Here is a 139,200-nt window from a genome sequence, read left to right as displayed (position 1 = left end):
ATGGCAAAGAGGAATAGGATATAAGTGGGCTAAATTTGAACAAGTCTTGGATGATAGTAAAGCATGTTTGTTTCTGTGTGCCTGTATTTTCGGAAAAAAGTTTTCCTACAAATCCTGTTTTTTTTTTAAACCCTTTCCCATCTGATTCTTTTACAGTTTTGCCTTTATAATTCCCTGAGTATTACAAATTGAAGTCGAGTTATAAAATGGCTAGCTTGTTTTCTGGCAGTGTATCGTACTAGCTGATTCCTGGTACATTAGAATATCCCAGGAAAAAAAATTGCTGGATATAAATGACAGAATAAAGTTCAAATTAAGACTTGCGTGGAGCTCAATTTTTTTTAAGTTTGAAAGTAGTTGGTGCTTAGAACAGTTTAGTTTTGCCAGGGTGTTTGTTGCTACATGAATTGGAATCCCAGAGATCTAGATTTTAAATTAGCAGAGAGGACACAACTTTTCTAATCACTTGCAAACGTACTTTCACGAGAAATTCTGAAATCATACTTGATATTCATGTGCTTACCTAACAAATACAAGACAGCTGGTGACAAGGCTATTGGCTCTTTGCAAAACAAATAATGTTCTTTGCTCATTGAGGTTACATTTGCTAATTACTGAAGTGTTCTGTGTGTTAGATGTATTGTCTGTGGATACCACATCTTTTGTTTAGAAAATTATTTTAATTCATCATTAAATACCATTTGTTTCATTGAAACTCATTAAACAAATACAAACATCAACTTAATGATTCCTAACTTTGTGTATTTTGGGATGTTTCAGTAAGTTGCTCTGTTTTTCATTCTGCTTAACTGAAATATTAAGTTTTTTCATGATGAGACTAGTTTTAGAAATCAATGATTGGCACTCATGGTTAGAAATCGTTAAAGCATAATGCAGTAGGTGGAAATAGGCTTGTTGAAACTATTGGAAGCTGAGGAAAGACCTGGACACAATACACATGCTTAGTAATACAAGTAGCTTTTAACATTTTTTCCTCACTTTGTGCTCGAGCAGGGTTTCTCAACTGGGGTCAGTAAGAATGTTTCAAGAACTCTTGTCATTGTCTTCCTACCTCTACCATGCAAACATTTAAAGTTTAGTTAACGCCAATTCCCAAAGGTTACAGTATCTGGAACACAGTTTTGCCTCCCTGAGTCAATAATTGACACTCGCACAGGATCACTTTGGGCCCTAGGATCTGAAAATTGCCGCTTGTTCCCAGAGGTTCCTGGCCAGTGGTCAATGTGGAGGAGATGGTGTCTCATCTTGTCCATTAGTGGCAAGCAGAATGCAGCCAAGAGAAAACATCTGACGGTTTATTTCTACTGTGATGTTACAAGGGGCTGGGGATTGTGATTGGTAGTGTGGAGTTCACTAAATTGTCCAGATACAGAATAAAAATGAATGTTTATTTAACGGTCTTCAGATACTTAGCAAAAAATAAAGGAAATAAATACTGTGGATGCTAGACTCAAACAAAAACAGAAAATGCTGGAAAATCTCAGGTCTGAGACTTCTGGGGAGAGAATAGAGCCAACGTTTCAAGTCTAGATGACCCTTCATCAGAGTGCTCTGACTCGAAACGTTGGCTCTATTCTCTTCCCACAGAAGCTGTCAGACCTGAGATTTTCCAGCATTTCCTTTTTTAAACCTGGACAGCTAATCCATTTCTCTGGGAAATCCAACACAGTATCTGAAGGCATCAGTAGGGCAAGGTAGAAGTCCAAATACAGATGAAAAGATCACCACAAATAGCCTTGAGACGAAACATCCCGAGGCCTTGTTCGTAGTGCCGGGGATTTCAATCAGGCCAAGCTCAAGAGCATTCTACCAAGAAACCACCAACATGTCTCCTGTTTCACCAGAGGCCCAAACATCCTACACCGCTGCTACACAAATATCAAAAATGCCTACTGCTCTATCACCGACTCACACATTGGTAAATCAGACCACAAGGCTGTGCTCCTGTTCCCAGCTTGCAAGCAAAAACTGAAACGGGAGAATCCATCAAAGAAAGTTGTGTAATGTTGATCTGAGGAATCTGATGATGATCTACAGGGCTGCTTAAAGTCAGTAGACTGGTCAGTATTTTAAAAACTCTGCGACCAGCCTGAATGAGTGTGCCACTACAGTAACTGAATCTGCATCCAAGGTTTCCATTGCCGATGTCCGAGCAGCCTTCTCAAAAGTAAACCCAAGGAAAGCAACTGGCCCAGATGGGGTACCAGGACGAGCACTCAGGTCCTGCGCGGACCAGCTGGCGGGAGTATTTGCAGACATCTTCAACCCCTCTTTACAGCAATCTGCTTCAAGAAGACGACCATCATCCCGGTACCAAAGAAAAGCCAGGCAGCGTGCCTTAATGACTATCGTCCGGTGGCCCTACCATTCATTATGAAGTGCTTCGAAAAGTTAGTCATGGCACAAATCAATTCCTGCCTCCCAGACTGCCTGGGTCCACTACAGTTCGCCTAATGCTGCAACAGGTCCACAGCAGATGCCATCTCCCTGGCCCTATACTCCTCCTGGAACACCTAGATAATGAAGACACCTATGTCAGACTCCTATTCATAGACTACAGCTCGGCCTTTAACACCATTGTTCCTATGAGACTCATCTCTCAACTTTGTGGCCTGCGGTTCGGTTCCTCCCTCTGCAACTGGATCCTAGTCTTCCTAAACCAGACTGTAGTCAGTAGTCAGCCCACAGTCAGTAAGGATAAGCAACAACACCTCCACGATCACCCTCAACACCGGTGCTCCGCAAGGTTGTCTCCTCAGCCCCTTACCATACTTGGCCATACAGTCAGAGGTGTACAAGTACCCCTCCAACTTGATTATCAAGTTTGCTGATGACACCACTGTCGTGGGTCGGATCTCAAACAATGATGAGACTGAGTACAGGAAAGAGATGGGTGGGGGGGGGGGGGGGGAGCAATTCTCCCAGCCTGCCATGCTAATTCTCCCAGCCTGCCATGCTAATTATTTAGCGCAGCGGGATGGGAGAATCATGTGGCTGGGCATGCGTGCGATTTGCGCATGTGTTCCTGCTGCAAGCGCATCTCCCAGCGCCAGATTACGGGTGGCACAGTGGTTAGCACTGCTGCCTCTCAGCACCAGGGACCGGGTTCGATTCCCGGCTTGGGTCACTATCTGTGGAGTTTGCACGTTCTCCCCGTGTCTGCATGGGTTTACTCTGGGTGCTCCGGTTTCCTCCCACATTCTGGAAGATGTGCTGGTTAGGTGCATTGACCCTAACACGCGCCGGACTGGCGACTAGGGGATTTTCACAGTAACTTCATTGCAGTGTTAATGTAAGCCTTACTTGTGACTAATAAATAAACTTTAAGATTTCTGGCTGTCAGATCTGTGCTGGAAACCGGCAGGAAGACAGGTAAGTTATTTAAATCTTCGTTTGTACATAATTAGCAGGCCCGGGACTGAATTCTCCAGAACCAGAGCCTCTCCCACCCTGTCAGAGTATTTCATTCTAGTGGGGTTTACAGCAGGTCCTCCCTTTCAGGGAACTATAGGGACGACTCCGCTGGAGAATTGGGGGGCCCCCAGGGGGGTGGAGCCCCCAGGGAATGGGCACCCTGGCAGTGCCAGCCTGTGCCCTCGGCCCATGGGGCAGGGCCTCGGAGGCGATCGGGGGGGGGGGGGGGGTGGTCCTGCTGTCACTCTGCATAAAGATCAATGGGGCAGGAGGGAGGCTGGAGGGCTGAGGGTCTGCACTGGGGGAGCTGGAGATTGGGGTGGGGTTTGATGGGCTGGGGGGTCGTCACAGCTCTGAAGGGCCATCTAGACTAGAAACATGGCTCTACTCCGCAGATGCTGTCAGACCTGCTGAGATTTTCCAGCATTTTTCTGTTTTTGTTTCAGATTCCAGCATCTGCAGTATTTTGCTTTCAACTTCTACAACGCTTGTTAGTTAATGAACTCCATCAATTTTATCAGGCACCATCTGCCTTTAACAAATCCATTTTGGCTGTAATTGAATAACTCATACATTTCCAAGTGAAAATTAATTTTGCCCTAAATAATGGTCTTCAGGAGTTTTTCCACCATCAACTTTGGGCCAACTTGCCTGAAGTTGGTGGATTTATCCCCCATTTCTAATTTGAATTGGGATGCAGCAATTGAAACTCTCCAATCCTCTGGGCACGCATCTCCACAAATATTTGAAAGATTGAAGCTAGAGCCTTGACGTATTGTTGTCGGTGCAGACTCAAAGGGCTGAATGGCCTCTGTACTGTAGGTATTCTACGATAATGAGCCTGGCATTTATAATCGATTTTATGTTTCATTTTGATCTCAACTTCTTTAGATATCTAGGAAGCTCTGGTTTTGGATATCCTCCTTTTCCACCTCATCAGGGAACATGTACACATTAAATTTGCAATTTCATCTCCAAAATATCCATTGTCAAAACTATAAGAACACATCATAGAATCCCTACAGTGCAGAAAGAGGCCACTTGGCCCACCGCATCCGCACCGACCACAATTCCACCCTATTCCTGTAACCCTACTAATCCCCCCTGACACTAGGGTCAATTTAGCATTTAGTAATTAGTACCAAATATGAATACGGAGTTTCAGATACAGCTTTCTGTTCTCAGAACTAGAGCTTTGTGAACCTCCAGAAACTGCAATTCCCTGATTAACTCATTTTAACAATACATTTTCCATTTCTTTTCCTAAAACTGTGTTAAGGGTTCAATTAATTTTGTAACCAGCTTTGTCTCTACTGGGGTTTGTAGGGTCACAGCATTTTGGGTGTGTTAAGATAGCCTTGGATCTCTAATATGATAGTTTAAAATAAACAAGTACAGAATGCAATAGTTGAACAGATGTCACAAAAGTTCTCCTTGTATCTAAAGTGTCATGGTTCAAAGAACAAAAACAAAGAATTGTACAGCACAGGAACAGGCCCTTTGGCCCTCCAAAGCCTGCGCCGATCACGTTTACCTATCTAGACCAACCGCTTATATCCCTTTTATTCCCCGTTTGTTCATATATCTATCAAGATAAGTCTTAAATGTGGCTAACATTACTGCCTCAACCACCTCATTTGGCAGTGCATTCCAGGCTCCCACCACCCTCTGTGTAAAAAAAAACTTCCCCACCTCTCCACTGAACCTTCCCCCCGCCCCCCCCCCCCTCCCCCCCCACACACTTATCTTGAATTTGTGCCCCCTTGTAATTGTCATTTCTGCCCTGGGAAAAAGGTTCCAACTGTTCACCCTATCTATACCTCTCATTATTTTATAAACTTCTATCCGGTCGCTCCTCAGCCTCTGTCTTTCCAGGGAGAACAATCCTAGTTCATTCAATCTCTCCTCATAGCGAATGCCTTCTATACCAGGCAACATCCTGGTAAACCCTTTCTGTACTGCAAAGCCTCAACGTCCTTCTGGAAGTGTGGTGACCAGAATTGGACACAGTATTCAAAATGTGGCCTAACCAATGTTTTATATAACTGTAACATAATTTGCCAACTTTTATACTCGATGCCCCGGCCGATGAAGGCAAACATGTCATATGCTTTCTTCACCACCTTTTCCACCTGTGCTGTCACTTTTAAGGATCTGTGGACCTGTACTCCCAGATCTCTGTGTGTCTATGCTCCTGATGGTTCTGTCATTTATTTTCGAGCTCCCACCTGAATTGGATCTACCAAAATGCATCATGTCGCATTTATCTGGATTAAATTCCATTTGCTATTTGTCCGCCCAATTTTTTCTAGCCTACCTACATCCTGCTGTATTCTCTGACAATCTTCATCAGACCAGCTACTTTTTCTTCCAAGTCATTTATATATATATATATTTAACAAACTTCCTTTGTTGGTTCCTTTGTGTTTATGTATTTTACGGTGTTTTTATAGGTAAATTTAAGAGATGAGTCACCATAATGAAATTCCTGTCTTTTGACATTTCCACTATAATGCCCCTCAGGATAAGTGATTAAGAGTCCTCTCTGAAAGATTTATATAGGTATTTGGTAGTACAAAACTTGAGTATTGCTGAAAAGAGACATTGTTTAGTCGAAGTTGTTTGTCTTGCACTCACATTGTATTCTTGCGAATATCCTGATAAGGGAAATTAACAAATTTATGTATAAGAGGAGTTCTGATTGGTTGGCAAGTGGACTCTAATTGGTAGAGGTGTCACCATGGAAAATGTACCAGTTGACAGTGACTAACAGTTAACAGTTTTGAAATTTAAATAAGACAGCTTGACTCTGGTCAAGGTATTGACCTAAGGAACGAATCCGTGAATGGCTGTACATATCCTTTCTGTCTGTAAAGAAGAGGACCCTGTGTATTAATAAGTGCATGCAAATGTGCCACAATCTTAAATTGGTTGCCAGCCTAATTTTTAGCACACTGAGGATTATTTAGCAAATATTGTCCAATGTAGGACACTGTTTTGCAAGCACAGGTTGGTTGGGCACATTCTGTACCTTGCTCGCTGCAAGTGGTGGAAGGGACGTGATGTTCTGATCTGCCAGCCTTTGGAACACAACTAAGTCTACATACCTAGCATCACACTGGCACTGAAATTCATATACCACATTATTCATTTGTGTGATAGACGGGACATCTTTTTGGCTGGATGTCCGCATCCTGTTAGTGGTGAATACCACTCATGTTGCTACTGCATTGTAGCAGCATGAAACAGCAAGCTTCACCTCTTGCTCAAATTTTTGAGGTGCCTTTGACTTCCAGGGTAATCTGAAGTAAACAGCCAAAAGTGATGGCCTTAGGCTTGTTCATGAATTGCGCAATATACAATGTGAAATGATCAGATCAGGGTAGTGTAAGCGGACACAAATTTCTGTGATTCCTTAGATTAAATATTTCTTAGAATAAAATCAAATAAATGAAAGAGAACAAAGCAGCACCCAGGGACAAAGTGTGAACAGACAAGCAGGTCTTTTAAAACGCAGAAACAAGGCTGACAAAAGGACTCAGGAACTCACATTAGCATACCCTTCCATTTAATTAAACTGGCTCTAAGGCTATCAGGAAGCCCTTATCAAACACTTCAGAAGGTCTCCTAGACCTGGAAGACTTCCTGATATCCAATTAAACAGCTATTGTATAATAAACTTCGGAGATCTCAGACAATTCTCACCTCCCTAGACTCCGCACCTAAAAACCCATTAAACAGGATGACCATAGCAGAAAACCATAAACAAACCATTTACACATCAACTACAGAATATGACTATAACTATAACCCGTTTTGGCGGGCCTTCAGAGTACCTTCGGGACTGTTACTGTATGTATGTCCTGATTGTACCTCCGTCGACGTAAAGCAATAAAGCTGTGCCATTGTTGAACCTGACTCTGGGTCCGTAGTGGTCGTACTCGCCCACTCGCGCTAACAATTGGGGGCTTGTCCGGGATCGTGACCGTCGCTGGAACATCGTCTCTGGGCACTGGGTGAGTATCTTTACTCATTTAAATCCACGGGCATTCCCAGTGTCAGAGCGGTGTTTCACGGTTGCCGTGATCTGAACTGGTGAACAGAGTCTGTTCAATAAACTGCACAGTAGGGTAGGTTATTTTTGGGCGGGCGAGTGGGGTCGCGAACTGTGATTGATTGTGTTGCCATTACATTCCGTGTACCCCTGACGATGAACTTGATGATGAACCCGACCATAAACTAACTGACCTATAGGTACCTGACAGGACAGAGTTTGAGAATAGTAGAAGCCGGGAGGACCAGGTTTGGGCCACTGTGATCGGGCTCTCGGAGTTCGGTACAAGTCCGGGCGCTGCAAGTCTGGTAGGACCTCTGCAGGCACGAAAGGTTCGGGCCACTGGGAGCAGAATCCGCAAGGAGTCTGCTACATGTCCGGGCGCTACTAAGTCTGGAGCCTCTGAGTGCCTCGACCACTACAAGCAGGAGACCTCTGGTAGTGCAAAAGAACGGCTATAAGCCGGGGGAACTCCTATCTGCGGTCAATTCCATGCCTGTCCGCACCCAGGTCAGGGTGATCCCGAGGAGATAGGGAAAATGGTGAGCCTCTGAGGATTGACTTAGCGATAGGAGTTGGCAAGGAAAGGGTGGCCCCGGCCCCTGTAGTCGTGGTCAGAGCTCACCTGCCTCTGTGTGCGCTAATCTCCCTGCTACACGCAGGACGGGCTCTGCGTGTTGCTACTGAAAGTTTAAACACACTGACAGTGGGAACACCAAACCAGTAACCTCAGAGGTACCCACACAAGTATCTGTAAGAAGCACCAGAGCCAGGACTAGCACACCACCGGTCTTAGTAAGAATCAGCACCATGGATAGCGAGGGCATCACTTTTGAATGGGGGCTGGAAGGGTCCCTCACCCGCTATCTAGCAGACAAAAATAAGACACTAATTAAAAGCATGATCAAAGCAGGGTGGAAACCCTAAGACCCACTTGAAAACTAACGGGAATGGTGGGCGAAAGAAAAGAGGAATAAGGCTTGGATCAGGCTTGGATCCTGATATTAAAAGTCCACATCACTCTAGCAGGGCGAGTTCATAAATATGTTCAGGACAAGCTAGAACAGTCTGCACAGCGAAAGCGCAGCCGATGGGTAGAAGCCTTTCCAACTCGGGATTGCGGGGCGACCACTGTAGCCCGCATCCTGGCACATGAAATAATACCAAGGTGGGGAGTCCCGCTGCAATTGGACTCCGACCAGGGGACACACTTTACAGGCAAGGTGATGAAGCACGCTTGCAAAGCCCTAGGAATCCGACAGCGATTTCACATCCCATACCACCCTCAAAGTGCTGGAATGGTAGAGCGGATGAACCGCACTCAAAAATGCGATAGCCAAATCCATCGCAGAGACAGGTCGGGGTGGGTAGATGTCCTTCCTTGTATTTTGATGCGCCAACAGGCCACCCCAGGTCGTACCGTAGGGCTCACCCCGTTTGAGCTAATGACCGGGAGGACAATGCGACTCCCAGAAAACATTGCCGTGGGAGGGGAAGAAATGGCACCCCTTCGGGACAAAATCAAGAGATATGTACAGCAACTAGACTTACAGCTCCGAGATTTGCACCACGCATCCAGAGACCAGCAAGCCATTAGAGACCAGGCTAGAGATCAAAATGTCAGTCACACCACCACCCTCCCCCAAGTAGGGGATAAAGTTTTAATTCGGGTTGCCCCAGACCGACCCGGGTTTGCACCAAAATGGATAGGACCCCACGAGATTATCCTTACCAGCGACACATGTGCCTGTGTCGATGTTAAGGGAAAGGGCCGCTGGAAACATTGGTCACAATTAAAATCCTACCACCACGGGAAAGAGACAGGACAGACTGACTGTAAAGACAGGGATGCTCCGACCACTCCACGTATTGGCCCCTAACCATCTTTGTCTATACAGCGGAGGTCGGAATAACAACTTTTATTTTTGGCACAAAGGAGTCGTGCCAACCGTGGCACGGATGTATATATGTATATAGGAATATAAACATGAATAGATAAATAGATTAAGTTAGTCATTTGATATCAATCTAACGTCTGGTGGCCACCAGGTTTTATATACCCTCCCCCAACCCCCTCTCCAGGACCATGTGGACCACTTGGAGGATGATCCTCACGGCGACCTTCCTGACGGGTATTGCACCCAAAGAACACCCCATCTACCCACGATTCCACGGGGTAACCTTCAACACATCCGAGGCACTGTGTGTGCCAGCTGAACCAAACCCTATGGACAGTAGAGCTTATTTTAATGCATGGCTACGAGTTTACCCGGGCATCAACGAGATCTGCTTCACTTGCACCTTAGAAGGACTCTGAACATGCATTCAGTGACGGGACCTTCGGAACAGAAACGACTGCACTTTCGGGACCATCTGCGCCCTCCCCGACAACCCACTGGTTACACTACCACAGGACATTTTAAAACCGGACATGGACATTTGCGGCTATTACGGACTTGTTGAGGCTCCCGCAGTCTCACTGTATGTATGCTTCACATCGCTTCCAACGCGGGCCCCCACGACTACAACACCCGAAATCTTACCTGTCCCTTGCAAAGCAAGGGACCGGAGGGAGGGCTGGTGTTGTGGAACGAGGAGGAGATTGTATATGATAATGTGAAACATGAGGTCGTACCTGTCCTGATTGATATTTCAGGAATTCAGGTGCCAGAGTATTGCTCGGAGCAGACACAAAACTTGTACCGAATGTTGGGAAGGGAGACCATAAAACAGGCCATTGACTCAATGGGGGCTACACATTACAGGGGAGACACAAACACATACAGGAATAAAAGGGACATTGTCAATGACATATTCACGGGGTTAAACACAGGATCCACAGTGGTTAACTCCATTGACATCCAGGGTCTTAACAACAAAATTGAACAACTAAAAGGGGTGATGAAGAACATCTTACGGCGGTCACTAGACCAACAGGCTGAGCAAACCTTTCGAGAGGAAGTGGGCGCCCACATCCAATTAGATGGGATTGCAGTACTAGAAGCGCATGCCCGGACCATTAACCGTCTCATGGAGAGGGAGGACACTACCCGGGTACAACAGGGACAGCTATGCCATGTGTATGGTTAGTGGATGGTAGCACAAGTACGACACAATCTGGACCAGGTACACACGGGGGAGGTGCCCGACTGGATCGACAGCGCCCAGCTAGCGCAACTCACAGATCAGAAGGGAGTGCTGGATGACCGGACCCTGAAAGGGATGACACGGGTGTATCCAGTGATCCCCGACTGCGAGGTTAGTGAGGGCACCGGGATAGGAATGGTTCTGTTGGTTCCAACAGTCACACAGGACGCTGGGCCATTCCCTATCTTCCGGATTGAAAACATTGGTGTTGTTAGGGGTAATGCCCCCCTCCGCTACCACATAACCGAAACCACGGCCATCTCCAGGCATGGTATAATGTCCAGTGTCTCTCTCGCAGGGTGCAAACAGCGGGGAGAGATCACCATCTGTCCTCACCCACTGAGACAAGGAGAGGCAGCAGAATGTGGGTTGAACCGGACACAGGACTGCACCCTAGAAATTACACCCATAGATCCACACTTCGCCCGGGCAGGATATGGGGGACGGGGTAGATACTATGTGGCCACCACACGTACATCATTTATATACAATGGACTAACATGCCCAATCCCCAACCCAAACTTCTGTTTCACCCCGCGCAGACCAGTCACTATAGGTCAGGCTCACATCACCAATATCCAAAATGGACAGACAGTAACTTTTAATGCCACAGACCCTCTAAAGGATAACTTAAAAGGCTATCAGGAACCCGAGCAAGCCCCCATCCCACACCTGACTGAAGTCCTAAGAGAGCTCCGACTCAAAGTAGGACACTCCATCCGGTTATACCATCAGCTACAATCACATATCAAAACCTTGGAGCAGGACACCGAAACGGCATTACAAAGACCATGGGCACAGAAGGTGTGGGACTGGGGTCTAAACGTAAACATTCACCCCTGGATCCGAATCATTACACATACACTGGTTGTCATCCAACTCATCTTAGCACTTTCCTGGGGAGTAGCGACATGCTACACATAACGCCAGCGGAAGAAAACGAAATCACGTAAAAACTTAGTTAGGACAATTGGCGTGGTCGGACAGTTAACAAATCGGGAGGATTACTCCCGCATACACTTAATTTGACAAGCTCCCGGGGCTCCCCTAAACTGTACGACTGCAGTGTGCAGAGGCAGGGAGCACCAGACACAAAATTTGTCGGTCTGAGGGAGGCGGAACAAGTCCACTCCCGACCGACAGGGGGGAACTGTAAGCGGACACAAATTTCTGTGATTCCTTGGATTAAATATTTCTTAGAATAAAATCAAATAAATGAAACAGAACAAAGCAGCACCCAGGCACAAAGTGTGAACAGACAAGCAGGTCTTTTAAAATGCAGAAACAAGGCTGACAAAAGGACTCAGGAACTCACATTAGCATACCCTTCCATTTAATTAAATTGGCTCCAAGGATATCAGGAAGCTCTTATCAAACACTTCAGAAGGTCTCCTAGACCTGGAAGACTTCCTGATATCACATTAGCATACCCTTCCATTTAATTAAACTGGCTCTAAGGCTATCAGGAAGCCCTTATCAAACACTTCAGAAGGTCTCCTAGACCTGGAAGACTTCCTGATATCCAATTAAACACCTATTGTATAAGAAACTCCAGAAATCTCAGACAATTCTCACCTCCCTAGACTGGGCAATCACCAGACTTAACACATCAACTCCGCACCTAAAAACCCATTAAACAGGATGACCATAGCAGAAAACCATAAACAAACCATTTACACATCAACTCCAGAATATGACTATAACTATAACCCGTTTTGGCGGGCCTTCAGAGTACCTTCGGGACTGTTATTGTATGTATGTCCTGATTGTACTTCCGTCGACATAAAGCAATAAAGCTGTGCCATTGTTGAACCTGACTCTGGGTCCGTAGTGGTCGTATTCGCCCACTCGCGCTAACAGTAGCCATTATCTCACATGATGTCTTTGCTCCCTATTTCAGCACTGAGATTGCATGGTGAGCAAATGGGTTGGGCCCTATTAACGAGGTGCTGATGAGGCCAATCTTATAACGTGTGGAACCATAAGAATTCCAGCACATACATCGACAAATTAATGCGAGCTTGCGGAATACCATGGTAGAGAATCCCCAGCAGATTTCTCAACTTCCATCATGCAAACCAGCCTCCCATCCATTGACTCTGTCTGCATTTTCTGCTGCCTCGGAAAAGCAGCCAGCATAATCAAGGATCCCACGCACCCCGAACATACTCTCTTCCACCTTCCGTCAGGAAGAAGATACATGAGGTCATGTGTCAACCGACTCAAGAACATCTTCTTCCCTCCTGCCATCAGACTTTTGAATGGATCTACCTTATGTTAAATTGATCTTTCTCTACACCCTAGCTATGACTGTAACACTCCATTCTGCATCCTCTCCTTCTCCCCTATGTACTCTATGAATGGTATGCTTTTTCTGTATATCGCACAAGAAACAATACTACTTTTCACTGTATATTAATACATGTGACAATAATAAATCAAATCAACTAGTACATGAAAAGGGAATTCATTCAACTGTTCCATTTTAAAGGTGAATTTGAGTGCTGCATTGAGCCCATTAAGATATGTAAGGAAATTATTGCATGTAGTTGCAGATTTAAATATAGCAAATGTATAATCCACTTATGAGAAATATGCAAGGGATAGAGGTTAGGTCTCATTCCTTTAAAGACATGTTTCTCATGGAACCCTACAAAAATGTTTGCGAAAGTTACGCCTAGAGGGCATTCCGTAACAACAGCACATTTTTAGGCATATGTGGGGGTGTTATTAAAACTAAACTCAACTATGCAAGTTGCATAAATCATAAGTTTGATGAAAACTGATTCACACAATGGTGGTGAGTTTAGATCGCCATGATCTAGTGCTGCAGCAAAATATCTTTGGCTTCCTTAAGTTGAAAAGTGGTGAAAGGCTAGCTATATCAAATGAGACTATGGAAGTGGCATTGCTGTTGACATGCAAGCCCTGTATGCTTTCACAAATGTGAAGGAAACCTTCACCCTGTATGTGGAAAACTTGCTCAAGTCTGGTTGTTACAATTCGGCCAACCATTTGGCCAATTCATGTTGTGCAGAACCGGTCATAGATGAGATAGGGTGTAAAGGAACATCATTTTTGTATGTCTTGGGAAGTCCATACATACATGGATACAGAGAGCCATGAGAATGAACCCTGCCATATATATCACGTGGCACTCATCGCTCTTACACAAGTCCAGCAAACATTTTTTAGCTTAATTTCGAGCAAGGCAGTCCAGTCATGTTGAGCAGCAGATCCAATGGATACAAATTTGGACCCTTCACTAAGAATGGCTGCATTCTGTTGATAGCGTCATGCTTATTAATGATGACTATTCCCTAAAAGACTATTATTAATGATGACTGTTTATGGTGCAGTCATCTATTGAAACAATTTAGTGGTATAAATGGATCCAATCGAAAAATGAAAGAAATTTGCACACCTCGAATGCATATAGCGTAAATTAGTAACCGTATTGTCAATCTGTTCAATCTAATCTTGCATAAATGCTTGCTTGATCGTAAGACTGTGTCTCACTTTAGTATTATGGATACACTTGGAAATGAAGGCACAACCTTGGAGTTAATAGACGCTTGGAGAAACTCAAGGTACAGCTTACCTGTTCTTTACTTATAAGTCGAATTATGTTGTTGATATCCCCAATTTGATCTTTGTTGTACCTCTGCCTCAGGTATATAAATAGTTGTGTGGTAGTGCAGAACTTGAGTATTGTTGAAAGAAAGAGACCTTTTTTGTCTCTAAAGATTATTTAAGACTACTAGTTTTTTTAAAAATGGTACATTAAGATAATTAAGTTAGCCTACCTAACCTGGCCACGTGTAAACTTTTAGTAAGTATAAAGTATTTGTATTTAAAATGAAGGAATGGTTCAATTGTACATCTATGAAATAGCTGGGCCATACAAGGAAAGAAAAAGTCAAGAACCAGAAACGACCTCACCTAATCCAGGATATACCATTTTGAATTACTCCAATGCCTCTACTCCACTATATCTATAAGGAAATGAGATGGGGTGGGGAATAATGAAACAGTGCTGCTGCTATTGTCACTTTAATCCCCTGTTATGGAACTGTAAAGGTGTGGAAAAACAATTTTTTAAAAGTCTAATGTACAAACCATGGCAATGTTCTCTTTGAGGAAAAGAAATGAGCTGAGTTAATTTAAGGTAACCTTTCAGCTTTGATAAGAGTTTATGCTATTTCTACATAACACAAAACAACAAATTGCACTACTGGAGTATCTTCTAAATGTAAATTGTTTTGTTGGGGTGTGGAAATTTCTCAACTTGAAATGCGAAATCAATAGACTCATGGGGGGCAATCTTACCAAAAAATTATGTGTTAAACGAGCGTGAAAACGGGAGAGTTTAAGATCTGTTTTTTCAGCAAGGCTACAAATGAAATCTTACGCCACTTTGTGCATCTGCACAATCTGTTTCCCGCCTGTAGGGGGGGGGGCCTTGGGCTCGCCAGAAAGCCAGCTGCTCATAGAAGAGGGCGCTATTGTGCATGCACTGACACCTTCCCTGGATATCGCCCGTCCCCTGCTCAGCTCCGCCCCTCCCACCCGATCCCTGGCCGATCAGCCCTCCACTCCCCGGATATTGTCTGCCTCAACCCCCCCACCCCCCCACTTCTGATCGCTGGCCTCCCTAGCCGATTGGTCCCTCACTCCCCTGGGTATTGCCCCCCCACTCACCTCTGGTCGATCGCACCCCGGCCCTGGCCTGGTTGATCACCCCCTGCTCACTGCAAAGTGTGCCAATCCCCGGTTGCAAATCGTGCAGTTCCAGCCCAAGCCTGCCTCCCCTTAGACCCCTCCCCATTATGACACTGCCCTCTCCTTAGACCCCACCCCCTCAGGCCCTGCCCCCTTGTCACTGCCTGGTGGGCAGTGCCAGGGTGCCTCCCCTGCCCCGACCACTCGGGAGGCCTCAATGGCCTACGGTCCTACTGGCAAGGCCATCACATCAAGTTGCCTTTAATGGGGACCATACCTGATCCTCGCCACTGAGTACCTTCACCAGCAAGGCGCGAAGCCAAGTGAGCCCGATTATGTCCTGGGCTCACTAATAATATTTAAATCAACATTAACATGGATTTAAATATCGAGATCAGCCTTGTGCCTTTCCTGGACTTGAGGCTGATCTTGCCGGAAATCCGGACCCAGTAAGATCACAAGAGGTGAGAAACCGGGCGCAAACCCAATTTTTCGCTTTTGCATGATCTTGCCGGCTCACCCTGCCCACGACTAGAAGGTAAGATTCCCCCCCCCCTCCCCCACCAGTTTCACCATTTTCAAGCTTGATGTTTAACAAAAACAAAGAATCAGCTAATCATGAGTAAGTGTGAATGGGCATCATGTGTCCCCATTGTGTAGCAATGGCTTTGGACTGCCAAACCATTCTGGGTGGACAATAGCAGTTAATCATGTGACCGAAATTGATTTCAGATCATAAATTCTTTATTCCAAGGACCAGAGTGAAACTGGTCCATCTACACAAAACATCAGCTGCAGAACATCAGCAAAAAAGGCAGTAGACCCATGCCTATTTGAAACCTGGAGACTACGACATCTTAAAAGCCTCTGAGTAGAGAGCCCACCTGTACAGAAACCTGGTAAGAAAACCACAAGTAACCAACTTCACGACCTGCTGGAAAAATCCATGTCTTCAAGAGAATCTTGCAATAGTCATAAGAAACCGCTCCAACTATTGAACCACCAAGATTGCTCTTCAGGGTAAAACATCTTCAACAGGTCTGCAATGACACTTTTTGTTTCCTTTGACAATATGTAAAGGTGCACTCGAGTTTGTGTGTGTGTGAATGCTGAGTGTTTGATTTAGCTTTAGATTTTCAGGGTGAATGTAAGAATAAATAATCCTCATTATGAAAGCTTGCTGTTGATTATTCAAAATTTGACCACACGCTTGGGGTGAGAAATGCACACACCTTCCTTTTCAAAAACATATTGATTACAGACAGTAAAGGAGAGGGTTCAGCACTCTCTCATTCCTGTCTAACGCAATGCTACCTAGAGGAAAGCAATGAATTAACAACTACATCTGAACAGTTGAAATTTTCTTTAAAAAATAAAGCTATTTTGTGCAGTAGAAATACATCAATGTAAAAGATGGTTAGTTTTAGTCCTACTACCTTCCTAAAAGAAAATAACAGCATACAAAAATAGAGTTTTGTTCTAAAAATGTTTGCATTGATAAAGGAGTGTTCTGTTTTGCTAATCTAGATGTGCTCACGAGTACATCTGATTTTTTAAGACTTATATGACTAAGGAAAGTATGTGTACTTGTGAATAAATTGTTGTATGTTGAAACAAAATGCGTTTCCACATTGCACCACGTTGTGGCAATCTTGAGCTTGACCCAATGCGTGCGCAGGCACAAAGGAGAGCAGATCCTGCTTATGTCTTTGCTTTGTTTCTCGTTATGATGTTAAAGTCATTGCATGACTTCAGAAAGGTGTTTTATAGTATTCTTATTTTTTTTAAAGTTCCTCAGTTTGTTCTCCAATTGAAAAAAATTAAAATGCAAAGATTTTAAAATTCTCTATTTAATCTAGTGCATTGTTAGTATTTGGCACAGTTACTGAAGTACTTGTACATAATCAGTCTGGATTATGTGTTGTAGTCTCTATAGTAGGCTTGAACTTGTGACATTCTTACTTTGGTGGAAAGTACTACTACCACTGAGACAATCTATCACCTAATACTTAAATTCTGTGGTTCTATGTGGTACAGTTTTCCAGAGGAGGTGTTTCATTTAAGGTTAATACATACTTAAAACATTAGCTGGATTGATATTTATTGAGAAGAGAAATTAAGGGTTTGAAATATATTAATAGCACTGTGCATTTCTTCCCCAGGACTTGGAAGAAACATACAGCTTGAACATTGGCTGGTAAATTCAGAACTGCCAGACCATGGGGTGGGGGCCATCCTAGATTTTCTGATGTCCATTTATGTCATAGAGTCATAGAGGTTTATAGCATGGAAACAGGTCCTTCGGCCCAACTTGTCCTTTTTTTTAAACTCCTAAGCTAATCCCAATTGTCCACATTTGGCCCATATCCCTCTATACCCATTTTACCCATGAAACTGTCTAAATGCTTTTTAAAGGACAAAATTGTACCCGCCTCTACTACTATCTCTGGCAGCTTGTTCCAGACACTCACCACCCTCGGTGTGAAAAAATTGCCCCTCTGGACACTTTTGTATCTCTCCCCTCTCACCTTAAACCTATGCCCTCTAGTTTTAGACTCCCCTACCTTTGGGAAAATATATTGACTATCTAGCTGATCTATGCCCCTCATTATTTTATAGACCTCTATAAGGTCACCTCTCAGCCTTCTGCCCTCCAGAGAAAAAAGTCCCAGTCTATCCAGCCTCTCCTTATAACTCAAACCATCAAGTCCCGGTAGCATCCTAGTAAATCTTTTTTGCACTCTTTCTAGTTTAATAATATCCTTTCTATAATAGGGTGACCAGAGCTGTACACAGTATTCCAAGTGTGGCCTTACCAATGTCTTGTGCAACTTCAACAAGACGTCCCAACTCCTGTATTCAATGTTCTGACCTATGAAACCAAGCATGCTGAATGCCTTCTTCATCACTCTGTCCACCTGTGACTCCACTTTCAAGGAGCTATGAACATGTACCCCTAGATCTTTTTGTTCTGTAACTCCCCCCAACGCCCTACCATTAACTGAGGAAGTCCTGCCCTGGTTCAATCTACCAAAATCCATCACCTCGCATTTGTCTAAATTAAACTCCATCTGCCATTCATCAGCCCACTGGCCCAATTGATCAAGATCCCGTTGCAATCGGAGATAACTTTCTTCACTATCCACTATGCCACCAATCTTGGTGTCATCTACAAACTTACTAACCATGCAATGTTTTATTTGTCAGCCTTGGCTCAATGGTAGCATTCTCACCTTTCGATGATCAGTTTAGGTTCTGCTCCAGATCCTTGAGCATAATCCAGGCAGACACTTCAGCGCAGTACAGAAGGAATGCTGCACTGTTGAAGCTGCTATCTTTCAGATTATACATTAAACTAGGGCCTTGTCATTCCTCTCAGATGGATATTAGTAATTCCATAACATTATTTGCAGATAAACCAGAATTATCCATGTAGTAACAAACTACACATCCACTTCAATTCCTTACCTCCCCAAAAAAACAACCAAAATGCATTTAGCTTGCAACAGGTTCATACAATTAAAATATTTGCAGTTTCTAATAGATGAATTGCACATTTCCTCAACTTTTCTGGGATAGGATATCAAATATTCAGTATAAGCTCACCAATATCTACAAGATACACTGCAGCAATTCACCAAAGATCCTTAGACAGTAAGTTCCAAACCCATGACCATTTCCATCTAGAAGGACAGACAAGGGCAGCAAATAAATGGGAACACCACCACTTGCAAGGTCCCCTCCAAGCCACTCGTCATCCTGACTTGGAAATATATCGCTGCTGCTTTGCAGTCGCTGGGTCAAAATCCTGGAATTCCCTCCCTAATTGTATTGTGGGTCAATCCACAGCACATGGACTGCAGCGATTCAAGAAGGTGGCTCACCACTACCTTCTTGAGGGCAACTAGGGATGGGCAATAAATGCTGGCCAGCCAGTGATGCCCATGTCCCACAAATGAATAAAAACAAAATTATCGTAGCTACCTTAATTGCACCTCACACCTTGCTTCTGTAAGGACTCGATTCCATTCTCCTAGTTTCTCTGTCTCATCTATTCTAATATTATAATCTTCCATACCAGAGTTTCTGATAGGCCTTCCATTTTTCTTATCCCAAGATATACCCCCATCATTTACAGAGCCCTTGACTGTGTGCATTCCATCTCCTGCATTGAAATAAAAGCAAAATACTGATATTGCTGGAAATTTGAAATAAAAGAGAGAATGCTGGAAAGACTCATGAAACAAAGTTAATGTTTTGAGTCCATATGACTCGAGCCCTATCAATCCAGGGCTGACACGTGGCAAGTAACATTCATACCACACAAATGCCAGGCAATGTCCAACTCCAACAAGAGAATCTAACTATCGCCCCATAACACTCAATGGCATTACCATCACTGAATCCTCAGCATCCTGAGGGTTACCATTGACCAGAAACTGAACTGGACTAGCCATATAAATACTGTGGCTACAACAGATGGTCAGAGGCTAGGAATCCTGTGATGAGTAACTCATCTCCTAACTCCCAAAAGCCTGTCCACCATCTACAAAGCATCAGGAGTGTGTTGGAGTGTCAGGAGTGTGATGGAAGGCTCTCCACTTGTCTTTATGAATGCAGCTGCAACAATATCCGAGAAGCTTTACACCATTCGGGACAAAGCTTGATTGGCATCCCATCCACAAACTACAACTCATTCCACCAACGCACAGTTTACTGACCACCTGATATGGCTTCAATTTGGCAGCTCTGTCAATCAGCACTTGGTCAGATTGGTCAGTGATTGTACTATCAATATAGTCTTAGTGGCACACATTGCCGTCTTCCTCCATAACATATTCCGAGTTCTGGAATGCTGATTCATTAAGATGGTGGATCCTAATCAGTAGATTTCCTTGGTCCTGTTTGACCTGAAGCCATGAGACCAGCCAGTCCTGAGTCAACATTGAGAACTCTCAGGGTCAAATTTTTCCAACAGTATTTCATTTCATTGTTCCCCACCTCTGATGGGATATACTCAATGATGAAGGATACTAAAATGTTGGTTGATTGGTATAACTCTGAGTACTTCTTTGCCATGTCATTGCTTGACTAGTCTGTGGAAATTGTTGATAGAGTACTGTCCTACTCTAGCCTTCAGTGATCTCCTTTCAGGCTTCCCAAGCTCTGCATTTCACAAACTTCAATTCACATTTGACAGTTACTCCTGTCCTTGGCACGCCATTCCCCAACAAATCAATTTCAAAATCCTTACTCTTCCTTCCTCTGTAACGCTCTTTTACATCCTCCTCCCATGACACAGCCTCAGCCATCCCAGCTGAATACTCTAAACGTTCTTGCTAAACTCCACCCTTGCTACTTCTCAGTCCTCCTTTAAATGCTTTTTCAAGACCTACTTCTTTAATCCTGTCCTTGGTGATCACACTAATGGATGTTTTATTATTTCACTGCTAATTCATTATATTTGAAGTATAGTGACATATATATTTATGTAGATAAATGTAGGTGCCAATTTGGAAAGAGGAGGCTCCTATCAAGAGTAATGAGTGAAATTTAACCAGCTAATCTGGTAGAGTTGGTCAGGGGATAATGAACCATTTGGGTTGAGCTCAGAAACTCGGAGATAAAAAAGGGGCAGCAACACTACTAGCAGTGTACTATAGACCAATGATTCCCAAACAGTGTGCCATGGCACAATCCAAGTGTGCCACAAAACAAGATTTAAAATGATTCAAAATTCATGTAATTAAACTAAAATTAACCTTTGTCTTCAGCTCTGTGGTTGGCATCTCCAAGACCTGATGAATCTTGGACGTCCCATGCATACGCCGGCAGGGAAAGAGCCGCTCATGCACGGTTTAGATTTTTTATGTTGGTCAGGCCCATGCGCATGATTTAACTGGACTTGGAGATGAATATAATGGTCTCTTGCTTCTGTACAAAAATCAAAAACTGAAAACTGGGAGAAACGAGCTAGACAAGGAGAGGTTAAAAAAACAGTTGAAAATACAGGGAGAAGTTGAAAAAAAAGTTCCCAGTAACAGAAGAAGACAGAGAAAGCAGGAGGTGTGCCTCAAAAATGTTGTAGTGCCATGACATATAAAAGGTTGGGAACCACTGCTATAGACTGTCAAATAGTGGGAGGGATACAGAAGAGTAAATATGTATGCAAATTTCTCAGTGCAAAAAACAATAAGTGGGAATACTTGGGGACAAATTTTATGAAGCTGAGAGATGATCTGGTGAAAATTGACTTGTCACAGCTACTTGAAGAGAAATCAATGACAGACCAGTGGGAGACATTCAAAAGCTAAATTGCACAGTGTAGGCATCCTCCCACAAAGAAAAAGGGTGGGATGGTCAAATCTAGAACAACTTGGTTTTCTAGATGTATGCAGGGTAAGATAAAACATGAAAGGAAAGCTTATGGCAGTTACAAAAAAAATATGTTAGGAAGCCGAGAGGAGTAAAGAAATTACAGGGTGAAGCAAAAATGAAATCAGGAAAGCAAAGAGAGGATATGAGAATATTGGCAGGTAAAATCAAGGAAAACACAAAGATGTTTTATCAGTATATTAAGTGCAAGAGAATAACTAAGGAAAGGGTAGAGTCCATCAGGGATGTACAAGGCAACTTATATGCATTGATGCAGAAGGGTTCTTAGTGAGTACTTTGCCTCTATCTTCACAAAGAAGAGGGATGGTGCAGACATTCTCATTAATGAGGAGGAGTGTGAAATATTAGATACAATAAGCATAACGAGAGAGGAAGTACTGGAGGGACTGACATCCTTGAAAGTGGATAAATCATCAGGCAGGATGAATTGTATCTCTGGCTGTTAAAGGACATCAGGGAAGAAATAGTGGATGCCCTGAGAATATTTTTTCAAATCTCGTGAGATACAGGCAAGGATATCAGAGGATTGGAAATCTGCAAATGTTGTACCATTGTTTAAAAAGGGTGCGAGGGATAGGCCAAATAATTATTGACTGGTCAGTCTAATTGTGGTGGTGGTCAAATTATTAAAATCAATTCTGAGAGCCAGGATAAACTGTCACTTTGAAAGGCAAGGATTAATCAGGATAGTCAGCATGGCTTTGTTAAGTGAAAGTTGTGCCTTACTAATTTAATTGAATTTTCTGAGGAAGTAATAAGGAGGATTGATGAGGGTACTGCAATGAATGTGGTCTACATGGATTTTTAGTAAAGCATTTGACAAGGTCCCACATAGCAGCCTGGTCAGAAGAGTTGTTTTCCTTTGAACAGAGGTGGCTGGGAGGTGACTTAATTGAGGTGTACAAAATTATGAGGGGCCTAGATATAGAGTAAACACGGAAGACTTGTTTCCCGTAGCTGATAGGTCAATTACCAGAGGGCACAGACTTAAGTTGATTGGTAGAAGGATTAGAGGAGATATTAGAAAAAACATTTTCACCCAAAAAGTGGTAGGTTTCTGGAATTCGATGCCTGGATTGGTGGTTGAGTCAGAAACCCTCAACTTATTTAAAAGATACCTGAATCTACCCCTGAAGTGGTGTAATGCTATGGAATTGGCACTGGAAGGTGGGATTAGAATGGATGGGAAGTTTGTTTTTAAGCCGATGCAGACACGATGGGCTGAATGGCCTCTTACTATGGTTCTCCGATGTGGAGATGCCGGCATTGGACAGGGGTGGGCACAGGAAGAAGTCTCACAACACCAGGTTAAAGTCCAACAGGTTTATTTGGTATCATGAGCTTTTGGAGTGCTGCTCCTTCATCAGGTGAGTGGAGAGTTGGTTCACAAACACGGCATATATAGACAAAGACTCAATTGCAAGATAATGGTTGGAATGTGAGTCTTAACAGGTAACCAAGTCTTTACAGGTAGACACTGCAAGTGGAGAGAGGGATAATCACAGGACTTGATTATCCCTCTCTCCACTCGCATTGTCTGTACCTGTAAAGACTTGATTACCTGTTAAGACTTGCATTCCAACCATTATCTTGCAATTGAGTCTCTGTCTATATATGCCATGTTTATGAACCCAACTCTCCAATCACCTGATGAAGGAGCGGCGCTCCGAAAGCTCATGATACCAAATAAACCTGTTGGACTTTGACCTGGTGTTGTGAGACTTCTTAGTAAGGATAAATATTTGGCCAGGATACTTGGACACCTCCGCTGCTGATCTTCCAACCATGCACGCGATCTTCTAAATCCCCTGAACCAGCAGGCACTTTCTCTGTTTTGCCTCTCAAATCCAACAATGCAGAACTCCTGTACTTTGTTCAAAATAATCAAAGCCTGTACTTTGTTCTAAATAATCAAAGCCATTCAGTATAACCACAGTCATTCTAGCAATAAAGCTTTCTGACCTGGGTCCGTCGCAGCTTTGCCAGGTTTCCATTCTGCTCCCCTATATCATAGAACATAGAACATAGAACAGTACAGCACAGAACAGGCCCTTCGGCCCACGATGTTGTGCCGACCTTAATCTGAAACCAAGATCAAGCTATCCCACTCCCTACCATCCTGGTGTGCTCCATGTGCCTATCCAATAACCGCTTAAATGTTCCTAAAGTGTCTGACTCCACTATCACTGCAGGCAGTCCATTCCACACCCCAACCACTCTCTGCGTGAAGAACCTACCTCTGATATCCTTCCTATATCTCCCACCATGAACCCTATAGTTATGCCCTCTTGTAATAGCTCCATCCACCCGAGGAAATAGTCTTTGAACGTTCACTCGATCTATCCCCTTCATCATTTTATAAACCTCTATTAAGTCTCCCCTCAATCTCCTCCGCTCCAGAGAGAACAGCCCCAGCTCCCTCAACCTTTCCTCATAAGACCGACACTCCAAACCAGGCAGCATCCTGGTAAATCTCCTCTGCACTCTCTCCAGCGCTTCCACATCCTTCTTATAGTGAGGTGACCAGAACTGCACGCAATATTCCAAATGCGGTCTCACCAAGGTCCTGTACAGTTGCAGTATAACCCCACGGCTCTTAAACTCCAACCCCCTGTTAATAAAAGCTAACACACTATATGCCTTCTTCACGGCTCTATCCACTTGAGTGGCAACCTTTAGAGATCTGTGGATATGGACCCCAAGATCTCTCTGTTCCTCCACAGTCTTCAGAACCCTACCTTTGACCCTGTAATCCACATTTAAATTTGTCCTACCAAAATGAATCACCTCACATTTATCAGGGTTAAACTCCATTTGCCATTTTTCAGCCCAGCTTTGCATCCGATCTATGTCTCTTTGCAGCCTACAACACCCCTCCACCTCATCCACTACTCCACCAATCTTGGTGTCATCAGCAAATTTACTGATCCACCCTTCAGCCCCCTCCTCTCAGTCATTAATAAAAATCACAAAGAGCAGAGGACCAAGCACCGATCCCTGCGGCACTCCGCTAGCAACCTGCCTCCAGTCCGAAAATTTTCCATCCACCACCACCCTCTGTCTTCGATCAGATAGCCAGTTACCTATCCAATCGGCCAACTTTCCCTCTATACCACACCTCCTTACTTTCATCATAAGCCGACCATGGGGGACCTTATCAAACGCCTTACTAAAGTCCATGTATATGACATCAACCGCCCTACCTTCATCAACACACCTAGTTACCTCCTCAAAAAATTCTATCAAATTTGTGAGGCACGATTTGCCCTTCACAAATCCGTGCTGACTATCCCGGATTAATCCGCATCTTTCTAAATGGTCGTAAATCCCATCCCTAAGGACCTTTTCCATCAATTTACCAACCACCGAAGTCAGACTAACCGGTCTATAATTACCAGGGTCATTTCTATTCCCTTTCTTAAACAGAGGAACAACATTTGCCACTCTACAGTCCTCTGGCACCATCCCCGTGGACAGCGAGGACCCAAAGATCAAAGCCAAAGGCTCTGCAATCTCATCCCTCGCCTCCCAAAGAATCCTAGGATACATTTCATCAGGCCCAGGGGACTTATCGACCTTCAGTTTATTCAAAACTGCCAAGACATCCTCCCTCCGAACATCTATTTCCTCCAGCCTATTAGCCTGTAACACCTTCTCTTCCTGAAAAACATGGCCCCTCTCCTTGGTGAACACTGAAGAAAAGTATTCATTCATCACCTCGCCTATCTCTACTGATTCCATACACAAGTTCCCACCACTGTCCTTGACCGGCCCTAACCTCACCCTGGTCATTCTTTTATTCCTCACATAAGAGTAAAAAGCCTTGGGGTTTTCCTTGATCCGACCCGCCAAGGACTTCTCATGTCCCCTCCTAGCTCTCCTGAGCCCCTTTTTCAGCTCATTCCTTGCTAACTTGTAACCCTCAATCGAGCCATCTGAACCTTGTTTCCTCATCCCTACATAAGCTTCCCTCTTCCTTTTCACAAGACATTCCACCTCTTTTGTGAACCACGGTTCCCTCACTCGGCCATTTCCTCCCTGCCTGACAGGGACATACCTATCAAGGACACCCAGTATTTGTTCCTTGAAAAAGTTCCACTTTTCATCAGTGCCTTTCCCTGACAGTTTCTGTTCCCATCTTATGCCCCCTAATTCTTGCCTAATCGCATCATAATATCGGTACAGGTTGATGGCCAAGGCAGCATCCATGGTTTAGAAAACTCTATTCAGGTGTCCTTGGAGGATTGCAGTTGTAATGTCACCAGTATCATTGGTCTGAAGGAGCTTAATATTCAGTAGAGAGATTACATTCAGTATAAAACCGATTAAACTTTCTGACCTGGGTCGCCATGGCTTTTGCCAGGTTTCTGCTCTGCTCAGATTAATGGCCAAGGCAGCATCCATGGTTTAGAAAAATCCATTCAGGTATCCTTGGAGGATTGCAATTATAATGTTACCGCCATCATAGGACGGAAGGAGCTTAATATGCAGTAGAGAGATTACATTCAGTATAAAACCAATTAAACTTTCTGACTTGGTTGTGTCATAGCTTTGCCAGGTTTCTGCTTTGCTTAGGTCAATGGCCAAAGCAGCATCCATCGTTTAGAAAACGCCATTTAGGTGTCCTTGGCGAATTGCAGTTGTAATGTCATCACTACCATAGGTCTGAAGGAGTTTAATATGAAGTAGAGAGATTACATTCAGTAAAACCATAGTCATTGTAGCAAGGACAGACTGATCAAACCTGACCTGGGTGCGCCACACTACCATAGGAGCTTAATAATATGCAGTGGAGAGATAGTACATGTGGTGAGTGAGGCAGGGCAGGAAGGATGGAATTTTAAGGAGTTTCTGCTGGTGGCTGAGTTGAATGCCGCCCGTTTGTTTGTTCATCAGGGTGAGTGAGGGGGCTTTTCAAAGGGCAGCGCGCGCTGCGGCCGTTGGCCGTTAGCAGCTGTGCGGCTCGAGCTGGAGACAAAGGGGGGCAGTTTGAAGAGAGGGGGCGGTTGGAAACGGCACAGCCCAGCAGGGCGGGGAGTGGGCAACCGCGCCTCGGCCGCGGAGAAACCACCCAACAGGGTGGGAAAAAAAGCCACCGAGGGTCGGATAGTCCAGAATCAAAGATGGAGGTTCAGAGGGAGAGGCCGAGGGAGAAATGGGGTCGAAGCTGGAGAATCCGGCGGAGAAAGAGGAACCGGGAGAAGGGCTGCAAAATCCGAGGCAGGAAAAGACAACTGGGGGCTCACCTGGGCAGCCGGAGGGAGAAGGAGAAACACGTTAGGGTCGAGCTGGAAGAGAGGAAAGAGGAAGAAGAGATCAGCTGCAGCAAGACTGGAGGAGAGCCGGAGGAGGACAGGACCAGTGATGCCCAAACAGATAAGGAGACAGAGACACAGATAGGAGGGCTGAAGAACATCCAAGAGGAGGACAGGCAGAACCAGAAGACTGCAGAACTGGATGGCTTGAATGACCAAGTGAAGCCAAGACCAAATAACCTGGAGATACTTGAGGACCAGGGGGGAGAGCAACACAAAGACACCGATCTAGACAACCCCAGTGACCAAGAGATAGAAAAACTCAGAGGAATGAACCTAAAGATTCTGAAGGACCAAGAGAAAGAAAATCAACAAGGATCTGAGGTAAGGAACTTGAAGAACCAAGAGGGCGAGAAACAGAGGAGAACTGAACTGGAGATTTCAAAGGACCAGGAGAGAAAAGGTGTAAGAGTCGATGAGTTGGATATTCTGAAGGAAGAGGAGGGGAAAGAAAAACAAAAAGAGACGGAGAACCAGAAAGAGAAAGAAGAAACAGGAATAGAGTTGAAGATTTTGAAGGACAAAGATGCAGAAAAACACACTGTAATTTGTCTTGAGATTTTGAAGGACCACGAGAACAGTGAGCAAAGAGAAGCAGAGCTGGAGTGTCTGATGGACCAAAAGAGAGAGAAAGAGAACAGAGAAGATGTGGGATTTCTGACGGACCAGAAGGAGAAGCAAAAAACAGAAGAACTGGTGTTTCTGAAGGACCAAGAAAAAGTGAGACAAAGAGAAAAGCTTAAGGAAAAAGAGACAGAGAAGAAAAGAGATGAGGCAGAGATTTCAAAGCACCAAGATGAAGAGAGAGACACACTAATGGGAGAAGAACCAGAGATTCCAAGGAAAATAGAGTTAAATGAAAGCAGACCTGGAGAACCAGAGAGCAAAATACTGATTAATTAGAAGGATTGATAAATTGGGTCTGAAATAGAATTGAATATAAAAGGAAGAATGGATTAAACAAATATACTCTTTACTTAAATGTATAATTTTTTCCAAGATAATCGCAATTAACCTGTGTTCTTGAATAACTGTTCTATATATAGTTATAATTTATTTTAGTCTCAATTATAATTAACCTGATTTTCTATTGGATTGTATTTTAATGTGAGTTATTAGAGATACTTATTAATAAGTTAATTTGTTTCAACATCTTGCATAGTTGTATTTTATAGGCTTAAGTAACCTCTTAAGAATTGTAATCTTGACTGTGATGGAAAACAATTGTTAGGACATTTACAGTTATCCACAGAAGAACACCTTTTAAAACAGTAATACAGCATGTAGTCCTATCTGACATTTTGCCAACAACTGTCTCGGAATGTGCAACATAATAGCTTTAATAAACCATTAAGGGATATGTCTAAAGGAGATAGTGTCATTTATTTTCCACAGGTTGAACAGTCTATATCTGGAAAATAAGCTTGTGTCTTGGAAGGAATATTCATTGAATAAGAAATTCACAATTTTAAGTAACACAATTTTGTTGTTATTGAACTTAAATAGAAAGTAATTCATGATTTTAATTTTATTTTCCTGATCCTTGATAGGCATACCTTTTCTCAACTGTTTCTCTAGGTATTTATGATATTGACAAGTAGTTGAGAGTATCAAATGCAACAGGTAATTAAAGGATGCAAATACAAACTAAAGTCTAAAGCTGTCTTTCAGTTCTATGGAGGCACACAATTAAAATGTTCAGATTTTGAAAAAAATATTCATTTTTGAAATATGAGTGTTTCTGGCAAAGCCAACACTCATTGCTCATCTTTATTTATTCTTGACAAAGTGGCGGTGAGCGTTTTTTTTCTTGAACTGCTGCAGTTCATGTGATAAAAGTGTTGCCACAATGCTGTTAGATAATATGTTAGGTAATATCCCATGATGATGAAGGAATGGTGATTTAAGTCCAAATCGTGATGCTGTGTGAGTTACAGGTAAACTTCTAGTTAATTGTGCTCCCATGTTTTTACTGCCCTTGCCTTCAAAGTCATGGATTTTGGAGGTAATGATAAATGCAAAATAGAATACAAATTGGTTTTTCACTAGTGTTTAGTAGGAATTTTTACAATTCCATTATGTGCTGTCTAGGTGACAGCAGGCTCAGCTGCCAGTAGTGGGTTAAAGGAAGGGGGGATCTCAAGAGGTCAGTCTGAGGAATGAAGAGTTTGAGAAGGAAGTGTGTAAGGATGAAGCAGACAGGGGAGATCATGAAGCTCTAATATGTAAATTAATAGTTTAATTATTTGCACTTTATTACAACATGGACATCCACTCCATCACAAACATACTTTCGAATAAAAAGTTCACCACATGTTTGCAACATACGTAAGCCTAAGTTAAATCTACCTACCACTTCTTGGAGCTTAGTTTCCTTATTTCTGTTTACCTAAGTTGCCAGAGGCTGACTGAAGCTTTTGTAAAAGAAGGCAAGGAAATGAGTTTGGCCAGAACAGGAGTTGCTGTTGGGTGTTAGTGTGACTGAGATTATCTTTATTGGTCTGCTTAGAATTAAATAGTTCAATTTTAAATTAACTGGATTGTGCTTTTGAATCAAGAGATCTGAGTGAATAATAAATATATTCAGGTGGCTATATAAAGAAGGAGCATGTGTCCCAACTGTGAAGACTGACATCCAGAAATTGGGCTGTGAATCTCATTAATATTATTTGAGCTGCTAAAGAATCTTAAGTGCACCTCCTGCTCTGCTCCTCGCTCTTCAGCCTAGCAAGAAAGACTGAACAGGCATTGTGCACATATAAAGAGGATTAATACCTGTTTCAGGTCAGAAGTCTTTCAGATGTACATTGGACGGAGGATATGAGTCCCTAAAATTAGCTCTCATTATGCCTGTTTTGCACCCATAAAATGGGCACAACCTGGTATATCAAAAATGGATCTGGATAGTTCAGTTGGCTAGATAGCTAGTGTGTGGTTTGGAATAACACCAACAGTCAGATTTGATTCTCATTCCAGTTGAGGCAGACTTGAAATCCACCCCCTTGCCCTGGGCCTGAGAGTGAAAGGCAATGATAAACCACCACTGACAAAAACTGCCAAGTAAATAGCTCAGTATGAAACATCACCGGACAATGAGCCATGGGCCTACCTTTGCAGAGAGGACACACCACTTGTCACTCATATCAAAAGTACTGTGGTCCCAACTCTGATGTGGTGATGCCGACGTTGGACTGGGGTAAGCACAGTAAGAAGTCTCACAATGCCAGGTTAAAGTCCAACAGGTTTATTGGGTATCACAAGCTTTCGGAGCGCTGCCCCTTCATCAGGTGAGTGGGAGTTCTGTTCACAAACAGGGCATATAACAGAGACACAAACTCAATTTACAAGATAATGGTTGGAATGCGAGTCTTTACAGGTAATCAAGTTTTAAAGGTACAGACAATGTGAGTGTAGAGAGGGTTAACATTGTCTTTGTCTGTACCTTTAAGACTTGATTACCTGTAAAGACTCGCATTCCAACCATTATCTTGTAAATTGAGTTTGTGTCTTTGTATGCCCTGTTTGTGAACAGAACTCCCACTCACCTGATGAAGGGGCAGCGCTCCGAAAGCTTGTGGCTTGTGCTACCAAATAAACCTGTTGGACTTTAACCTGGTGTTGTGAGACTTCTTACTGTCCCAACTCTGACCACTGGGGGACACCACTTCACATTTTCCTGCAGTCTGAAAAACAACCATTTCCTACTTATCTCTGCTTTCCTCTTCTTAGCCAATTTCATATGCAGACGCCCATTGCCTCTTCAATCCAAAGAGCTAAGTTTCCTAACAAGTCTATTATTTAATACTTCTTCAAATTCTTTTTGAAAGTTCATTTACACAGCATCAACCACACTGTTCTATCTCAGTCACCTTCTCCATTACTTCATCAAATATCTAATCAAGTTCATCAACCATAGTTTGCTTTTAACAAATCCATATAGACATTTATTAATTTAGATTCTTCTCAGTGTCAATTAATATTCTAAGTGCCAATTAATCTTCAATTATATTCTAGATTTATCTGGATTTATCTTGTGCCAGTTGAGAGATAACTCAAGACAATTAAAAAAATGCAGGAACAAAGTTTGAAAACAATAGTTGGAGGGATAAACATCACTAGCTGAAGTGCTGGGGGTGGGGTGGGCAAAGAAATACCAACATAATTTGTGGAGTGGAGGGGCGAGGAGGAGGCAATACTAGTATGAAGTGAGGAGTGTGAGGTGTAGGAGTCATGGGGATGAAAGTACCAGTATGAAATTGAAGGAGTGGGGCAAAGTACCACCTTGAACTCTGGACTAATGGTTATATAACCATCTTGAACTCAATGGAGGTGGAAAAAAGTGCCAGGTTGAATTGGGAAGAAAGGCCAAATATAGACAACTTGATTTGTGAATGGAGGGACAAGGCAAAATGTGCCACCTTGAAGAGTGGGGTTAAGAAGGCAGGAAGAAGAAAAGAGAGGTAAGATCAAAAGCATGTGAAAGAATATAAAACCTATGATCACCCTAAGTATGTTTCCTATGGTTACAACAATAACAACTTACATTAATGTAGCACCTTTAACATTCAAAGGCATAATGAGACAAACATTGAAAATGAATCAAAAATGGAGATATTAGCAGGGATATCTAAATGCTTGATCAAAGAGATAGATTTTAAGGAGGATCTAAAGAAATGGAGAGGATGAAGAGTTAGAAGGGTTTAAGTAGGAAATATGTTAAACTGCTGAGTAGACTATGAAGACAGAAGTTTCGGCATCCCTAATTTGGAGGATATGGAATGATACAACACCGAAGGAGGCTATTCAGCCCATCATGCCTAAACTATATCAAAAACAAGGAGTAGTTCAAACTGAGCTGTAAAAAATGTCAGACATAGGTCTTTTTAAATTTGCATTTTACAGAAATCACATTGATAGCTAATTAAATCAGTGAACCAAACTGAATAAGGTTTCTTATGTGCAATCAACACTTTAAAAATAAAACAGTGGGAAATTTCCAAGAGCACAACAATGCCCTGATTCAGAAATGAAATCTGTATTGTACTTGGCAGAAGATGGAGACACCATCAGATTGTGCAATTTCCTTTGCAATGTATCACAGGTTGTTTTATACTGAATTTGATCCTTCAGAAATGAACATAATGGAGCATTATAGTCAAAATGGATAATTTTATTCATTAATTCATGCATGTGTACAAGTAAAGTATTGAATGATTTCGCGAACAGAAAATTGGTTATTTAAATTATTGAAACTTTAAAGTATAATAACATCCAAAAATTGGTAGCATTTCAAATGTTGAAGTATAGAAAGGGACAAAATGTTGTAAATAATGTCATCAATATAGGACATTCTCCATTGTTTGAGTGGGTTCTACCTTAAGTGATTTTTACAGTAAAGAAAGTTGATTATCTTGGAGGTTGGGTGCACTCTATCAGTTACTTTCCCATTATCCCAGAGGCACAGGAGATCACAAGACATGTGGGTGACCAATGCAGGGTATTTATCTGCCTGTCCCTGTGCTGCAGTCCATTGAGGGTTGCTTATCATGGATATCACTCTGGGGCAATTACCCACCTCCCTCTTCCCAAAAGGCACTTCAGTTAGTGTGAGATTAAATCCAAGATAAAAGCAAAATACTGCAGATTCTGGAATCTGAAACAAAATTAGAAAATGCTGGAACATCTCAGCACTCTTACAGCATAAATCTCGTCCTATTTTCTTTGTCTTTAGCTCTGACGAAGGGTCATCCAGACTCGAAACGTTAGATCTATCCTCTCTCCACAGATCCTGTTAGACCTGTTAATCCCAGCATTTTCTGGGATTAAATCCAGTTTTTGGCATTATTCTGCACCACACTCATAGCCAACTGAGCTAACAGCCCTATGCCATCACTACACTGGCCCGCCAACACAGGTAGAATGATAGTTCCATGTGTGCAAAGGTCCACATTGTATTTTTGCTTACTCGTGTTTAAGAAATTTTTCTATGGTTCACATATATACATCATTTATAATTTTCTCTCCTTTTTGCCTTCTCCCCCACCCTTCCCCCAGTATCTTGACATGTTTACTCTTTAATGCTGAAACAAGGGAAAGCTAAAAAGCACAAATATCTCGGGGTTCCGAGTAACAATGAAATTTTAGATCTTCGAGATCTAGCCTTGTTGGATGTGTACGGACAGAACATTGTCAGACTGAAGAATCTGCTGATAATTATTATCCAGCTTAACTAAGGAAATGTTCCTTCCAGCGAAGTGTCAGAGCCGCCTGCAGCTGGGAAACCGTGGGAGAGAATGTAAAGGAGGAAACATTATGATCGAGGGCAAAAAAAACCCAGAAAGTGCATGAGTTTCTGTTGCCTTTACCCATTGCGTGTGGTATACAGCACAAGATAAATAAAAGACTTGGATTAATATAATTATTTTCCCGAAACGGGGGCAAACCAATGCGCTCTCCACTGAAGTGTAGTTACTGCAATGTAGGAAATGTGTTTCGAACTGATTATGAGCACCTTCTATTAAAGAAAACGTTTAAAAATAATTATTATCGGATAATAAGAACCTTTCATGGATCTTCAGCCTCCTACAACGGAAACTTCGCTAAGCATCCTTTTGAAAACAATTTTTGCTTTTAATATTGCTTTGTTTACCGACCTTATACCGACCCGGCTGCTAATGGCGCTAACTATTATTATTTCAGTGTCAGAGCATCAGAAGTGTGCACCGCCAATTTAATGTTGTGTTTGACACTCTATTCTCCTGTGTCTCTTTCCTGTTGATGAACATTTTGACGGCCATATTTCCATTTGCCTTCTTTCAAGTTATTTATGTTGAAAGCCACTTCCTCCTGATGGTACAAAGGCACCAGACACGGGATAATTGACAGCTCGGCCAGCCTCTCCAATCCTCCTGAGCTCCCGAATGCACCAATCAGTTAGGTCCCGGCGGCTGCAAAAATCAATCGAAACTTTTAGGAACACACTCGGGAAAGATTGCGGGGAGAGTTTGTTGGATTCAGGCTCACAGCAGCAGGCAACCGGTTGGTAGGTGTGGGTTTCAAATTCATAACGCCATCTCGCTTGAGGGCGTCAAGGGCACCAAGTACCTATCCAGGTAAACAAGAGTTCCACCTGTTTGCTTTCGGGGCTAAAAGAATCCATCAATTCTTCTTCTTTCCTCGGTTATTTACTGTAAGTACAGTGAGAGAGAATCTTTTATCTTGTTACTTTATTTCGTTCGCAACTGTAACCTGAAATCCAAAGATTGACAGATACCACGATTGAGACACAGTTTATTCAACGTTATTTCCTGTAATTAATTTTGTTTTAAAAGAAAAGGTTAAGGATGTTACTTGTAGTTCTAACCCGACGGCTAATTCCCCTTGCTGAGATTATTCTGTTACACTGATCACAAGAAAAGTTTAAAATAGCAATCCGAAGTGTTCGCCCCCAGGAAGTGAAGCTAGTTAGTTACAGGGCCAGACAAAACAGGGTTGGTGTTCTTGTTTGGAGGGAGGTCTGTGGATAGAATGGACTATCATCATTTGTAGACTAATCAAAAGCTGCAGTGTCTCAGTCGGTGTTTTTAATTAAGCTTTCATTGAATCCCGGCAGTGCAGAAGGAGGCCATTCAGCCCATCGAGTCTGCACTGACCACAATCCCACCCAGGCTTTATCCCCATAACCCCACGAATTTACCCTGCTAATCCCCTGACCTAAGGGTCAATTTAGCATGGCTAATCCACCTAACCTGCAGATCTTTGGACTGTGGGAGGAAATCAGAGTTCCCAGAGGTGTAAACTCCACACAGTCACCTGAAGCCGGAATTGAACCCAGGTCCCCTGGTGAGGCAGCAGTGCTAATCACTGTGCCACTGTGCCACCCTTTCCTGAAACATAAATAGAATTTAAGGCCTCTTGATGGATCCAATTAGAGGTGTACCACTTTAGACCATGTGTGGAATGGGTACTGAAATATTTTAATATCAAAAGTCAACAGTAATTGGAATTACTATTTTTTTAAAAACCCTGGCATCCTTACCCCAATTTTCATTTCTCACTAATGTCCATTCCTTTCTCCTTAAACTATTGATTCCTCTCTTTGACGGGTGCAGTTTGCCTAAGTGTCTGTATTCATAGATCAGAGTGATAAGGGTTGAGGAAGGTTTTAAAGATAGAGTGAGAGAGATTCAGTAACAGAAAGGTATAGCATTCTAGAAAGGAGCACCAAAGCAACATTGTTACCAGTGGTGAACTGAAGGCAGATTTGTGGGGGAGGGCTGCATCAGAAGAATTAGAGAGGGGATAAAGGACTGGAGTAAATGAGAGATGGAACCAAGGTAATGAAGGGATTTCTAGACAAGGACCAGTCATTTAAAGTTGAATGTTTTGAGAGTTTGAAGATTATGTAGTCCAGGAGGAACTGGATCATAGTTGAGCTGGATTTACTGTGGAATAGGATGCACATTGCAGACAAGCTAAAGACCGAGGTTGGGATAATCAAGCCCAGAAGTGATAGACATGCATGAGATTTCTGCACCAGAGGAGCTGAAGTAAAGCCAGAAGCAGACAAGGTTGCAAGTGAGGAAGCTGGTGTTGGATAATATTCCATGTGGTGTGTAAAATGGCTACAGCCCAAAATCTGTATTTACATAAAATCAGAGGTTACACGAGTATGTCAAGCCACAGATTACAAAAGTATTTACCCAAACATGCCCCTTTAAATAAAAAGAAAGAAAAGAGGGCGGCATGGTAGCACAATGGTTAGCACTGCTACCTCACAGCGCCAGGGACCCAGGTTCAATTCCAGCCGACTGTGTGAAGTTTGCACATTCTGCCCTCAGGTGACTGTCTGCTTTGGTTCCTTTGGGTGCTCCGGTTTCCTCCCACAGTCCAATGACGTATGGATTAGGTTGATTGGCCATGCTAAATTGCCCCTTAGTGTCAGGGGGACAAGCAGGGTAAATACGCGGGGTTACGGGGATAGGGCCTGGGTGGTATTGTTATTGGTGCAGGCTCGGTGAGCCAAATGGCCTCCTTCTGCATTGTCGGGATTCTATGATTCTATGAAACAAAATGCATGTGCTATCATTTGCAAGTTGCTCAACATACATAGCTCATGAAGAAAATGATCACGCATTAACAACAGTAATTGGAATTATTATTTTTGGTCTGTTCCAAATTCACCTACACATGCATTGTATTAAATCTATAAAGCATTTGGGTCTTATAATGGTACATGTGTAGGGTGTGTGCTGGTTCCTGGAGTGACATTGCAGTTCTGGGAGAATGTTGTTGCTCTGGTGAGAGATGCTGCTGTTCTTGTTGCCACTGACCTATTGCATTTGTTGGGGAATAGTTGACCTCTGCGACCGATGGTTCAATCCTTGTTCACTTGGAGAATCAAATCTGTCTCATCAGCTGCTGTGAGCAAGTCGCCTCTCCAGTCGCACATGGATATGAACAGTTGTGACAACAGATCTGGTTATTCACTTTCACTTCGATAACTGCTCTACACAGGTCCCAAGTTGCCAATTGGGCTGACATTTATTGAGTGTGTTGAATGTTTGCAGTGTGACTTGCTCTCCAACTCTCAGATCTGATGCAATGACTTGGCAGCTTTGTCAAAGAGGAATTTGGCTTTCTGTCATTTCACTTTGATTTTATCACTCACCTCTGTTAGTACTCTGGTTTCAGCAGTGTTTTAGACATTGGAAGAGTAATTTGGATGCCACATGACATCAGTCACTGAACAGGAGAACTTTCCATGCCCTCAGTAGGTGTGTTTCTCCACTCTAAGATTGCCTTGTACACATTTGTGCTGCCTCCAATCATTTTTTTGATGATCCCTTTGGCAATTTTCACTGTTGCCTCAGCCTTTTCGTTTGACTGGAGGGAGTGTAAGATTATGTGTAGTTCTCAATTGCCTAATTAATCATGAATTCTTCACTCATGAACCTAGTACCATTGTTGCTCCTCACAATGTCAGGAATGCCATGAGGATTGAAGGCATTCCTCATGTTTTCAGGCATTCTAGGATCTCACTGGTAGTCCTTGAGATGAGAAAAGACATGCTGAAACACATCCAAGCAAGTCATCAAGGAATGGAGTCCAGACTGAAAAAGGCAAGAGAAATGCACAATTGACCAACACACAAGCAATGAGATTAAGGATCATATCAGCCATTGCAATGATTTCAATTAACTTCAGTCTAAGCAAGCTAGAGCTGCTCATGGTATCCCAGACCAATCATAGATAAAGCTTGGAGCAAACCTCTTCATTCTCACTGGAATGATTATCGTTTACTGCTATTCAGATTACTGGGAATCTCTTCTGTCACGTAGAGGTTGACAAGTCCAAGCTTGTTTCAGCTAAGATGAGGAAACTTTTGTATCATGTTCACTATCTGGAACTGTAGATCTTCTTTATTCCCATTGCCATTGCAACTCTCAGCTCACCGTGTCTACTTGGGATGAACACTATTCCATCATATAGCCTCAACATTACCTTCAATGATTTCATTCTCAGGCCACCATCTTGTGCAACTTCACACAGGTCTACAAAGATCATAACGTTGCCCATAGCACCAGTGTCCATCTGACACTTCACATTCACTTGATTTGTCCTTTTGCAGTCATCATTCTAACAGTCACAAATCACTTTTTACCTTGAGACTTGATGGTATCAACCTGTTCAGGAGTGGGGCGGCATGGTAGCACAGTGGTTAGCACTGCTGCTTCACAGCTCCAGGGACCTGGGTTCGATTCCCGGCTTGGGTCACTGTCTGTGTGGAGTTTGCACATTCTCCTCATGTCTGCGTGGGTTTCCTCCGGGTGCTCCAGTTTCCTCCCACAGTCCAAAGATGTGCGGGTTAGGTTGATTGGCCATGCTAAAATTGCCCCTTAGTGTCCTGGGATGTGTATATTAGAGGGATTAGCGGGTAAAATATGTAGGGATATGGGGGTAGGGCCTGGGTGGGATTGTGGTTGATGCAGACTCGATGGGCCGAATGGCCTCTTTCTGTACTGTAGGGTTTCTATGATTTGTTCAATCGAGTGATTCTTCAGAACCATCTTTATCAGTTTACTTCTTTCCAGCAAAATACTTGCATGTAAAGTGGTCCAGTCCCTTTGCTGTAAGTGTACTGCTTTTCGCACACAGAAATGGTTTCCTTCTCTTTTGTGTGGTGTCTTCCACAGTAAGTCCATCCACTGAGTGGCATTCACTGCAGAACTGCCATGGAGTTTCTGAACCAGTAAGCTTATTAGAGAGAGAAATGTGTTCATATAGCACTGCTTCTGGTAGCACTACATAGACTTAAGTCAATCTCCCAGGGAATTAGTGCTATCTGTGATGCTATGCAAACTAGTACATGCCCCGAGGGGTCCTTCATCTAACTGGATGTCTTTAAAGCAATTATTTATTTTCTTGCTGTATTCTTGGTGAAACTTAAATATAGTTGACCATTAGATTCTCCGAATGCTCGAGACCCAGCAGCACTTATCTTGTTTAAAATTCCAGTAGCAAGAGGATATTTAGCTGCATATTCTCATATTTGCTTCCATAGTTTCCATTATTTCCTTAAGTTTATAATCTTTCAACATTAAGGTGGTGAACATTGCTGCTTAAATTCCTGTATCAATTGATTGTCCTACTCAGCAGACTTCTAGATATACAAAGATTCATTATTGAAAAGGTTCACAAAGGATCATTGCTGGATTGTCTTATTGAGCAGGTCAATCTAAAACCACTCAACAATTCTTACCACATTTTCATTCATTCACCATATGAGCCTATAAACTATTGCTGATGATATTGATGGATAAACACTTTTAGTGAGTCCTCTCCATCTCTAATACAACATGGATCTCTAGTTAAACATCTATCAGGAAATAAAGAAACCTAACTGCAGTTTGAACAGTTTAATGTTCATCTAAGCCACCTGCACAAGACTTGAAATATATGAAATTGACAGACAGGAAAAGACTGGTTGACTTATCACATCTGCCCTACACTCAGTACGCCTGGATTATCCTGACTAGATACATTCTATCGCTTCCTCAGTGGACATGTCAGCTACCAAGAGAGGCAGAAAACAATATGTAAGGACCCAGGACCAATAAGGGAAGAGTAAATGTTGAAAAGTGCTCTCTGACTCCCTCAGACAATTGAACTCAGACAATTGAACTCAGTCTAGGAATTGCATTAACCATGTATACACTGCGAAAAGCAGTACACTCACACTCATTTGTGTGATGTAAGTTCTGTCCCCTTGAAGGGAAGAGTCAGCATGCACTGGCCAAGTTGAGAACCCATTCAAGAAACTTGTGACTCTCAGGGGGAAGAAGAAACTGCCTATGATCTAGCCCTTGGTACCTTTAACTTAATAAAACATCCCAAAGTGCCTTTCAGGTGATATCAATGATGTCAAGTAACATAAGGAGATATTAAGCTAAATGACAAAACATTTGGTCAAAGAATTATGTTTTAAGGAGTGTCTCAAAAGAAGAGGGAGATGTAGAGAGAAGGAATAGAGATTTAGGGAAGCAATTTCAGAGCTTAGGGCCTTGGCAGCTGAAAGCAAGGCTGCATCGAGAATGCTTAGGAGACCAGAATTGGTGGCATGCAGAGATCTTGAAGAATTATAAACCTAGATGCCATTAAAGATAGGGAGGGATGATTTGAAAATAAGGATCAGAATTTTAAAATCGAGGCAGTGCTTAACCAGGAACCACTGTAGGTCAGTGACCACATGGGTGATAGATGAATAGAACGTGTTGTGAGTTAGAGTACAGTGGGGTTTTGAATGACTTCAAGTTTACAAAGGGTAGAACCAGCAAGGCTGACCAAAAGTGCTGGAATATTCAAATGTAGAGGTACCAAAGACATGGACAGCTATTGGCTGAGTTGGGCAATGTTATGGAATTGGAAATAGGTAGTTTTAGTGATATTGTGGATATTTCCTACTTCTGTGCAATTTAAATGCATATCCACTGGCCCTCCCCAATCTTTAAAATGAAATAATCTATCATTAGGTACAAAATCCGACTTATTATTTCAGATACCTTAACCAGGTTGCCTCCAAGTCTATACTGCTTTAAAGTATATAAAGATCCAGCTCTTTAAGCATATCTGCAGGTTCTTTAGCTGAGAATAATTTTCATAGCTCTCCTTTGAACCTTTTATTGCCAAAGGGAAATAAAACTGGGCATGGTACTATAGAGTATTCCAACCTCTAATAGATGCTGTTGAGTGACTTGCTGTAATCATTCTTGACAAACAAGTTTTGTGTTCAGCATGTTTAGCCAGTACTTATTATGTTATGATTTTGCAACTAAGCCCATTACACAGCATAAATTGCAATGGTTTTGGCTTTGCATAGGGCACAATAGATACTTGCTTTAAAATTGTATTTCTGACTTTGGCAAAGATAGGGAACTAAAGGTGCATTTTAGTGCATTGCAAGTTTCATCTGATTTTTTTTCCATGTAGTTTGCATATATGCTTTAGATATAATTTGCTCATTTGGAAAGAAAGGCAGTCTGCACTCAATGGAAACTTGATTCCCATCTCTATGGTAATTGCTGTGTGGCACAGGAACCCAACTCCAAACACATTTCTATTACAGTAGTTAACTATAGTATTGAAAAAACTACCAAGACCCTGTAATTTACCCTGTGGGCTTTAAAACAGTGGACTCGTTCTGCCATGAAGTATTTTCTTAGACAATTTCAGGGTGGCCCTTTCCTTGCAACATGAAATTGACTTGAGATCCTGACTGAGACTTGAATGGTGGCTGCAATAACAAAGAAATGAGGGAAGGAAGAATGGCAAAGACAATTGATTCTTCAAAAAAAATTGTGATCTTTTATAAAGCCACTTCTTGCATGAATTCAGTGACTTGTGACATAACTTCCTCAGAGTGGCAATCAGTGGTGAATTGCCACTCCGTGGCGATATACCTGCGTTTGAAATGGAAAGCGCCTCTCTTGCTCAACCTGCTTGACCCAGGCTGGCAGAGATGGAAGAAACGAAACGCAGCCCTGGCTCCAGCAGCTAAGTGCAAAAGGAGCAGAGCAAAGGAAGATACACCCACTTATTACAGCACTAGCTGCCATAAAACAAGGTAAGTTTAAAGGTCCCAATGAAAGGGAGAAGCTAAATTTCTAAGGTAAATGAATGGGATGTGGGAGTTACCGGACATAAGAAGGTGAGGGAGGGGGGGAAGGTGAGATTCAGACATAGTGGGGGGGTCCGGACAGGGGGGAATCTGGATGTTATGGGGGGGCCGACATAGGGGGATTTGGATATTGGGGGGGATCTGGACATTCAGCGGTGGGACCCTGGATATTGGCAGGGGTTGAGAGGTGTGGACTTTGGGGAGTTGGGGATCTGGATTTTGGGGTTTGGGGGTTCTGGATATCAGGGGCAGGGGGTCTGGACACGAGGAAAGGTGGATATCGAAGGTTGGGGTGGGGGATGTGGTGTCCTGACATGGGGTGGGGGGGGAGTGTGGGGGGTCCGGACATTATGGAGTACGGGGGTGCAAACATTGGGGGGTGGAGGGGAGTTCGGACATCGAGGGAGGGACATTGGGGGGATGGTCTGGAGGATGGGGTGAACACATATTGTGGGGGTGGGGGTTCTGGACCCCGGGCTATTAAGGGGGTGGCCAGACATTGGAGTGGGGTGGACATCAGCGCAGTAAATCCCTCCTCCATGAGTGTAAAACTGGTAGAACCATCCTGGTGATTTAAATCATTATGTCGGATGGTTCCCAACTCAGCACAATTGTACAGGGGAAATTAGCCCTTCAAGGCAATTGCTGGGTAATCCCTCACCTGGGAACTTCCAAAATACTTTCCCCAGTGCTTCTTTGTGGACCCCCCGATCCAATGCTGGGGAGCCAGGATGCAATGGCCCATTGAAACAGCAGAGGTGGGTCATGATCAATAAGTGAAGACAAGAGGACAGACAAACAAACTGAGATTTGGCTAAACTGCCAAAGACGATCAGCAATAATTAAAGAGCCGAATTTCCAGAAGAGATTGTATGTGGTTTGGGGAAGCAGTATGGGCCAAAGGTGTCACAGGAGATAGAGAAACTAATGGAAGATGTGACATCTGGGCTAAGGTGAAGTGGAGCCAGGAAAGGAGATTTGACTTGGAGAAGCAGGACAGCTGAACAGATAGTCTGAATCTGAAACCTCAATTTTAACCTGGTGGGAATGAGGCAGATTTGTGTCTGATGTCAATATAAATCCTGTCTGATTTTGCTTTCCATTGAAGTCGATAGAGAGTAAAACTGGATGGGTTGTAAAATGGGCACCAGTACCAAACCCACCCCATTCACTGGACGGATCAGGTTAATGTCAAGCCAAGCACCTCTAATTTGTTGAAGATGAGTGTTGTGGTCGATGGCCTAGTGTCGGGGAGGTGATGGCCTGATGGCTATCACTGGACTATTAATCCAGAAATTCAGCTAATGTTCTGGGGATCTGGGTTCGAATCCCACCATGGCAGATGGTGAAATTTGAATTCAATAAAACATACCTGGAACTAAGAGTCTAAGGATGACCATGGAACCATTGTCGATTGTCGGAAAAACCCATCAGGTTCACTAATGTCCTTTAGGGAAGGAAATCTGTCATCCTTACCTGGTCTGGCCCATATGTGACTCCAGAGCCACAGCAATATGGTTGACTCTCAACTGCCCTCAGGCAACTAAAGATGGGCAATAAATGCTGGCCAGACAGTGGCACCCATGTCCCACAAATTAATAAAAACAAAAAGAGAGAAGGAAAGCATTCTAAGGAAAAGGTGGTTAGTGGATTAACTATTCGGGGGACTATCCTTGCTTTCAAGATGATCCTGGAGTACTGAACAATTTTGGCTGAAGAAATCAAGACCCAATAGCACTGATGGGAATGACCAGAATGGGATGAAGTAAAATTTTTATTGGGACAAATTAACCATGGATGGTGAACAATACAAGAAAATGTCTAGCGATGCCCTTGTCTGTGATTGAGCCCATAGAAGGAGAGAGGCCATATGAGACAGAGCAGATAAATAGGTTGATATGAATATGGATCAGAGAGTTTAAATGGTGGGTGAGGTTTAAGGAGACTTGGAGGACCATGAGAATAAAGAAGAGAGGTGAAGATAAATTGGATTAGAGATTAAAATTACTTAGCATGAGGAATTTAAAATTATTTAGCATGAGGAATTGTTCAATCCAGAAATTGAGGGAGTAAAGGAGGAATATCTTGGAGAGAAACTTGGGATGAGGTTGTTGTGCCTGTCGCACAGTCTGTTTTAACCCTTATATGGTGGACAAATAACTGCGAATAGACGTCTTGTTAGTACAACCAATCTTTATTTAAGACACACAATCAATAATCACCCACCCAACCAACAATAAGTTGTCTTACAGAAAATACTAGAGTTCAAGTCCAATACAAGACCTTGACTTAACTTTGCGTGACTGGCAAGTACCCAAGCAGATATTGGCCTTCATCTGTGTGCTGGTCTCGGTCATCCTCTGCGTAGTCTGTGTGGTGAACCATCGTTGGTTACCACTGTGGGGTTATTCCAATGTTGCTGTTGGGTTAGGGTGTTGACACTGTGGGGTTGTTATAATGTTGTTGTTGGGCTAGGGTGTATACACTGTGGGATTAATATACCTGTGGTGGATGCTGTTATGGCACATCCCGGTCGGGCCCCACCTCCTGGGAGAGGTATAAGACCCTCTGCTCAGGCGGGACCCCTCCAGTCTGGAATGGTGTACTCGTGTTTAGATAGTTCCATTGTTTGTCAATAAAAGCCTTCAATCGCTGAAGCCTTGTACCTCGTGCTTGATTGTCGCGCATCAATTTTATTGACAAACACAAAACTCTCGACAGTAAAGAGAGTATGGAGCAAATGCTGAAACCAGAGCGTCTGACGCTGGACCCACGTGCGGTCGGCGCCTCTAACACCTTCGACCACTGGCTGAAGTGTTTCGAGGACTACCTGGCAGCCTCTGCAGCAGTTACTACGGACAACGACAGACTCCAGGTCCTCCATGCGAGGGTAAGCGACACGGTCTACCTCGCAATTCGTGCGGCCACCACTTACCCGAGGGCCATCGAGCTCTTGAAAAAGCGATACACGAGACCACCCAACGAGATTCACGCTCGTTACCTCCTCGCTACACGACGTCGGCAGTCGGGCGAAACCATGGAGGACTACGCCAATGAGCTCTTGCAGCTTGCCAGGGGCTGCGACTGCAAAGCTGTGTCGGCTGAGCAGTACATGTACGACCTCGCCCGAGATGCGTTTGTGGCAGGGGTAGGGTCTTCGTACATCCGGCTCAAGCTGTTGGAGAAAGGGAATCTCAACCTGACCCAAGCGATGGAGATGGCTGAGATACTGGAGGCTGCGTCGAAAAGCTTGGCTCTGTACCCAGAAGACCACGTGGAGACAACGTGGCAGGAGCAGGCACAAATCCCTCCTCGCCCCACGGGCTCGCGCTCCCATATCGACCCGACGACGGCGGCAGCTCCAGGCGGCCCGCGGTGCTATTTTTGCGGAGGAGCCAAGCATCCACGGCAACAGTGTCCAGCGAAAACGGTGATCTGCAGTCAGTGCGGCAAAAAGGGGCACTACGCGAAAGTCTGCAGATCGAAGCCCAAGAACGGCAGTGCAGCCTGTGACCCTCCAGAACGGAGACAATCTCCATCGGCGTCGCAGTACCCACGAGGTCCGACCACGTGCGAACCCAGGACGACGCCATTGTGGCTGGCGGAGGAGGAGGATGACCACCAGGAGTCACTACGCTTGGCGCCCTCACCCACGTGCGATTCATGGGGGCGGCCATCTTGGTCGACGACGACCAGGAGCGACCAGCAGGGGTCCTCAGTATCAACCTCGGCTGCCTGCAGTGACGTCCAAGGGCCAACGGTGGCGTCGATCACTCTGGACCAGGCTAAGCATCACAGGCTTGACTGTTCAATGATGAACATCAAGGTAAATGGTCGTACTGTGTATTGTCTGTTTGACAGTGGGAGCACCGAGAGTTTTATTCACCCTGACACTGCAAAGAGGTGTGGACTCCGGGTTCTACCTGCCAAACAGACAATTTCTATGGCATCACGGTCCCGGTCTGTACCGATCCAAGGACGTTGTGTGGTAACTCTGGAGGTGCAGGGCACAATTTACGAGCGATACAGGCTCCTTGTGTTGCCGCATCTTTGCGCGCCAATTCTCCTCGGACTAAACTTTATGGTCCACATGAAGAGTGTGATCCTACAGTACGGTGGGCCACTCCCTTCGCTGGCAGTAGGGAATCAGCCGCAGCCTCCAAATCGTCCAAAGCGCCCCGCATGCAATCTTTCCACACTAAAGATCACCACACCCTCTTTATTTAAGAATCTGGTACCAGGCTGCAAGCCCATCGCTACTAAAAGTAGGCGTTACAGCGCTGAAGACCGGATCTTCATCAGATCTGAGGTTCAGCGGCTCCTCAAAGAAGGGATCATACAGCCCAGTGCTAGTCCGTGGAGAGCACAGGTCGTGGTGGTTAAAAGCGGGAACAAACCCCGGATGGTCATCGACTACAGTCAGACCATTAATCGTTATACGCAGCTGGATGCGTATCCTCTCCCGCACATATCTGATATTGGTCAATCAGATTGCGCAGTACCGGGTGTTCTCCACCATAGACCTTAAGTCCGCCTACCACCAACTCCCCATCCGCCCAGAGGACCGACAATACACGGCTTTTGAGGCGGATGGTCGTCTGTATCAGTTTCTTAGGGTTCCATTTGGTGTCACCAATGGGGTCTCGGTCTTCCAGCGTGCTATGGACCGAATGGTGGACCAGAACGGGTTGCGGGCTACCTTCCCGTACCTGGATAATGTCACCATCTGCGGCCATGACCAGCAGGACCATGACACAAACCTCCAGAACTTTTTGCGCACTGCGTCTCGCCTGAATCTGACCTATAACAGGGAGAAGTGTGTATTCCGTACGCGCAGGTTAGCTATCCTTGGATACGTGGTGGAAAACGGGGTCATCGGCCCTGATCCAGACTGTATGCGCCCCCTTACTGAACTTCCCTTGCCCGCTAGCGCAAAAGCACTGAGGAGATGCCTCGGCTTCTTCTCTTATTATGCGCAGTGGGTCCCCAACTACGCGGACAAAGCCCGTCCGCTCATCAAGTCCACGACTTTCCCACTCACGCCGGAAGCCCAATTGGCCTTCAAGGCTTTGAAAAGCGACATTGCGAAAGCCACGATGCACGCGGTGGATGAATCCATCCCTTTTCAGGTGGAAAGTGATGCATCGGATTTCGCCCTGGCCGCCACACTAAACCAGGCAGGCAGGCCCGTCGCGTTTTTTTCCCGCACCCTTCAAGGTCCCGAAATTCGGCATTCAGCGGTGGAGCAGGAGGCCCAGGCTATTGTGGAGGCTATCAGACACTGGCGCCATTACCTGGCGGGGAAGCGGTTCACCCTGATCACGGATCAGCGATCCGTGGCGTTTATGTTCAGTAATACACAGAGGGGCAAGATCAAGAATGACAAGATCTTGCGGTGGAGAATTGAGCTCTCCACCTATAATTACGATATTATGTATCGTCCAGGGAAACTCAATGAGCCCTCGGATGCCCTCTCGCGCGGAACATGCGCTACCATGCAGGAGGACCGCTTGAACGCCCTCCATAATGACCTGTGCCATCCTGGGGTCACTCGGCTCTACCACTTCATAAAAGCCCGCAACCTGCCCTACTCGGTGGAGGATGTCAGGTCAGTAACGAGAAGCTGTCGGATTTGCGCGGAATGCAAACCGCACTTTTATCGACCTGACCGGGCACAATTGGTCAAGGCCACTCGCCCCTTCGAGAGGCTGAGTGTGGATTTTAAGGGCCCCCTTCCCTCAACGGACCGGAATGTGTACTTTCTCAATATCATAGATGAATACTCCCGGTTCCCGTTTGTTGTCCCCTGTGCGGACACGTCGACTGCCACGGTGATCAAGGCATTCCGTGATCTTTTTACCCTGTTCGGGTACCCCTGCTACATACATAGCGACAGGGGCTCGTCGTTCATGAGTAACGACTTGAGGCAATTCCTGCTTCATACGGGATTGCCTCTAGTAGAACCACGAGTTACAACCCTAGGGGCAACGGACAGGTGGAGAGAGAGAATGCTACAGTCTGGAAGGCTGTCCTATTGGCGCTGAAGTCCAGGGGCCTTCCAGTCTCCCATTGGCAGGAGGTCCTTCCAAATGCGCTTCATTCCATTCGCTCCCTCCTGTGTACGGCAACCAATGCTACTCCCCACGAGAGGATGTTCTCATTCCCTCGGAAGTCATCCTCGGGGATATCTTTACCAGCCTGGTTGACGTACCCAGGACCCGTCCTTCTGCGGCGACATGTAAGGGCCCGCAAGTCCGACCCCTTGGTCGAACCGGTCCAACTCCTCCACGCCAACCCTCAGTATGCCTATGTGGCATATCCTGACGGGCGAGAGGACACAGTCTCGATTCGAGACCTGGCGCCCGCAGGGGACGTAGCAACTCCTGTCGCTCCCATACCCCCTGTCACGAATCCCCTATCACTTATTTCTTCCCTGGACGTGGCGCGGTCAGCACCGGGACCAGTGCATAACAGTTATACTCCCATGTACAGCTTGCCTGAGACTCGGAGATCGGCGCCACCACAGAAGGTACCGGGATCCCCTGCACCACCGCTTCACCAGGGTCAACCGGCCCGTGAGTCCTTGAGGGGACAGCCGGACGCTGTTTTGGAGAGAACGCCACCGCAAGCACCTGCTCCGGTGTCACAACCGGTGTTGAGGAGATCACAGCGACGGTTCGGTCCTCCAGACCGTCTGGACTTGTAGATTTTTTTGTATATATGTAATCTGTTTTCGCACCCCGCCAGCCTTTGTTTTCAAAGGAGGGGTGAATGTGGTGAACCATCGTTGGTTACCACTGTGGGGTTATTCCAATGTTGCTGTTGGGTTAGGGTGTTGACACTGTGGGGTTGTTATAATGTTGTTGTTGGGCTAGGGTGTTTACACTGTGGGATTAATATACCTGTGGTGGATGCTGTTATGGCACATCCCGGTCGGGCCCCACCTCCTGGGAGAGGTATAAGACCCTCTGCTCAGGCGGGACCCCTCCAGTCTGGAATGGTGTACTCGTGTTTAGATAGTTCCATTGTTTGTCAATAAAAGCCTTCAATCGCTGAAGCCTTGTACCTCGTGCTTGATTGTCGCGCATCAGTCTGGTCTGGCACTCTGGCTCTGGTCTTCCTTCCTTCTCAGGTGTGGTGGCTCTCCTCGTGCTGGTCATCGCTGGCGATGGTCACCGTTGTTGTAGTTCGTGGGGTCAGAGAGAGGGAGACAGATGCTTGGTTGCGCAGCACCCTTTATACCCCATTGGGTTTCGCGCTCCTTTTGGCCATTGCCAATCAATCGATCAGGACTTGATCACCCTGATCGATAAAGTCCAATCGGGTGCTGCCACACCAATCTCTGGGTGTGTCCCCAATGGCCATGTCTGTAGGTGCTGGGGGCACGTGGAGTACACACCTCCCTCCCAAATAAGGGGTTACGGCACCCCTATGTCTGGTAAACAACCCAGTTTGACCAGAAAGTCCCCTTTGTCCTGGACATGACCCATATCCTGTGTATTCAGTCGTCTGGGTTGCAGCCTGTTTATCTCTGTCTTTTAGGCTGCAGCCTGCTGTTTTAGTTCTTGCCCAATTGTCCCAGAGTGCTTTACAAATTGCCATTTTAGATGGCCTGTTTGGCCACAAGGTTTTGTAGAGGTGTTTGGGATGAGGTGTTTAAAAGAGAACACAGGAGATAAAAGGGGTGCACAAGCGGTGCCATGTTCAAAGGAAGAGAAGATGCCAAAGGGTATGGGGAGGGATCAAGGTGTGGTTTGGTAATAAAGACCACGTTACTGTGATTTGAGTGAGGCAGATGATGGCAGATACAGCCAAATGTGGAGAAGTTTTAGTCGGAGATAAGGTGACACCATTCATGAGGCAAGTTTCTGTCAGATCTGATGTAGATGCAGCCATCCATATTAAGCTAGTGGATGGAAGGATCCTTATCCATAAGTCAATGGATATTCTGGAGTATAATGCAGAGAAGGACAATAATAGCTGGCAGAGTCTGGGCAGTGGTGAATGGAACAAGTGATACAGGAAGAGCCCCCGTACCTTCCCCTGCCTCCTTGGCGGGCATGCTTGAATGGGAAAGTCAGCAAGAGGGAAGGATAGATTATTTGGAATTGCTATTTGTAAGAAGGCAGTGACAATAGCCTGGATGGACCTTTTAAGAAACGCTGCGAAGTATAGAAGGAACTGTGAGTTTATTCAAGTGGGCTTCAAGTCTAGGATCACATTGAAGAGTAGGAAAGTAGAGAAATAACAATGGATTTAGGTAGCAACTGGCAGGAGTAAATTGGTTGTCAGCAGAGAAATGGAAGATGGCTTTTCTGGCAGACAACAAAGGAGATGGGAGAAAAGGGCCCGAGAGAAACCAGGACAAAAATGAGGGCGAGGGAAGTAATTGGCTTGGTTCCAGATCAGTAGCTAAACTGCTCATCTAAATGTGAGGGAATTCAGGTGAGGATTTGGAAAGACAGACATTTCCTGGTAATCTGTGGACATGGAAGAGATGCTATGAGAGGGTCCAAAACGGCAGGATGGGAACCATCAGGAATAGATAAAAGCCAGCTCAGTGTGGAGTGAACAAATCCCAGCAGAGGAGCAGCAAACCGATTCCATAAAAGCAAACCAAGTATTGGAGTAGGTTGGAACAGAGATAGCACAGCAAAGGATGCAGCAGAAAGATTCATTGCAAAAACAATCCAGTTAAGGCAACAATATATTGGTGGAGTATTTCCATGGAACTGCTGCCCCAGTGCTGCTGTCAACTTTGCCAGAAAGTTTCCATCGTACTTTCACCAAACTTACGACAGCCAGAGCCAGAGCAGCTTCAACGACATTCCTCCCCATTGTCATTTTAAAATGTCACCCTAAATTGTAAATGGAAACTGATTCTGAGTCAGAAAGAATAATTGAAAATTGGTTGCATGCTAGGGATTTTTTTTAACCTTGTAGAGTTGTTAATATAAGCTATGGGGATGTGCATTGGAGCATGGACTCCAGTCTCATGGAAACATGTGACCCAAGTACTCCCACTTGGCAAGCATGTCTTACAAAGTAAACTAATATGCTTTCAGGTTTAAATGGGTGTACCTCCATAATTGAAAGGAATTAAAAACTTATATTATGAAGCCTGCATAATTTTAGAAATAGGTTTAATAGGGTGGCATGGTGGCACAGTGGTTAGCACTGTTGCCTCACAGCACCAGGGACCCGGGTTCAATTTCCGACCTCAGGTGACTGTGTGGAGTTTGGACATTCTCCCCGTGTCTGCGTGGGTTTCTTCCGGGTGCTCCGGTTTCCTCCCGCACTCCAATGATGTGCAAGTTAGGTTGATTGGCCATGCTAAATTACACCATAGTGTCAGGGAGATTAGCAGGGTAAATACGTGAGATTACAGAGATAGGGCCTGGGTGGAATTAGTGTAGGTGCAGGCTAGATGGGCCGAATAGCCTCCTTTTCACTGTAGTGATTCTATGATTCTATGAAGTAGTTAAAATGCTTGCACATTGAAGCAACATTTCAATAAAAAAAGCCTGATACCTGCAAATTAGATTAAGTTAAAAATGTTGCTGTGAACCTCTTCACAAATGCAAACTTAAACTTTACTCATGCTGCCAGTTGAAGTAAACAATGGCTTTGAAGATAAAACTATTTCCGCCTTGTTCATAATACAAGAATCTTCAAAGTACACACTGATTGTGAAACAATGGCTCATGATGAAGGTCACAACAATATTTACATCTACTGCACAATGGTGATTTTGAAAATGAGAAGTGCCTTTTTAAGTCCAAATCTAAGCATCACAATTTATATTGGATCAGATTTTAACTAACCTTGTCAACGGCATCATTTTCATTCACTGATATTTTGTAGTGTTGCACAGGGCAATTCCCAAAAATTAACAGCACCTTTTGTTTGAGCAGCTGCTTATGTTCCTTCAGTGGCCTGAAGCTTCTGAAATCTAGTGATGAAACATATTCAATCAACTGATTAGCAGGAAAAGGGAGGAGGAGAAAGAGAGATACCATCTTCATCCATAAAGTAATGGAATGAATTCATTCATTCTTGGGAAATGGACAAGACTTGCAAGATCAACATTTATTGCCCAATCTAGCCAGTTGCCCTTGTGAAAGTGATGGTGGTACTTCTAGTACCACCATTGTTGTGTGGTGAAGTTCTAGAATTTGACACGTTTTGTCCATTAATGAAAACTGAACCTGATTTATTACTGCAGACTAATGATTTCCATAGAATATCAGATTTCTAAAATGTTTATGAGAAAGATTTGCAAATGATACAAAGTTAAAGGCATACACTGCTAATTCCTGCCTTTATAAGTCAAGGTAAAAATATTCAGCCACCATTGTGAAATGACATTTAACAGGGGTCCAACTGAGAAAAGAACCTAATTGGGACAAGTGCTTGAATTTCAAAATAACAGGCTGTGGCTAAAAGGGCTGACCTCGGTGAGAGAAAGAAGCTCGTAATCCTTTAAAAAGTGTTTTTTAAAATATCAATGATAGTCATGAGGTGGAGATGTCGGTGTTGGACTGGGGTAAACACAGTAAGAAGTTTAACAACACCAGGTTAAAGTCCAACAGGTTTATTCCAACCATTATTCATGTAAATTGAGTTTGTGTCTTTATATGCCCTGTTTGTGAACAGAATTCCCACTCACCTGAAGTAGGAGCTTAAGGCTCTGAAAACTTGTGGCTTTTGCTACCAAATAAACCTGTTGGACTTTAACCTGGTGTTGTTAAACTTCTTACTGTTTTAAAATATCGCCAGGCACAATTCAGCCTACCGTATACTGTGCTTGTAAAAAAAAAACTATTTTTAAAGCATAAAGTGCAGTTAGATGCAATACACAACTGGATTAAAGTTAGAAGTCTATCTCACTTATATCAACATAATAAGCCCAAAATAATTAAACTGATTAATCAAACTCTAGTGAGAAAGGGAAGTAGGTTTATCAGGGCTAGATTTATAGCCTTATGTCTGCACATACTCTACTCCATAACATCATATCTTTCTGACCTTGTCCTGCCTATTGCATCTGCCAGGATTTCAACGGTCACAGTGTTCTCTAGCAGTTTCCAAAAAACAGGAAGTGAAAGGGGAGCTTCAGTTTTACAGCATTTGATCTTACAACAGCAGCAATTTTATTAAGTGAAGAAGCACCTGTGGGTCCAGTTTGTATACTTCTCTCATTTAGAAGTACAACACTGAATGGAGTTCATGCACCCAGACTGACTGCTCACTTTCCACCCTATGTAAACTTGAAGTCACCCAAAGTTCTACAGCCCATGTCCTAACTCTCAACAAGTCACGTCCGCACATCATCCCTGTGCTTGCTGACTTACTTTGGCTTCTGGTTCAGCAGTGCATCAATATTAAAATTCTCATGCTGGTTTTCAAATTCCTCCTTGGTCTTGCTCTTCCCTCTCTCTGTATTTTCCACCAAGCTGACAGTCTTCTGAGATACCTGCATGCCTGCAATTCCATCCTCTTGAGCATTCCTGATTTTAATTATTGCACCTTTGGTGAATGTGCCTTCAGCTGCTAAGCCCTGAACACTAGAATTCCTTCCTTAAACCTCCTTACCTCTTTACCATTTCTTTGTCCTTTAAGACGCTCCTCAAAACTTTGATTGCGCATTTGATCATTTTCCTTAACACAGAATCCCTACAGTGCAGAAGGAAGCCATTTGGCCCATGAACCTGCACCGACAACAATCCTACCCAGACCCTATCCCTGCAACCCCACGTATTTACCCTACCAATCTTCCTGACACTAAGGATCAATTTAGCATGGCCAATCCACCTAACCTGCACATCTTTGGACTGTGGGAGGAAACCAGAGCACCCAGAGGAAACCCATGCAGCCACGGGGAGTACGTGCAAACTCCACGCAGACAGTGACCCAAGGCTGGAATTGAACCTGGGTCCCTGGGCCGCCCCAAACATCTCCTTCAGTGACCCAATGTCAAATTTTGCTTCTTAACACTCCTGTGAAGTGCCTTGAGATGTATTATTGCATTAGAGGCATCATATAAATATTCCACTAGTTCTTGTTTACATCAACAAACATCTATCCATGGGACCTGGCTTTGCCAGATCAGGCAAACCAAAGTGCAAACAAAAAGTTACATGTACATTTCTTCCTGCAGCATGGTCAATGCTAGCAGTCATTTCTATCAACCAATCCCACATAATGGTGTTCACAGGCTGTCAAGACCTCTTTGGTCAAATATTAATATCTAGTTTTAATCACTAAGAAATTTCTATCATTTTGAGTTGCTCTCACTATTGAGGTGATCTAGTGAAATAGTGAAATCGTAAATTTATCTATAATATTATGATGATACTAAATTAGTTCTTTGATGTATTTTAAAACACTAACAACTCTTTATCCTAGAAATTAATTTAGACAGGAAGTGTAAAAGAGCTTTGTGAAATTAGTTTGCAAACTACAGTTACAGCTGCTTATAAAACCAGCAGGGAATCCCAGACCCTGTTGGGAAGAGCACAGTAAGAGTTTTAACAAATGGGAAGATCACACACAGACTCTGCTGGATAGAGAAGGTTGGTGAGGGGAGGGAGTATGAGATATTGCACTGATTATCTGGATGGAGAGCATTGATGCGACTTTATCTGGCCTGATTGAATTGTATTAGAAGTATAGGAATTGTTGGGAGCAGATTGGTTAATACAACTGGCAAATCAAACAGAAAATGCACCAACTCACAGGATTCATTTCCTTCAATCGCTTTTGCACAGAATCAAAATCACAGACTTGTCAACTTAAATCAGGCCACTACCAGATTATCAGTACCATCGTTGTTATTTCTAGATGGCAACCATGTGAAAACTGGATTAAATCCAAAGATGTGCAGGTTAGGTTGATTGGCCATGCTAAGTTGCCCCTTAGTGTGTCAGGATGATTAGTAGGGTACATACTTGAGGTTAAGGGGATAGGGCCTGGGTGGGATTATTGTCAGTCCAAGCTCAATGGGCCAAATGGCCACTCTCTGCACTGTAGGGATTCTATGATTATTCTATAAAATGGAGGAAAATAGCAGCTATCATTTATTTATGAGGGGCAAAACTAATTAACTTTTCAGTTTTTGGCAATGGTAATGGAGAGGCAACACAGAGGTCTATGGAGTGGTACAACTAATGGTGTATTTCACTTCATATTTTTCTCATTAGTGCTGTTTGAGAGTCCCTATTACCCGAGACGCACCAAGTGAAACAAGTCCTCATGAGAATCAGGGTCTTTGTTTGTAAATGAAGATGACTCAGATCGGCTTACTCAACAGATTCTGCAGACCTAATAATAATTAGAACAATTTGTGTGTCATCTTGCCTCAACCAGCCTCAACTTGCTTATCAGAAGGTTATGGGATCAAGCCTATCCACATAATTGTGTAGTACTGAAGCAGTGGATGTGAAATGATTTAGGATGGCTTGAGGACACAGTGCTTTACCATGCAGGATTTTACTGTTATATGATGTTGAAACATCTCTCAAGTTCTTATATATATGTGTGTTATCCAGCATTCTTTGTTGGTAGTTTAATTAGAGCTTCAAGCACAGGAAGTAATTATGACCCTAAAAATACTTGCTCTGGAGTTTGTAGTGTGGGTCACGTAAATAACTAACCTCAAACCAGATGAATAAATCTAAAGGATGTTTCTGTAATCATTAAGAAAATAGCCATGCACTTGAGTGGCGCCACATCAAGGGATCAGAATAAACTCTGAAGGCTTCATGTTAATGTTCCAAATGTTGCATATTATTAAACATTTGTGCGTAGTTTCCTGCCTAAACAGGATTTCCACTTAGAAACAAACATCTTGGCAATTTTTTGGTAGAATGCCAGATCTTATGTACGGCTGCAGTCTCATCGTGACTGACCATAATACATGTACTCTGTCCTGTCCTATTTCAAATTGCATTGTATCAGTGAGTAGAAAACATGGAAAAACCTCTGAAATGAGGGGACAGAAGTGTTCCATCTCAACGCATTTGTTTTGTATATGGAATATGGATGCTGTGGAGTGCAATATCCTTTTTGTTGGAACAGTTTTTGAAGTTCTTTTATGGAATGTGAGTGTCGCTGGCTAGGTTGGAATTTATTTCTCACCTCTAGTTGACCTTGAGAAGGTCTTGGTGAGCTGCCTCCTTGAACCGCTGCAGTCCCTGAGGTGTAGGTACACCCATAGTGTTGTTAGGGAGGGAGTTCCAGGATTTTGACCCAGTGACAGTGAAGAAGCGGTGATATATTTCCAAGTTAGGATGGTCTGTGGCTCAGAAGGGAGTTTGCAGTTGGTGGTGTTCCCATGCATCTGCTGCCCTTGTCCTTCAATAAAGTTACTATGGAAGAACTCTTTCAAAGTACTCTTTTACCAGCAAAAGAGTCCATACATTTGTTTAGTTTTTCCTCCCTGTGTCATTTGTGTGGCCTTCACAGAACCAACCATCGGAAACACGCATTCTTTGCTGCCAATGATCATCCAATCCTCTGAATGCTCTTGGATTTAATCTCTCCAACATTTACACATTGTGCTATGTTCTCTCACAGGCGACACTCAATTCTACCCATTCAACCAACGCTCACTGCTGCCCTTCATATATTCCTCATCAAATACCTAAAACACAAAGTCACTTTCAAATTGATCATAAATTATTATGATGCCAATTGACACCGACAGAAAATTGGAGATTAATTTTGGTGGGTGTGATAACCCTTATGAGATCCATGGGAAATCACTGAGTGATCTCCCTGTGGGACTCATTGGCTATGAGTTCCCCTGGTAACAGGCAATGGCTTGCCCAGCTGGAAATCATTGCTTAAGTCTTTCATAGGGCCCACCCAGGACTGGGCCTGCTGAACTGTAGTCCCAGGCAGGGACTTTCTGCCCAAAACAGCGGTGACAATGGCTCTATTACAAATTTCCCCGTTGCTTTTTCCCTATTCTTCTGAAATCATACCTCTTTTTAAGAACCTCAGTCTCTTCCATCTATCACATATCTCCTTTCAAATCCTTGTTGTTTATTTATTGCTCTACAATGAGCATGCTTGGTCCAACCCTATCTCTCCTTTCATTTGATTTATCTGCCTCCTTTCTTCTCTTCATATAAACTGCCTGGACCATACCTTTGGCTATCTCATCAGCCTTCTTATCTCTCGTGACCTCTCTTCACCCATTGTTTGGAGGCAATCTCTGACCATTTCCTTATCTCCTTTATTTCCTACATCCCTCTTCTAATCCCAATTGTTTTCTGTTCTTTCAGCTAGCTCCCTCAGTAACTCAGTGGAGTAAGACAGAGCTCGGCATCAGCAACCCCACATTTATATAGCACCTATAACATAGTAAAATACCCCGAAGTATTTCAGTGGAGCAAAATTGGACAATAAAAGAATGTTGCAGCTGCTGGAAATTTGAAATAAAAGCAGCAAATAGAAACATGGAAACTAGAAGCAGGAGTAGGCCATGCGGCTGGAGAAACCTCAGCAGATCTGGTAGCATCTGTGGAAAGAGAAACAGAGTTAACATTTCAGGTAGACGCAGCTCATTGACTTGCAATGCAAGGTTTGTTTCTCTCTCCACATAATCAAAGAGCAATTAAACCAAGAGGAAGATCAGGGTGGGTTACTAAAATGCTTTGAAGAGCTGCTTAAAAGAAGGCAGAGAAATGAGGGGGTTCAGGGAATGAATACATGGTTCATAGAATCCTTACAATGCAGAGGGAGACCATGCGGCCCACTGAGTCTGCACTGACAACAATCCCACCCAACCTATTCTCGTAACCCCATGTATTTATCCTGCTAATCCCATTTTGACACTAAGGGGCAATTTTGCACGGCCAATCAACCTAACCCGCACATCTTCGGATTTGTTCAATGCACAGCCCGCAATTGTGGGGTGAAGGAAAACAAGTTGCAGGACTGGAGAATCTTAAAGAGATTAGGATTGGTAAGGTTCTGGAGGGCTTTCAACTTGAGGATGAACTTAATAAAGTTTTGCGATAAAGCAATTAAGTTTTGGATCAGATGTATGAAGGGTGGGAGATGGGGAGACAGGCCAGGGGAGCAGCAGAATTAGTTGAAATTGGAGATAACAAAAACATGGATGGGCTGCAGATGGGTTAAAATGGGGCAGAGATCACAGAGGTGGAAGTAGATAGTATTGATGATGTTGAAAAATTCATTCAAAGTTAAATAGGATGCCGAGGTTGTGAACTGGTTCAGTCTGAGGCAATGAACAAGGAGGGCTTGAGGGTGCTGGCTGTGACTGGAGTTTGGGATGACAACCAAAAACACTCCCAATTTTTAATTGGAAGAAACTTCTGTTGATCCAATGATTTCATGTCACACAAGTAACCTGACATCAGAGAGGCAGTGAAGGAGCCCAGAGATATGGTGGAAGAGCTGGAAGCCATCAGCATGGATATGAAACTTGAAATTATGTCTTGGGATGATCTGCAGTGTGTAGGTGAGATATTGGAGGGTGTCGAGACAGATTCTAGGGGAACTTTCAGGAAGAGAAGTCATTTCAGGATCGTTTCTGGCTTGGACAGATAAAGGTGGAACCAGGCAAAGAGAAGATAATGGAGGAGAGATAATTCACCACTAGATCTGACTTGATTGAATGCTTTGCTGTCCTCAACTAAAGTAGTTTTAATCAAGGTGTCCTTCGCTGAAAGAAAGACTTGTATTTATATAGGAATTTTCACAGCCACAGGATGTCTCAAAGCCAATGAAGTTTTAGAATCATTGAATCATAGAATATCTACAGTGCAGAAGAGGCCATCCAGTCTATCAAATCTGCACCGACATTCTGAAAAACCATCCTATCTAGGCCCAATCCTCTGCCCTAACCCTGTCACCCTGCAAATGCTCAATTCACTGAACCTGCACATCTTGGACACTAAGGGGCAATTCAGCACGGTCAGTCCACCTAAATTGCACACCTTTGGATTGTGGGAGCAAACTAGAGCACTCGGAGGAAACCCACGCAGACACAGGGAGAATGTGCAAACTCCGCACAGATAGCGACCCAAGGCCAAAATTGAACCCGGGTCCCTGGTGCTGTGAGGCAGCAGTGCTAACCACTGTGCCACTGTGCCGTTGAAGTGTAGTCACTGCTGAAATGTACAAAATGCAGCAGCCAACATGCACTCAGCAAACTCCCACAAATCTGTTTTTTGTGCTATTTATTGAGAGATATATATTGACTGGGGCACCAGGGCGGTAAGATGGCACAGTGGTTAGCACAACTGCCTCATAGTGCCAGGGACCCGGGTTCAATTCCCAGCTTGGGTCACTGTCTGTGTGGAGTTTGCATGTTCTCCCACTGTCTGCGTGGGTTTTCTCCGGGTTTCCTCTGGTTTCCTCCCACAGTTCAAAGATGTGTAGCTTAGGTGGATTGGCCTATATGGAGCTGTAATGTGAACTAGGTTGGTTGGCCTATATTAGGTCAATTGCCCATTAGCGCCAGGGGGTTAGCAGGGTAAATAAGTGCGATTATGGGGATAGGGCCTGGGTGGGATTGTGGTTGATGCAGACTCGATGGGCCGAATAGCCTCCTTCTGCACTGTAAGGATTCTATGATTCTGTAACTTCCCAGCTCCTCTTCCCAACAGTGTCATAGGATCTCCTACATCTATCTGAACAGGTAGACGGGACCTCATTTTAATGTCGCATCCAAAAAGTCTACCTCCAACAGCACGGTGCTCCCTCAGTAATGCACTGTGGTGTCAGCATTGACATTGCGTTCAAACCCTGCCATGGGACCTGAACCCAGAACCGTGCAGTTCAGAAGCATAAAAGGGATTTCTAACTGGGCCACAGGTGCTTTGATATTTCAGACTTTAGTGATGGAGCAAAACAAAAGATGCTCAATGCTGTGAAAGAGCTCAGTGAAAATATCCTGATTATGTGATCAAATCTATTAATTCAACACTAGTAATTTGAATAGCCAGTATTTACCCAGACTGATGATATAATGGGATAGAGATAAAGCACAATATTACAATGTTTCTTTGCTGTACTATTTTCTGCAGATAAGCCAAGAGTAGTATATCTCTGATCCTGGCATGTGTCATTCTGAATTGATGAATTTTGGTGTCCTGGTAACTGTTTATGTTGTGACCTTTTTAATAAAAACAGATAATACGGAATTCGGATTTACTAAGGTGCTGAAGATGGAGATGAAGCCAACAGAAGCAGAAACTGAAAATCTGAATGAAGCGGCGAATAGAGAATCGCCACAATGCTGCTCATGGTGTCATAAGGTTCACACAACAGTGTCTAACTGGATGCTTCCTGAAGACACGAGAAGTCGCTATATGGAAAGAGCAAACTGTCTTCCTCCACCGATCTTCATTATCTCCATAAGTTTGGCTGAGGTACAGTCCACATTTATGCTAAAGTAATATAACTCGAATAGGTGAATGCATATTGGAGAACAATGACTTTCTCTGATTTGCCACTGCAAGTAAGATAGTTTTCTAAGAGTTCGCTTTACAGCTCCATATTGCGGCAGGCCAGATGGACCAAAAATACATTTTAGTCTTTTACATTCCTGTCTTTATATATTCAGAGATGCAACATTATAGCATTATATCCAATTATATTTCTCATTATTCATCAGTAACCAGGATTATCAAAAAGAACACTAACCATTATACATGTTAAAACTCTTCACTATATGAAGAATAGCTGTCTGTTAGATGATAAATGGTAGCAATACAACTTCAGTATTCAGTTGATGAACAAGCATTTCAAGCCATAATAAAAAGAGAAGATGCTGGAAATGTTCAGCAGGTCTGGTAGCATTTTCTTTCATAGAATCCCTACAGTGCAGAAAGTGGCTTTTCTGCCCATTGAGTCTGCACTTATTCTCCGAAAGAACATCCCACCCAGGCCCTCCCCTCCATCCTATCCCTGTAGCCCCGCACATTTACCATAGCTAACCCACCTAACCTGCACATCTTTGGAGTGTGGGAGGAAACTTCACTAGATCTGCAAGACCAATGCACTAACAATAAACTGGAGATATTGAGATGATGACACCTATTTCTTATCAACTGACATGTTTCTGTCTTCATCATACAATTTTATGGATTTCTAAAATCCTCCTTGTGTCTGTGCTATGGTTTTCACCTTGGCCTTGAGCAGTGATTTTCATGCTCTTCTCTGTAGGGAGCCCGGCAAAGATTAAGGCACTTCAGCCAAACCTGTGCCCTAACTTTGGAGAGCTTCCGATACCCAAAGGAAATATTTTATTCAATGCACCAAAATATTGTGCTAGCAAGTCCACAAATACAGAAAAATATTACAGCTGCTCATGAGGTCCTTGCGACCCTGGGATCCTATATACCATATTTTCTGGTGTGTAAGTTGATGTGGAGTATAAGTCAAATTGGTTAGATTTCCAATTTTTCCAAACTCCACTCATATACAAGTCGAAGCAGTGTATACGACGAGACCAGATCAGTCACATATATTCTATTGGTACATTTATTAATGAAAAGAAATCACACAACACAAACACAGATAAACTTGTAACAGACATGACTCCCAGGACAACTGCAAAAGCATACATTAGTCCATTAATCCTTATACCAATGGATCACTGACTATGAACACTTTCAGTGCAGTTTACTCTACATCAGAAAAGCTGCTGCCGTATAGGATTGGTTTGACTTGACTGGAGATTTTTGGTTTGCTTGGATTTATTTATACTCACAATTCAAAAGGCACGGGGGTCTAAAATCCACGCGTCTATTCTGACTAATCAATGACTATTTCATAGATAAGTCAAAACTGCGTATAAGATGAGGCCTGATCTTTTGGTGAATAAAGTCTTGTCTTATACACCAAAAAGTACAGTAGACACCTGGGAGAACCACAGTTTGAAAACTCAAACCACAGTTTGAAATGAGGACTACTGAGCCTTTTCAAATTTTCAGTTCTGAAGAAGACTCACATTGGGGACTCGAAACGTTAACTCTGTTTCTATCCCTCGACAGATGCTGCCTGACCCGCTGAGTATTTCCAACATTTTCTGTGTTGATTTCAGATTTCCAGCATCCGTAGTATTTTGCATTTCTTTTATGCAAAAAAATGCTTTTTGGATCTTGAAAAATATATTTTAAAAATGCATAATCGACAGTTTTCAGAAATGAAAGCAATTTGCATAGGAAATTTAAATATGATAATTTGAGTTGTGCAGAACAATTACTCTGAGTCAACATTTTGCCTTTTACGTCATAAGTTGCTGAATGGGACACGAAAAGTCAGAACGGATCTGATTTATTTGTTTAGGGGAGTCTGATTTGATTGAGATATTTTATGGCTTGCGCAGTTCTCAAACTATGCTGGTGAAAATTGTATTTCTATCCGTTAAGTTGGCACAACCATGCCATTTGTTCTTGGGCTTCTCCTAGTTCCTCTGTTAAAAATAATACAATTTATTTTATCATGATATAAGAAGGTCATCGCTCACTTACAAAGTGAGAACAAAGTGAGAACAAAGTAAAGAATACACGCAGACTTTAACAATGTTAATATTATTCATAATGCTTGTTGGTAAAATTGAGATAGAAGCCAAATTCATTTTGAATTAACTCACAAATACTTGCATATTTCCCACTTTGGAAACTCTAGAGATGTCTGTTGCTTCAAAATATGGTGAGGATTAAATGCAAGAGCAGATACTATGCATGATTTATGGCTGTATCATTACACACTGAGAGGGCTTCAGCCTCTTCCTAATTTGCCAGTTGTGGTGTGAGAGTCCTGTGGCTAAGGAAGTGTTTGTTTTCCCTTCTACATAGAAAATATAGAAACTAGAAGCAGGAAGAGGCCATTCGACTCATTGAGCCTGCTCCACCATTCAATTTGATCATGGCTGATCATCTAATTCAATATCCTGATTCCCCCTTCCTCCCACATCCCTTGGTCCCTTTGGCCCCAAGAACTATATCTAATTTTTTCTTGAAATCAGACAACGTTTTGGCCTCAACTACATTCTGTGGTAATGAATCCCACACATTCACCACCCTCTGGGTGAAGAAATTTCTCCTCACCTCAGTTCTAAAAAGTTTACCCCTTATCCTTTTCTTGTTGTCTTATTGCACTGAGATTGGTTGTTTGGAGGCAGTTTTCTCCAGTGGCGCACAATTCTCTGAGAGGGGGAGAAAGATAAAATGAGAATAAAATGCGGTTGCTGAATAAAAGACTTAGGTGGCCTGGGAGGACTATTGCATGTCGTGTGGGATCAGATTCTTTGGATGAGTTGTATAAATACGCAAATATTGGATCTCCGAATAGAATAGTACAATAAATCAGATCCACTTGCTATTTTCCAGGAATTCATAATTCCCACAAAGTGCAGCAACTTTATTCTTTAGTTGGCTAAATTATTTACTTCTGGAGAATTTGTGTTTGAATATGCCATTGTGAAATTCTCATTTTATTTTTCAGCTGGCTATTTTCATTTACTATGCAGTCTGGATGCCTCAGAAGCAGTGGATTACCTTGGACACAGGGGTGTGGGAGAGTCCATTTATATATAGGCCTGACAAGAGACAGGAAGCCTGGAGATTTATTTCTTACATGCTTGTGCATGCTGGGTAAGTGTCTCTCACAGAAATATTGTTTTATTTCTAAAATGATTAGCGAGGACAAATATGGGCCCATTACAAGTGAGGGACAGGAGAATTCATTGAGGAGAACATGGAAATGGCAGAGAAACTAAACAGTCACTTTGCGTCTGTCTTCCCGGAAGAATATACCAAATATCCCCTAGAAATACTAGGCAACTAAGGGACTTGTGAAACTGAGGAGCTAAAGGAAATTAGAATGAATGAACGATTTGAAATGTTAACTGGATTGAAGGGTGATAAATACCCTGGACCAGATGAGCTTCATCTTAGAGTGTTGAAGGAGGTGGCTAGAGAGATAGTGGGTACAATAGTGGTTATCTTTCAAGATTCAGTAGATTCTGGAAAGGCTTCTGAGGACTGGGAAGTGGCAAATGGAACCCCACGATTGAAGAAGGGAGGAAGAAGGAGAATGCAGAACTACAGACCTGTTAGTTTGACTTCAGTAGTAGGGAAAATGTTAGATTCTATTATAAAAGAAGTGATAACTGGACAATTAAAAAAGGGTAAAATTGGACAGAGTCAACATAGATTTATGAAAGAAGTCAGATGGGATTCTCCGGCCGCGCTCGTCCCAAAACCGGAGAATCCTGCCCAAGGTCGATGGATCTCTGTATGGTCCGCCCCCTGCCCACTACAATTCCGTGACGGGCGGGACGGGAGAATTCCTCCCGTCATATTTGACAAAACTTCTTGGAGTTTTTTGAGGATAGTGCTTGTAGTAATAATTGAGAACCAGTGGATGTGGTGTATTTGGATTTTTAGAAAGCTTTTGATAAGGTCCCACACAGGAGGTTAGTAAATAAAATTAGAATGCACCGGATTGGGGGAAATATACTAGCATCGATTGAAAATTGATCAACAAACAGAAAGCAGAGAGTAGGAATAAATGGATCATTCCCAGGATGGCAGGCTGTTACGAGCGGGGTACCACATGGATCAGTGCTAGGTCCACAGCTGTTCACAATGTATATAAATGATTTGGATGCAGAGACCAAGTGTAAGATTTCCAAATTTGCTGATGACACCAAACTGGATGGGAATGTGGGTTATGAGGAAAATGCAAGGAGATTTTGCGAGGACTTGGAAAGCTAAGTGAAAGGGCGAGAATATGGCAGATAAAATATAATGTGAATAAGTGGAAAGTTATTCAGTTTGGCAGAAAAAACCCAGAAAAGCAGAATATTTATTAAATGATGCAAGGTTGGGAAATCCAGGTGTCCAAAGGGACCAGGGTGACCTTGCTCATGAGTCACTATGGGGCGGCACGGTGGCACAGTGATTAATATTAGCTACCTCATAGCTCCAGGGACCCAGGTTCGATTCCTGGCTTGGGTCACTGTCTGTGCGGAGTCTGCACGTTCGCCCTGTGTCTGCATGGGTTTCCTCCGGGTGCTCCGGTCTCCCCCCACAGTCTGAAAGGCATGCTGGTTAGGTGCATTGGCCATGCTAAATACTCCTCAGAGTATCCGAACCCTTGCCGGAGTGTGACGACTAGGGGATTTTCACAGTGACTTAATTGCAGTGTTAATGTAAGCCTATGTTTGACACTATTAAGTGAACTTTAAAAAAAGCTAGCATGCAGGTGCAGCAAGCAATTAGGAAGGAAAATAGTTTATTGGCATTCATTTCAATAGGATTTGATGTCTTGCTGCAGTTATATAGGGCCTTGGTGAGACCTCACCTGGAGTACTGTGTACAGTTTTGGTCCTCTTGTCGAAGGAAGGATATACTTGTATAGAGGAAGTGCAACCAAAGTTCACTGGTGGAATGGTGGGATTATTTTATGAGGAGAGATTGGGGAGATTGGGTCTGTATTCCCTAGCGCTTTGAAGAATGAGGGGTGACCTCATTGAAACTTATTAAATACCTACAGGGTTTGAATCGGTGGATGCAGATAAGATGTTTCTCCTGGCTGGTGAGTCTCAAACCAGGCGACATAATCTCAGAAAAAGGGGCAGGCTGTTTAAGACTGAGATGAGGAGGAATTTGTTCACTCAGAGGGTGGTGAATCTTTGGAATTCTCTACCCCAGAGGACTGTGGAAGCCCAATCACTGAGCACTATCAAGCCAGAAGTTGATAGGTTTCTAGATATGAAAGATATCAAAGATGTGGGGATTGTGTGGGAAAATGACATTGAGGTAGAGGATCAGCCACGATCTAATTGGCTGGATGGGCTAAATGGCCTACTCCTGTTCCTATGTTTCTATAGTCCTATTTTATACAGGAAATATCTGGAACCAAACAGCTATAATGATTAGATTTTTGTGCAACATTAGAAAGAACAACTGGCTATCATGATGATAATGGATACAATATCAGATGATTGGCTGCATTTTCTGTGCTCCTGTTGGGCCTGTTTTTGGCAGGAGGTCACATAAAATAGAGCAGGTGGCCACCCCACCACCTCCCCCACCCACCCCCAAGCTTACTGCCATAACACAGTGATGGGTGAGCGCTGTGATTGGCAACCACCATAATTAAATAGATAATCATGGGTCAATTATGTTGTTGCCAATTCAATAATACGTTGCCCGCTCCCTAAAATGGTTGCCGTGGACACTTGGATGGGAGCAGGCAACCCTGCCCACCTTCCTGACCTGCCCAAGCCCTTCCTGCCCGAGATCCTGGATTTCCATTGGGATCCATTGGGCCTCTCTCAGCTTCCGCATTGCAGTCCTGGCAGTGCCTACTAATGCATTCATGGCACTGCTGGGACTGATGGAGCCAGATTGGCTGGCAGTTCCAAGAGTGTGTCCTCCTCCCCAGTGAGCGGCAGAAAATCCACACTGGCCCTGTTGAGCCCACCAGCTGTGCTTAATGGCTGCAGGATGGGCTGGCGGGAGTGGGTCAGCTCCATGCCAGCTTTGCTTCCAGGGCTGGGGTGGCGGGGGTGGGTTGGCAGGGGCGGGAGGGGGGGGATGCGCAGGGCTTGGTGAGATGTCCAACCCACCATAATATTCAACCAAATATTGAGCTATTATTGATCACATGAGCTGGTTGCTGTCATCTGCAGAAATGCTGGGGGCACTACACTTGGCTTCCCTGTCTACAGCTAGATATTGGGCTGGACTCTACCTGCCCCCTCTGGATGTGTTTTTGCTGGGTTTGGGGATGTAAAATAGGTTGGGCCACTACCTTCCCACCCACTCCTGAGCACACCCCTATAATACACAAGGTAGGCAGGTGCCAAAATCGGCAGCACACCACCTACCACATGTACATCAATAATCAAAGGTCGATTAGGCTTGTGAGCAAAGGTATTGATCTGGATAGTATGCTGCCCAAGCCATTAATGCTGGATAAACCCAGCAGGTCTGGCAGCATCTGTGGAGAGAGAAACAGAGTTAACATTTCTCTGAAGAAGACATATGCGGAAACAAAACATTAACTCTTTCTTTCTCTGTAGATGCTGCTGGACCTGTTGAGTTTTTCCAGCATTTTCTGTTTGTATTTCAGATTTCCAGCATCTGCAGTATTTTGCTTTTATGTTAAATCCAATAACTAGTAAGTTGCTTGTAAATTTCACCAAGTTTATTTTGAGAAATCTTACATTCCTTGTCATTCTAGCAACTGGCATCAGACTTGAAGATGTGTTAGAGCTGTAACAGAATAACCAGTGTTGCTCCTTAAACACCACCATCTAAACCCATGACTACTGCCATCTAGAAGGAGTTAACGTTTTGAGTCTGTATGACTGAACTGAAGAGGGATAGAAGTGTGATGAATTATATAGATAGAGAAGGAGGTAGAAGAGGTGGGGCAAATTGGAAGGTCAGAGATAGGTCGGAGCTGAGGAGAGATTGGCAAAGATGTCATGGACATAAGACAAAGGGGTGTTAATGGTGGCATTAAGGACTGACAAAGTGCGAATAGTGGCATGAAGGTAAGATGGCAGAATGTGTTAACAGGAGATCAAAGGTCAGCGCTCAGTGGAAGCAGATCTGAAAAGCAAGGGACAGGTGGCCCTGTGGGGGTTGCATTGGGTCAAACCAGGGAAACCAAAAAAGAAAAAGGGGTTCAAGATGGAGGGGAAAGTTCACAATGTAAGGTTGCTGAACTCGATGTTGAATCCAGAAGGCTGTAACATGCCTAATCGGAAGATGACTTCCAGTTTGTGTTGGGTTTCACTGAAGCATTGCAGCAGGCCAAGGACAGACATGTGAGCATGAGAGCAAGATGCAAAGCTGAAATATAGCAAGTGTCAGGAAGATTGGAGCCAGAGCAAAGGTGTTCCGCAAAGCGGTCACTCAGTCTGCGTTCAGTCTCGCCAGCGTAGAGGAGACTGCATTGGGAGTAGGAATACAGTGGACCAAATTGAAGGAGCTGCAAGTGAAATGTTGCTTCACCTGAAAGGAATGCTTGGGGCCTTTGACAGTGAGGAGGGAGGAGGTAAAAGGGCAGATGTTCCACCTACTAAGATTGCATGGGAAGGTGAGGTGGGAAAGGGATGAAGAGTTGGGGGTGATGGAGGAGTGTACCAGGGTGTCACGGAGGGAGTGGTCCCTGCGGAACGCTGATAGGAATTGAAGGGAAGACGTGTTTCGTGGTGGCATCATGCTGGAGTTGGCGAAAATTGTGGAGGATGACCCTTTGAATATCCCGTTTCTTGCACTGCATGGTCCCTTTAAGATTGTCATGTGTGTCATGTAGCCTACTCTTAACTCCAGACCCGCAGCTTAAATGACTCTTAAATGCCCTCTGAAATGGCCTCACAAGCCACTCAGTTCAAGGGCAATTAGGGATGGGCAATAAATGCTGGCCCAGCCAGTAATGCCCAAATCCCATGAATGAATTTAAAGAAAGCTTTTCCCTTGTAGACTCAATTCTGACCAACTGATTGGGCATCAGAAGGCCTTTTAAGTTTAGTGAAGTGAAATAATACAATGAATTATCTTAGCTTCTTTTTTTCAGTTTTGTACAATATGGCTTGTTAGTAATTATGATGTATATTAAACATCCATTTGATTGAAGAGAAAGGATTTTTGCCAGGCGTAATGGCCATGCTTTACTGCCTCTGAACCTCCCGGCTGCAGTTTTCAACCCATTCACATAAATGGAGCAGAAAACAGCAAGTCCAACAGCAGAAATCCCAGCAATGCCGGTGATATTTGCAGTTGAGGAAATGTAAATACTTGCTGGGCGTGTGCATGAAGTCAGTGCAGCCAGAAATAGAGGCGAAACCCATTGCATTTTCAATGTGATATCATGCTGGGTGGCCAATTAAATCCTGCCCAGCGTGAAACGCATTCCCGATTGGATCTCTGAGTGGTGGGGCAGGAAAGCATCAGGTGCCGGGTCCAATGGGGACCCAGTGGGTGGGTTTAAAAAGTGGAGCGGCAGCTCCATGAACATCACCACGAGGGGTCTGGGAGGCTGATGGAGCTTGAACAATCGAGTGCTGGAACCAGACATTTGTATGGCAATGGCCTCAGCACCTGGTTACCACGGAGATGGCTGCCGGGGGTCCAGCGAGCCCCTGCTTCTTGGATGAGAGCCTGTCATAGGATCCCTACAGTGCAGAAGGAGGCCATTCGTTCCATTGAGTCTGCACCGACTTTCTGACAGTGTCTTATCCAGGCCCTCCTCCCGTCCTATCCCCATAACCCCACACACTTACTATGGTTAATCCCCTGAATCTACACAACTTGGGATACTAAGGGGAAATTTAACATGGGCAATGCACTTAACCTGCACATGTGGGAGGAAACTGAAGCATGCGGAGGAAATCCACGCAGACATGCAAACATTCTGAGGCTGGAATCGAACCCAGGTCCCTGGCGCTGTGAGGCAGCAGTGCTAACCATTGTGCCGGCTTGTCCTTGTCCAGGAAGTAATAGCCAGGTGGGCCATCCTGATGCCCAGGGACCAAGAAGACTCAGAGCAGGGTGGCTGCCGAGGTCATTGGGCATGATGTGATGCGCCACACTGGGATCCAGTGCCAGAAGAGGTCAAATGACCTACTGCGATCGGCAAGGGAAGCAGAGAGGGCATGGAACTGTGCGGAGAAACGTAGTCAGGTGAGTGCCTGTTCCCTGGATCGGGTAAAATTGTAAGGTGGTGTATGACAACTGGCACTGAAACATGTGACACGAAGGCTGCGATGTCTGATCACTTGGTGTCTGTGCATTGGAGGGTGAGGTGTCCCACAGGGACATGGCCAGCTAGCTGGCATTTGGCGAGGGTGGGGGGGGAAGTGCTCGCTACTGTGAACGGCCCTTTAGGGTGAGGGTGCATTAATAATGCAATCTATTTGTTACTTTCAGGAAAAGGGAAATCAGAATGCAGCAGAGCGGAGGAGGATGGGAGGTGGGGTCCAAACCTGAACATCCTTACCTGATTCCAGACCGAGGTACTTGAGCTAATTTCCATCGCCCAGCCCATTGCACAGGTTGTGCTGAAGTGGGAGTCATGGCTGAGGTTAAGAGTGCAGCGCACAGATTCTGGTGCAGTGGCAGCTGCAAACATTATTGGGGTGCTGTCGTTTCAAACGGCAATGTCGCAATGACACTGCCCACTGAAGCTGCAGTGCAGATGACACCATACAGACTGTCTCCATTGTCTATCTGCCCACGTCACATACACAGTGAATAAGTGATGACTGAATGTACTGACATGGTTGCTTCCTCCCGCAGATGCACCATCTGCCAGTGCCCAGGACCACCCGAGGACCTCCACTTTCCTCTGAGGAAACCACCCCACCTGCAGAAGCATCACAACTTCTGTCAAAACCCGCACCAGCACAGATACTCACACATCAGCGGACATTAGGATGTCGCCTCCACGAGCAGTGCACAATAGTGAGGGTGCATTGCATGAGGAAGCAGCAGGGATAGAGAGGTTCCGGCGTGCTGACAGGGGGAGCACTGCTGGAGGGAGACCAGGAACATGCTGAGTCCGAGGCAGATGACAAGCCTCTGGAGACATCTATCAGGCGGCAGATGCTTTAAATCCAGCGGGATGCATGGGGAGATCTGACGGAGATCCATGAGGCTCTGTGTGCCATGACTTCCGCCATTGAGGAGTCCATGTTGACCCTGAGCACTGTGTTGACCCTGAGCACCGAGTGCACAGCCTCCTCCATTGAGAAAGTGGTGACTCTTATATAGAGACAGCTACAGGGACGCCCATAGATGTTCCAGCGGTCGCGCTCTGACCTGCAATCCGGCACACCACCACAGCCAGTGTGAGAGATGGATGAGGCACCTAATCTCTCTGCTAGGTGCCTGTCCATCAAAGGTGAGCAAACACACCTCACGTTGGCGGATGAGCTGCCTATTGTCTCGTGGAGTCCTCCAGGGTGCTCTGAACGAGCGCAGCAGCTCTTCCGCCCATCTGCCAATGGCTGCCACATCGGACGATGCCACAACATCTGCGGAGTGCCCAGTCATGGGGCTTGATGCTCCTGCCCAGCCGGAGCCAATTCACGTACCAGTGGCCAGAGGACAACCACCAAGGTCATCATGGCCACACAACAGCAATGTCAGCAAGCTGCCTCCAATGCTGATGCCAGCGAGGGAGCAAGGGACCAAATGCAGCATCTGCAGGGTAAGTGCCTTAAGCACAACACAAAGTTCCTGCAGATTGGACTTGTAATGGTCTTAATTGGCCATTTAATTGTCAGAGGAAGTGCATCCAATTTGATCACGTTCCCACTGATCTCAAAAATCACGCGTGTGCACCTTGACATCGGGAAACACCAGTGTCCTCTCATGTGCCGCATGCCCAGCTCAGACATGTAAAGTTCTGGCCCTGTATCTATAATCAAATCACTTCAACAGAGTGATAGGAATTCTGAACATCTACCAAATCCGACCAAACAAGTCATTCTCTAGAAAAGCATCTCTTCCAAAATGTGTTTTGTTGAAGGGTGACTATGCTGTCTGGAATGAGGAAAGGCCTGTGGTCTGCCAGGATACATACTGCAGTGATAACCAAAGGATGTGTGTTTGTAGTCATTGGGACCGTACATTCCTTGCGCATTTCAGAATGAGTAGGAACGCCACAATCCTCTTTCCAACCTTTGGTCATGAAACCAGTCTTGAGGGTGAAGTGCAAGTAATCATAAATGACCTCTTCTTTGTTTGTACCTGCAGTGTCCAGCACATCATAGGAAATCTGTTTATGCAACTCATTCTGGGAATTCCATTAGAGTTGGTTCACAAGGGCCATCGGGTTGGCTTGGTCTACCTTGCAGGTGTACTTGGAGGTGAGTTAATTCTACAGTTTCACGATCCTTTGTATGCTGTTCCAAATCATGTCTTTAGCAATGAGGAATGGAATGATTTAGTTTTAGCGTGAGGATGCAGGCAATGGGGGGCATAAGGTGTTGTGGGGGTGGGGGGGCCGGGGCGGCGGGGGGGGGGGGGGGTAAAATATACCTTGAAAGGAACATTAGGCTGAAGGTCTATCAGGAGTAAGCATTTCAGTTCTCACAAACTAATTTATGGTGTACACAGGTAAATAGTGCTGTGCTTATCTTTTTGCACTATGATTTATATCTGGGTACCAACTTAACGGGTGGCACAGTGGCACAGTGGTTAGCACTGCTGTCTCACAGTGCCAGGGACCTGGGTTCGATTCCCAGCTTGGGTGACTGTCTGTGTGGAGTCTGCACTTTCTCCCTGTGTCTGTGTGGATTTCCTCCGGGTGCTCCGGTTTCCTTCCACAGTCCAAAGATGGTTAGGTGGATTGGCCATGCTAAATTGCCCCTTAGTGTCGGGGGACTAGCTAGGGTAAATGCATGGGGTTATGGGGATAGGGCCTGGGTGGGATTATTGTCAGTGTCAGCTCGATGGGCCAAATGGCCTCCTTCTGCACTGTAGGATTCTATGATTCTAACTAAGCATTCCAAACTTGTTTGAACATTCTCATATCTACCCTGGGAGAACTAGTTTTGGAGCAACATAATGCTGCAGTGTAACTCTCCCCAACACTTCCACACTGCAAGTGGCACAACATGTTGCAACTTCAACGACCCTCCTTCACTTGTTTTTTTAGAAATCAAAGTTAGTTTCTGCCTCATATACTACATGTAAAAGACCACAGCTTCAATATTAACCACCCCGCCTCACGCAATGGGTGGGAGATTGAGGGTTGTGTTGAACCACCAAATACTCAAGACGTGACCCTAACCTACCGCACATGCACCCACTGCTATTTGTATTGGAGTTGGACATTGAGATGCCTCAATATCCCTCCAGGGCAGCCCACCAGTAAAATATTTAAATCAGACTCTTATAATGAAGTTGTGATCCTGATTTGGAATTTGGGAGATATTTTTGGAATCTTCCAAAAATACACTTTATTCATAAAATTTGAGAAATATTACAGTTCAAATTTGACATTATGCAAAATGCAACATGGCTGAAGTTCCTCCAGTTCTGTATGTGGCTCACAACACCTCAGAATTACAGGTTATATTTACAATGAGTGGAGATATTTACAGTGAACGTCATGGAGAGTGACGATGTGGCTGCTTTTGACTGGACATTGGATGAGGAATTGCATTGTTAATGTAAGCATTACTTGTGACTAATAAATAAACTTTAACTTGAAGAAGATGAACGCCATCAGTAGCAAGGTGCCAACGTGTGGAGGGAGCTGCAGGTGGACAGGAGTAGAGGCAGCAGAGGGGTCGAGGCTTTCTGGCGACACTATCAACCTCACAGGAACTACAGACAGACTTAGCTTCCTTCATCTCGGAGAGGAGTTTGAGGTTGTCAGGTCAGGTACAGCGGCAAGGTGGCAAAGTGGTTAGCACTGCTGCCTCACAGCGCCAGGGACCCGGTTCAATTCCGGCCTCGGGTCACTGTCTGTGTGAAGTTTGTATGTTCTCCCTGTGTCTGCGTGGGTTTCCTCCGGGTTCTCCGGTTTCCTCCCACACTCCAAAGATGTGCAGGTTAGGTTGATTGGCCATGATAAATTGTCCCTTAGGGTCAGGGAGACGAGGAGGGTAAATATGTGGGGTTAGGGGGATAGGACCTGGGTGGGATTGTTGTGGTGCAGGCTCGATGTGCCAAATGGCCTCCTTCTGCACTGTAGATTCTATGATTCTACGTAGGTCGCAGACATCTGCAGCCTCCTAAAAGAATACTCAGTCCTTTCTGGACCAGGCACCGGTTGTGGAAGTTGCCTCTGGTTCCTTAAAGGGACTATCAGAGACACTGCAGTGGTCTGGCAGTCAGCTGATGGCACATTAATGCGTAAAACAGATTGTGGATTGTTTGAAGGCCTGGAAGTTATAAACTCTTTTCCTGTGATGACAATAGACGAAACGAGCAGACACTTGGAAACTCACCTCTGGTTGACGTTCTACAAGCAGAGTGTGTCATTAATCGTCCACGCATGGCATTCCAAACACCCCCAGATCAACCAACAGCTGCAAGGGATTTCACTAAATCCGTGTTAAGCTGGTGCGCAACCACAAATAAATTCAAAGAACTCTATGCCAGATGCCCTGGGAGCTGCCAAGGATGCACTCATACAATGGCAGTCCATCACCCTCGACCTGCTCAGACTTGGAATCCGGCTTAAAGCGTGCTTGCCAGATGACAAAGGATATTACTTTCAAATCTGCCCAATGAAGACCCTCACCAATGAACACCAGGAGTGCTATAACATGAGCCGTATGACAACCAGATTGAGAAAGTCATCAACATGCTCGAGATTGTCTTCAGGTTTCTGGGCAGGTCTAGAGGCACCCTTCAGTATGCAGCACTGACAGCCTCTGGGATAGATGTGGCGTACTGTAACATGTGTAACATAGCACCGGAGTGAGGCTAGGGGTGAAGGAGGAACAAGCTGTTCAGCACTTCTTATCTGATGAAGATTCCAATACTAAGTAGAAGATGGAGAACCCAGCGCCAGTCCAGTCGATCACATTACTGCTCAGGCTGCCAGAGCTGCCTTAATAACTTGAAGGAAAACTAATTACTCGCACTGAACTGGAAGACACGCATCAACAGGTCTAAGGTAGTTCCATATCTTCATAATCAGTGGCAAACAAATGAAAGTCGAGTTAGCACCCATCAGAGTGGGGAACTGTAAAGTGGCGCAAAGTAATATATTTAAAGTGACAATAAATTAAATAAATTAACTCGTTTTCAGAAACCCCCATGTGTGTGCACCCGGTGAACTACAAAACATTTCTCTATCTCTGGTACATCTATGTGGTTAGCCCCTGTGACTCCTGCAAGGATGGCGTGACAGACGGATGGACGTCTATAAGGCATGTGTCCATGTGATGAAGTCATGATGTGGAGATGCCGGCGTTGGACTGGGGTAAACACAGTAAGAGTTTTAACAACACCAGGTTAAAGTCCAACAGGTTTATTTGGTAGCAAATGCCATTAGCTTTCGGAGCGCTGCTCCTTCATCAGATGGAGTGGATATCTGACGAAGGAGCAGCGCTCCGCAAGCTAATGGCATTTGCTACCAAATAAACCTGTTGGACTTTAACCTGGTGTTGTTAAAACTCTTTCCATGTGATGAATGCAGTGCATTCAGTGAAGACAACTATCAGATAGATACATCATGAGTAGCAATGACATGCATGTGGGAAATGTGTAGGCAATGCCATTTGAAGATGTATGCTGAGAATCAGGGGATCATGCCCAATTATGTGAAGAATAGTGTGAATGGCAGTGATTGGCGCAGGAAGGGCAAGGTGAAAAAATTACTATAACTGAAATTACTTCTTTCTTGGGCCACCTCCGATCACACCTTCTTTGTTCTGACTACAGGTTTCTTTTTCCAATTGCTCAGAGAGAGAACCGACTTTCTTGCCCTTACTGCACCCAGCCATACACCCACGGATATCTTGTTGTACCTGGATGCTGCCTTTGCCCTCCTGGCTCCAATTATTCTGCTTTTACTTGACTCTGATCAACATACAAATCTCCAATCCTCCCCCTCCACTGCATCTGCGAACTGGGTCTTTAAATAGTTGCATCGTGTAGGTTTGCATTATGCCTGCTTACACGCAATGGAAACACAAACTCAGAGGTGAAATGATAATAAGGGGTCCCAGTTGATATGGGGCATTCCCATGCATGCTACAATGTTATGTGATTCTCATACACAATCGCTTCTCCACCTCCACTGCCCCCTAATAACCACCAGTCCAGGCCCTGCTTTGATACTAAGTCCCATTATGTGCATGTTGCTGTGTTGGATCTCTTTTGCAAGCTGGTGTATGTGACCAGTATAACTCACACTTAATCATAGAATCATAGAATCCCTACAATGCAGAAGGAGGCCATTTGGCCCATCAATTTACACCGTCCACAATCCCACCCAGGCCCATAACCCCATGCATTTACTCTAACTAGTCCCCTGATACTAAGGGGCAATTTAGCATGGCCAATCCACCTAACCTGCACATCTTTGGACTGTGGGAGGAAACCGGAGCACCCGGAGGAAACCCACGCAGACACAGGAAGAATGTGCAAACTCCACATAGACAGTGACCCAAGCTGGGATTGAACCCGGGTCCCTGGCGCTGTGGGGCAGCAGTGCTAACCACTGTGCCACCATGCCGCCCCTAGAGAGTGTACAAGAAACTACTGTTATTGTAGCCAGGATATCTGTAAGCTAATAGCAACAATAAATTCCATCTGGATGGGCCTTATGTTTCACATTCCTAAAATTGCAGACTTCCATTGCAGCATTACACTCAGTGTGATGAGATGAATAATTTAGAAACCTAGATTCTTGGCAGAAATGAACTGGGTGGAACCACACAGAATATGCCAGCCTAAATATAGGTCTCTTCAAACATTATCTAAATATATTTCCTGTCATCTGACATTGCAATTCTGGAATGTTGCAATCTCTGGTGTACAGCTGTGCTATTGATTATGGGGTAGCTGAATGTACTTAGTGAAAGTGATGATGTGGAGATGCTGGTGTTGGACTGGGGTGGGCACAGTAAGAAGTGGCTAAGTAATCAATACAATCTGTTGCATGGCATGAGGTGTCACTTAATCTGTGGCAGAGCATGTCACATTGTAGCATGCCACTGATGTTTGTTCCAGCCAAACTCCAGGTGCGCTCCTTCACCAAGTGGGGGCAAATGATCCTCGGGTCAGGAAATCAGCCACACTCAAGTGACCTTCCCTGTGACTGCCAGAAATCCAGCCACAATACGTGTCCATTTGATTAACAGTCAAGCCAAGAATCTAAGCATATACCTTCTACAGTTAGAGAAAAGCCTTTCATACACTTCAACGTGCTATGTGTACACGTGCACATGAGACCAGGGCCAGGGCGGATAGGGGAAGGCATGAACAGAAAATCTCAGCAGGTCTGACAGCATCCGTAGAGAGAGAATACAGCTGACATTCTGAGTCAGGATGACCCTCCATCAGAGCTGAAGACAAAGAAAATCAGACAAGTATTATCGGGGGCGAGTTGGATTAACTCAGGGAATGGGCGGGATTTTACAGCCTCACTTGTCCCAAAATTGGAAAATCCCGCCAAGGTCAACAGATCTTTCCATGGTCTGCCCCTCGCTCGCTCCGATTCCCGTAGCGGTGGAACGGTAAAATTCCGGCCAATGTGTTTTAGCTTTGTGACCAGACTAGAACTTCTGTAAATGAGCTCTGGCAAGGTGTAACTTCTGGTAAGGTGTGCTATACTCAGTTCAAACAGTTCATGGTCTAGGCTGGTGAAGTAATGCCCCATTATCCTTTGTCATTCTTTTTTTGCAGGCTCATTGGCCAGCTCAATATTTGACCCACAGCTTGGACTAGTTGGAGCTTCTGGGGGAGGCTATGCTCTAATGGGAGGCTACTTTATGAATGTACTGGTGGTAAGTGGTCAAAATTAATGAATGTTTCATTCATGTTATTGTATGTGTAGGGGTGGGAGGGGGTGTGGATGATTGATAGACAAAAGGGTTTTGAATGATCTCCTGTTTTATATATTGGAAGGCTCACGACACAGGTAAAATGGTAACCCACGACGAACACCTTCAAGAAAATGTAGGAGAAAATTGGAGGAACCAAAGTCTTGTCAACACCAATCTACAATTTCAGTCTCTATCCAACAGCGGCTTTTAATGTAAAAATACGACAGGCTGATCTTGCAATCCAGACTCCAGATATTTAATTTGCATCAGAATCTCGGTGTTGACAGAATACTCAGCAATTAGCCCCTTTACCGGTTTCCTTTTTTTCTTGTTCATTGTTTTCTTTGTGGTTCGGGGAAGGAAGGAATAAATAACTCTGGGGAAGGTAGACAGAGTAACCTGGCACTGAGCCAAAGAGACAAAGAGAAAAGTGTGAGTTCAGAGAAGCAATTGAAAAAACACATCAGCACTGAAATGACACTGTGGGAAATTTGTGTCTGAATGTATGCGGCTGAATTTGACTGCTCACTGGCGTACTTTAAGCCCGGAGAAGGAGGGGTGGGGGGGAGGGGCCTCATAAAAGAAAAAGGGTGGCCTTCCCACCACATTCTCACCCACCCCCAATCCTGTTCCCCATATAATGATGGGCTGGACAGCTGCTGGGCAGCCCCCCTGCCGCGTGCCTTTTGAGGCCCTTAAGTAACGAACTAGTGGGGCGTACAATCTTGTGGGGGAGGGTGTCATAAATAGGCATAAGGGGTCCCCTAATGGGGGTACCTCCTCCCTTTCTGTCTGACAAAAGCCCAAATAATGAAAGCTGCCTGGCTCTTCACTATGCCCCATCCTTAACCCAAAGACTGAACAATTGTGGCAGAGGCAGATTACGGCCTTCAAATAGCAGTTAATTGGCTACTAAAGGGCCTCAGTATGGCTAAGGGTGGACAAGCTGCCTGACACTTTGCCCACAGTGGAATTAATAGTCACTTGGGCCAAATATAGGTTAATTAAGTAAGTCAGCACAAATTTATTACAGGCAAATCGTGTTTGCCTGAGTTTTTTGATGAGGTAACAAAGAGAGTTAATAAGAATAATGCCATTTGACATACATGGACTAACAAAAGGCTTTTGATAAAGTCCCACACTGCACACAATTCCAAAATGAGAGCTCTTGGATTTAAAGGGATAATCGCAACATGAATACCATGGCTGGGGGTGATAGGACAGTAAGAAGTCTCACAACACCAGGTTAAAGTCCAACAGGTTTATTTGGTAGCACAAGCCGCAAGCTTTCGGAGCGCTGCTCCTTCATCAGGTGAGTGGGTGTCGTGTTAACAAACAGGGCATATAAAGACACAAACTCAATTTACAAGATAATAGTTGGAATGTGAGTCTTTACAGGTAATCAAGTCTTAAAGGTACAGACAATATGAGTGGAGAGAGGGTTAAGCACAGGTTAAAGAGATGTGTATTGTCTCCAGCTAGGACAGTTAGTGAGATTTTGCAAGCCCAGGCAAGTCGTGGGGGTTACAGATAGTGTGACATGAACCCAAGATCCCGGTTGAGGCCGTCCTCATGTGTGCGGAACTTGGCTATCAGTTTCTGCTCAGCGATTCTGCGTTGTGTGTCGTGCAGGCCGCCTTGGAGAACGCTTACCCGAAGATCAGAGGCTGAATGCCCGTGACTGCTGAAGTGTTCCTCAACAGGAAGAGAACACTCCTGCCTGGTGATTATCTAGCGGTGTTCATTCATCCGTTGTTGTAGCGTCTGCATGGTCTCCCCAATGTACCATGCCTCGGGACATCCTTTCCTGCAGCGTATCAGGTAGACAACGTTGACCAAGTTGCAAGAGTATGTACCGTGTACCTGGTGGATGGTGTTCTCACGTGAGATGATGGCACCCGTGTCTTTGATCCAGCACATCTTGCAGAGGTTCCTCGGCACGGATGCCATTATCTCACGTGAGAACATCATCCACCAGGTACACGGTACATACTCTTGCAACTCGGCCAACGCTGTCTACCTGATACGCTGCAGGAAAGGATGTTCTGAGGCATGGTACATTGGGGAGACCATGCTGATGCTACGACAACGAATGAGTGAACACTGCTCGACAATCACCAGGCAGGAGTGTTCTCTTCCTGTTGGGGAACACTTCAGCAATCATGGGCATTCAGCCTCTGATCTTCGGGTAAGCATTCTCCAAGGCGGCCTTCACGACACACGACAACGCAGAGTCGGTGAGCAGAAACTGATAGCCAAGTTCCGCACACATGAGGATGGCCTCAACCGGGATCTTGGGTTCATGTCACACTATCTGTAACCCCCACGACTTGCCTGGGCTTGCAAAATCTCACTAACTGTCCTGGCTGGAGACAATACACATCTCTTTAACCTGTGCTTAACCCTCTCTCCACTCACATTGTCTGTACCTTTAAGACTTGATTACCTATAAAGACTCGCATTCCAACCATTATCTTGTAAATTGAGTTTGTGTCTTTATATGCCCTGTTTGTTAACATGACACCCACTCACCTGATGAAGGAGCAGCGCTCCGAAAGCTTGTGGCTTGTGCTACCAAATAAACCTGTTGGACTTTAACCTGGTGTTGTGAGACTTCTTACTGTGCTTACCCCAGTCCAACGCCGGCATCTCCACATCATGGGTGATAGGAAACAGAGGGAAGTGGTGACTGGTTGTTTTTCAGACAAGAGGAAGGTTTAAAGGGAGTTTTCCCAGGGCCAGTGATAGGACCACTACACTTCCTGATACATATTAATGACTTGGGCCTTGGCGTACAGCCACTATTTCATAACTTGTGAATGACACGAAAATTGGAAGCATTGTGAACTGTGAGCAGGATAATGTTAAACTTCAAGAGGACTTAGATAGGTTGGTGGAATGGACGGATAAGCAGCAGATTAAATTTAAAGCAGAGGAATGTGAAGTGATTCATGGTGGTAGGAAGAATGTGAAAGGGCAATTAAAAACAAAGGATAGAATTCCAAAGAGGGTGCAGGAGCAGAGAGACCTGGGTGGATATGTGCACAAGTCATTGAAGGTGGCAAGGCAGATTGAGAGAGCAGTTAATAAAGAGGACAGAATCCTGGGTTTTAGAATTAGAGCATGCAGTACAAAAACAAGGAATTTATGATAAATCTTTAGAAAACATTGGTTCAACCTCAACTGGAGTATTGCATCCAGTTCTGACCACCACAAAAGATGTGAAGGCATTAGAGAGGGTGCACCACAAGAGTGGTTTCAGGGGTGAGGAACTTCAGTTATGTGGATAGTTTGGAGAAGTTAGGATTGTTCTCCCCAGAGAGGAAAAGGCTGAGTAGATAGAGGTGTTCACGAGGACTGAACAGGTCGAGGTTTATTTTTCTCATGCACTACTGAAGGAGTGTCACATTGTCAGAGGAATCACCGTTCACATGAAACATCCAACAGGGGCGCCATGTGCCCTCATGTGCCCACATTTCCAACAAGAAATAAGGAATTCCCTGGTACTATTCGAAGAAGAGCAAGATGATTGTCCCATTGGCTGGGATTTCCCAGCCCTGGCGCTGTGGTGAACCTGGCGAGAGAGCCAAACATCCACCGACTTCAGTAGGATTGCAAGATCCTTCCGGCAGGCAGGGCTGGAAAATCCATCCCACTGTCCTGGCCAACATTTATCACTGAGCCAACTAGCCACATTTCCCCAGCCCCGAGGTGCCGGGCTGAGAGCTGGAGGGGTGGGGCAGGGAAAACAGTGGGGAGCCACGTTAGGGCAGCTCCCCGATTCAGTTCCAGCACCAAGGAAGTCTCCTGGCAGCAGAGCCAGCTTCTCAGCTGCATGTTAAACTAGACTTTGTATTGCAGCTTCTTTGCAATCCTTTAAATTCTTGCCACCAGTTTGCAATGGTGAACTCTTAATCCTAATGTGATAATTATTAGGATTCAGGTAGCACTTAGCACATTCTGCTAAGTGTTATCTGGATGATAGAAATTCATTTAATTTAGGGTGCTGAATAGAGGGGACCTTCTTCCCATCACAGTTTGAGATGGATTTGCAGCTAATGTCCAGGAGGGAAAGAACAGTTTGGGGTAACTTTGATTTGTGATGATCTTTGCTTCCATTAAAGTATCTAACGGGTGGCCAAACTGATAATATGAGTTTCTGGCTATCGTCAAACTGTTCCCATTAGTGGAAGGATCGAGAACCAGAGGGCACAGATTTAAGGTAATCGGCAAACTAAGCAATGGCGACAGGGGAAAGATTTTCTTACACTGTGGGCGGAATTTTACCAGCACATCCGCATGAGGTTTGTACCATCCCGCCCGAGGCCAATGGAGAATGCCGCGCTCCGAGCCTCGCCTGCCCTCGGAATTGGGGCGGGTGTGCCGGTAAAATTCCAGCCAGTGACTGATTGGGACCTAGACTGTGCTGACTGAGAATGTGATGGAGGCAGCTTGAATCATAGCATTGAGAAGGGAATTGGATCATTGTCTGAAAAAGAAGCTAGCAATAACATGACAGGCCAAATGGCCTCCTTGGTGCTGTAACTATTCTACAATTCTGTGATTCAAATCAAATTTGCATTGACATAGAGTGAGAGCTAATTTATGTTTGCTGATAATTGATCCCTTACAATCATTTTTTCCATCTGGTTTAACTTCTCCAGTGCACTTGAAGATCAGTAATCCTTATGTTAATATTGGAATCATTCATCATATTAGTTCAGTTCTCTACAATTATTAAAATCTGGTCAGATTCATTGAATATTAAACTGCTTTGTTACATATTTTGTACTCCAAAAAATATTGAGTATCACATAGGGAACTAAACATTGGTGGAGAAACACACTTGGACATTCCCGCGACTAAAAATTGTACTCAAAAAATTAGCGCTCTGCCTTAATGACTATGAATTCCTGAGTGGTTTTAACATTCCTGAAAGCTAACAAGGACAATAAGTAAATTCAGCTCTTGCCTTTTAAGGAGAAACAACATAAACACGGCAGTCATTCCCACACACTTCCTGCATTAGTGCCAAACCTCTACTCCTCAGGAAACCAAGAAACTATCTACATTTTTTGTACACTTCAATATGTTCTTGTTTGTTGCATTTAATGTTTCTTCATTCTATTAACTTCAATCTGGAGAGGTCGCAATTTTAATTAACTAAACACTCAGCTGTAACATATTTAGACCATAACACCATAAGATATAGGAGCAGAATTTGACCACTCGGCCCATTGAGTCTGCTCCACCATTCAATCATGGCTGATAAGTTTCTCAACCCCATTCTCCCGCCTTTCTCCCATAACCTTTGATCCCCTGACCAGTCAAGAACCGATCTATCTCTGTCTTAAATATACTTGTGATGTGGAGATGCCAGCATTGTACTGGGGTGGGCACAGTAAGAAGTCTCACAACACCAGGTTAAATCCACCAGATTTATTTGGTATCACGAGCTTTCGGAGCACTGCTCCCTCATCAGGTGAGTTAAATATACTCAATGACCTGGCCTCCACAGCCTTCTGTGGCAATGAACTCCATAGATTCACCACCCTCTGCCAGAAGAAATTCCTCCTCATCTCAGTTCTAAGGTGACATCCCTTTATTTTGAGGCTGTGCCTTCGGATCCTAGTCTCGCCTACTGATGGAAACATCTTCCCCATGTCCCCTCTATCCAGGGCCTTTCATTATTCTGTAAGTTTCAATGAGATCCCCTCTCATCCTTCTAAAATCCATCGAGTGCAGACCCAGAGTCCTCAAATGCTCCTCATACGTCAAGCTTTTCATTCCTGGGATCATTCTTGTGAACCTATTTTTACATTGCGTTGCTCTGATCAGTTCACCAGCATCAAATGCAAGTTGCAAGCGGGAGAACTTAATTGCCAACAAAACTCAGCAAGATTCCCTCATACATCCATAATCCATACATCCATACATCCATAAACATAGGTATCAGGTCAAAGGTGACCTATGAGACTTATCTCTGTGGCAGATCTAAATGCAGTTTTAAAAACAGTAGCTCCATCATATTTTTATTTTGTTTGCTTGCAGAATTTTAGACAAATGGTGCCACTGTTTGGTGTTTTCAGATTAGCTTTCATTTTGATTATAGGTAAGTGTTTTTTATTTATTTTATTATACTGTTTTCTAATTGCTCCTTCCTCTAATTTCCTGTCCTGACCATTTGACTTTGTTGAGGTGTTGTGATGAAGGGGACTTTTGAACTGCAGAGATGTAGCTAACAGCCACTCTATATTTCAACAACATCAGGGAAATAAAACCTCCTTTGGAGATTTCAGTAACACTACACTACTGCTATTACCTTGTGCGGGAGAGGATTAATTGACATCACAAATCTGGAGTCCCCAATTAATTGTTCTTAAGCATGTATGAACAAGAAGCATTCACATAAACAGGACTTTTTAATCTCCCATTGCATGCAATTCTCCCAATGTTCCGTAATTCAATTTTAAACAAACAATTCCATGTGTCGACATGCATCCTTTATTTATATCTTTCTGCCATGAACGATTTCCAAGATTTTGTATTGGTGGTATTCAGGGAATCCTACATTAGACATATTTTAAAATTAGTTTATTGGTATCATAGAATCACAGAATCCCTACAGTGAACAAGGAGCCCATTCAGCCCATCGAGCCTGCACCAATTCTCCAAAGACCATCTTACCCAGGCCCACACCCCCACCCTATCCCCATAATCCATCTAACCTACACTTCTATGTGGCAGTTTAGCATGACCAATCCACCGAACCTGCACATCATTGGTCTATATTTTCTGATTACTGAATGCTAAGTTTTAACTTGATAATGTTAATATATTGATTTGCAGTGGGCACAGATGTGGGGTTTGCCTTATACAGACGGTTCCTTGTCGAAGGAGTTGTTTTCCGTGTAAGTACCATTGATGTCTATTCTAACCTCTTCCCCACTGATACACTCGAGCACATAATGTCTTAACATAAGAATTAAACCACATGTTTAACAGAGAGCAAACTCGTGCTTGATAACAATGATGTGTGAGAGCTTTGGATTAATGGTAACATTCCCACCTCTGAATTAGATGTTACTGGGGTTAGGTTCCACCCCAGAGACTTGACATAATCGAGATTTATTTTTCAGTGCATGATAGGGATTGCAGGGATGTTACATTGGACGGACCATTTCTCAGCTGAAATGTTGAACAGGCTGGTGGAATGGATAGACGCGTGGCAGATTAAAGTTAATGCAGAGAAGTGTGAAGTGAAACATTTTGGTCAGAAGGATGAGGAGATGTGACATAAAATAAAGGATTTGATTCTAAAGGAAACGCAACAAATGGTTTGGATCTGGAATGCACTGCCTGAGTGTGTGGTGGAGACAGATTCAATTGTGGTTTTCAAAAGGGAACTCAATAATTATCTGAAGAGAAAGTATTTTACTGAGCTACAGGGACAGGGTTGGGGAGTGGGACTAGCTGAGTTGCTGTTGCAGAGAACTGGCACAAAGACAATGTGCTGAATGCCTCTTTCTATGCTGTAACCATTCTATAGAAACATAGAAGATAGGAGCAGGAGAAGGCCATCACAATCATGGCTGATCGTCTAACTTAATAGCCTAATCTTGCTTTCTCGCCATAACCTTTGATCCCATTCACCCCAAGTGCTATATCCAGTCGCCTCTTGAATACATTCAATGTTTTGGCATCAACTATTTCCTGTGGTAATGAATTCCACAGGCTCACCACCCTTTGGGTGAAGAAATGTCTCCTCATCTCCGTCCTAAATGGTCTACCCTGAATCCTCAGACTGTGACCCCTGGTTCTGGACTCCCCCACCATCGGGAACATCCTCCCTGCATCTACCCTGTCTAGTCCTGTTAAAATTTTACAAGTCTCTATGAAATCCCCCCTTATGCATCTGAACTCCAGCAAAAACAATCCTAACCTCGTCAATCTCTCCTCATACATCAGTCCCGCCATCCCCAGAATCAGCCTGGTAAACCTTTGCTGCACTCCCTCGAGAGCAAGAACATCCTTCCTCAGAAAAGGAGACCAAAACTGAACACAATACTCTAGGTGTGGCCTCACCAAGGCCCTGTATAATTGCAACACATCCCTGCTTCTGTACTCGAAACCTCTCGCAATGAAGGCCAACATGCCATTTGCCTTTTTTACTGCCTGCTGGACCTGCATGCTTACCTTCAGCCTGATACAAGGGCACCCAGGACTCGCTGCTCACTCCCCTCTCCCAATTTACAGCCATTCAGGTAGTAATCTGCTACCTTGTTTCAGTTTCCGAAGTGAATAACCTCACATTTATAACTATGAATCTCTTGGAGATTTATTCAAGGGAATTGATAAACATGAGGAAGAAAAAAGCTGATAGTGTGATCAAGAAGGGTGGGAGGAGTCTATTGTGGAACATAAAGACCAACATAGATGGGATGGGCCAAATGGCCTTTTTCTGTGCTGCGAGTTCCATGTAAAACTGCCATTGGGAAATATAAACACTATTCCGGACCTTACATTCCCAGGCCAACATAGCCAAGAAATTAATGTGAATCACTCTCTCCCCCAACCCTGCCTCTCCCCCCTCACACAATCTCTCCCCCTGCACGCCCTCTCGCCCCCCGCACGCCCTCTCTCCCCCTCCACGCCCTCTCTCCCCCTCCACGCCCTCTCTCCCCCTCCACGCCCTCTCTCCCCCTCCACGCCCTCTCTCCCCCTGCACGCCCTCTCTCCCCCTGCACGCCCTCTCTTCCCCTCCATGCCCTCTCTCTCTCCCCCTCCACACCCTCTCTTCGCCCTCTCTCCCCCTGCACGCCCTCTCTCCCCCTGCATGCCCTCTCTCCCCCTGCACGCCCTCTCTCCCCTTCCATGCCCTCTCTCCCACACTGCACACTCTCTCTTTCCTTTTCCACACCCTCTCTCCCCCTCCATGCCCTCTCTCCCCCTCCATGCTCTCTCTCTCTCTCCCCCTCCACACCCTCTCTTCGCCCTCTCTCCCCCTCCACATTCTCTTCCCACCCCTTCACACTCACTCCCCACATTCCCTCTCACATGTACTAATTAACTTATTCAGACGCCAGTGGGCTGCAATGTACCAGCTGCCTCACCTCAGTCCCACACTGCCGCTCCAGCTGCCTCACCTCAGTCCCACACTGCCGCTCCAGCTGCCTCACCTCAGTCCCACACTGCCGCTCCAGCTGCCTCACCTCAGTCCCACACTGCCGCTCCAGCTGCCTCACCTCAGTCCCACACTGCCGCTCCAGCTGCCTACCTCAGCCCCACACTGCTGTTCCAGCTGCCTCAGCCCCACACTGTCGCTCCAGCTGCCTCAGTCCCACATTGTCGCTCCAGCTGCCTCAGTCCCACACTGCCGCTCCAGCTGCCTCACCTCAGCCCCACACTGCTGTTCCAGCTGCCTCAGTCCCACACTGTCGCTCCAGCTGCCTCAGTCCCACACTGCCGCTCCAGCTGCCTCACCTCAGCCCCACATTGTCGCTCCAGCTGCCTCGGCCCCACACTGCCGCTCCAGCTGCCTCACCTCAGCCCCACACTACCGCTCCAGCTGCCTCACCTCAGCCCCACACTGCCGCTCCAGCTGCCTTGGCCCCACACTGCCGCTCCAGCTGCCTCACCTCAGTCCCACACTGCCGCTCCAGCTGCCTCACCTCAGCCCCACACTGCCGCTCCAGCTGCCTCACCTCAGCCCCACACTGCCGCTCCAGCTGCATCACCTCAGCCCCACACTGCCACTCCAGCTGCCTCACCTCAGCCCCACACTGCCGCTCCAGCTGCCTCACCTCAGCCCCACACTGCCGCTCCAGCTGCATCACCTCAGTCCCACACTGCCGCTCCAGCTGCCTCACCTCAGCCCCACACTGCCGCTCCAGCTGCCTCACCTCAGCCCCACACTGCCGCTCCAGCTGCCTCACCTCAGCCCCACACTGCCACTCCAGCTGCCTCTCATTCTGGGCCCTGAAACTTACCTTCAATATTTACCTTCCCACTCTTTGCTGTTTGTCCAATCACAGGCTGGTTTCTCTCTGATTTGCTTTGATAGGCTCACCTATCAGCAGAAAATACTGGGGGGATCCACCCTGTGATTGGATCTGAGCAACTTTACTGTATTTTTCAAATATCAGTCACTTGAAAGTCCAGATTTGGCGGGCGAGTTTACAGGTCTGCGTGAAATTGAAGTTGCCATGGCGGCACCCCACGACTGAGTCAAAGTTTACGGGGACGGGCAGGAAGGTGGAGTTATGGTCACAATCAGAGCAACCATGACCATATTGAACGGTGGAGCAGGCTCAATGGGCCAAATGGTCTACTCCTGCTCCTATTTCTCATGATCTTCTAACATGTTTAATAGATGACCGGCTGATAATGCTAATTTCACACTATCGTCCAGAGTCAAAATCACCCTTGAAGTCATTGTTAAGTTTCAGTAGCATCTAATTCCCCAAGCTGACATTTCCATCCATTCTGCTTTATAATGAATATTGTACAACTTCCTGTTGCGATGAGGACAACTAAACACATAGCAATATCCGACTTGAGTAGAATTAGTTTTGAGCCTGGGTTCCTGCAATCTTCGTAGCTCAGATTGTTAAATAGAAATAAATATGAATGGTTTGGTAATTTGAATTTTGCTTGGAGGTGTTCTGGTGGTTACAGCAGTGTATCTATCTACTTTCTATCCTCCCCTCATTCTGCCTTCTTTTTCTTCCTGTTTTGTTTGAAATAAACATTTTTTTCTGGCTTTCCGTCCTTGCTGTTCTGATTTTCTTCTGCTGAGAGTTTCTTTATTAAACTTCCACCATGAAAAATGGAACCACAGATGAATATAGAAGGTAAGAACAAAACTATTGAAGTACAAATTGTGGTAAGAGACTGCAATGATTGGCTGAGAATATAGGCAACACTGTGACTTATAATAACTTAAAGACTGTATTTCCTTTTGAATAATAGGCATAATCCAAAGTAGCATAGTGGTATTGTCACAGAGCTGATAATCTAGAGATACAGGGTAAGATTTGGGCACCTAGGTTCAAATCTGGAGCAGAATTTTCTGGCCCTGAATCTAATTTTTAAAAATCTGGAAATAGTCTAAAGATGACCAGGAAACCAATGTCGTTTGTCATCCACTAATATCCTTAGGGAAGAAAGTCTGCCGTCCTTACCTGGTCTGGCCTACATGCGACTCCAGAGCCACAGCAATGTGGTTGATTCTTAAATGCCTTTTGAAATGGAGGGCAGCTGGGAATGGGCAATAAATGCTGGCCCAGACAGTAACACCCACATCCCATGAATAAATTAAAATAATTATGGTTTTCCTATATGTTGTTCCAGGATATTATCTAACACATTACAGATTTGATTTCAAGAAGAAATTAGATACAGCTCTTGGGGCTAAAGAGATCAAGGGATATGGGAGGAAGGGGGATCAGGATATTGAACTTGATGATCAGCCATGATCAAAATGAATGGCGGAGCAGGCTTGAAGGGCCGAATGGCCTACTCCTGCTTCTAGTTTCTATGTTAAGCTTGCTGGGGCATCATTTAATTGCTCATTCTTCAAGGTTTGTTAGGCTGTTCATCTAAGAAAGACATCAAAACTGAACCCCACTTTATGTCATCCTAGATGGACTTTTGAGCAAAGGTTACCAGAGTGTAATCAGTAGCAGTGCTGGCTGATTTAATGACAGGAGTTCAACTGTGGGATCATCACTTCTTACCTCTTTCGCTAAGATCAGTTAGTACAGACAGGAGATTGAATTTATGGTTCAGCTAAAGGATTCCAGTTGATATAGCTACAGAGGAGAAATAAACAGGGGTGAAAAATTGACTCACAAGCAACACTAAAACACCACCATTTTGGAACAATGTGGTGATGGTCTTTTGAAAGCTCAAAGTAGAAAATTAATGTAAATATATTTGTTTTTGGTGTGAGAAAGAATAGCTGCTTTCACACAAGGCGACATGTTTTTCTTCATTCACCAATGTGTGAAAAAAAATGGGAGAGTCTTTAACTGACATCAGTCTTTTGGCCTCATGGTATTATCACTGGACTATTAATCCAGAAACTCAGCGAACGTTCTGGGGACCTGGGTTCGAATCCCGCCACGGCAGATGGTGGAATTTGAATTCAGTAAAAAATATCTGGAATTAAGAATCTACCGATGACCATGAAACCATTGTCGGTTGTCGATGAAACCCATCTGGTTCACTAATGTCCCTTAGGGAAGGAAATCTGCCGCACTTACCTGGTCTGTCCTACATGTGACTGCAGAGCCACAGCAATGTGGTTGACTGTCATTTGCCTTTGGGCAACTAGGGATGGGCGATAAATACTGACCAGCTAGCAATGCCCATGTCCCATGAATGAATAAAAAAAGGAGGAAAAAGATGGCTCAAGATCTCAATGAGTCATTCTCCTCAACTGCCTCTGTCATTCTCCAGTGCTTTCTGTCAATGTTTTATCAATTACATTGTTACAGTTAAGAGAAATGGATGATGGATACTAATTGTCTTTGAGCATATATATAATTGGGGATAACTGGGACACTGGGTTGTGTGGGAGTAGAACTGTGAGATAAAAAAAGAATAAACTTTCTCTATAAAGAAAAGTTTGTGTCTTAGTTTCTGTTTCACAACCAGCTTGGATCCTGTCAATGCTTTCTAAAATCCCCCTGTCCGAAAACCGGAAATTTTTGATATTTAGGTAAATCCTTTGATTTCATAAATACAGCCATTCTTGGACTGATCCCAGAGGATGGAATTAGCAAGAAGTATGTTCACACAGGCCTTGAGTCCATTACAGCACTTTAAGATCATCCTCCCTCCTCTTCACCCCCAGCCCCCCTTACTCCACCTGCACTCCCCCTGTCCCAAGCCCCCACGCCCCACACCCTCCCTATTCTCCAAACACAAAACTACCTGTTCCACGGAGGGGGATTGTGTTGGAGATTCTTGCCAATTCTTCTGACTGCAAGAATCCCAACTGCATTCAAATCCCATGTTCAAAATCCAGGAAAATACAAAGCTCAGCGCAATCTCAGTTCTGAGGGTGTTGGATTTTTGGTCATGGGACCTGTAGATCAGTAAATTAGTCTTATATATTACAGAATAAATGCAAAATATTTGTAACTGAAAGAAGTGGCAACTTCCACAGATTGAGGTGCAGGAATTATGTTGAGTTACCACATGATTTTATTCTGCCGAATATTATTGTGACATTAAAAATAATCATTTTGATGATTTGTTCTAACGTTATGCTTCTATACCCTACAGGTATCCTTTGTGGCTCACATTGCAGGCGGTCTGGCTGGAATGACCATCGGCTATGTGGTTTTCAGCTGCTATAACCAGAAACTCCTAAAGGATGTCAGATTTTGGGTTTCAATTTTGGCGTATGTTGCCTGTGTCGTGTTTGCCATCATATTCAACATCTTCCTGTCTCCTGCTCCTTAAACAATAGGGCGGGAGAGTGGATTGGTCATAATATTTTTTTAACTGTACAGTAAGGCTGACAGAATATTCTTCAAGCACTGATGACAATTTATCACAGCTCCTGAAGGGAAATTGGAACAATCATTTCCCACAAATGTCTCAAAATCACACAATGCCAGTAATCTATCTTTGGTATTGTTTGTAGTGTTAACTTTTGTTAATCATCATCGCATGTCAACTTCTGACTTGACTTGAATTTGGAGAAAGAGAAGAATTAATAGAGAATTGATTTGTTTTCTTTTGGTATTTTGAATGGTGCTGAATATGTGACCTTCCCTCGATTTGTCCTATTTTTATTGTGTCGTGTTGACTTTATCGGTCCCAGTACTGGAAATGCAATCTGCAGTTTTCTCAACTAGCCGCACACTTGCAGGTTTGAGCAGCAGACTGAATTATACATCCGGGTGTAACCAGGTTGGGGGCAATTGAGATTAGTTCAGTAAATATTTCAACTTGGCCATATTCTACTTTGAAGACATCAGTCACCTTTCCAGGATAGACTGCATGTATGCAGCATCATTTTCTAAACTATCACTACAGTGCAGCTATTCTTTCTCTTCTCGTCTCATATTATTTTCTTATATTCTCGGACACACTTGATCCTGATTACACCTGTCCTAATAATCTAGTTTGTAATCATTTTCTGATACCTGGTGGCCTTTGGTTATCTGGTATTGTAATCCAGAATTTCTGTGTCATTTCCAGGCCTCTGCCCTTGTGGTATCAGCTGTGGTGTGAGTTAATGTTCTTTGTGGTGGCAGGTTGATCAGTTTGAGGAGGAGATACTACACTTTGATCTCAGCCAGCATAAAGTTGATGCACATCTCTCTATTTGCTGGCCATGATAGAATGTAATAGGGAGATGTGTCCATGTCGCTTGGTGACACGGAATATTCGAGCGAGAGAATAACTAACTTGGGAAATATAATTAAGGGGTGCTAGAGCAGTTAATCACCAAGATATGTTTTCCAATAGGTGTTATTTAAACATTGACATTGTTAGGGACCAGATCAGAATCTCTAAGGTATATTGTGAAGTTACACTGGACCCCAAGTTTTTTGGATTTTGGCATTAGTATGAGGAAAGTTGTTTCACTCCAGGTGCGATTCTATTATCCTACTCAGAAGCTTTTATTAAAACAGACTTTATTTAACAATATAGTTTAACTATACCAAAAAAAATTAGTGCAACTTTTACCAATTGAAATACTTAAACATGACAAGATACAATTCTTAACTGCTATCTTATCTCTATTAGTTCCAATTTAAGCAATATCCCTCATAGATGTAATCTCCTCTTCAAAATCAGTTAGCAAACAATAGGCTTACGTGCTGGTACATGGGCTACCAAACTTTCAGAATACCTTTGGAGAGTGACACCTATTTTCTAGCAGGTTCCAGACTTCATTCTCCAGAGAGAGAGAGAGAGGAGCTGCTGCTCTTTGCAAATCCAAGCAGAAACTGCCTGCTTTTTCCTCTGTAAGCCTAGCTCCTTCCATTAGCACAAGAGGCACCCTTGTCAATCAACCTACTTAAACCCTACTCTGAAACCCCAAAGGGCAACCCGAAAAAATAACAAAACTGCATTAACTCAGGTTAAAACAAACACTCCAATATTTAGGAGCAATTATTGTTCTGTATTCTCAGCAGGTGGGCTGCCTGGAGCAGACAAAGAGGCACCGTTTAGCCGAGTTGAATCTTAACATCTCCTCCACAAGAAACATGACACAAGTATGTTTCTTAAAGGCACAGTATGGTCACAATATCAACTCATTTAAAAAATTGAGATCAACACTGTTCCTAAATTAATCCTAATTGGAAGATCTAATTCTGGATAATGGATTTTTAAAATTCATTCATGGACTGTTGACATTGCTTGCTAGATTAGCATTTATTGCCCATCCTTAATTGCCCTTGAGAAGGCAGTGGTGAGTTGCCTTTCTGAACTGCTGCAGTCCATGTTGTGCAGGTACATCCACAGTGCCATTAGGGAGGGAGTTCCAGTGTTTTGACCCAGTTGCTGTGAAGGAACGATGATACATTTCCAAATCAGGATAGTGAGTGGCTTGGAGGGGAATTTCCAGGTGGTGGTGTTCCCATGTGGGTAAAGGCCCTTCTCCTTCTAAATGGTGGCAGTTGTAGGTTTGGAAGGTGCTGTTTAAGGAGCCTTGGTGAATTCCTGCAGTGCATCTTGTAGGTGATACGCACTGTTGCCACTTTGTGTCGATGGTGGAGGGAGTGAATATTTGTGGATGTGGTGCTAATCAAACGGGCTACTTTGTCCTGGTGTTACGCTTCTTGAGTGTTGTTGGAGCTGCACCCATCCAGGCAAGTGGAGAGTATTCCATTACACTCCTGACTTGTGCCTTGTACATGGTAGACAGGCTTTGGGGAGCCAGGAGATGAGTTGCTTACCACAGGATTCCCAGCCTGTCAACTGCTCTTGTAGCCACAATATTTATATAACTAGTTCGGTTCAGTCAATGGTAACTCCCAGGATATTGATGGTGATTTATTTATAGTGACGCAGTTTTGGTTATAAATTTCAGTAGACAACTGTTGGCGAACCAATAATTTAAATGTTGTCCAAGGAAGCCTTACTCCTTGCCTTAATATTGCATCCTGGGATTGTTAATACTATTGTGCACTGATCTATCTCTGTGTCTAATTTATAAATCTATTTAAACTGCACTGCAACTCTTAAAGTTTCAACTAGACAATCACATGTAGCCTGAAGAAATATATGCATACATAAACATTGTGATTATTAAAAGTGCAATTTCTGTGCCAAGAGGGGAGTGTAAAATTCTCATGAAATGGAACAATGAGTATCTGTTTACTGCACTTGCTGGATATCGTTCTGCAATTACTGCACTAATAGATACTACACTGATTAAAAATTACTTGCCAATGTTGTGTAGAATTAATCAAAGGACAATTCTTGAGAAGAATCTATTGTGAGTGTGGGCGTTACTTTCTTTGACAGCCAGTAATGAGGCATGTGTAGGAGGTTTACTTGCCTAATGCTGTTCAGACTGAGTCGGTGACAGTAATTTTACTAAATTGCTTTTCTGGCAACAATCTTTGGTGGCTGAGCATCCATACAGGAATTTGGGCATATGCTTCCCATGGCGTTACAAATTATTATTTTCTGTCTATGAATTGTAATGAATGAAAAATATTGGGCTCCCTCTCCGCAGTTCAGGGATTGTGCTCGCTGTGGACAAAGCTCAGACTGGATACGCAGATTTGTAAAATTATTACAACGTGACGTACACCTTTTATCGTGCACTGTGATGTTTTGGGTGTGTTGTGAATTGTAAAAGATAGAGATCAAAGGTATATTAAATATTAACAGTTGTTATCCACATTTTAGTATGAGCTCAAAGGTCGTATGAGGGCTTGTCTAGTGTCCCCTCCCTATATTAATGCAATAGGAGGTTTTAATTCATACATTAAGGAGTTGTGGCCTTTGCAATTCATTGACTTGTTTAACTGTTTAATATGAGAAGAATTCTATTCTAAAAAAACAAAGTGCTGCATGGCCTCCAACCACCCTACTTGCCACACAACCTATATGTCGCACCCCTATATGTCACACACTCTGCATGTCACACACCCTATATGTCACACACCCTACATGTCACACACCCTACATGTCACACACCCTACATGGCACACGCCCTACATGTCACACACCCTACATGTCACACACCCTACATGTCGCACACCCTACATGTCGCACACCCTATATGTCACACACCCTACATGTCACACACCCTACATGTCACGCACCCTACATGTCACACGCCCTACACGTCACACACCCTACATGTCACACACTCTGCATGTCACACACCCTATATGTCACACACTCTGCATGTCACACACCCTACATGTCACACACTCTGCATGTCACACACCCTATATGTCACACACTCTGCATGTCACACACCCTACATGTCACACACCCTACATGTCGCACACCCTACATGTCGCACACCCTACATGTCACACACCCTACATGTCACACACCCTACATGTCACACACCCTACATGTGACACAGGACACATTTTTGACATAAGGGAAATATCTAAACTGTTATATTTAGTGACACATTGGTAACACGTGCGCTGGAATTCTACCGCGCTGCCCCGCCTGCCACGAGATCAGAGCGGGTGAGGGGTGGACAATGGAAATGCCCGTTGACCTTGGACGGGATTTTCCAGTCTCGGGTTGAGTGAGGCTGTAAAATCCCGCCCGTGAGCTATGATAGAGTATGCAGGTAGAGAATTCAATTGCTTGTTTGACAAGAGTTGCTGCGGTGGAAGGAAGCTAATATTTAGTTCTCCATTACGGAAAAAAAAGATGAAGAGATGTGTATTTTATTTTTATCATTAAGGTCAGATTACTTAGCGACCCTAAGTAAAACTGGCTTAACGATCGCCTCTGTTTGGTGATCTTTACGTTTGTTTCAAAAATATATCAATGAATCATAACTGAGTCATATTTAAATCTGTATTATGATACCACCTGCTAGCAAAGCCTGACTGAAACATAACCATTTCTGACAAGTTTCACAGCTCTGACAGTGAAAATATCAGTATCTTTTTAACTGTGTGGCATGATTATAGTGCAACACAGATCTATTATGAAGCATTGGTACTCAGTAAAAGCCTATGCTAGAATGATAAACACCAAGCAAGTTGCAGGGTTAGGTGGAATGGCCATGCTAAACTGCCCCTTTGCGTCAAGGGGATTAGCAGGGTAAATATGTGGGGATACGGCGATAGAGCCTGGGTGGGATTGTGGTCAGTGCAGACCCGATGGGTCAAATGGCCTCCGACTGAACTGCAGGGATTCTCTTTGCAGATGTTCTTCATATATGCTGACCTAAATCAGAACAAACAGCTCTTGTTCCTCAACTTATTTTGTCCTTACTAAATTGTCATCTGACGTCTGGCCGGGATTCCCCCTCCCCCCAGTCCCCGCGCCAGGTTTTCTGGCTGCAGAGCCGGTTCTCCATTAGCCACCAGCAGGATCTTCCGTCCTGCCGAAGTCAATACCCATATGCAGGGAACCTGCCGCAGGGGACCGTGTTCGGCGGCAAGGGTCGGAAAATCTTGCCCATGTATTATTGACCCAACCTTTGGCATCAGAATGAGCTCCGGTGTATGTTGCAGGCAGCTGCATGCCAAAGGAAGAAAGATGTATAATTCCAGAATTGAGATTCTGGGAACCAATGACCTGAACCCTGAGTTTCAGCAGATGGTCTCAACTTGCTTTTGCAGAAACTGCTTCACTAAATGAGCTGTTTGTATTCATTTCCTTTGTCAAATATTTAGTTGTTTAAAATTTAACCTATTTCAAGCAACATAACTGCTTCGTTATCAAATTAATTTCTGTCTATAAAATGTGTCGTTACATTTTTTAAGGGTCCTTTCTTTATGTGTTTGAACATTTAGCAGTAAAATGTCTTGTTGGTTAGCCAGTTAGGACCTTGTCTTTTAACCAGTATTGACCTGCCATTTTGTACTTATTAGAATTTCTCCAAATGGAACGAGATTCCAGCAATTCGCTGGGCCAAATTTATGACACGACTTTTCACTGGTCATTTTTTTACTTGTCAGAATGAATCAAGTCACTTTTTGGTTTCAGACTCCAGTCCAATTCAGATTCTCTTCTTAAAAGTCTGGACTGTACCTTATACATCTGAGTTATTTTATAACCTTTTTGATGCAATTTTTTGTGCAATTACATATGAAAATATTCAAGTAATTGATTAGCCTGTACATATTTTGTTAGTAAATAAAATTTAGTAAATAAATCTATGCAATGTGGGACAATGTTCCCTAAATGAGTGGTGTATTTTGTAATGCACAAATTTTATTGTGTTTTTACCTGGGTCAGAATCTACTCTATTCATAGAATCTTACAATTCCTACAGTGCAGAGGGAGGCCATTCAGCCCATCGAGTCTGCACTGACTCTCCCGACAGAGAATCTTAACCAGGCCTTATTCCCGTAACTTCACACATTACCCCACTGATTCTCCTAATTTATACACCTTGGACAATAAGGCACAATTCAACATGGCTAATCCACCTGCACACCTTTGAACTGTGGGAGGAAACCAGAGTACCCGGAGGAAACCCACGCAGATATGGGGAGAACGTGCAAACTCCACACAGACAGTGACCCAAGGCCCGAATTGCTGTGAGACAGCGGTGCTAACCACTGTGCCACCGAGCCACCTGTGGTCCAAACACTGTAGCGGAATTATCCCTAGATTGATTTATTTTTGAAAATATATTTTATCGGCCTTCACCTTGTTAAAAAAATATAGCACAGTGACTATGTCACTGGACTACTAATCCAGAAATACTAATCTGGAGGCACGGGTTGCAATCCCATCACAGCAGCTGGTTTACTTAAATTTAGTTAATGAAATAAATCTGGAATAATAAATTAACATCAGTAAAGGTGACCTTGAAATTACCAAATTATTGTAAAAACCCACCTGGTTCACTAACAGTCTTTCAATAATGAAATTTGCCATTCTTACCCGGTCTGGCCAATGTGTACCTTCAGACCCTCAACAATGTAATTAATTTTTAATTGCCCCTTCCGAAATGTCCGAGTGAGCCACTCGGTTGTAATCAAAAAGGTTCCTCTCCATCTTCTTAAGGGTATTTAGGGAGGGGCAATAAATGCTTCTAAATAGGCAAACAATTGCCAGCAACACCCATATCCTGCGATGAATAAAAAAAGTTATACACTAATATTTAAGTGTATGTTTGTCAAGGGCAAAATTAGGTGAAACATGAATGAGACTGTGAATTTCTTGCAAATGTTTGCACTATTGTGAAGTATATGTAAATACACAATTGTTTATCGGTATATGTGTTTGATCACTGGAATCTCCAAAATTCTAATTCATCCTCAGCGGTTTAAAATGATGGACGTTGTTATCAATCTCAGTCGCAGGAAATTCAGACCTGACTCCAGTGACACACACCAAAACTTGTCCTCACCTCTCTGCTTTTTGACTTAACTTACAATTCACTCAAACACATGAAAACCATACAATTGAAACAAAGAATCTTTTCTTGCCCAGTGGCTCTTGTGAAATGAGTTACTTTCCTGGTGCCACATTATTCCTCTCACACGGATGCGGCTTCACATATTCTTCAGCATTTCCAACACCCTTAGTACCGCAGTATTTAATAAGGTAAGCTGTTCTACCTTCTGAAAAATCATCAATTATTACAGTTTTTGGTACTGATATTGGATTGAGATAACCGAAAACTTGCCCACCAAATCACTGGCTCCAGTTCAACTGTAATATTCTGGATGGGCGCCCGACAACAACATAGTGTGGGCCAGCCTGGCTTTTATCTGGTTGGGTGGATGGGCAGATAATTCATTCCTCGGCATTGAAATAACTACTCAGAGGTCAGTGTCCGTTCACCAGATTCCCTTTATGTACAAACTCTATTCCACTCCTAGGGTGCTTCAGGTACAAAGTCAGAATCAGGAGTGCCAGTGGATCTGACATTTCCATATTTATATAGAGGTGAGGCTCCCTGATTGGGCAGGCAATTATGACCAGTCATTTTGGCACCTCCGCCAGAGGCTAAGTCCAGTTTGATTAATGTTTTCTGACGGTTGCATTTGAGGCCGCCCTCACAGGCAATTTTGACCTCAATCAGGGAACTCATACTCCAAGAGCCCAACCTCATGGGTCTCATCGAAGTCATTACAGGCATTGATCAATAGCAGCAGATGGAATTGCATTGCACAGTTCTCATTTTTTTGTCGAAATCACTAAGCGCCTGTTTGGACTCTCCCTTGATTATACTAACAAGCTGAGGAAGGTTGTCTCCTTTAAATGGAAGTGACTGGAGTGGTTGGCCTGATTTAGCCAGTGATCAAAACATCAACAGCATCTAGTTAAATACAGTATGATTGATTAGTTTTTTCCCTTTGCACATAGAGTTTTCCATTACTTTGAGGACATGACATGAGTTATTTGTGTAGCTGGATAGGAATTTGCTGCTTCAGAGTCAAAACTTTAAAAAAACAATGATGTGGCAACATTAGTAATTAGATTAGTAATCTAGGGGCCTTGGGCAAGATCTGGGGACCTAGGTTCAAATCCCACTACGGCAGATGGTGATACTTGAATTCAATTTTTAAAATCTGGAGTTAAAAGTCTAATGCTGACTATGAAACCACTGTCAATTGTTGTAAAAACCCACCTGATTCACTAATATCCTTTAGGGAAGGAAATCTGCTGTCCTTACCTGGTCTGGCCTACATGTGACTCCAGACCCATAGCAATGTGGTTAACTGTCAAATGCCCTCTGAAATGGAGGGCAGTTCGGGATGGATAATAAATGCTGACCCAACCAGCAATGCCCACATCCCATAAAAAATAAATTAAGAAATAATTAAAATAGAAAATTCCAAATGTTGAAACTATTCTTATTTTTATTTTTTATTACTTTTGAAATGTGTAAAGTCTAAGCCATTTCACTCAAGTACAAGCAAGAAATAGAAGCAGGAGTCACCACCAGGCCCTTCAAGCCTGCCCTGCATTCAGTACGATCATGGCTGATATATGCAGACCTCAACTCCTTTTCTGTGCCATTTCCCCATAGCCCATTATTCCTCAATCTACCAAATACTTATCCACCTTCACTTTAAATACTTCTAATGATCCAGCCTCCACTATCCTTTGGGGCAGAGAATTCCAAAGATTCACCACCCTCTGTGAGAAGACATTTCTATGTATCTGTTTTAAATGGCCAGCTCTTTATTTTGTTGCTATGTCCCCTTGTTCAGGACGCTCCCACAAGTGAAAACATCTCACCATTTACCGTGTCAAGCCCCCTCAGGATCTTATATGTTTGAATAAGGTCACCCCTCACTCTTCTAAATTCCAAGGAATACAGACCCAGACTATTTAGTCTGTCTTGACAGAACAACCCTCTCATTAGGAATTAGCCTGGTGAATGTCCTTTGGACTGCCTCCAATGTTACTATATCATTTATAAGGTAAGGGAAACAAAACTGTGCACAGTATTCCAGGTGAGGCCTTACCAACACCCTGTACAATTGCAACAAAACCTCCATGTTTTTAAATTCCAAACTCCTTTGTGATAAAGGCCAAAATGCCATTTCCTTCTTAAATACATGTACCAGAACACCTAGATCCCTCTGTACTTCACTCACCTGCAGTCTCTCTCCATTTAAATAATAATCTGCCTTTTGATTCCTTCTACTGAAGTGCATGACCTCACACTTGCCCACATTAAAAACCTGGCAAATGGAGTTTACCAAGTCGCCCAAACTATCTATATCCCGCTGCAGACTCACAAAATCCTCATCACAACATGCCCTATCTTTGGTATTTCAGGTACATTTGATTTAATTGCAGATTTTATTCATTATTCATGCCTTTACTGTCCTTTTGTCTATGAAGCTCAGTATGTTTTACTAGTGACTGACTTTGACCGGAATCATTCTACCCGTGATTGGAAAGGCTATCTTGATGACACTCTGCCATAACCACATGCAGCTTTCACCAAACCATGGTACGACAATTTTGTATTTACTCGTGTAATTTATTACTATCAGTGGATTAGTAGTGTAGTGGAAAGTTGGTTGCATTAATGTAAATGAGACGGTTTAAATTATAATCGCTCGCAGTGGTGTCATAGATTCCAATGCTGTAATTGCAAGGAAATGATATGGAAAATCATTATCTATTTGAATGCATGAATGCTTTACAGCCTAGTTAATCAGTTTATTGATAGTTAAGAGGAACATATTGGCTCCAAAAAAAAATTGCTGTCAGCTACTGGACATCAATATCTGGCCTGAACTAGCCCCAAAATAAAATTCCAAAGATTTCATTCATTTGGAGGTGCTGATTGAGACTAACAGAAATTTTTCAAAATGGAGACATATTTAGAGGAATTCTAAAAAATCTATGAAGTAAGAACAGCGGTGAAGTTGGGACACAAGAAAAAGTACCATTGGCTGCTGAAGAGAACAGCATCCTCAAGAAGGAGATGGATTATGTCCATCAAGCCCTTGTATAATAGATTGGGGGCGACTCGATGTGGCTTGAATTAATAAAGGCTTTAATGCCAACAATAAGTAATTATATGTACAAAAGGTCAGACTGAAGTAATTATACAACTGAACAACTCCCATCTTGGCTCCAACTGTGGGACCGCCTCAACCCGGCTACAAGCCTCCTCCTGATTGGCTCAGCTTCCCACCTTGACAATTCATAGATATCAGCCTGATCATGTGGCCCTCAGATACTACGCCCTTAAAGGGCCACACTATCATACCTTGAGTTCTAGTGAGTTAGTTTTGGGCATTGCAAATTATATCACAAGATGAATATGGATGAAGAAAGTTCACTTTCCCATTTTAGCTCCTCCATGTGACACAACAGGAGTTTTCTTTCAGGGGAAGCACTGTCTTTGTTTTTGCTCCAACAGTCTATTTACATAGTCCATGGAAACATTTTGCACAGGCGAAATACTTTGGGCTGGGTGCCTCAAATTTATAAACAAAAACAATTTGAATCCATAGATCTCTCATCCTGTGCTGGAGGTCTGGAGTGCATCTGCTTCAATGCGAGGAGCGTAACGGGTAAAACAGACGAACTTAGGGCCTTAATGCTTGTGCGGAATTTGGATGTGGTTGCGGTGACGGAAATTTGGTTAAAAGGACAGGACTGGCAGCTGAATATTCCGGGGTATAAGTGTTTTAGGCGAGACAGAGGAGGGGCTAAAAAAGGTGGGGGAGTAGCGATATTAGTTAAGGAGCATATTAGCGCGGTGCAGAGGGTAGACAACTTAGAGGGGTCATGTACTGAGTCGCTGTGGGTGGAACTCAGAAACAGGAAGGGTGCAGTCACTATGCTGGGGGTGTACTACAGACCACCCAACAGCCCACGGGAAGTGGAGGAAAGGATATGTCAGGAGATTCTGGATAGGTGCAGAAAAAATAGGGTTGTTGTAGTGGGGGACTTTAATTTCCCTGGCACAGACTGGAAAGTGCTTAGAGCTGGGGGTCCGGACGGGGAGGAATTTGTAAAATGCGTACTGGAAGGTTCTTTGGAACAGTATGTAGATAGCCCGACTAGAGAGGGGGCTATACTGGACCTAGTTCTGGGAAATGAGCCCGGTCAGGTCGTCAAAGTTTTGGTAGGGGAACATGTGGCAAATAGTGACCACAAGTCTGTTAACTTTAGGATAGTAATGGACAAGGATGAGTGCTGTCCTACGGGCAGGGTGCTAAATTGGGGGAAGGCTAACTATAGCCGGATTAGGCAGGAATTGGTGGATGTTGATTGGGAGAGGATGTTCGAGGGTAAGTCCGCGTCTGGCATGTGGGAGTCTTTTAAGGAACTATTGATAAGGCTGCAGGATAGGCATGTGCCTGTAAAAAGGAAAGATAGGAAAGGTAGGATTCGAGAGCCGTGGATAACCACCAGGGAAATTGAGGATCTGATTAAAATGAAAAGGGAGGCGTACGTTAAGTCCAGGCAACTGAAAACAGATGGAGCTCTGGAGGAATACAGAGAGAGTAGGAAAGAACTCAAAAGGGGAGTTAGAAGGGCAAAAAGAGGTCACGAAATGTTCTTGGCAGGCAGGATTAAGGAGAATCCTAAGGCATTCTATTCATACGTTAGGAACAAAAGAGTTGTCAGGGAGAAAATCGGACCTCTCAGGGACAAAGGAGGGGAATTATGCTTAGAACCCAAGGGAATAGGGGAGATCCTAAATGAATACTTTGCATCGGTATTCACGAAGGAGAGGGGCGTGTTAACCGGGAGTGTCTCGGAGGGAGGTGTTGACCCGTTAGAGAAAATCTCCATTACAAGAGAGGAAGTGTTAGGTTTTTTAGGGAACATTAAAACTGACAAAGCCCCAGGGCCTGATGGCATCTATCCTCGACTGCTCAGGGAGACGAGAGATGAAATTGCTGGGCCTCTGACGGAAATCTTTGTCGCTTCTTTGGACACGGGTGAGGTCCCTGAGGATTGGAGGATAGCGAATGTGGTCCCGTTGTTTAAGAAGGGTAGCAGGGATAACCCAGGAAATTATAGGCCGGTGAGCTTGACGTCCGTGGTAGGGAAGTTGTTGGAGAGGATTCTTAGAGACAGGATGTATGTGCATTTAGAACGGAACAATCTCATTAGTGACAGACAGCATGGTTTTGTAAGAGGGAGGTCGTGCCTTACAAATTTGGTGGAGTTTTTTGAGGAAGTGACAAAAACGGTTGATGAAGGAAGGGCCGTGGATGTCGTCTATATGGATTTCAGTAAGGCATTTGACAAAGTCCCACATGGCAGGTTGGTTAAGAAGGTTAAGGCTCATGGGATACAAGGAGAAGTGGCTAGGTGGGTGGAGAACTGGCTTGGCCATAGGAGACAGAGGGTAGTGGTCGAAGGGTCTTTTTCCGGCTGGAGGTCTGTGACCAGTGGTGTTCCGCAGGGCTCTGTACTAGGACCTCTGCTATTTGTGATATATATAAATGATTTGGAAGAAGGTGTAACTGGTGTAATCAGCAAGTTTGCGGATGACACGAAGATGGCTGGAATTGCGGATAGCGAAGAGCATTGTCGGGCAATACAGCAGGATATAGATAGGCTGGAAAATTGGGCGGAGAGGTGGCAGATGGAATTTAATCCGGATAAATGCGAAGTGATGCATTTTGGGAGAAATAATGTAGGGAGGAGTTATACAATAAATGGCAGAGTCATCAGGAGTATTGAAACACAGAGGGACCTAGGTGTGCAAGTCCACAAATCCTTGAAGGTGGCAACACAGGTGGAGAAGGTGGTGAAGAAGGCATATGGTATGCTTGCCTTTATAGGACGGGGTATAGAGTATAAAAGCTGGAGTCTGATGATGCAGCTGTATAGAACGCTGGTTAGGCCACATTTGGAGTACTGCGTCCAGTTCTGGTCGCCGCACTACCAGAAGGACGTGGAGGCGTTAGAGAGAGTGCAGAGAAGGTTTACCAGGATGTTGCCTGGTATGGAGGGTCTTAGCTATGAGGAGAGATTGGGTAAACTGGGGTTGTTCTCCCTGGAAAGACGGAGAATGAGGGGAGATCTAATAGAGGTGTACAAGATTATGAAGGGGATAGATAGGGTGAACAGTGGGAAGCTTTTTCCCAGGTCGGAGGTGACGATCACGAGGGGTCACGGGCTCAAGGTGAGAGGGGCGAAGTATAACTCAGATATCAGAGGGATGTTTTTTACACAGAGGGTGGTGGGGGCCTGGAATGCGCTGCCAAGTAGGGTGGTGGAGGCAGGCACGCTGACATCGTTTAAGACTTACCTGGATAGTCACATGAGCAGCCTGGGAATGGAGGGATACAAACGATTGGTCTAGTTGGACCAAGGAGGGGCACAGGCTTGGAGGGCCGAAGGGCCTGTTTCCTGTGCTGTACTGTTCTTTGTTCTTTGTGCTCTGAGACACTCATATCAAGGCCTTTGGGCTGCTACCTCTAGTTCAGAGATGGCATAATGAGGATGCATCTTTCAAATCATAGGAGATTTGGTTTGTGAGCATTTAAACTCAGATGGTCAGGGCTTGAACCATGCAGTGTTTTTACTGTGAGGATGTCGGTAGCACAGTGGTTAGCACTGCTGCTTCACAGCGCCAGGCACCTGGGTTCGATTCCCGGCTCGGGTCACTGTCTGTGTGGAGTTTGCACATTCTCCTCGTGTCTGCGTGGGTTTCCTCCGGGTGCTCCGGTTTCCTCCCACAGTCCAAAGATGTGCGGGTTAGGTTGATTGGCCATGCTAAAATTGCCCTTAGTGTCCTGAGATGCATAGGTTAGAGGGATTAGTGGGTAAATATGTAGGGATATGGAGGTAGGGCCTGGGTGGGATTGTGGTCGGTGCAGACTCGATGGGCCGAATGGCCTCTTTCTGTACTGTAGGGTTTCTATGATTCTATGATGTAGGTTATGAACATTGCATCATGATATCTGGGTTATGAACCATTCAGTTCTTGCACTGCTTTGGTTGTGAACTGTGCAGTGTTTTCTCTTGTAAAGTACCTTGGGACATTTTATTATGTTGAATGTGTTATTTAAATGGAAGTTCTTGTTGAAGGACAGGGATATCTTTAAGTGGAATCTCGATGAGTACATCAAGGAAAAGGAATAGCGGAATTTGCAATACCTGTGCTGCCCAAAAACAGGCCAGGACCCATAAGGTCCAGGCCCACCAAGGGATGCTCGCCATGGTTATCACAGGCAACAGGGCATGGAAGTCAGGAGGCCTCCCTAACCTCAGCTGTGGATCCTGGGGAAGCACCTAGACATAATGCGAGGATAAGGAAGGGTAGGAAGTTATAGGCACCTAATTGGCAGCGCTTTAACGAAGGGTCATCCTGACTCGAAACATTGGTTCTATTCTCTCTCCACAGATGCTGACAGACCTGCTGAGATTCTGCAGTATTTTCAATTTTTATTTCTTACAAAAACCTTCTTTTATCAGTCGCCCATTCTGGCCCTGTCCATAGCCCTGCCTTCCTCCTCCTCCTTGCCTTGTCTGTCTCCCAGCTTTCTCCCTGGTGCCCTTGAGTATTGGACAGGCTAAAGAATGCTGGCTGCCTGAGTGGTCACCTCTGATATCTCCCTCAGAGGTGAAGGCACCAGGTTCACGCTTATGTAGAGCTGTTGTAAATGGCGCCCACGTGACATCAGACCGGCACCTGCTGAATATTTGGTGTGGGCTCAATATCTGGAGTGAATGCTCGATAATGAGATGCTAATGTATTAAAATAAGGTTCCTGACGTTCCGCAATCTGTTCCACTCCGCCAGCGGGCCTCGTCCAAAATTGCAAAATGTCAGCAAGAATCGCCTTTTTCAAAGCTCTCCAGATTTTGAGCGCGCGCCGCCATTCCCGCACACGAGTGTCTGGGCTCAACATTCCATGGAGCAGTGCATGCTGGTTGACACTATGATCTGCTTGCTCTGTATATCATAGCCATTCACTACACGCATGTTAACACCGTCACCAATATGGCACCAAGCTCAATTAGCCCCTAGCGGGGGTGCATGTGTCAGAGTAACCATTCTGAAGCTCCATGGGCACTTGCAGTGCCCAATCAGCTTAATTTTTCATTCGGCCAATCTCACCCCACATAGAACCCCTGGTTCTGACGGCAACATTTGTTATTGCACAAGAGATAATCACAGGCCCATCAAACCTGCTAAATTAGAATTTGTCATAAACATATTTTAAAAAGCCCTCGCCCCTCATAGCTGGGCAGAAGCAGCTTTTTGAAAGAAATGGAACAAGAGATTATTCAGTTAACTGTGAAATGGGACATGACCGATTGATTGCTTCCTGACTGTAAAACACAAAATTATTGATCAGTTGTTTGTACCCTCTGGAACCACATGTCATAGTCCTCACAAAACAAGCTTAATCCTCCACATGATTCACTTACAAATGCCGAATTTAATCTTGAAGTCTGCATGTTATGATGATTTTATATGAATACAAGTCTTTTCTCTTTACTTTATCTGTTAAAATGTTTTAGCTTAATTCAATTTTGCGTACAGTTAGTCTGTATATCCTCCGGGTATCTCTGTTGGTGAGTACAGGGATGTTGATTTGGGTTACTCTTCTAGCAGCCACCAAGCAATCCGCTGCAAATTGATTTCTCTCCTGCTATAAATGTTACGCGGCAGCCGCAGAGATCAGTAACAACACCAGCACTATTTGGAACTTGGTTCAACATGGACCAGCCGAAAGTACTTTAGTTCCCAGCTTGACAATGGATGATTGAACTCAAAAAGCACAAAGGCAAAAACCGCATCTGCTTGGATTCTACAACTCGGGTGTTTCAATGGATTTAACACAGGTCAGTGCTTCGCTGTCTTGGCGCTCTGTATAACTATGCCCGTCACTCACTGAAAATTGTAATCAGTGTCAATTTCAAGAGTGTTAGCAATAATGTGGCAGTCGAATGGCCTCCTTCTGCACCATAGGGATTCTATGATTCTAGATAGAAATGTTTCAAATGATTGCTTCTGTTTAGGTACTGATTCATTGAAATTGGCTAAAATGCCCTTTAGAAAAAAAAAACAAATAAAATAAGGAATAGCTAATTACAATAGTTATATATGAATGACTCAAATTTAATAGTGTTTTGATTGGAGAATGCAATGTTTCAGGTACACAATAGAAGGTTCTCAAACGTTGGTCATCTGATTACCAAGAAGAAAACTCGCAAAGGTCATATTTTTCAGGATGCAATATGCATAAAGCACAGAGTTACTAAAGAGCTCATAATATATTTTCCATTTCGTTTTGTTGCTTTTTAAATCAATCTTCCTGGGCTACACAGTAACTGGAGACAAAAGGCTAGACCAGGCTTCCAAGACTAGGCACCTGATACTCTGAAACAGCAAATTGGATATTGTGGAACAACAGCCCATTGCTGATTCTACCCCGTGATCTTTCTCGATGTGTCCACCACTGATTCCCTTCCCAAACCCTGTTTCCAATGTTGTTACTGTCCCTGACATTGCTTGTGACCACATTCTCGCATCGACCCTCCCTGTCCCCACTACTAATTCTCTCCCCATGCACACTGCTGATCCTCTCTCCGTGCCCACTGCCAATTCTTTCCCTAATCTTCTCTGTGGTTGCTGGTGTTTCTCTCCCTATCATACCTGAGAAAAAGCTCCTGGAATGAAATGACTGATAACAGGAAAATCTGACCCAGTAACGATAGTGGTCATACCGTGCGTCGATGCACTGCCATTTCACGCCTCTTTTTAAATGTTGTCCTTTAACATGGCCACACCTTTCAAATCTGGTTGTCACCAGTGTGGCTAACAATGCTCCGTCTGGTAGTGCTGTAAGAATTTGTTGAACTTGCACCCGGCAGGTGCTGCAGAATGTGGCTGGAAAGGCTGGGGTTCCAATCAGGCACAAGTAACCATAAATCCTTATGAACCTACATTGCTAAAATCACAAAATACTGCGGATGCTGGAAATCTGAAATAACATCAGGAAATGCTGGAAATACTCAGCAGGTCTGGCAGCATCTGGGGAGAGAGAAACAGAGTTAACGTTTCAGATTGGCGACCTTGCGTCGGAATTGGGAAAAGTTAGAAATATAGTGGGTTTTAAGAAAGGCAAAGGACACAGGGTGGGAGGAAGAATGGTCCAAGGCCAAAGGCAGTGCTAATAGTACAAGTAAAAAAGCAAAAAATGTATCTAGAGGAGGTGCGAATGGCAGGATCCTGAATAGCTGCCACCTGAAAGCAAAGAAAATCAAAGAAATGAGACAAAAAAAAATACTAGGGAAGAAACGCACGATGTAACCGGGGGGAGATTATGACTTTGAATTCAATGTTGAGAGTTGAAAGCTGAGGTCCTGTTCCTCAAGCTTGCATTGAGCTCCATTGGAATACTACATTTGGGCAAGGGCAGAAAGGTCAGAGTGGGAGCAAGGTGGGGTAGGGTCACACTTACAGTCTGAATGGTGATGTTCCACAAAGCAATCACTCAGAGTATGTTTCGTTTCCTCAATGTAGAGGGGGCCACACCGGGAAAATCACACGTATCTACAATAAACATACCCTTTACTTTGAAGCTACAAGGAACTCCACTCGTGTGTAAACATTTTGCATGCAAGTTTTCCCTCAAGTCTCATAAACCTTTTCTTTCTTTCATACAGAAACGTGCCCAGTGCTGCACTTTTTGGGTTCATCTCACTTGTGGGCTTTCTATCGCTTGATGAGATACCAAAATGAAAGTTGATCTTTAGAGCAATTATTAATCAGTGTGCATAAGGGAGGATTTGTAAAGACAAGTTGGGTTTTAGTATTAGACTTGTACATTTTTATATGGTCTGCTTCAAGATTAATCAAAGGTTAGAAGAACAAATGCCCCAGATGGTAAAACTATTTACTCAATCCTCCCCAGAGTCTGTTGTGATCAGCAATTTGTGATGTGGTAATTTAGTAGAGTCTCGATTATAAACTCCCAATGTCTCAAATAAATATTTCAGTTGTGAAATCCAAAAAAATGGGTTAATCCAATGCCCATTGTTCATCATTAGAGTATTTATTGGTGGCAGGTATATCAAATGGAGACTTGATAAAGTATTGTTAAATCCATTATGTTATCTCAAAGGAAATTAATCTGTTACTCCCCTTTGGGAACTTCAGATGATCATTTTGAAATTATGTATTGGAACAGGGGAACAGGAGGAGACCATTCAACCCCTCTAGCCTTTTCTGTCATTCAGTTGAATTATGGTTGATCTATATCCGTGGGTGGCATGGTGGCACAGTGGTCAGCACTGCTGCCTTACAGAGCCTGGGATCTGGGTTCGATACCAGCTCAGGTCACTGTCTGTGTGGAGTGTCTGCTCTCCCCATGTCTGTGTGGGTCTTCACTGGATGCTCCAGTTTCCTCCCACAGACTAAAAGACATGCTGGTTAGATGCATTGGTCATGTTAAATTCCCTCTCAGTGTACCTGGAGTGTGGCGGCGAGGGGATTTTCACAATAACTTCATTGCAGTGTTAATGTAAGCCTACTTGTGACACTAATAAGGAAATGTAAACTATCTTAATTCCATTGACCTTTCTTGGGTCTGTAACCCTTTCTTAACAAAGCTATCAATTTCTAAGATATCAAGGAACTGTTAGTTGAACTAACTGCCCATCTAAAATGACAATGATTTTTGTTGTTAGGACTCTTTACTGAAATAAAGCAGTGAGGATGGGCGACTGGAATTTCCTTGGAGGGATTTTGGAGGAAGTTCATGTCCACTCCACCATTGTTGGGAAAATATGGCTGACGATCCTTTTCATATTCCGCATGCTGGTCCTGGGAGTGGCAGCAGAAGACGTGTGGAATGATGAGCAGTCGGAGTTCATCTGCAACACAGAGCAGCCAGGGTGCCGGAATGTGTGCTACGACAAGGCTTTCCCCATCTCCCTCATACGATACTGGGTCCTGCAGGTCATCTTTGTATCTTCGCCGTCGCTGGTGTACATGGGCCATGCCCTGTACAGGCTCCGGGCACTGGAGAAAGAAAGACAGAAGAAGAAAGTAGAGCTGAAGGGCGAACTGGAAGAGACCGAGACGATGGTGGAAGACAGGCGTAGATTAGAGCGGGAGTTAAGGCAGCTGGAGCGCAGAAAATTAAACAAAGCACCACTGAGAGGGTCTCTGCTACGCACGTACGTCCTGCACATTCTCACCAGGTCTGTGGTGGAAGTAGGATTTATGATGGGTCAGTTTCTGCTCTATGGACTTGAGCTGGATCCTTTGTACAAATGTAAGCGGTCTCCCTGCCCCAATATTGTTGACTGCTTTGTGTCCAGGCCCACAGAGAAGTCGGTTTTCATGTTATTCATGCTGTGCATTGCAGCTGTGTCCCTGTTTTTAAACATCCTCGAAATCATTCACCTGGGCTGCAAGAAAATTGAACTGGGACTCTTCGGATATTATCCCAAACTAAAAGAGGAACTGGGGGACATCTGCATCAACAAATCCCAGAAGAACTCCAGTGCTCAGCAGATCTCTCTCTCTGTAACCGGGCTCGCACAGAGCATGATGCCCACCGCCCCCAGCGGTTACAGCTTGCTGCTGGAGAAGCAAACAGAGACCACCCTGTATCCAATATTTACACCAAAGCCTGAGTTCAAATCCATGCAAGATGATCAGAAGCACAGTCAGAAAGAGGAGCCACAGGAGCGTCCGATGGTCAATCCGTTCCAGGCCCATTCTAACACCGCACTGAGCTGCACTGAGGGGCCAAAGAAGTCGACTGGCTCTGAGGTTCCCAGCCAACGGAGTGAAGAATTGATTGAACACTCCAACCCTGCCTCCTCCATCCCCGCCAGTGGTTTCACCACCAACTCATACTCCTCCAGCCAGATAGAGCTGTCCACAGCCTCTGCCCTGTACCCACCCCTCCACTCCGGCATGGCCTCCTTCGCCGCCATTCCCGCCAGCACCAGCCGCAAGCTGCGCCGAGTCAGCGCCTCCTTTAACTGCGCCACGGTGGCGGAGCGCAGCGGCTCCGCCACAGAATCTGAGCCCGGGAACAAGGCGAGATGTGGCTTTGGGACGACCAGGGCCCGGGCAGCTTCGAAAACAGACCTGAAGCGGCCCAGCCGACCCGATACCCCCGAATCAATCTGCGAATCCAGCTCCGAGTCGAAGCACAGTGGGAACGGCGACAGCCCCAAGGCTCACTCTCCCTCCCGGAGAATGTCATTGGCAAGTAACGCCAGCGGCAGGCGTGCTCCCACCGATCTCCAGATATGAGCGTTAGTTTAATTAATACCTTATCTCTGTTAAATACAAGAGTATATACTTGGATCTTAGCAAAGTGGGATTGCTTTGTCTCAAATACTTGGGTTCACCTTTAGATCAGTAGTTATGTTGATATCAGTACCTATTGTCACATTGAAACCATGTCCATGGAGCAGAAACAGTAAATAAAGACTCAATAATATCCCAAACACATCTCTTTTTATTCGCTGCAATGAGAAGCAATACTACTTTATGTACATAGATAGAATCATAGAATCCCTACAGTGCAGAAGGAAGCCATTCAGCCCATTGAGTCTGCTCCGACCCTCCGACAGAGTATCCCACCCAGATCCTCTCCCCTTCTCTATCTCCATAACCCCACACGTTTACCATCTCCCCCCAACCTACAAATCCTGGGACACTAAGGGACAATTTAGCATGGCCAATCCACCTAACCTATGCATGGTGGCACAGTGGTTAGCACTGCTGCCTCACAGTGCTAGGGACCTGGGTTCAATTCCCGGCTTGGGTCATTGTCTGTGTGGGTTTCCTCCGGCTGCTCCGGTTTCCTCCCACGGTCTGAAAGACGTACTGGTTAGGGTGCATTGACCCGAACAGGCGCCGGATTGTGGGGACTAGGGGAATTTCACAGTAACTTCATTGCAGCGTTAATGTAAGCCTTACTTGTGACTAATAAATTAACTTTAACCTGCACCTCTTTGGACTGTGGGAGGAAACTGGAGCACTTGGAGGAAACCCACGGAGATCATCAATTTTTTTTATTGAGGGACAAAACTAAACCAATAGTGCTGGGGACGCCAACAACATTTAAACAAATAAGTACATCAGGAAAAAGTGGGTAGGTAACCCTGAACTAGGGCTTTAAAAGTCTGTTGATTGTAGCCAAGCAGAATGATTTAGGATATTAAAACGTTCCGGCCCTGTGAAAGTGGATTAATCTAGGAAAATGCAATGCTGCATCTTGAGTGTGTAGGTTCATGCCCTACGCTGCCAATATAAGTTTTAATAGACAAATAAATGAAGAATGGAACTGGTATTGGCAACAATAAGAAAGAAAATAGATAAAGATGTATTGAAGTAGATAATGTAGTTCAGTTATATGATACTTCTGCAGGACACTCATTTTGCTGTGATCACTCCAGCTTGTGTACATCTGAAGATATAAGCTGCAGATTGATTAGTATCAGAAGACAAGTTGGACAGATTTTCTAATTAGTGGGATAATTATTTTATTTGTTCATGGGATGAGGGCATTGCCGGCTGGGCCAGCATTTATTACCTATTTCAGAGGGCACTTGAGAGTCAACCACTTTGCTGTGGATCTGAAGTCACATGGAGGCCAGACCAGGTAAGAATGGCAAATTTCCTTCCCTAAAGAACATTGGTGAGCCTGATAGGTTCTTACAACAAAGGGTTCATGATCATCATTAGACTTTTAATTGAATTCAAATTCCACCATTTTCTAATTGTGGGAATGGAACTTGAATCCCCAAAGCATTACCCTGGGTCTCTGGATCACTACCCCAGTGACAATACCATTACAACACTGCCGCAACTTAGGGTTTTTTATTGCTATGCAGCATGGAGGAAAGACATTATCCCACTTCATTTCATCCATCCCAAGGGACCCTGACATTTTTCCATTTTTCCTTAAGTACTTCCACAGTATTTCCTTCCACGACTTTATTATGACGTTTATTCGACATGTTCATCACTTCTGAATTTTCTAATATTCACTCCAGTCAGTACCTTCCCTCTTTGGATGATTTCTCAGGGCCATTTTCATTCTTAAAATAATTTCTCATTTATTGCTAATTAATTTAGAGCTGCATTCACTTAGTTAAAGTCAGCTGGTTTTGCAAAGTATTTAACCTGTGTGCTCAGCATTAAACACTCAAAGGTGTCCCACAGGGCTTCTACCCAAGTGTTGCTATTCCTTGGCTTGTTTTAGTCCCCTGGCTTCATCAGATTTAGACTTTTAAAGTAGGGGGGCTACCCCATCAATTGACAATAACACAGGAATCTCTAACATGCACATGGGTATATTTTACATTACTTAACAAAACAAAATGACATTTGTAGCTCAAGATTTGTAATACAATAATTCAATACACTGACATCAGTAATAATCATACAGAACATTGGCACTGTAACATGAGTCATGTCATTTGGGTGGCACGGTGACACAATGGTTAGCATTGCTGCCTTACAGCGCCAGGGACCCAGGTTCAAATTCCAGCCTTGGGTCACTGTCTGAGTGAAGTTTGCACATTCTCCCCATGTCTGCATGGGTTTCCTCCGGGTGCTCCGATTTCCTTCCACACTCCAAAGATGTGTCGGTGCGGTGGATTGGCCATGCTAAATTGCTCCTTAGTGTCTCAAGATATGTAGGTCAGATGGATTAGCAGGATAAATATGTGGGGTTACAGGGATTGGGCAGGGGGTGAGCCTGGATGGGATGCTCTGTCAGAGAGTCAGTGCAGATTCGATGGGTCAAATGGCCTCTTTCTGCACTGTAGGGATTCTATGTTCACTGTTGTTCGCTTGGCTGTAACTTAAATCATATGCACATAATCAACAATGCAGGTGATACATCTGAGTCCACCTCACTTGAACTCTAACTACCGTCATTACTTAAGAGTTAAGAATAATTAGCAGAAGAATACTAACTCACAGAATAGAACCTTGGAAGGCTGGCAGTGAGGGGCTTCTGCATGCACCAATCTCGGTTCTGACAGATTAGCATATGTGCAGTGGCCCACTCAGCGCTATGCTGCCGACCTCTCCAGTAAGAGTAGGCCCCACCCTTGATTTTTCACATGAATCACTCTAGGGCACTCTGCAGTGCGCAGTGTGTGGGAGATTCATTTTGAAATTCCCACTGAAGAAACCAGCGGGATTTACTCCAGCTTTTACACAAATTCGACACTTCGAATTTTTTGGGGAGAATCACCCCTTACATCTCAACTCAGAGTTGTGGGTCAAGTTGTTTAAACAGCAGCATGGAGACGCTCATGAGTTTCCCACCCTTTCTTCCTTAACAACTACAAAACTTGCAATTATAGAGAACCCTTAATGAACCAACATTGCACAGTACACCATGGATAGACGGGTTGTAGGGGCAATTTGGCAGGCAGACAGAATGGATGAAGCAAGAACAATGCCAGCAGGAGGAAAGCTGTGACAGCGAGCATTTAGCTGCTGGAGTGGTTGCCAAACTTTAGCTAATTTGCTCGTTAGTTCTAATCTTGAGCTTCCTGTTTATAATATCCATGAAGAGGACACATAATGTACAACCAAGTTAACCCATGTTCTCTTTCCTAATTGCAGAAATCCTTTTACCAACTTGTGAGTTTATAATATATGAGTTTTATGTATATATATATATATATATAGTGTATATATATATATATATAGTGTATATATATAGTGTATATATATATGAGTTTATAAGGGGCACAGTGTTAGCACTGCTGCTTCACAACACCAGGAACCCAGGTTTGATTCCCGGGTTGGGTCACTGTCTGTGTGGAGTTTGCACATGCTCCTCCTGTCTGCGTGGGTTTCCTTCGGGTGCTCCAGTTTCCTTCCACAGTCCAAAGATGTGCAGGTTAGGTGGACTGGCCATGCTAAATTGCCCCTTAGTGTCTGGTGGATTAGCTCGGGTAAATGCATGGGGTTATGGGGATAGAGCCTGGGTGGGATTGTGGTCGGTGCAGGCTCAATAGGCCAAATGCCCTCCTTCTGCACCTTAGGATTCTATGAATTGCCCTTCAATTGAATAAATTGCACGCTCTGTTTCTTTAACCATGCTAATCATAACTAATACTAAAACACAAGTGTAATTTTGTGAGGGATTATGTCACAATTCTACGATTCAGCATCATGGATGAAAAGTTGTCATTTGTAAGCGTGGCGTGCGATTGGGTTATTAATCATACACTTTCATGCTCCTCTAAATGCTACTTGAAAGCTTTTGGAAAAAGGGCTAAGTTCAGGGTGTTACTGTAACAGATACGCCATCTGCTGTAATCCATTTCCCAGCATGGTCAGAGGGGTTTTTGTGAAGCAGGAGAGGCCTTAAGATGACTCCACTTGTCACCTCTCCATGATGACAATATAGACACTCAAAGTCAAATTTTCTGCGCTAGTATAATTAAGACACACCGTGTGTTTTAATATTTTAGTGGCATAATATAAAATATTTCTCCCTCTCACACCAATTTGCACTGTATTTCTGAGAGCAAAAAAGGCACATTGACTGGATACTGCAGTGATGATTTTTGTTTTAATATATTTTTGGATTATTTTCAATATATGTAGAAACTGCAATGGTGCATACTGTAGATGCAGAGCAGGAACAAGAAACATTGTCAGAATGGGCTTCGATTCTACAGTGATGAGAAATTGAAGCTTTGTTTGAAGAAATGGTACATTGCATATTTCTAAATAATATGCAGTGGGTAGGGGCAGATAACTATGAGCCATGTATTAAGTACATACACCAAAAATCACAATTCTCCCTAATCTGCCCGTTGCCAGTTATATACTTGTCTAAACTCCTCAAAGGTACATATGATTTTGACCTGTCCTCTTCTAATAAAGTTTATTTATGAGTCACAAGTAGGCTTATATTAACACTGCAATGAAGTTACTGTGAAATGCCGCTAGTTGCCACATTCTGGCATCTGTTTGGGTACACTAAGGGAGAATTTAGCATGGCCAATGCATCCGACCAGCACGTCTTTCAGACTGTGGGAGGAAACCAGAGCCAATCAGAGGAAACCCTGGCAGACATGGGGAGAACGTGCAGACTCCACACAGACAGTGACCCAAGCTGGGAATCGGACCCGGGTCCCTGGTGCTGTGAGGCAGCCACTGTACCACCATGTCACCCCATGTTAACTTATTTAACTTATTTCTCAGTAATAAGTCATTATATTTCATTTCATGTAAAATATTGAACAAATGAATGAAAGAGAAGTTAGAGAATTTAAGCAAATATCAAGTCATATGCCTTACTGGGCTTTTTAACTATGTTGCATGATATCATTAATGGTTGTCTGTTGTTCATTTGGAAATACTTTGGCAAATTGGGTGTCAGTTTAGCTCAGCTGGCTGGACGGCTGGTTCGTGATGCAGAGTGACATCAATAGGGTGGGTTCAATTCCTGTAACAGCTGAGGTTATTCATGAATAACCTCTCAACCTTGCCCTTTGCCTGAGGTGTGGTGATCCTCAGGTTAAATCACCACCAGTCAGCTCTCCTCGTCAAAGGGAAGAGCAGCCTATGGTCATCTGGGATTATTGTGACTTTACATTACTTGAAGGAAATTATATTAAAAATAATCTTAATTACAGTAACTTGCACTTTAAAATCTTCTTCAGAAGGTGATTGTTTTAGTCCCATGTTTAGCAGGGAGAGGAGTGGAGTGGGAAGGTGAGTGACTGGTTCAAGCAGTGACCAGAGAACATTGTGTTCTTTGTAATATTGTGGTTTTGGAACCAGAATCTGATAGATGGTTTAATAAGGTTCATAACTTGCTGTGTTCCAGCCTAGGTGGACTATTCTATTGTCATATCTCGTTCTCCTTCCCAAAAATCTTAATTATTAATCCCTTCATTAATATGTAACTCTTTAAAGTTGGGATTCAAACAAAACGAAAAGTGAATTGAGAGATCACTGAGCTCGTGTGGGTTTCCTTCGGGTGCTCCAGTTTCCTCTCACAGTCCAAAGATGTGCAGGTTAGGTAGATTGGCCATGCTAAATTGCCCCTTAGTGTCCCAGGATGTGTAGGTTAGATGGAGTAGCCATGGTAAATATGTGGGGTGACAGGAATAGATAGGGTGGGGGAAAGGGCCCGGGTAAAGTACTCTGTCAGAGACAGCCAGTGCAGACTCAATGGGCCGAATAGCCTGCTTCTGCACTTTAGGGATTCTATGATTCTATGATTAATCAAAAAAAATTTAATGAAGGCCTTTATATCCAAGGAGGATTGATAGTAATAAGATTGAGATGTATTTAAACTATCAATCTGATGCAAAGCCTGAGCAATAAATCAAGTTATGGCCAAGATGCATTCATAATTATCAATTATCAATTGTCAATCAAGGGTGTTTTTAATTATCTGCATTAAAAATGGTTCATTGAGTTTTTAAAGGAAAAATGTTATTTTATGAGAATATATATGATGGCAAGTTAAGCATAATATTTAATGGTAATAGAATCTGTAAACAATGAAGGATAACACATGATAGTAGCATAAGGTCTGGCTATTGATTACATTCACTGGCTGGGATTTTATAGAATCATAGAATCCTACAGTGCAGAAGGAGCCCATTCTCTGCACCGACCACAATCCCACCCAGGCCCTATCCCCATAACCCATGCATTTACCCTAGCTAGTCCCCCTGTCATTGAGAGGCAATTTAACGTGGCCAGTCCACCTAACCTGCACATCTTTGGACTGTGGGAGGAAACCGGAGTACCTGGAGGAAACCCATGCAGACATGGGGAGAACGTGCAGACTCCCCACAGACAGTGACCCAAGCCTGGAATCGAACCCAGGTCCCTGGCTTTGTGAGGCAGCAGTGCTAACCAGTGTGCCACTGTACCACCCCTAATATAATTCAGCACTCTTATGCATTGGGCACATGTCATGCAATGCTGTAACCAAGCCCTACAGTCTATGCCTGCAGCATTTTCTTTGTTGGTAAAATGTGGCAATTGATTCCTTGTTTTTTCCTGTAAGATAAATGTTAATGTTGCCTAATTCCTCTGGTATGATTGTTTTTTCTCTCTCCTCTTTTTCCCTTTCAGATCACTGTCCTCCAGCTTTTAACCATTATGAAAAAACAAAGTCAATAACCAATGGCTTTAGGAGCAGCTGAAAATTTTGCATTTGAACTGGAAAAGATTATTACACGCTCTCCACTCACTGGGAATGCTGCAGGCCCTGTAATGAATAGCTGAGACTAGACAGATCTTACTATCTGGCAGTCAGAGTTAGAAGAGGTATCCTAATCAAATTATACACTGACATTTTCAAGTAAGGAAATCACTGCTGCACCTCACTGGAACAAAATGAACATACCAAAAACACAACAAGTGAAAAATTATCTTCCAAATATCCATTTAGATTTTGAGAATTTCCAATACTTATGCTGGCTGCTGGTTGTAGAGGGTTTTGTATCACATTGCTAATGCTGCAAAAATGGCCCAGTGGTACAAAGGTGGGTGCAGTGAACTACATTGCTGAGAGCAGTGGGAAGTTGTTTTTAACCCCCCGCCCCCCCCCCCCCCCCCAATGTCACGTGGTGGATTACAGTGCTTGGCTTACTTCAGGAACATGTTTATTATCTGCAAAGCAAAGTCAGGGAACTACTACTTATGAGTCGCCATATGGTTCTGTTTGTACACTACTGAGAAGTTATTTATAGAAAGGTAAAAGCAAAGGTTTCACAGCAACTTAACTGGTTGATAAGTGGCTTGGGGAAAGTAAAGCAGCAGGGTTGAATAACCAGGGGAAATTTCGTACCATCTCCCTCCTTTTCACATCTGCAATTATCAGTCTTCTCAAAAACATTAAAAGAACATTCATTCACCCCCTCTGTCCTTGTAAACTATGCCCCATCTCCAACCTTACTTCTCCAAAATCCTTGAACATGTTGTCACCTCTCAAATATGAGCCAATCCTTTTTTGAAGCTTCATGTTTGCAAGCCTACAAATAGGTTACCATCCCTGCCAGAGTAATAAAATGTACCTTATCACAGTCACAAATGATGGACAATGCGACTTGTAACACAGTTAACTATCCTTTCTCATCCTTCTTGACTGTCTGCTACCTTTGACACAGTTAGAAGTCTTGTAGAAACTTGATGTCTGTGTCGATATGCACGATCTTCTTGGAGATCCTCTCCACTTGGAGCCGGCAGTTTGCAGTGTCGATGGTAACCATGATGTGGAGAACTCCACATCTTTGATACAGTTGACCAGACTATCCTTCTCCCACACCATCCCACTATCACCCAGCTGAGTGCTCTTGCCTGTATCCATTCTAACCTGTCCAGTCCGAGCCAGAGAATCACTTGCAATTATTTATCATCTAACTTCTGCACTGCTGCCTTTCAAATCCTTCAAGGATCTATTTTTGCTCCCTCCTTTTTCCCATCTCCACAATGCAATTTGGCAACTTCATTCAAAAACATCATGTCAGGTTCCACATGTCCACTGATGATACCTAGCTCTACATCGTTATCACCTCTCTCAGCCCCTCCACTCTCTGATTTGTCTAACATCCAGAACTGGATGAGCAGTAATGGGAAACATGAGTGGTACGGCGGTTAGCACTGCTGCCTCACAGTGCCAGGGATCTGGGTTCGATTCTGGAGTTGGGTGACTCTGGGGAGTTTGCACGTTCTCCTCATGTCTGCGTGGGTTTCCTCTGGGTGCTCTGGTTTCTTCCCACAGTCCAAAGATGCACAGATGAGGTAGATTAGTCAGGCTAAATTGCCCCTTGGTGTCCAAAGATGTATAGGTTAGGTGGATTAGCCATGGTAAATGCACAGGGAGACGTGGATAGGAGAGCCTAGGTGGGATGCTCTTTTGGAGAGTTGGTGCGGACTCAATGGGCCTGGATGACCTCTTTCTGCACTGTCTATGGTTCTATGAATATTAGGAAGACCAAAGGCATTGTTTTCAGCCCCCGGTCCAAACTCCATTCCCGAGCTACCAACTCCATCCATCTTGCTGGCCATGGACTGTTCACCACATTGGTGTCATTTGATTCTAAGATGAGCTTCCATCTACATATCTGTACATAAGATCACCCATTTCCATCTTTGTGACGTTGCCCAACTCTTTCCCTGATTCAGCTCATTTGCTGCTCAAAGCTTCATCCGTGCCTTTGTACCTCCGGACTTCACTATTCCAATGCTCGCTTGAACAACATCCTGTCTTTCACTTTATGTAAACCCGAGCTTGTGCAAAACTCTGCTGCCCGTATCCTAACTTACACTAAGTCCCATTCACTCATCATCCCTATGTTCACTGTCCTGCATTGGCTGCTGGTCCAGCAAGGCCTTAGTTTTAAAATTCTCCTCCATGTCTTCAGATCTCTCCCACAGTCCAAAGATGTGCGGGTTAGGTTGGGTTGATTGGCCAGGTTAAAAAAATTGCCCCTTAGAGTCCTGGGATGCGTAGGTTAGAGGGATTAGCGGGTAAAATATGTGGGGGTAGGGCCTGGGTGGGATTGTGGTTGGTGCAGACTCGATGGGCCGAATGGCCTCCTTCTGCACTGTAGGGTTTCTATTCTATTCTATCCCTCTGGGCCTTGCTCTTCTCTATCTCTGTAATGCTGCAGCTCTCTGGGAGATTTGTGTTTCTTCAAATTTGGCCTCTCGCACATCCCTGATTTCAGTCTCTCCCCATTGGTGGCCGAGGCTTCAGATACTTTGGCTGCAATTCTCCGGCCGCTCACGCCCCACCGCCACTGCCAGTGGGGATGGAGAATTTGGCGCTCAGCCAAATCTCTGTTCACTGCAGCAGGATTAGAGAATCCCATTGGTGTGAATGGCTGGAGAATCCCATCCCTTGGCTCTAAACTCTGGAATTCCTTCCATAAAGTTCTGTGCCTTTCTACTCCTCTCTCCTTTAAAACCTACTCCTTTTACCAAGCTTGGTCATCTGGCCTACTCCTTATGAGGTCCAGTATCAATATATTATAACAGTCCTGGGAAGTACCTTGGTATTTTAAGGGAGCTATAAAAATGTTTAAGTTTAATTATTAATGTCACAATTAGGCTTACATTAACACTGCAATGAAGTTACTGTGAAAATCCCCTAGTCATCACACTCCAGCGCCTGTTCGGGTACACTGAGGGAGAATTTAGCATGGTCAATGCACCTACCCAGCACATCTTTCGGACTGTGGGAGGAAACCGGAGCACCCAGAGGAAATCCACGCAGACACAAGGAGAACGTGCAGATTCCGCACAAACAGTGACCCAAGGTGGGAATCGGACCCGGGTACCTGGCACTGTGAGGCAGCAGTGCTAACCACTGTGCCATGTTTGTTTTCGGTCAAACACACATCTGTTAGCAGTTGTTTCCTTCAAAGTGAAAAGCAGTTTCCTCTGCATATTCTCTTTTGCCCATCTCTCATCACAGCTTTTTTAAACCATAATGCCTTCTTTTTTCTCACAAAATAATAGTTGCAGGTAGTTTTAGATTTACTGGAATCTGCTGTGCTCCTGGCTGTGACCAATCTGGGGATGGTTTCTGAGAAATTTAGAGAAGTTTCTGCAATAGTGTTGCACGCATAGTTTTAATATTATCCTTATTTTTATTGTCATTCAATTGGCATCATTATAGCATCTTATGCTGTACTGAGGTACTACAAAAACTGCACTTTCACTGACCAACAGAATACTTTAATAACAGGAATGTAGTTGTACATCATTATAAAATCATACTGCATAGCTACTATAGTCATGATAGAACAACAAACTCACAGTACACCCAATGACAAAACTCAAAGTTTACCCAATAACTCCAGGTTGAAAAATGTTAGTCTACTAAATTCTTACTGCAGCAGGTTCACTCAGCAACACCAATACATACTCAGACTAAGATTCTTACCTTTAGCAGTAACATCTGATCCAATTTCCATACGCCAATCTGCACATCAAGAAGGACACGCATTTTTGTGTGGTAACTTGGAGAGATAGCATTGACCTTAAATAGAACTTGTGGTACACATTCTATTTGAGGAGCTACCAATTTTAAAATTACGGAACCCAACCAATAATGAAGATTAAAGAGTCTAAATTATTCATGGTGCCAGCAAGCTTCTTGGAAAACTAAAGTAACTGGGCAGACATTTCACAGCAGTGCGAGAAATATTGACCATTTTTGTTTGTCTCTTTCTCAAGTGTATTTAAGTTTGAACAAGATGTCTCTGCGGGAACAAAGGAGTCTGATATATTTATGAGGAGGCAGTGAGGAAGTAGGGATTGGGGGGAATTTTGCAGTGGTTGGGAAAACCTGAAATTTGGGTAACTCAGAGGTCCTGTTACTTAATGGCAGGACCTCTTTTAAATGTTTCTCCAGCTGTCTACCAGCCACATTGTGAAGTCGCCTGGCTTGAAGGCAGGGAAGCCTGAAATAGAAGGGCGCAGCTGATGATCAGAGAGAAGAGAGGGAGAGATAACGGATTTTGGGGATATGGTGGGGGGAAGGGAGGCGCCGTATGACTAAAGAAAAGATTGGGGGCAGAGAGATGATTGTAGAAAGAGTGGGGGGAGGGCTGGGGTCCCACTCACAGGGCATTCAGATTACATGGCTCCAATCGGGCCAGGTTGGCCGGGGGTGGCGGTTGTGGAGAAAAGGTCATCAGATTGTGAGCAAAGAAGCAGGTGAGCTTGAGGGACTGGGGCGAAGCACTCCTGCTCCACACAACCTACTGAAGGTGCTGGAAAGGCACTTGCTTGCTGCTTCTGGCCATTTTCCCCTCACTTCAACTTTCCTGAGCTCTGGGAAACCCGGCTCTGAATTATCGTCAAATTTGAGACAAAATATTTACCTGATGGACCCACATCCCCAGAGCAGGTTAGCTGCCTGAGCATGTTGGAGGTGGATTGCAGTTGGGTTTCAGGTTTTATCATCATGGTTGGGGAGGGAGAGGGGAGGAGAGTGAGGGTGAGAAGGGGGGGGGGGGGTTAAAACAGCCCTCAAAATCAGTCAGCCGCTGACTTGCATGTTTAGTTATGGGAACACTAGAACATGGTACGTGAACATGCACTAGAACGTGACACAGTGGTTAGCACTGCTGCTTCACAGCGCCAGGGACCCGGGTTCAATTCCCAGCTTGGGTCACTGTCTGTGTGGACGTTGCACATTCTCCATGTGACTGCGTGGGTTTCCTCCGGGTGCTCCGGTTTCCTCCCACAGTCCAAAGATGTGCAGGTTAGGTGACTTGGCCATGCTAAATTCTCCCTCAGTGTACCCGAACAGGCGTCGGAGTGTGGTGACTAGGGGATTTTCACAGTAATTTCATTGCAGTGTTAATGTAAGCCTACTTGTGACACTAATAAATAAACTTTATAAAGCATTCAGAGGCAAATTGGGGTACGTAAAAAATGATCTGGAAATCCTCAGCAGGTCTGGCAGCATCTGTGAAGCGAGAAACATGTTTCAGATAGATGCCGAGAAAAGGTCATTGACCTGAAGTGATGGCTGGAATTCACTGGCCGTTGAAGAGTGAACAGAGATTTGGCTGAGCGCCAAATTCTCCGACCTCTCTTGCAGCTGCAACGGGGCATGAACGGCCAGAGAATTCCTGCTGATTCCAGCGGATAATTCTGTTTCTCCCTCCTCAGATGCTGCCTGACTTCCTGAGTGTTTCCAGCAGATTTTTTTTAGATTTGTAATATCTCCTTTTATGAAAATTATCCATCCTGCTTCAGCTGTGAAGTATTAGCAGCAATTTAAAGAACTGGCTGCCCAACACTGTCTTGACTTCCTGGTAAGTAACTTCCAAAAGGGTGTGTCGTGGCGATTACACTCAGATAAACAAAAACTCTGAGATTGTTGTTCTAATCTGCAATTGGGCACCAGCCACTCAGACTTCAGTCAATGGCATCCTCAGCACACTCATAGAATCATAGAGTGCAGAAAAGGCCCTTCGGCCCATCAAGTCTGCACCGACGCGTGAGAAACACCTGCACTCCCACCTAATCCCATTTACCAGCACTTGGTCCATAGTTTTGAATGTTATGACATGCCAAGTCCTCATCCAGGTACTTTTTGGGCCCTTCTGATTTTCAATCACACATCTTAAATTATTATTTTAATTTCACAAAATTACAATAATGCTGCTTTTATGTTTCTTCTGAAAAGGTAAACCACATCTTTCCATGAATTGTAAGAGTATTATGAAGGATATCTTGGTGTTAAGTTGTTGGCTAAAACTATCTGAAAAGAGATAATCACTTAACCAAAAGAAAATGCCTAGTTTTAATGTAATTTTACCATTAAAATCACAACCTTTACTGCTTTCTTGCTATTGAACAATTGTGTAAAAGCTTAATTTTAGAGGTAAAAGCTAAAGTTTTTATACCTTGCTCAATTAAATTCTTAAGACCAAGCAAAGTGTGCTTATCCTTTGAAAATAATCAACAAAATGTTTCCCCTTGACAATTTTAAAACACCTCGCAGCCAACCCATTCTCTTAGTCCGTCCTTTCCGTTCGTTCCCAGCACCACCCTGTTCATCAATTCTGACCTACATTATCACCCACGGTCTTGTGAAGAGAAGTTGAAAGCCTAGATGTACGCTGCAGTGAAATTTGTCCAGAATGTGCCTGTATGGTGCTAACTCCAAGGTACATTTTTATATAATCAGTGTGATCTATTACAGGTTTTATGATTACCAGTTGAACAGCCAGATGGAATTATTTGCTTAAGTAGCTACTCACTTCACCCTAATTGCAGTTCGAGGAGCCTGATGGTGACAGTTTTATTAATGATGCTGAAAGTGTTAGACAAACTATGAAAGATGGTGTTGGACTTCAGTTAGGCACCTTCATAGGTAGTTACTGTAATTGATCAAACACCATCTGTGTGAAAGTGAATGTATCGAGGAACTGTCTCCAAAATCCACTCTGATTACCCTCAGCATTTTTTAATACAATTTATTACGGTCATTTTAAAATGAAATTAAGGCCCTATCTCGCTATTTAAACCTCAGACAAGAGGAGATGTCAGTCATGCATTACATAAATACTGTGCATTCAGATCCCGAGCGAGATTTTCTTTTTAGGAATCCTCTGTGGATGGATTCATGTCAGCAGACTGACAGGAAGCTGACAACTAGTCATCCAAAAAGTATGCTTAAAACTGAATTTAGTCCCAGCACTGATTCATGCTTCGGGAGACTTGGTTTCAAATGAGCAGTCTGCTACTGTTTTACATTTGGAACATGGGAACAGGCGTAAGCCAATAAGTCCCTTGAGCCTGCTCTGCTGGTCAGTAGAATCCGTGATGATTCATGTAGCAAATCCACTTATCTGTACGAGATTCATGTCTCAATTTCATTGCATAACAAAAATATTTCGATCTACCATCTCAAAAACTCCAATTGTACCAAGGTCCACAACCTTTTCAGGAAGAGAGCTCCAGATTTCTACCATTATTTGATATTATTATCTCTGATCATTTAGTCAAAAATGTGAACAATAAATATGGAAAACTGTAAAACATTTAAATGATCAGCAATAAAGGAAGTAAAAATAATTTGTATTCAATGGACATTAGAATTAATTGGAGGTTCCACTGGACACTTGGTGGAACTCAATGTGTTACAACCTCTGGGACTTGGACCTGAACCCACCCTTAATGACAAATGGGTTCCTTGGAGTAAAATAATTGAGAAGATCAGTCCAGTTGCTCCAGGGTAAAAGACCATAGCACTGACCTGTTGTGAATTAAGCACTTATTTGCAATCATCTTCTGTAAGACCACAATAAGATTGGTGTAAGAAATGCCACATGAGTGCTTTGAGGATGCTCTTCTGAGATGGCACACAGTGAACCGAACATTGCGCATTTTGTACTATACCTGAGCTGGGGAGTGCAGGGGAAGGATGTTCTGAACTACAGGAAGTACTGACCACGAACATCCTTTACCCTGGTGGAAGGAAGAGCGTTTGTAATTTTTGATCATTGTTACAGTTCTATTCCCCACAATGTGTTCCTTATGAACAATCAGTTAAGTATTTTGTAGCAGTTTTCCAGAGAGCTAAGTGATGACAAATAAAGATAAAATAATCCATTTTAATATGTGTGGTATTTTGTTCTCTAAAATGACCATCAATGTGTAGGTTGAATTTACTAATCTGGTGTGTCATGGATAGTGGTTCCAACATAGAAAACATTCTTTCTGGTTGTATCACAGCTTGGTATGGCTCCTGCTTTGCCCAAGACCGCAAGGAACTACAAAAGGTCATGAATGTAGCCCAATCCATCACTCAAACCAGCCTCCCATCCATTGACTCTGTCTACATTTCCCGCTGCCTCGGTAAAGCAGCCAGCATAATTAAGGACCCCACGCACCCTGGACATTCTTCCACCTTCTTCCATTGGGAAAAAGATACAAAAGTCTGAGGTCATGTACCAACCGACTCAAGAACAGCTTCTTCCCTGCTGCCGTCAGACTTTTGAATGGACTTACCTTGCATTAAGTTGACCTTTCTCCACACCCTAGCTATGACCGTAACACTACATCTTGCACTCTCTCATTTCCTTCTCCATGAACGGTATGCTTTGTCTGTGTAGCACGCAAGAAACAATACTTTTCACTAATACATGTGACAATAATAAATCAAAGCAAATCAAATCAACATATGAAATGATCCCCAGCAAAGTCCTTCTGCCTCAGGTCTGAAACAAGTCTTTTTAAATTCAAGGTGCAGAGGATTCAGCGACAGTGTAGGGATTCAGTGGCAGTGCAGTGTGACCTGGGGAGTTCAGGTTGCTCAGCTCTTTCGGATCTTGGCCGACAGGAAAGTTTCTCTGAAGACTGGTATGCTTGGGGTCAGGATCAGCTCTAACGTTGAGTTCAGAAGATTATTTTAACACATAACAAATTCGGTATTGAGTAACCTTAATCGCCAACATAGGAGGCGACCAGAGGCAGGGCAGAGAAAAATAAGGAGAAAAAAAGGAAATGGTTTATATAAAATGACTTTGCATTTGGTTTATTGAAGTTCACTCAATGCTTTCAGTTAATAACAATAATTATTTGCAAAATGGTAATTTGCAGGTTGGAGAATAAGTCTTTAAGAATATATTTCTCCGTTTCGTCATTACAACTGCCATTTTAAAATCTTGCTTCCTCTCTTTACCTCCCCATTCCCTAATTAGGGGTGTAAAGATAGTTTATTCATTTATGGGATGTTGGCATCAAGACCAACATTTATTGCCCTTGAACAGAGTGGCTTGTTAGGCCATTTCAGAGGGCCTAAGAGTCAACCACATTGCTGTGGGCCTGGAGTCACATGTAGACCAGACCAGGCAGAGTTCCTTCCCTAATGAGTTTTTCATGGTCACCGTTAGATTTTTAATTATTGAATTCAAATTGCACCATCTGCTGTGATGGGATTCAAAGTTAAGCCCTGAGAGCATTACCCTGGGTTACTCAGTGACAATACCTCTCAGCCAGCGCCTCCCCATTAGTCTGTTTCAAGAGCTGCAACAGTGCATATCTCTTGCCTGATTGTACCTGTCTGGATAGTTTTTTCTACTAAATCTTCTTCTGATTCTCCTTGTGCAGTGATTCTCTCTGATTGCATGACTGAAACTGGAAGTCATTGGCATGAACTTACTCTCTGCCATGTTGCAAAGCACAATGGCATATCAATGCACACCACCACCCTTTAAACATATTAATAACATGTAAAGTTACTTGAAGTGTCTGTGTGGGTTCGTCTGGGTGCTAACCCACACTCCAAAGACATGCGGGTTAGATTGATTGGCTATGCTAAATCGCCCCTTAGTGTCAGGGGGATTAGCAGGATAAATACATGGGGTTATGGGGATAGGGCCTGGGTGGGATTGTAGCCGGTGCAGACTCGATGGGCTGAATGTCCTCCTTCTGCACTGTAGGGATTCTATGATTCTATGAATCTATAAGTTAGTTAATTTGGTGTGTGTTTGGATTCTGATGTTCAACGGGACTTTAATATTCCACTAACAGTTATAAAGCATCAACACATAGAAGCATGTTAACTTGGGTGGGGATGGAGGAGGGGTGCCAATGTTAACATAATTAGTTGTCATAACATTGGTAGCTTCATTAGCTGGCCAACTTAACAAATAGTCTTTGAAATTGAGAAATCTGCTCTAAACTAAGAAATAAACATTTCCAGTTTACTTTGTAAAAAGCATTCATTATTTAGAATGAGTACAGAGAAGGGACGGCACAGTGGTTAGCACTGCTGCCTCACAGTGCCAGGGACCCAGGTTCAATTCCTAGCTTAGGTCACTGTCTGTGCAGAGTCTGCAAGTTCTCCCCATGTCTGCATGGATTCCCTCCGGGTGCTGCGGTCTCCTCCCACAGACCAAAGATGTATGGGTTAGGTTTGATTGGCCATGGTAAATTGTCCTCCTTCTGCACTGTAGGGATTCTTTGATTGCTGGAAAAACTCAGCAGTTCTGGCAGCATCTGTCGGGAGAGAAAGCAGTGTTAACCTTTCCAGTCCATTTGGTTCTTGATTAGAATTAAAGAGAGGGAGAAAGACATGGAAACCCCATTGGAGAGAAAAACAAAAATGTTCTCGTTTCAGATTCCAGTATCCGCAGTATTTTGCTTATTAATTATTTAGCTGAGATACTGTATACACTGTGGAAACATTTGTTTGTGGGTCTTGCTGTAGTGGCCCCTGCTGGCCAGAACCAGTAATTATATCTTCATTATTCAAATCCCTTTGGATGAAGGATGATGCATTGTGAATTAATGGTTATACTGTTTCAATGAATCACATTCCAAATTTCTTGATATTATTATGCATTAATGTAGAATAAAGGATTTTCACAGTAACTTCATTGCAGTGTCAATGTAAGCCTACTTGTGACACTAATAAATAAACTTGAAACTTAATAAAAGTTTTCATTATGAGGCTACAGTACTGTAAACTGAGATTTCCTGAAGGTATGAATATAGAGAAAGCACATAGAATCCCTGCAGTGCAGAAAGAGGCCATTCAGCCCATCAATTATGCACTGACTCTCCAAAAGAGCATTCCATCCAGCCCCTCCCCTCTGCCCCATCTCCGTAACCCTGCACATTTACCATGACTATTCTATCTTAACTACACATTTATGGACACTAAGAGCGCAATCTTACCGGCTGCTCATGCCATGCTCCCGCTGCTGCGAGGCCGGAGAATTTGGCAACCAGCCAAATCTCTGTCCACTGCAGCAGGATGGGAAAATCCCGCTGGCGTGAACGGCCGTAACGTTCCAGTCTCAGGGGCAATTTAGCGTGGCCAATCCACCTAACCTGCACATCTTGGAATCCTCTGCTAATTGATGACATTGTAGCTAGGTTTTTTAAAAATTTGTTCATGAGATGAGGGAGTCCCTGGCTGGATTTATAATTCCCATTTATTGCCCATCCCTAATTGCCCTTGAGCTGAGTGGCTTGCTAGGTCACTTCAGAGGGCATATAAGAGTCAGCCACATTGCTGCAGATCTGGGTCACATGTAGGCCAGACCAGGACATTAGTGAATCAGGTGGGTTTTTACAACAATTGACAATGCTTCCATGGTTATCATTAGGCTTTCAATGATGACTGTCAAGATCTATGGAAATAAGATTAGCAAAAAAATCCAGTAAGTCTGCAACTCCGGAACCCAGGTGACATGGTGGCACAGTGGTCAGCACTGCTGCCTCACAACGCCAGGGACCCAGGTTCAATTCTGGGCTCGGGTCACTGTGTGGAGTTTGCACATACTCTCTGTGTCTGCGTGGGTTTCCTCTGGGTGCTCCGGTTTCCTTCCACTGTCCAAAGATGTGGGTGTTAGGTTGATGGGCCGTGCTAAATTAACCCTAGTGTCAGGGGGATTAGCAGAGTAAATAAGGGGGATTATGGGAATAGGACCTGGGTGGGATTGTTGTCAGTGCAGACTTGATGGGCTGAATGGCCTTCTTCTGCACTGTAGGGATTCTATGACACCATGAGGAAATTTATGCAGAAATAGGACTTCAGATATAATTTTGCTTGTTTTGGAAAAGCTACAAGAGGTTTTAACAATGTTTGGTAGTTTATATTGTTGTAAGCAAAAAAAACCAACAACGGGCGTGTAGAGATACGGGGATAGGGCCTGGGTGGGATTGTGGTCGGTGCAGACTCGATGGGCCGAATGGCCTCTTTCTGCACTGTAGGGTTTCTATGGTTTCTATGGTGCATATTACAATGTTTGTGCAACTCAATTCTGGCAGGTGTGACAATATGGTACCATATAGTTATCACTCAATGCATTCACTTTATTTGAATGCATTCAGTGATAACTATATGGTACCATATTTAACATACCAAAAAGACACATAGGAAAACTTCAACTGAATTTGGACTGCGGGGTTAATCAAAATATTAGGAATCCATCTCTGGGTTTCTTGTATATTTTCTGTCGTATGCCAATTTATCTATTGTGCAGCCATGACCTTGGGGCAAACCAAACTGAAAGGCATTGATAGAGAAAAGTACAACATAAAGCTAAGCAACCATTACTCAGCAAGAACATCTCAAAACATTTCATACACTTTGAACTGGAAAAATATGTTCGAAAGCAAACTTTCTACACTTAACAGGATTCCATGAATAGCAATGAAATGAATGACCAGTTTATCCGGTTTTGGTTGTGTCAATTAAGGAAACAAACATCAGCCAAGACATTTGCTGACATTTAAACAGTGCTTGTGGGCTGATCAGACAAAGACTGAGAGAGGGAGAGGGAGTGAGAGAGAGAGAGGGAGAGCGAAAGGTGCATAGACAGAGTCTTAGTTTAACATCTCACCCAAAGAACAGCACTCCCAACAATGCAGCCAAAGTATTAAAGGTACGAATAAGTAAAACAAATGTATGTCAAATTGTTTCAACTTCTTGCATTAACAATTTGTTAGCTAAGAAATTCATTTTGAAATTGTGTACCATGTTGTCATAAGAAGGTGATATGTCCAGGCTCCGATATGTGACTAAACAAATGGGAGACTAAATAGTCTTCATCGATGATTCTTAGAATGTACTTTCTAATTGATTTTTTCATGGAATACAATCAAAGAATCCCTACAGTGCAGGATGAGGCCATTTGGCCCATCTAGCCTGCACCGACAACAATCCCAACAGGCCCTATCCCGTTATCCCACTTATTTACCCTACTAATTTCCCTGACACTGAGGGAGAAGTCTCACAACACCAGGTTAAAATCCAACAGGTTTATTTGGTAGCATGAGCTTTCGGAGCGCCACCCCTTCACCTGATGAAGGGGCAGCGCTCCGAAAGCTCGTGCTACCAAATAAACCTGTTGGTCTTTTACCTGGTGTTAAGAGACTTCTTACTGTGCCTACCCCAGTCCAACACGGACAAATCCACATCATGACTGAGGTAGAATTTAGCATGGCCAATCAACCTAACCCAAACATCTTTGTACTGTGAGAGGAAGCTGGAGCACCCAGACGAAATCCATGCAGACACACGGAAAATGTGCAAACTCCACACCGACAGTCACCCAAGGCTGGAATTGAACCCGGGTTCCTGGTGCTGTGAGGCAGCAGTGCTAATCACTGTGCCACCGTGCTACCCTTTTGGTGACAAAACTTTCATTGCCCATAAAGAGATGCATATATGAACAGGTGTCCCAAATATCTTAGAAGAAGACTATTGGCTTATTATGTATTAACTTATATTTTCCTTCCTTTGTTTGAGTGTTTAAATTTCTGTGCAATGTTATTGTGAATTTTTTTCCCTTTGCTCTAACTCATCCCTGTTACAGTTTAATGGTGCACTGGTGGTATATACCAGCCTTGCCTCACTTCAAACAAAACATTGTAAATGAAGAACATATCAGTGCAGGGAAATTAAATCATACCAAGTGCAATCAGTAGATGGCATCATCTGTACTTGAAAACGCATTTCACACTTGTAAATTTTTTCTTTAGATAAAGTCTCAGTATAAGATAGGTTGGTTCACTTTTATGGCAAATACAGCAGATATAGCACATTCACAACCACATGCTAAGATATAATGCTTGACATCACTGTATTTTTTTATAAGTCCAGTGACATTATCACTATGCCACTGTTTCCCCATGGAAAGTGGCATTTGCTCCCAAATAAACCTGTTGGACTTTAACCTGGTGTTGGTAGACTTCTTACTGTGTTTTCCCCATAGAAAGGCCAAAGCATTGTTGTGATTTCAAGAAGAAATTAGATATAGCTCTTGGGGTTAACACGATCAAGGGATATGGAGGGGGTGGGGGTGGGGGGTGCAGGGGGGGGGGCGGGTGCGGTGCAGGAATGGGATCAGGATATTGAATTCGATGATCAGCCATGATCAAAATGAATGGCAGAGCAGGCTTGAAGGGCCGAATAACCTACTCCTGCTTCTAGTTTGTGTGTTTCTATTTTCCTTACATCAGTGGTTTTTTAACAGGGTTCAGCTTGCCCAATTATCTCCATTGGATTAATTGGGGAAACTCAGCTTAGTTCTGCTTCTGCTTTCTTACCACACATTTGAAGCTCCGTTTAGCATAATAGATCAGATTTTTATCAGCCTGTTATTGACATGGACATTGTTTCACTGGATTCCAATATTATTGCACCATATATAAAGACTCGCATTTATATAACATCCCTCATAATATGCTAAAGAGTTTCACAGCCAATTAATTACTTCTGAGGAATTGGGGGGAACGCAGCTGCCAATTTCCACATAACAAGGCCCTGCAAACAGCATGAGATAATGGCCAGATAATCTGTTTCAGTGATGTTGATTGAGCGATAAATATTGGAGAAGACACCAAATAGAACTTTCTTCTTCTTCAAATAGTATTGTACAATCTTTTATGTCCACATTATTATATTTTAAAGACAGCAACTCTAACAGCACCAAACTCCCTACCTCTAGACTGGAGTCTAGATTTTTGCTCAAGTTTCCATGTGGCTTGAACTGACAACCGACTGATTTAGATATAAACATACTGATTTAGATACAAACATACTGATACTGATATACTCCAGTTGGATGGAGTATATCCTTTAAATATGAGGTGGCATGTTATCATTTGCACAGATAGCTGGCAGTATGTGCTTGCCAACTACCCAGGAGGCGGTGGAGTGGAAGATTGAGGGGGGGGGGGGGGGGGGGCCTTATTTAAATAGAATTGATTAACTATTTGTCCCGAAGGAGCACCCCAGTGTAGCCTGTTGCAGTATGGGGTGGCCCTGGGGAGGGTTTTGCTCTTGCTGTCATGGTGAAGAACAAATATGTGCAGATTAGGTGGATTGGCCATGCTAAATTGCCTGTTAATGTCCCAGGATGTGTAGGTTAGATGGATTAGCTATGGGAAATGTGTGGGGTTATGGGGATAGGGTGGGGAGAGGGCCTGGGTAAGATGTTCTGTCAGAGAGTCGGTACAGGCCCAATGGCCTCTCCTGCACTGGAGGGATTCTATGAATTCTATGAACTACTACTCCTCACAGCACCTGTTTCTTGGCCAACATTGGATTTGTTGCCCAATAGATCATAAAAATGGCTTTGAGATACTAGCTATGTAAGAGGACGCGAACTCAAACATATTTATGAAGCTCCCTTCTGAGCCAGGCAAGTACTTTGCTGCTGACTAAGCGAATGCTGAGATGGTGATGAGTCATAGAGTCATAGAGTCATAGAGTCATAGAGATTTACAGCATGGAAACAGGCCCTTCGGCCCAACTTGTCCATGCCGCCTTTTTTTTAAACCCCTAAGCTAATCCCAATTGCCCGCATTTGGCCCATATCCCTCTATACCCATCTTACTCATGTAACTGTCTAAATGCTTTTTAAAAGAAAAAATTGTACCCTCCTCTACTACTACCTCTGGCAGCTTGTTCCAGACACTCACCAACCTCTGAGTGAAAAAACTGCCCGTCTGGACACTTTTGTATCTCTCCCCTCTCACCTTAAACCTATGCCCTCTAATTTTAGACTCCCCTACCTTTGGGAAAAGATATTGACTATCTAGCTGATCTGTGCCCCTCATTATTTTATAGACCTCTATACGATCACCCCTCAGCCTCCTACGCTCTAGAGAAAAACGTCCCAGTCTATCCAGCCTCTCCTTATAACTCAAACCATCAAGTCCCGGTAGCATCCTAGTAAATTTTTCTGCACTCTTTCTAGTTTAATAATATCCTTTCTATAACAGGGTGACCAGAACTGTACACAGTGTTCCAAATGTGGCCCTACCAATGTCTTGTACAACTTCAACAAGACGTCCTAAGTCCTGTATTCAATGTTCTGACCAATGAAACCAAGCATGCTGAATGCCTTCTTCACCACTCTGTCCACCTGTGACTCCACTTTCAAGGAGCTATGAACATGTACCCCTAGATCTCTTTGTTCTGTAACTCTCCCCAATGCCCTACCATGAACTGAGTAAGTCCTGCCCTGGTTCAATTTACCAAAATGCATCACCTCGCATTTATCTAAATTAAACTCCATCTGCCATTCGTCAGTCCAGTGGCCCAATTGATCAAGATCCCGTTGCAATGGGAGATAACTTTCTTCACTGTCCACTATGCCACCAATCTTAGTGTCATCTGCAAACTTACTAATCATGCCTCCTATATTCTCATCCAAATCATTAATATAAATGACAAATAACAGTGGACCCAGCACTGATCCCTGAGGCACACCACTGGTCACAGACCTCCAGTTTGAAAAACAACTCTCTACAACCACCCTCTGGCTTCTGTCAAGAAGCCAATTTTGTATCCATTTAAATACCTCACCCCGGATCCCATGAGATTTAACCTTATGCAACAACCTACCATGCGGTACCTTGTCAAAGGCCTTGCTAAAGTCCATGTAGACAACATCAAGTGCACTGCCCTCATCTACCTTCTTGGTTACCCCTTCAAAAAGCTCCATCAAATTTGTGAGACATGATTTTCCACTCACAAAGCCATGCTGACTGTCCCTAATCAGTCCTTGCATCTCTAAATGCCTGTAGATCCTGTCTCTCAAAATACCTTCCAACAACTTACCCACCACAAATGTGAGGCTACTGGCCTGTAGTTCCCAGGCTTTTCCCTACAGCCCTTTTTAAATAACATGTGCACAACATTTGCCACTCTTCAATCTTCAGGCACCTCACCCGTGACTATCGACAATTCAAATATCTTGGCTCGGGGACCCGCAATTTCCTCCCTAGCCTCCCACACTGTCCTGGGATACACTTCATCAAGTCCTGGAGTCATTAAAACACAGAAGGCATTTGACCCATTGAGCCCCTGCCAGTACAGGAAATCAGAGGGTAATCTAATATTTAGATTTTAACTCCTGGATGGCCTGATTTGCACAGGGTAGAGGGAGTTAAAATCCCTCTATAATTATTTGCAGAGTGTGTTAGGTGGCAACACTGTCACCTCCAAGCCTGTCCCACTCTGGGAATCAAGCACATCGCCTCAGCCTCCATTTTAGTGCGAATGTATTGTACTGTTGGAGGTACTATCTTTTGGATAAGATGTCAAAGTAAGACCCTGTCTAACTATTCATTTATATATATTAAAGGTCACTTGAAACCGTTCAAAGGTGAGGGAGTTCAACTGATAACCTGGCTAATTTTTGTCCCTCAGTAAACACCACTAAGATTAACTAGTCATTCATCTAATCTAAAAATGTGAAGCTGTTAACTTTAGATAAGTAAGTGCAATTTAAATGCATTATAGAACATAGAACAGTACAGCACAGAACAGGCCCTTCGGCCCACGATGTTGTGCCGAGCTTTATCTGAAACCAAGATCAAGCTATCCCACTCCCTATCATCCTGGTGTGCTCCATGTGCCTATCCAATAACTGCTTAAATGTTCCTAAAGTGTCTGACTCCACTATCACTGCAGGCAGTCCATTCCACACCCCAACCACTCTCTGCGTAAAGAACCTACCTCTGATATCCTTCCTGTATCTCCCACCACGGACCCTATAGTTATGCCCCCTTGTAATAGCTCCATCCACCCGAGGAAATAGTCTTTGAACATTCACTCTATCTATCCCCTTCATCATTTTATAAACCTCTATTAAGTCTCCCCTCAGCCTCCTCTGCTCCAGAGAGAACAGCCCTAGCTCCCTCAACCTTTCCTCATAAGACCTACCCTCCAAACCAGGCAGCATCCTGGTAAATCTCCTCTGCACTCTTTCCAGCGCAATATTGTATTTTTACCACAAGGAGACCTAGATTGATTCTGGTGGGGGATTGTGGGGGAAGTGATGGTGGCTTAATTCTCTTTTCCCCATGTAATAACTTATTTTCTTGCTTTTGTTACCTGTGTCATTGTAGACAGCTGCTGCGAACTCCAGCGATATGGTACTGCATAATTTGAATTGAAGTTCACGTTTTATTTACATGACAGAATGATGGCATCTTCTGTACATATTACACATTCTTTCTGGATCTCAGATCTTTTCATTAAATTGCACATGAAACCAACTATGAGCACATATACACTTTCTATTAAAAGTTGAAATGAATGCTCAAAATCAGAAAACAGTGGATTAAATCATAGCTGATCAACTAATTCAGGAATCGACACACTCCATTCCTCATAAAACCTCAATTAGCCATTAACACCCTCAAAGTTGATGGTTCCAGTTAGGGTAGATGAGGTGCACCCTGTTCCCAAAAGGGAAATGGCTGAATATGTCTGTAATAGGAGGCAGAAGTTCCTTCACCAAAATCCCTTTATTTACAAACTCTAACAGCAGTACACAGAGTGCTAGTAGTTAGCAGTCTATCTCTGGGGGTGTCTGAGGAACTGACACTCCCGGTTAAGTATAAGGCAAAGACTCCCTGATTGGCCCATCAAATGGATCCTTAATCAGGGATATCTTTTTGTGTTTAACCAAATAAACAAAAACAACTTAAGGACAACTCAAAAAGGGCAGCTCCCTAAAAGGAGAACCGCCCGAAACAAAAGACAATGCAGAAAGGAAACTTAAAACATCAAATTAAAATGTGATTAAAGGAGTCAATAATACACCCCAGTCCCTGCAGTGCCCAGCGGGCATGGAAGGCATCAACTGTGCCCTTGGACACCGCATCCTCCCTCTCCAGGCCTTGAATATGGCCACGGTAGAGGGGCAGACAGTCAGCTTGGATGAGATCCTTAATCAGGGATCTCTTTTGCAGACCAACCAAATAAACTAACTCAAATTAACTGAGGGACAAATTAAAAGGGGCAGCTCCCCAAAAGGAGGGGGGGACAGCCTGAACAAAAAACAAAGTCGAAAGGAAACTTAAAACATTAAATCAAAAGGTGATTATCAGGGTCGATAATACACCCCAGTCCCTGCGGTGCTCACTGGGCACGGAAGGCATCAACTGTGTCCTCGGACATCGCATCCTGCTCTCCAGGCCACGAATATGGCCACGGTAGAGGGGCAGACAGTCAGGATGAGATCCTTAATCAGGGAGTCCATACTCCAATAGGCAAACCTCAATGGCCTGATTGAAGTCATTACAATGTCACAGCAGAGCAGCGACACGCTCGAGTTTAAATTCCAACTTTATTGGATTTCATCCGAATTTTGAAGTTCAATGAGATGGAATCAAAACCAATGGCAGCTGTTGCTTTGGTCACTTCCTAACCCACTCTGGCACTCCAGTTCTCTCTCCCTCTTTAACATCATCCTTGAAACATGCCTCTGAATGACCTGTTCTTTGGACTGGTTTGATTTAGTTTCTAAATTTAAGTCTGATTATGTGAAGCATTTTCGGATATTTTTCTATACTACTGAGATTACATTAGTTCAAGGCAATTATGTTCCTGACATGGGATCGAAATCTGAGAAGTTTATCCACATTTTGATCTGTAGTTGCATCCTGGAATGTTTTATACATATATATATATACAGTATGTACACAAATCGTTCACAATGGTGGGCAGGTTGAGAACACAGTTGAAAAGGCTTACATGATCCCGGGCTTTATAAATCATGGTAAGAAGTCTAACAACACCAGGTTAAAGTCCAACAGGTTTATTTGGTAGCAAAAGCCACTAGCTTTCGGAGCGCTGCCCCTTCGTCAGGTGGGTGGGAGTTCGATTCACAAACAGGGCATATAAAGACACAAACTCAATTTACAAAATAATGATTTATAAATCATGGCAGAGAATGCAAAAATAAAACATGGAAGTTATGAAGAACTTTTACAACATGTTGGTTTGGCCTCAATTTAAATATTGTGCCCAATTCTGGCATTTCACTTGAGGCTGATGTGAAAGTTTTGGAGATGGTGCAGAAAAGATTTGTAAGAATGGTTCCAGGGATGAGGGACTTCAGTTTTGTGAATGGACTGGAGAAGTTGCAGTTGTTTTCCTTAGAGTGAGTTGAGGGGAGATTGCTCGAGATTTTAAATATCATGTGGGTTCTGGACAGAGTAGATAGCGAGAAACTGTTCCACAGGTACAGGGTCAAGAATCAGAGGACACCAATTTAAAGTGATTGGCAAAAGAATCAAAGGTGAGATGAGGAAAATAAAATTATGCAGCTAGTGGTTGCGAATTGAAATGCCTGCTTGCAAGGATAATGGAGGCAGATTCAACTGTGGCTTTCAAAACGCAATTGGATAAGCACCTGAAGAAAACAAATTGCAGCAATGCAGAGTGGGATTAAATAAAAAGCAAAATACTGTGGATGCTGGAGAACTGAAATAAAAACAGGAAGTGCTGGAAAAAAACAGAAGTGTTGCAAAAACTCAGCAGGTCTGGCAGCATCTGTGGACCGAGAAACAGCTAACGTTTCGAGTGTAATATGACTCGTCTTTGAAACTCGTGGAGCTGTAACTAAACTGTTCCTGCAGTGAGCTGACACAGGCTTGACAGGCCGAATGGCCTGCTTCTATGAATCATAGACCTCTCTCTTGAGCCTGCTCCACCATTTAATGTGCTGCGTATTTTGGGCGGCACAGTGGTACATGCCTCACAGCGCCAGTCACCCGGGTTCAATTCCAGCCTTGGGTGACTGTCTGTGTGGAGCTTGCATGTTCTCCCCTGTGTCTGCATGGGTTTCCTCCAGGTGCTCCGGTTTCCTCCCACAGTCCAAAGATGTGTGGGTTAGGTTGATTGGCCATGGTAAGTTGCCTCTTAGTGTCAGGTAGATTAGCAGGGTAAATATGTAGGGTTACGGGGATAGGGCCTGGGTGGGATTGTTGTTGGTGCAGATTCGATGGGCCAAATGGCCTCCTTCTGCACTGCTGGGACTCTATGATTAATATGATCATGGCTGATTTCATCTCAGCCTCAACTCCACTTACCTGCCTGTTCACCATAGTCTATCAAACCCTTACTAATTAAAAATATGTCCACCTCTTCCTTAAATTCACTCAACATCTCAACACCCACCATGCTCTGGCGGAGTGAATTCCACAGATTCATGACCCTTTGAAAGAAGTAATTTCTCCTCATCTCTGTTTTAAATCTGACAGCCCTTATCCTAAAATTATATTAGTATGTTTCCAATCCACCGGAACCATTCGCACATCCAGGAAATTTTGGGATATTGTAACCGATGCATCACCATCTCCAACATCACTTCCTTTAAGACTCTGGGATAGAGGCCAGCTATGCTAAGACATTCAATGATTCTGTATAATCTGATTTGATTTGTTATTGTCACATGTATATAGAGTTTATAGAGTATATAGGGAAGACGGAAAGGCGCGGGTGTAGGATATAGAGTTGCAGCTACAGATAGGGTGAAGAGAAAGATCAGCTTAATATATAATAGGTCCATTCAAAAGTCTG

At 43.8% G+C, this 139,200-nt stretch overlaps 2 protein-coding genes across 3 annotated transcripts; both read left to right on the top strand.

The window, feature by feature from the left end:
* The first annotated feature begins 34,029 nt into the window (after positions 1-34,029).
* On the top strand, positions 34,030-96,102 carry rhbdl2 (rhomboid, veinlet-like 2 (Drosophila)). Of its 2 annotated transcripts, none has more exons than XM_078237820.1 (8): positions 34,030-34,181; positions 59,440-59,652; positions 62,735-62,883; positions 71,011-71,123; positions 76,627-76,727; positions 82,818-82,878; positions 83,616-83,677; positions 90,060-96,102. In XM_078237820.1, the coding sequence occupies exons 2-8, from the start codon at positions 59,449-59,451 to the stop codon at positions 90,237-90,239; spliced, it is 870 nt and encodes a 289-aa protein (XP_078093946.1). In that variant the 5' UTR covers positions 34,030-34,181; positions 59,440-59,448; the 3' UTR covers positions 90,240-96,102. The 2 variants fall into 2 exon arrangements, with proteins under 2 accessions (XP_078093946.1, XP_078093945.1); XM_078237819.1 differs by having other exon boundaries at positions 59,414-59,652.
* Positions 96,103-109,076: 12,974 nt separating this feature from the next.
* gja9a (gap junction protein alpha 9a) lies at positions 109,077-110,633 on the top strand. Its single transcript, XM_078237177.1, has one exon. It carries the CDS (start codon positions 109,077-109,079, stop codon positions 110,631-110,633), a length of 1,557 nt encoding a protein of 518 aa, XP_078093303.1.
* Positions 110,634-139,200: the final 28,567 nt, after the last annotated feature.

This window comes from Mustelus asterias, chromosome 21 (genome assembly GCF_964213995.1).
Source record: "Mustelus asterias chromosome 21, sMusAst1.hap1.1, whole genome shotgun sequence".
In the NCBI taxonomy this organism is placed as follows: domain Eukaryota; kingdom Metazoa; phylum Chordata; class Chondrichthyes; order Carcharhiniformes; family Triakidae; genus Mustelus; species Mustelus asterias.
This window is presented reverse-complemented; position numbering and strand designations above follow the sequence as displayed.

Excerpts from the sequence above, each read along its gene's own strand:
- rhbdl2 (XM_078237820.1), top strand. The coding sequence starts at position 59,449 with ATGGAGATGAAGCCAACAGAAGCAGAAACTGAAAATCTGAATGAAGCG. Across the intron at positions 71,124-76,626 it reads CCTTGCAGGTGTACTTGGAG|GCTCATTGGCCAGCTCAATA; the intron begins GTGAGTTAATTC and ends CTTTTTTTGCAG. Across the intron at positions 83,678-90,059 it reads TCGAAGGAGTTGTTTTCCGT|GTATCCTTTGTGGCTCACAT; the intron begins GTAAGTACCATT and ends TATACCCTACAG.
- gja9a (XM_078237177.1), top strand. The coding sequence starts at position 109,077 with ATGGGCGACTGGAATTTCCTTGGAGGGATTTTGGAGGAAGTTCATGTC.